At 33.0% G+C, this 144179-nt stretch overlaps 9 protein-coding genes, 2 long non-coding RNA genes and 5 pseudogenes across 17 annotated transcripts; 10 read left to right on the forward strand and 6 right to left on the reverse strand.

Moving 5' to 3' along the window:
• Positions 1 to 12217: 12217 nt before the first annotated feature.
• On the reverse strand, positions 12218 to 12869 carry LOC114168925 (auxin-induced protein 6B-like; annotated as a pseudogene).
• Positions 12870 to 16133: 3264 nt separating this feature from the next.
• On the forward strand, positions 16134 to 16651 carry LOC114170696 (auxin-induced protein 15A-like). The gene has a single exon (XM_028056229.2). It carries the CDS (start codon positions 16228 to 16230, stop codon positions 16498 to 16500), a length of 273 nt encoding a protein of 90 aa, XP_027912030.2. The 5' UTR covers positions 16134 to 16227; the 3' UTR covers positions 16501 to 16651.
• Positions 16652 to 21437: 4786 nt separating this feature from the next.
• On the reverse strand, positions 21438 to 22105 carry LOC146881794 (uncharacterized; annotated as a pseudogene).
• Positions 22106 to 33735: 11630 nt separating this feature from the next.
• Positions 33736 to 34241, forward strand: LOC146881795 (auxin-induced protein 6B-like; annotated as a pseudogene).
• Positions 34242 to 36166: 1925 nt separating this feature from the next.
• On the reverse strand, positions 36167 to 36812 carry LOC146881796 (auxin-induced protein 15A-like). Its single transcript, XM_085668504.1, has one exon. The coding sequence runs from the start codon at positions 36714 to 36716 to the stop codon at positions 36444 to 36446; it is 273 nt and encodes a 90-aa protein (XP_085524630.1). The 5' UTR covers positions 36717 to 36812; the 3' UTR covers positions 36167 to 36443.
• Positions 36813 to 37386: 574 nt separating this feature from the next.
• Positions 37387 to 38413, forward strand: LOC146881797 (auxin-induced protein 15A-like). Its single transcript, XM_085668505.1, has one exon. The coding sequence runs from the start codon at positions 37554 to 37556 to the stop codon at positions 37824 to 37826; it is 273 nt and encodes a 90-aa protein (XP_085524631.1). The 5' UTR covers positions 37387 to 37553; the 3' UTR covers positions 37827 to 38413.
• Positions 38414 to 39066: 653 nt separating this feature from the next.
• On the forward strand, positions 39067 to 39827 carry LOC114169744 (auxin-induced protein X15-like). The gene has a single exon (XM_028055029.2). It carries the CDS (start codon positions 39435 to 39437, stop codon positions 39720 to 39722), a length of 288 nt encoding a protein of 95 aa, XP_027910830.2. The 5' UTR covers positions 39067 to 39434; the 3' UTR covers positions 39723 to 39827.
• Positions 39828 to 40521: 694 nt separating this feature from the next.
• LOC146881798 (uncharacterized) lies at positions 40522 to 42407 on the forward strand. Its single transcript, XR_014986181.1, has 3 exons — positions 40522 to 40725; positions 41036 to 41106; positions 41205 to 42407. It is a non-coding gene; the product is annotated as an uncharacterized LOC146881798 (long non-coding RNA).
• An 863-nt stretch (positions 42408 to 43270) lies between these two features.
• Positions 43271 to 45562, forward strand: LOC114164679 (uncharacterized). Its single transcript, XR_014986178.1, has 2 exons — positions 43271 to 43445; positions 44725 to 45562. It is a non-coding gene; the product is annotated as an uncharacterized LOC114164679 (long non-coding RNA).
• A 12002-nt stretch (positions 45563 to 57564) lies between these two features.
• On the reverse strand, positions 57565 to 58025 carry LOC146881799 (cysteine endopeptidase RepA-like). Its single transcript, XM_085669347.1, has 2 exons — positions 57995 to 58025; positions 57565 to 57914 (listed from the first exon to the last, which is right to left on the reverse strand). Exons 1-2 carry the CDS (start codon positions 58023 to 58025, stop codon positions 57565 to 57567), a joined length of 381 nt encoding a protein of 126 aa, XP_085525473.1.
• A 983-nt stretch (positions 58026 to 59008) lies between these two features.
• LOC114169745 (ketol-acid reductoisomerase, chloroplastic-like) lies at positions 59009 to 64191 on the reverse strand. 7 transcript variants are annotated; one of them, XR_014986668.1, is made up of 6 exons: positions 63922 to 64188; positions 63214 to 63311; positions 61497 to 61636; positions 60957 to 61090; positions 59805 to 60889; positions 59009 to 59517 (listed from the first exon to the last, which is right to left on the reverse strand). XR_014986668.1 is itself a non-coding variant. In XM_085669490.1 (6 exons), exons 3-6 carry the CDS (start codon positions 62966 to 62968, stop codon positions 60887 to 60889), a joined length of 291 nt encoding a protein of 96 aa, XP_085525616.1. In that variant the 5' UTR covers positions 62969 to 63113; positions 63214 to 63301; positions 63922 to 64182; the 3' UTR covers positions 59009 to 60886. The 7 variants fall into 7 exon arrangements, 5 of the variants coding, with proteins under 5 accessions (XP_085525616.1, XP_085525615.1, XP_085525614.1 ...); XR_003600997.2 differs by adding an exon at positions 62955 to 63113 and having other exon boundaries at positions 59009 to 60889; positions 60957 to 61124; positions 63922 to 64182; XM_085669490.1 differs by adding an exon at positions 62955 to 63113 and having other exon boundaries at positions 59009 to 60889; positions 63214 to 63301; positions 63922 to 64182.
• Positions 59292 to 60406, forward strand: LOC114169743 (senescence-specific cysteine protease SAG39-like). Its single transcript, XM_028055028.2, has 2 exons — positions 59292 to 59730; positions 59814 to 60406. Exons 1-2 carry the CDS (start codon positions 59292 to 59294, stop codon positions 60404 to 60406), a joined length of 1032 nt encoding a protein of 343 aa, XP_027910829.2.
• A 40822-nt stretch (positions 64192 to 105013) lies between the features above and the next one.
• LOC146881800 (indole-3-acetic acid-induced protein ARG7-like) lies at positions 105014 to 105383 on the forward strand (annotated as a pseudogene).
• A 2418-nt stretch (positions 105384 to 107801) lies between these two features.
• On the reverse strand, positions 107802 to 112520 carry LOC146881801 (uncharacterized; annotated as a pseudogene).
• A 16150-nt stretch (positions 112521 to 128670) lies between these two features.
• Positions 128671 to 130007, forward strand: LOC114170557 (senescence-specific cysteine protease SAG39-like). Its single transcript, XM_028056061.2, has 2 exons — positions 128671 to 129227; positions 129312 to 130007. Exons 1-2 carry the CDS (start codon positions 128789 to 128791, stop codon positions 129902 to 129904), a joined length of 1032 nt encoding a protein of 343 aa, XP_027911862.1. The 5' UTR covers positions 128671 to 128788; the 3' UTR covers positions 129905 to 130007.
• Positions 130008 to 130162: 155 nt separating this feature from the next.
• Positions 130163 to 131266, forward strand: LOC114170307 (uncharacterized). Its single transcript, XM_085668463.1, has 2 exons — positions 130163 to 130462; positions 130725 to 131266. The coding sequence occupies exons 1-2, from the start codon at positions 130163 to 130165 to the stop codon at positions 131109 to 131111; spliced, it is 687 nt and encodes a 228-aa protein (XP_085524589.1). The 3' UTR covers positions 131112 to 131266.
• The last annotated feature ends 12913 nt before the right edge of the window (positions 131267 to 144179 follow it).

The raw sequence follows: 144179 nt of genomic DNA on the forward strand, positions 1-144179 counted from the left end.
TAATGTTGCTAGAAGTCTTTTATTTCAGTCAAAATTGCCTAAATGTTATTGGTATTATGCTGTTAATCATGTTGTACACTTAATAAATAGGATGCCCTCTGTTGTTTTGAAGAATAAATCTCCCTATGAAATTCTTAATCAAAAACCTCCTACTTATCTTAATTTAAAGGCTTTTGGTTGTCTATGTTTTGCTTCCACCAGTGATGTTAACAGAAATAAGCTTGATCCTAGGGCTAGAAAATGCGTTTTTATTGGTTTTAAACCTGGAATGAAAGGCTATATTCTTCTGGATATTAAAAGTAGAGAGATTTTTGTTAGTAGAAATGTCATGTTTTATGAAAATATTTTTCCTTGCAATTTCTCTAACAATTGTGAACAGGAACAGAATATTGAGTTCTTAGAACCAAGCAGTCTACACAATGATGTTCCTAACAATTATGTCAATGATCACAACATCACAGACAGTGATGATGAAGGGTTCAATGCTGATAATAACACCATAAATTCCAGCAGTGAGAATGACAGAAGAGAAGATATCACTGAACATCATGATCAGACTGATGTTCAGCCTGAACATAATCAAGAAAACCAGCAAAATACTGACAATATTCAACAAGATCTCATTAGCACTGAAGATTTAGACCTAAGGCGATCAAAGAGGAGCAGAAAACTTCCTGGCTACCTAAAGAATTACCAGGTCAATGGTTCCTTTACTATTAAAAACTCTACTCTTTCTACATGCATAAATCATACTCATAAATCTGCTTATCCCATTAGCTCTGTTGTTTCCTATAAATCCTTGTCCAAAGATCACTTTAAATACACCTTAGCCATTTCGACTAATAAAGAACCCCAAACTTATACTGAAGCCAGTAAAAATACTGAATGGATGACTACCATAAATAAAGAAATAAATGCTTTAGAACAGAACAAAACCTGGTACCTAACTGATCTCCCTAAAGGGAAGAAACCTATAGGGTGTAAATGGGTGTTTAAAATCAAATATAATGCAGATGGTACTATAGAAAGATATAAAGCTAGGCTAGTGGCTAAGGGGTATTCTCAACTAGAAGGGGTTGACTATTTTGACACTTTTTCTCCTGTTGCTAAACTAACCACTGTTAAAATTCTCCTAGCTCTAGCTGCTGCAAAAAATTGGCACCTACATCAACTTGACGTAGATAATGCTTTCCTTCATGGAGAGCTGAATGAGGAGGTCTATATGTCACCCCCACCAGGACTGAGTATCTCAAAACCAGGACAAGTTTGTCGCCAAACTAAATCTCTATATGGACTCAAGCAAGCAAGTCGACAGTGGTTTGCTAAATTGTCTTCATTCCTTATAAGTCTTGGTTTTATTCAATCAAAGGCTGATTATTCCTTATTTGTTCAGAATACTACTAATGATTTTACTGCTTTGCTAGTTTATGTAGATGATGTGATACTAACTGGAAATTCTATGGAAGCTATCAATAGAACCAAAAGTCTGCTACACCAAGCTTTTAGAATTAAGGATCTTGGAAAATTAAAGTTTTTCTTGGGCTTTGAGGTGGCTAGAACAACAAAAGGAATCCATTTATGTCAAAGGAAGTATGCTCTTGACATCTTAGAAGAAACTGGGATGCTTAACAGCAAGCCTTGTCAAAGTCCTCTCATGAGTAATACTAAGGATCTCTTTGACACCAACAAGGATGTTCACAACACAGACTCTTATCGAAGATTAATAGGGAAGCTTCTATATCTCACTAATTCTAGACCTGACATTAGTTTCTCTGTTCATTTACTCAGTCAATTCGTGTAGGGACCAACTATACACCATCACCAAGCTGCCCAACATATTCTTAGATACATCAAAGCTGATCCAGGTCGTGGTCTTTTCTTCCCAGCTGAGACTGATATCCAAATCAAAGGTTTTAGTGATTCTGATTGGGCTGCTTGTCCAGAAACCAGAAAGAGTGTTACTGGATTTTGTATATTCCTTGGAAATTCCCTAGTTTCCTGGAAAACAAAAAAACAGAACACTGTCTCCAGGTCCTCCTCAGAGGCAGAATATAGAGCACTCGCCACCACTACGTGCGAGATACAATGGATCACCTACATCCTACGCGATCTACAAATTCATACCGATCTTCCCGTTGTTCTCTACTGTGACAATCAGTCCGCAAGGCACATCGCGAACAACCCCACCTTCCACGAACGCACCAAACACATAGACATTGACTGTCATGTTGTTCGAGAGCGACTTCAGCACAACTTATTTCGTCTTCTTCCTATCAGCTCGAACGACCAACTCGCAGATGTTTTCACCAAAGCTCTCCATCACACTAACTTCAAAATCAACGTCTCCAAGCTCGGAATGATGAGCATCCACCATCCAGCTTGAGGGGAGGATATTAATCTTAGGGTTTACTGTTACTGTTGTTGTAACCCCTTAGGATTTCTGTTTTAGAAGTTGGTTACCTAATAACTGATTCAGATCAGTTATTAGGGTTGTTTTCCCCTTTTTCCCCAAACCTATTTAAGCATAGGTTTCGTTCTCCCCATGTATGATTTTCAGAAACATTTCATCAGAAATAAAAGCTTCAGTTTTCATCTTACCTGCGTTTTGCTATGACTTGGTCTTTCTTCCTCTTAGCTTTCTCTGCACCACACCTCTGTTCCGCTGCTGCCCAAAGTTCGCGCTCCATGGAGAAACAGGAAAGCCACAACCAGCGACCACAATATTAACCATCTAGTTACTTGTAGTTCTTGCAATGAATTGCATATCTTAAAACTACTACCATTATCTAATACCCATAAAGAAGGATCAATAACGATTAGCGAAATCATGAAAACATTTTTCATCAAAGTCTCAGATTTCAATACCAATCGAGAAAATTGTTTTCAACAACTTAACACCGACGAGTAGCGAACGCAATGACAAAATAGATATTGGAATATCTAATAAAATAAATATGTCAATATAAATATTTATCACATATTAAAAATACTCCCACTTACTACAATAGCAATTTTAAAGAAATCAATATTTGTGGAAATATAATATAAATATCTTAATATATGAATAAATACTTGATTGTCAAGTCATTTCTCATATACAATTTAAGAAAAAATGTATCACATACATATAAGTATCACATTTTGATATTGGAAGTTTGTTGCGGATTTTATTGGAATACAAACTTATAAAATTTTAAGAGTTATATTACAATATGAAATATTATGTGTCATATACTTACAGTATCAAATATTATTAGTGTCATAAATTTTTAAGGATTGAAAAAATAGGATAGATAAGAAATATAAGAGATATGTTACATGAGGAACTTGTTATTTTATTTTATTCATGAATTGAAAGATTCTCCTTATTTATCTTCACATTAGTTAAATCAAGCTAATGGTGTGTTCTTCATCCTTCGTCGCATCTTACACAATGGTCAATCAACAATCACATATGAACGAATTGGAAATAGTCATCAAATGACTTTACATGAATTTTTTCTAAAAATAAAGTCACAAAATTATTGATCCGAGAATTTTCTCTTTTCAAATACGAATTTAAATAGGATACATACATAAATAAGTGTGGACTTAAGCGAATGATTAAGTATATCTATATCATATATAGATTAAATATTTATGCAATCATATAATTAGTTTCTGTAACATATAATTCTAAACTTATATATCACTTTACTAATTAATTAACCACCATTTATAATTGCATAAAAAAGTATTAGGAATAAAGATAAAAATGAACCGTAACTTAAACTTTCCAAAAATTCAATTTAATATAATATTATAATATTATATGACGGTTACGTTTGATGGATTGAACTCACAGTGACCATTTCAATATTTTAGTATAAGACCTCATGTTAGATGGTATTCAAAGTAACAGAACGCGCAAAACAATAATAATATTATTGTATGGAAAGAATTCCCATTTTAATCAATATATCAATCGGCATTATATTCTAGCATTCCATATATGTTAACCTAGAGCTTTACGCCATATAAGCCCACCACAGTTTTCATAGAAGCATTTGTGATTTGAAAACTGGAAGGCTACACAATAACAGTGTTATGATACATATATATAGACATTCAATTTCCGAAAATAATTAAACAATCACCATGTAAGATTTTTCTACGGTTTAATTGCAGAAAAAAAATTCAGCGTTAATCACAATTAAACATTATGATTATGATTTCAAAAAATAATCATAAGCCAGCAACATAATTTAACAAAAACAAAGTTGATACCAATCGAAGGTTACAAATCGTACTCATAACATACACAAATATTGATCTATTTTGATTAAAATTATGCATACTAGATATAAAAAACAAAAATTCAAGAAAAATACCTTATTGGGAATTTTTTCCCGCATGAAGATCCTACACGTGACATGACCTTGTTGCATCAACCCTTGACCCGTGAAAAACTATAACCTTAGTAATTTCATAAAAGCAACTCTTCCAAAAGAGATAGGTTTTGAAAAGGCTTCTTTTCTTTCTAAAAACAACGCCAACATGGATCTCTTTTTATGTTTTCATGAGTCTCATATATAACGAGCATTTTAATTTCATCTCACGAAAAATAGAAAAACCCACATAATACTTTTTTCTTTTTATTTTAAAACCTCTCTCTAGGTTTGTTGTTTTTAGTTATAAATCATATGTTTTTATTAATTATAGTAATATAAATATTCATTTTGCTTACTAATCTAATTGACCAAGTTTTACCGATCAATTTATAAATTTTCATATTTTATATTAATTATACTTTTGGTATTAGAAAAAAATAATAATATTTCACTTAAAAAAGATACTAATTAATTAAAATTAATCTCTTTAATTCAATCAATAATATCCAACAATGATATGAACACTCGTTAGTGTCCGACCACGTAGGTTCATCACTAAACCAGTAATAAATTAACTCATTAATTTATTAATCAAGGTTGGTGTCTAGAAACACTCCTCAACGACCCGATAGTAAGAAGTACCTTTTACTTTTGAACCACCAGAAGATTAATATAATATTTCCTTCCATTTTTATAGTTTTATGTTAATTCTAGAATATAGTATATCTGTCAAATTCTAATAAGTTAACACATGTGAATGACTTATAAAACTCTTTTTTTCTTTCATTCATAATGCTTCAGCCAAGGTCTTTATTTATATAAAGCTCAAACTCATTACCAAGAGTTGATGGATTCTTTCATGTTTAATCATTAGTCCCACAAGAATTTAATCATACCCAATAATCATTCAACTAACATCACAAAGTGTTAGAAATCTGATATCAAAGTATAATAAATAAATTGTTAATTTCTATGATAATCTCAAGTCTAAAAAAATTATATTTTTCTTTAAAATAACTTCTTATTGACAATTCATTGGTAATATTGACCATTAGGAATTCTCCTTTGAGTTAGTTCAATGGTCATATTTGTATACATAGCATTTATATGTGTAATTTAAGAAATGAGATATTTTAATCTTTATCTTATAAAGACCACTACACATATTGATATATCCAGAATAATGATGTCCTATCTTCAATAATCCCATGATCATAGAATAATTTAAATTAAAATTATATAAAATTTATTTTTCATTATTATAATATCTATTATAATAAGTCTTTAATTTTAATCAAGAACATTATCATATGAATTCAATAAATATGACAATGAAATAATAATAAACATTTTTTATTATTACAAACATGACAAATTTGATCTAGGGTATACCTCAAATCTAACCACGGACGACATTGACTAATATTCATTCTATTTTACAAGAAACTTCTCAGCTCGTAGACTAAAGGTGAGATGGATTGGACTTTTCAAAATTACTCTAGATCTAATAAAATAGATTGGATTTTACGAAATCTATTATCTATCTTATAAAATAGATTGGATCCATAATACATGTCTCTTTTAACTAGATTAATTAAATTTGAACTTTTTTCAATCTAATTTATTTTGGATTAAATATAGATTAATCCACATTGACAATTAGATTAAATAAATTAAGATAGACCTAAAATATCTAACGATTAGATATGGACTTGAGCCGACTTGGTAGGAACATCTGTTAGGGTGAATTGGCTTATTTTCCACCAAGGTCGACTGGAGCAAAACTTTGACTTGAACCGAGGTTGACTATGTAGAGCTTTGGTAGGGTTCAACTGGCTAAGCTGTAATAGGGTTAACTTTGACTGACCTTCGACTGATACTGATTCAAGTCGACCTTCGACCGAGATAGACTAGGGATGACCTTCGACTAGGGTCGATTTAGGCTGACCTTCAAAGAACGGCTATTTTGACCCTCGTGGTCATCCTGACTCGATTGATATTTGGTCAGTACGACTCATATCAACCTTCAACCAACATCAATTTGATCGATCTTCGGTCAACGCCAACTTGACCGACGTTTTCTAATGCCAATTTGATTGACATTTGCCTTGGGCCGACTCGGTCGACCTTTGGGTCACTTCGAATGACTATATACAATTTTATCAGAGTTTGGTATGATTTAGTAGTATATATGGAGATAGAAAGTTAAAATTTTGAAACCTAGAATTTAAGAAGTAAAAACATTAATGATACATACAAGGCATTCCTTTGAAAGATACTCTAGAACAATTTGTCGTCTAAGTGCACCTACATTACTCTTGAAAAATAATTTTTCTAGATGCATAGACTTTGTTAGTGTATATTGTATTCTATTTTAATCACATTGTATCTTGTTTTTGTAATTTCTTATTTTGTTATACGGATGGAACAATATTGCTAGCTCTGCCTTATGGATTGTATTCTCTTACTTTCTAGGTTCTCTATTGTAAACACTCAATTTCGTTCGAGTGAATGTATTTTGTTTTGTTAAATAAAAAATAAAATAAAATAAAAATATGTTAGATTTTTAACTTTAATTCTACCATGAAAAAAAAAAGGAAAAAAGAAAAAGAAAAAAAAAAGAAGAAAAAGAAGGGAGAATCTAATTTGTTTTTAATTATCATACCCTTCTCATGAGCCCAAATGTTTTATACATGTTTTCACCCCATTGTTTGCTATTTACACTCTTCACATAACATGTCAGAAAAGGATATTTTATAATTTCTATTTTTAGAGAAGGGTATAATATTAGGAGCAATATGTTTTTGTAATAATTTGAATAAATATCTTGCATTTACGCTTGTGTGATGTGTCTCATTGATTTGTCAGTCAGGGAAGATATTATTTTAGTAATTAGCAGTAAATGTTCCCGATAATAATATTTTTTAGAGAATTGTACGATTTTAATAGTTAGAAGAAAATATTCCTGGTAATAATTAAAATCAATTATATAAATAATATGTTATGATTTGATCACGATCTTTATGTGACGGAAAATATGATTCTAGTAATTACAGGAAATATTTCGTTAATAATTATAATCAATACCGTGGATATTATTTGACCATTTAATTTCTATAGTAGGTTTCATCAAGACCAATTTCTTTCTCATATATTTTGTTATAATTAAAGACTAGGATTCCAATGGTACCCTAAGGTGCCTATATAAGCACAAAATTTCTCCAATGGAAGACAAAAACAAAATTCAAAAAACCCCTCTTCTTTTTTAATACTAGAGCACACACGCAAAAGTGGGTCACCTTAGTATCCTTTCAGTCAATTTTGCTTCCTTCGTGTCCCTGAATGGTAAACTCTTTTTGCTCCTAATGTTATTGATTCTCTTATAATATCAAATGTATGATCGATTGACTTGTTGTATGAATAAATATGATTGGGGTTCGCACGTGAGATGATTTTGGGTTTGTAATCGATATGTTCAACCTTTCTCTTTCTTTTTATTTCAAATGCCATTTATCTTAATAATTAAAAATATTTCTTTCGTAGGTTTTTAATTCTTTTTTCTTAAAAAATATTAATAATAATAAAAATAAAAATTATAAAAATATTTTGTAAATGTCATGTCAAATCTCGGATTTGCTTGATAACTAAATCTTTTATCATTTAGAATCTTGGGTTCTCTTGATATTAATAAAAAAATATATAAAAAATATAAAATTTAGAAAAATAAAATAATAATATCAAACAACTAATTTTTTTTTTATAAAGAACTACGTTATCCTTGATTTTCCAAAAGGAAATATGTTGGAGCAAGGTACAATCCTCGTCGGGCCCAAAAAAATAAAAAAATAATTTTGTTTTTAATCTTTATTATTTTTGTATGTGTTTTTTTTTTTTATTTTGTTTGATTCTTGGGGAACAACATATATTTTAAACATCAAATTCTATCTTGCACACTTAATTAAAGAGGGAATCGTCTTAAGATAGACGTTGTGGGGTGCTAATACCTTCCCCATACATAACCAATTCTCAAATCCAAATTTGGTTTCGAAGACTATTCTTTTTAAGGTTTTTCTATAGTTTTCCATAATAAACTATGATGGTGACTCATCTTTTTTTTTTTAAATTATTTTCGCCGTCCCACCGCGATCTCGGTTGTAAAATCTATATATAAAGAGAACATTCTAAACTATGGATATGAAAGACAATAATTTCATAGATCAACCTTTTTTGTTTTATTTCTTTGTTAGAGTAGATTAAATTCTAATATGGTATCTAGAGCATGAGAAGCCTATTTTATGGCCACCGGTCCTAAGCTCCTGTGTCCTCATTTTTCAATGGTGTCATCCACACTAATTATCTTCTTGTACGCTATATTAGAAATATCTTGAATTTAAATTTTCTTGGTTGGATAAAGATAATAAATTTCTCTTTTGAGGTAATATTCCATTTTAAAATATTTGGTTCGACCTTTTGTTCAAGCTAATTTAGCTCGATTTTGGCTTGGCCCGGGTCATCTCCACATTCTGTGCCAAGCAACTCGTCTAGACCCTCAACCATGAGCGACTCTCATTCATCCTTCGTCCTAGGCTGAATAGGCTCAACCTTTAGTGCTGAAGGTTGAACTAAACTGGTTTAAATCAAATGGTCAAGACAAGTCGACTATGACAGAATTTTGAGCCAAGTTGTCTCAGAAGGAAAGTCTAGTCGATGTTGGCCAAAGGTCAAGACTAGTCAACCCTAAACATAGGTTGAGACTAGTTGGTCGTAGTCGAAGATCGAGAAAACGTGACTTTGATCGAAGCTCAAGACAAATTGTGGAACTTCAATTTCCTTCTTTTTTTTTAGTGAATTTCAAATTCTATTATGTTAAGTATTGATACTTTTTTAAAATTTCTCAATTTCAATTTCTTTATAATTTCCTTATTCAAACAAGTCATTATACTTAAAGATTAAAATTCTCTAAATAAATAAATTATTTTCCTAAATTGGGTTGTACAAACAAAACATAAAGAATTTTGAAATTTCACAAACGGAACTTCAACTTTTAGGAAGAATACTTAATACGGTTCCTTCCTGAGGGGGAAATGCATTTACAAAAAAGAAAATGGTAAAAAGAAAAGGAGGAAATCGCACCTCCCGCTTTCAAAGAAAAAAAAAATGAAAAACTTACATATTTGTTGTTTTAATTATCATGTCCTCACACCTACTATTATGATAACATTGTTTAAAACTGTTATGAATAAATATATTGTAGTAAAAATATATAGCTCATAAAATTTATATATAGTAACATTTTTAATAAACATAACCAAAACAATGTTATTAAAAGTAGTAAATCTTGTAGTACAAAAATATGAGTGTAGTGGCAGACTATTACAGGGGCAGGGCCATCGCCCCCAAAAATTTTGATTTTTTTTTAATTTATGTATTTAAAATTTTTAAAGTTTTTTAAATTATGTATGCTAAAATTTTTTGATTCTTTTTATAATTTATGCAATTAAAATTTTTGAAACTTTTTAAATTTTATGTATAGTATTTAAATTTTTTTAAATTATGTGTAGTATATCAAAAATCAAAGAAAATAAAATTAAATCTTTTTTATTTTACTTATAAATCATAATATTTAATATTAATTGATAATAAAATTTGAAATCAAATATAATAAAAAATAAAAAAAATTAAGATATTTTTCATTTGTTTCTTGAGTTTCTCACATATCTCATCTTTTACTTTTACTTGTTTTTTTTTTGTATTTTTAAAGAGGAAAATAATTGTTGTCTCCACTCTTATCTCTTATATGTTCTCTTTCCTTCTTGAAAAAAGAAATATTTTTTTTGTCTTACTTGATAGTGAAATATTAGTTTAATAGTTAAAAATATTTTTTAACGAGCTTTTTGTATATTAATTTTTAAGAATGTAGAAGAAAAAAATATTGTACTATGTATTTTTTCATAACCCATTTTTAATTGTAGCTTGATTAACATGAATTTTTATTTTAGCATTTACGTATCAAATTTTTATTAGATTATGACAAATTATTCTTTAGTCTTAGTCTTTAAAAAAATATATTGGTAAGAATAAAAGAATAAATTATATTTTAAAAATGATAAAAAAGAAAATTGTGTGAAGATGGAAACAAGACAAATTCAAAATTTTCACATATATTCTTAACCATGATACTACTCACTCAATTGTCCAATTATAAACTTTTTTTCTTAAAGTTCAAAAAATTACAAGTGAGTCATTACTACAATAGAAAAATTGTTTTTTGTAATGAAAATTATTAAAACAAGATTGTTGAAGAAAGATGGAAGGTGAATTTTTTGCTAACAATTTGTTTATTTACATTGAAAAAGAAATAGTTGAAAATTTTAGTTCTGGACCAATTATTGATAAGTTTAAGAATATAAAAAAATAAATGGCAATAATTATTATTTGTTTATATAGTTATGGTTATATTAAATTATGTATTCATTACCTTTATTTTAGTAGCAACAATTAAAGATATAAATTTTGATTGTATTATTTTGGCTTCCCCTAAAATATTAATCAAGATCGAGTTACTTAATTTCTACCAAAGGTTTCTCTTAGTTACAGGAGAGATATAAAAACAAGTTTTCTACAAAACTTAACAAAAACGTTTTTCACAAAAGCCAGATTTTAGAAAAATCTCATTTTCTAACCGTTATAAGTTATTAAGGGGATTCGAATTAGGAAAGAGGGGAGAGTTTGTGCAAGGTTGGAAAAATGTTGTATTAAGAGGTTTTATCAGTTCGAGTTCCTATACTTTAACCTTTTGGTACAAAATGTAGCTTTTACGAAAATACTTTATTTACGAAAAAAATTAAGGCAACAGCGACTTGGGGAGTGGAAAATCAACTTCAGAGCTTGGCATTTAATATAGGTTTACTAAAGCTGAAAGCAGAGATACGTTTAGGTTTATTGATCTTAATGGTATGGTTCTAATGGGTCAATGTGCAGAGGATGTAAATCCCAATGCTATAGAACAAACGCAGAGATGAAACTTCGCCATTATTCTGGTCCAGGATAAAACGAGAAAGGCAACAGTATTTGAACGGTATAGTAGTTGAATGAATGAATTTCAAAATAAGATTAATGGATGAGATGTTCTAAAGCTGTCTTTTGAATGGATTTTTATGAGCATATATTGATCCGTCTTAAGTCAGGTGTGTGTAGCTCATGCTGTCTCCTTGCAAAGAACTAAAGATAAAAGGTAAAAGAAGTTAGTGAAGTAAATGGATTTTGCAGTGGAAAGGTGTCTGGGGACTAGAGTATGTGATCCAACGAATAGGAACGATGGAAGAAAGGTTCTGAATCTGTTTTTCGTAGCCGATTCGAGTTACTTTGATTAAGAAATGCTTTTCATACACATTTGCAGGACAAAGGTAATACGCACGAGTCGATTGAGGCATCAGGTGAAACAATCATAGAGCCCTATTGACTTGTTGGTATTGTTTTTAGCTTCTATATATTCTTACGTTTTGTTAGAAGATCTGACGTGCTAGGTTTTCTAGTCTATAAGGATTAAAGGTATTGAACAAATCATGAACGAATAAGTGATATATTCTTGGATTAAGCAAGGTCGTAATAGCAATAGTTTTAGGTTAGGTCTTTTTCCGCTCCTCAAACTATGAACAACTAATATCAGACATCACATAAACTCTTCATGGGTGGGAGGGTGTTGTGACCCAACAATGTCTCTTTAAAGAGTTATTTTCGGATGACAAAAATTTCAATTTCAACCACCATATCTGTGTTGGTCTTCTTAAGTTTGAAATTTGTTATCCATTCAAACAAAAACTGCAGATTAAAACTAAAACAGAAAATACGGAAAGATGTTCTAGTGATTGAATTCATGGCATATAAACAAAAGAATTATATAATTTGATTTAGTCATTCAGTTTCTATTCCCTCTTTCTTGCGAAAGGGAAACATATACAAGCTAAGAAATGGCCTATTGTACAAAATTTCTCCGCTAATCTATGCCGGTCTCCTAAAGTGTGAGATTTAAGGTCAATTCAAGCAAGATGTTATGCTTAAGAAAACATCTTCGCTGCAAGGAATTGTGAGGCCACCCATGGGATGATCATATCCAAACTCTTCTCAGCTTTACTCAACAAGTCCTGGAATGAAGGTTGGTTCAAGAACGACACAGGGATCACAAACCGCTTCATTTTCTCTCCAACATAGACTGCAAGATGGCCCTTTTGTGCATCCACTGCTTTCGAAGATGCTTGATTTGCTGCAAATAAGGCCTTTCTGATAACAGGTAAACGAAACCCCATTGTTGTGTGGATTTGAGAATATAACAACGGTTTCAAGAGAAGTCTTGGGAATTTTGAATGCTTTCAGATGTGAATGATTTGTTATGATCCTAAATGCTTGAAGAAGTGAATATATATAGATAAAAGGTGATCCAAAAACTATGAGTTGGTTACTTGAATTATTGGTGAAGGAGGAACATGGTACCAAATGAGAGACATGGCATGTGGCGGTGTCTTTGGGGACTTTCATAATAATCAACATATCATAATATCATGTAGATAATGGAAGTGACCCACATTCTGGATGTATGAGAAAGAAGTGTAATTTGATGTTGTCGACACAAGCTTATTCAAGCTGGTGGGGCCGACGAACTTCATTCATGCAAATTTCATTTCTTTGTTCTCATCTTATCACCTTGGAGCTATAAGTTGCTGTAAGACAGGGCCATAAGTTCTTGTCTCCCATTTGGTCTCGTCACTCCTATCATATCCCTCTGTTAAACATTCAAATAAAATTAAGATTTCTCAAATACTCTTTTATCTGTGTATGGTGCTTTAAACACTTTTTGGGAGATCAACACAAATACTTGAATTGAAAATCATTACGCAATTGGAATGTTGGATGACTCGATAAAACAACATCACGGATGGTACGGTCGCAGTCTCGCAGAAGTTATGCCTAAGCAAAAACACATTTTTCTTAAGGCTTCCTTTGTGTGATTGGAAGATTATTCTCTCGGTGTTAGAGAAAGACATTGTGTTTCACCCTAGTTTTTACATTTGCTACAGTGCTTATTGTGTACCCGATGAACTCGTTCCATTGTATAATCCATTGTTTCATGTTGTGTTGCTTGTGATAGGGTTTCACAAGTAGTGTTAGAATATCTTCTAGGGTTCAAGATATTTATAGTGTTTCTTATTTTCTTGGGGTGTTCTTGTAAATTTTGAAAGATATAGTGGTTTGGTCTAAATCAAGGAGATTAGGCAACTATATGCAGCTCTTGTTGAATAAACTTAAATGAAAGTTAATATTTTAAGTAAAGTTAAATGAGAGTTAATGGGTTAGCAGTTTTAGAATGTCAGGAGTTAGTGGTTATTTTGTAATAATTGGTAGGCTTGAAGATGGAAATCCAAATTTACTCTATAATTAAATTCATGTTGTATCACTTAAATTATATGAATTAAAAACTCAATCAAAATATTCACAAAAGTGTCTGAGTGTTTGAAAACTAATACAGTTAGTTAACCATTGAAGGTTTGAATTTATTATAGGATTAAATATGTTTTTGGTCCTCAAGTTTTAGCGAAATTTGGAATTAGTCCCTCATCAAAACTTTTGACCAATTTAGTCCTTCATCTTTCAAAATGCATGAATTTAGTCCTTATAACTAAATTTTGTTAAGTTTATCTGATGTTTCAAACGCATTTCATGATAATATTTAAATTATTTACACTATTTGACACATTTTTGCTTCAATATTAACTTAAATATTATCATGAAATGTGTTTAAAACGTCAGATAAACTTAACAAAATTTGGTTAAAAGGACTAAATTCACGCATTTTGAAAGATGAAGGACTAAATTGGTATAAAGTTTTGATGAGGGACTAATTCTAAAATTTACTGAAACTTGAGGGATCAAAAACATATTTAACCCTTTATTATAAATACCACAAATACTCATAATCATATAGACACCAGCACAACGTACATTTTTCATACATTTCACTATGCAACCTCAAATATTTGTTCCCATAATTGTCAAGTACGCAACACCGAAGCCCATTACACTTACAGAAGGGTGTTAAAGAAAAATGCAATGCAAAGGCACAAGCCCTCGTAGAAAGTATGAAGAAGCAAATTATGAACAAACTATAATATACAGGTGGGTGGTCCGGTAACAACAAAGAGCAATTGACATAATGAACTCAACAATCTTATGATAGATTTTGATTTCATTTTAGAAAGTAAACTCTAATCTGAGTCAACCTTGCAAAATCAAATTATAAAATAAGGTTTTTATTCATTTATATATTTTAATATGATCATATCACTAATCAGCAAGATCTCTAACATTCATTTACACTGATGACACCAGTATATACAATTTTCAATTGCATATATCTTTTCCTTGTCGTGCATATCGTTGTAAAATATTGCACTTGTTAACAATTACATTGCACTAAAAAGTTAGTCATGGTTATGAATTATGAGTTATACAATACAAGCTAAAGGCATCAAAACCATAAACTAATAAAAGAGAAAAATAGCAAGGCACAAAAGTTAGAGATAGAGAAAATTGAATTGTATGAAACAATCGCAAAATGAGATAGAAGATGTGTGAGTATAGTCTAAAGGGAGATCTCTATAAGTTGAGAACATGTCTATGGTACAAAATGTCTCCATTAATCTATGTTAGTGTCCAAAAGCATACAACTATTTCTCAATTGAAGCAACATGTTATACTTCGGAAGACATCTTCACTGCAAGGAATTGTGAGGCTTCCAATGGGATTATCATATCCAAACTCTTCCGCAGCTTTACTCAACAAGTACTGAAATGAAGGTTGATCCAAGTATGATACGGGGATTACAAAACGCTTCATTTTCTCTCCGACATACACCGAAGTGAACGATAAAGCTTTGGCACATCCCCTGCTTTTGAAGATGTTTGATTTGCTGCAAACAATGCTTTTCGGATACCATGTAAACGAAAACCCATTGTGTTGATTTGGGATGAGAATGCTTTACGAAAAGTCTTGATAATAAGTTCTTCAGTGTTGAATGCTATTCGATGTGAATGATTTGTGTTGATCCTAAATGGTTACCCGTGAATATATAGAGAGAGAAATGGTTAGATAATAAACCATTGGGTTATTGAAGGAGGGCTATTGAATTCAATATGAGTAATTCGACCAAGTTAAAGACAGGGGCACTTGGTGTTGTCTTTAGAATTTCCTCAAGAATGTACGTAACATGTTATAGTGGGCCCTCATGAATGTTACTGATGTTGCTTCTATTTTTAAGTCCATGCACTTATTCAGAGCTTTCAAATGTGGTTGCTACCTATCATCTGATATTATTGGATGATACAACAGAGATATATATTTATGAATAGAACTGTCATCTCAAACATTTGAAAGTCTGAAGCTTATCCACCATTACATTAGCTTCATCGCAATGCATGGACAAACATGAGGTTATATGAGGTGGCTAATTTGTCGATCATTATTGAGGAAGGTGAGCTATGATGCACTCCCATTGAGCATTCTAATCCCTGAAAACAACGTCTGCGAACATACCATATGCGATGTTGTTTTCTTGAGTCATATCATAGGTCGATTATTAAGAAAGTCCTCAAATACAACACCACATGCCATGTCTTTTATTTGGTCCAATGTCCCTCCTTCACCAATAATTCAAGTAACCAATTCATAGGTTTTGCATAACCTTTTATCTATATATATTCACTTATTCAAGCATTTAGTATCAACATAAATCGTTCACATCTGAAAGCATTCAAAATTCTCGAGACTTCTCTTCAAACCATTATCTTCTCAAATCAACACAACAATGGGGTTTCGTTTACCTGTTATCAGAAAGGCCTTATTTGCAGCAAATCAAACATCTTCGAAAGCAGTGGATGCACAAAAGGGCCATCTTGCAGTCTATGTTGGAGAGAAAATGAAGCGGTTTGTGATCCCTGTGTCGTTCTTGAACCAACCCTCGTTTCAGGACTTGTTGAGTAAAGCTGAGGAAGAGTTTGGATATGATCATCCAATGGGTGGCCTCACAATTCCTTGCAGCGAAGATGTCTTCTTAAGTATAACGTCTTGCTTCAACTGATCTTAAATCTCACACTTTAGGACACCGACATAGATTAGTGGAGAAATTTTGTACAATAGGACTTTTCTTAACTTGTTTCCCTTTTTCAAGAAAGAGGGAGAAGCAAGCGAATGACAATATCAAATTATCTCATTCTTTTGTTTATATGTCATGAATTCAATCACTAAAACAGCTCTCCGTATTTTCTATTTTAGTTTTAATCTGCACTTTTTTTTTAATGATAAAAAATTTCACACTTTAGGAGACTGACACAAACATTGTGGTTGAAATCGCAATTTTTGTTGTGATCAAAACTCTTTCATAGAGACATTATATTTGGGTTAGACTGTCGGGTTAGACTGTCTAATGCATCTAGGGTCACAACACCCTCCCACCCACGTAGAGTTTATGTGATGCCTGATATTAATTGCTCATAGTTTGAGGAGCGTAAAACGACCCAATACCTTTAATCCTTACTAGAAAACCTAGCACCTTAGAACTTCAAACAAAACGTGACAATTTACAGGCTAGAAACAGAACCAAGGTAAAACCTTGGTTATCTCTGTCGTGCGAGTGGCTATGAAAAACATTTCCAGGAAGTCGAACTGATTAAACCTCTTGATACAATCTATTTCACCTTTTAATCCTAATCCCTTTAATAACCTATAACCTTCCTCTAGCAACAAGCAATCTTAAAAAAACGTCTTTAGAATGAGACAAGTACAAAGGTAAGTTTCAGTTTCAGATAACGATAACCCTTCAGCCGCAGTAATCAACTTCAAGACATATGACATCTATACTTAATCTTCATACATAATTCATCCTAACCATGTACGACCCTATATATCTTCAAGAAATCCTTGGATACCAAGTGCAGAAAAAAAGTGTAAAACGTTTTTGTAATACATTAAGGTAACTGATGCATTATTAAGAGAAACAAATGGATTAAAAACAACTTAAGTATGCTTTATTGGTGCCACATGCGTGCATTCAAAGTCCCTTCATTTTTCTTTTTTGTTTTTATAATTGGCATGATCATGTTTATATTATTGGTATTTTGTCAAATAATTCCTTTCAAGTTTTGTCAAATAAGTCCTAATTTTGGTGTTGTGTTCAGATAATTCATAATTTTCGTCAATTTTATTCAATTGGATCATTTTTTGCTAACACGATTTAAATCATTAACGGCTACGTGTCACTTTGTGGTTTTTTTGAATATCTTTTTGAATTTTTTTGAATGTTTTTTAAAATTTTTAAATATTTTTTTAAAATGTCCAGGTGTCAACCCAGCCACGTGTCAAAGTCAATGTTCTATATTTAATTTGGTCCCTATATTTGATATTTTTGTTCAATTTAGTCCCAACTTTTGTTAACATGAAACAATTTGGTTCCTCTCCAAATTGAAACCAAATTTAATTTTTATATTAAAATTCACATTTTTATTAAATATTTTTATATAATATATTCAAATTCACATCATTATAACTTTGATATAAAAATTAAATTTTTTCACATCTTTAATAGGGACAAAATTGGTTAATTTTAAACAAAATTAGGACTAAATTGAACAAAAATAACAAATATAGGGACCAAATTACATATAGAACATTGACTTTGACATGTGGCACACTATTAGATTGACACATGGCATGCTACTAATTTGACATGTGGACATTTAAAAGCAATTACAAAAAAATTCAAAAAAAAATTCAAAACAACCACGAAATGACACGTGACAGTCACAATTCATGACCGTTAATGATTTAAACGATGTTAGCAAAAAATGACCAAATTGGACAAAATTAACGAAAATTGGGACCTATTTGAACACAACCAAAATTAGGACTTATTTGACAAAACTTAACAAAATTTGGGACCAAAAAGGTATTTTAACCTTTAATTAAATAAGGTGCTATTTAATAATTTTGGAAATAGAAGTATTTGTTTTGTATTTGTGAAATATTTTATAGAAAAATGAAAATATCAAAAGATTTAAGAAAATTATCAACGAAATTAGGTAATTCAAATATTAATAAAATTATTTATCTCTGGTTCTTTACTTCAATTACAAATTCAAGTATAAATTTCAGACCCAGTCGTGTTCATCCCATTAACCAATTCGCCCAACGAGGAGAGGTTAGGTCGCCCAGTAAGTGCAGTTCACCCAGCAAACTATGCGTTCTAAAAATCTCTAAATAGAATGCTTTATAGAGTTTTAATGTAATCTTTTGGGGAATAAGGAACTAACCATAAGAGAAAGATGACAAAGACTTGTTCCGGAGGCTGGAGTTGTGACACCCCGACTATTATACTAAATAATTATTATTTGATAAAAATATATGGAATTAATTTTTTTTTCATAAGATTATCCTTGAGAGAACATTAATAAGAACATAACTTCATATTCATATATGTAGTTTACATCTATGTAATTGTTCATGAAATATTACAAAAATATATATTTGTATAATATTAAGAGTCTTACATCAAAATAGAATATTTATCTATATTTTTAATATCTCCTAAAGATATTAATAGAAATTATCCATGAGTCAATCTTCAGAAGATCCACCAATAATATCCCGAACAACTCTCACTGAGTAGGTTCCTCTTCTGCTCATGCAACAGGTACATATGAAAGAAAAATATGAAAGGAGTGAGGTCTTTATAAGCCTTAAATATCAATCCTAATAAACTCAACAAACAATACAAACATCGGGGGCCTAAATTTGGACCTACAACCACAAAACTTGATCTTGTTTTACCAGACATATGGATCCATATTCCACTTCTGATGATCCAATTTGAACATCAAAAGTTACTTTGGGAAGTGATTAGGTAGTTGAGTATTTCTCATAAAATATTGGTACAATCATAATTATTTCTTTCTCGAGAATATTAGCCATTTATCGGCTCACAAAAGAGATATATACTCACTACCTAACCTTGGCGATGCCGAACAGGTATCGGATAGCCCCAAGTTTGGCCTATGAATATCCTAGTCCAGTGCGCTATTCTGAACTATCCAGATATTCACCTACATGGTAAAACTTCCTTAGACCCCACCATGGTCCCTGCCTTTCATCCCGCAGTGTACCAAACTGTGACTTCCCAAATACAAACACTTTGACACTGGTTTAATCTCAACTTATTGAAACCAGACTTAACTCTTACTTAACTGACATACTCTTGGAAATTTTCAAAGGTCATAAAATGTGATGATTATAAAATCATGTCATTGTATAAACTATACACAAAGAATATAAAACAACGATAACATGTACATGCAATTTTTCTTCTATCAAAGCTCACTGAAAAAAAAAATAATATTTACTTTCACTTCACATTTTTTTTAATTATAAAATAATGATAAAGTAAGAATCAAAGCAAGAACTTTAAATTAGATAAGGATTATAACGTTATAAATAAATAAAATAACAAAATATAAATTAAACGGGACCCGTGGGTAACTGGAGATATATTAATTGAAATAAATAAACAGGACCAGTGCATAACTGGAGATAAATACAATAAAATAAATAAATAGGACCAGTGCGTAACTGGTGATAAATAAAATAAAATAAATAAATAGGACCAGTGTGTAACTGGAGATAAATAAAATAAATAAATAGGACCAGTGCGTAACTGGTGATAAATAAAATAAAATAAATAAATAGGACCAGTGCATAACTGGAGATAAATAAAATAAAATAAATAAATAGGACCAGTACGTAACTAGAGATAAATAAAATAAAATAAATAAATAGGACCAGTGCATAACTGGAGATAAATGAAATAAAAGAAATAAATAGGACCAGTACGTAACTGGAGATAAATAAAATAAAATAAATGAATAGGACCAGTGCATAACTGGAGATAAATAAAATAAAATAAATAAATAGGACCAGTGCGTAACTGGAGATAAATAAAATAAATAAATAAACAGAATCAATACATATATGAGTCAAAATAAATAAAAGATTAATATAAAACCCATGAGTTTATCAAGATTAATATAAAAAGAGCTTAACCTCACTCCCCTCTTGCCTGATTAGTTGGAGGGACACACTAGGAATACTTCTAGAAGACCAAGATCTCTTTCAAATCTTTTGCTCCAACTTTTTCTCTCTATTTCTTTCTCTCTTTCTCTCTCTTCCCTTCTTTGCTTCTCACTTAACTCACCTTTCCTTTAATTCTTTCTACATTTTTCTCTTTCATGCCATCCTTTTATAAGAAAACCATGTGCAACTTCATTAATGCAAAGATTCTCTTCATTAATGAAGAGATAAGCTTTATGCTTTCCTTATTTCTCTTACGTAATCACCCTTCCATCATTTCTTTCATGTATTTATAGGTTAGGATAAGATTCCTTTCATTAATGAAAGGTAATCCAAAACTTTCCAAGTAATCCATGTAATACATGTGGATGATGTAATCTTAGGTCATCTTTCTTTCATCATCCATTTCTTTCATCCATTTATAAGCCATGCATGTGCCAACTTGCCAAGTAATGAATGAATGCATTAAATGTAAGGTTATTACTTCTAATTATTTTTATCTTCCATGTATTTAGACAAAACTCCTTTAAATCTCCTTATCTTCTTTCTTTTTCTTTTATTTCTTTTCTTTTCTTTTTTTTTTCTTTTTTTTCTTTTTCCTTTTTTATTTTTTTTCTTTTAGCAGATTCTTTATTATTATTTTTTTTACACACACCTATTTAATTAAAATATTTTTACCTAATATTTATATATATATATATATATATATATATATACATATTTTATTTGTTTTGTTTTGTTCTTATAATTATTTTTAATAAGTAAAAAGTATATCATGATAAAATATATTTTTAATGTTTAAACTACATCATAATAAAATATGAAACATTAGTAAAAATAGAAGATTTTCTAATTTTTTATTTAAAATAAATAATATAGTTTATTAAAAAAATAGGGATGTTACATTTCTCCCCTCCTTTTAGAAATGTCGTTTTCGAAATTCACGTGGTTGTAAAAAGATGGGGATACATCTCTCTCATATTACTTTCTAATTCCCAAGTTGCATCACCTTCATCTTGTTGATTCCACAATACCTTTACCAAAGGTATGTCCTTTCCTCGAAGTTGTTTAATCCTTCGATCTCCAATCCTTACAGGAAGCACATCATAAGTAAGGTTTTCTCGTATTTGTACTACATCAGGTTCTATCACATGAAAAGGGTCATGAATATATTTACGAAGTTGAGACACATGAAAAACATTATGAAGTTTTGAAAGGTTTGGAGGTAAAGCAATTTGGTATGCGACTGAACCAATTCTTTTAAGGATTTGATAAGGACCTATGAATTTTGGTGTAAGTTTTCTAGATTTGAGAGCTCTACCAACCCCAGTTACAGGTGTAACTTTCAAGAAAACATGATCTCCTTCTTCAAACTTAATGGGTTTCCTTCGTTTGTCATAGTAACTTTTCTGCCTATCTTGAGAAGTTTTCATCTTTTCCTTGATCATTTTAATCTTCTCAGTTGCTTGTTGAATTACCTCTGGACCCAAAATTAAGGAATTTCCATTCTCAAACCAACACAACGGGGTTCTACATCTTCTCCCATATAGAGCCTCATATGGAGCCATTCCTATGCTTGAGTGGAAACTGTTGTTATAAGTGAACTCTATAAGTGGTAGAAATTGATCCCAACTTTCCGTTTGTTCTAAAACACAGGCTCTCAACAAGTCTTCTAAAGATTGGATAGTCCTTTCTGACAGTCCATCAGTTTGAGGGTGATAAGCTGAACTGAGCCTAACTTTTGTTCCCAAGGCTTTTTGTAAGCTATCCCAAAATCTAGAGGTGAAACGAGGGTCTCTATTAGAAATTATACTAGAAGGTACTCCATGTAGTTTGATAATTTCTTTTATGTACAAATGAGTTAACTTTTCTAAAGAAAATCTAATATTAATAGGTAGAAAGTGAGCAGATTTTGTTAACCTATCCACAATGACCCAAATTGCATCATGACCTGACACAGTCTTTGGTAAACCTGTCACAAAATCCATGGATATGCTTTCCCATTTCCATTCTGGGACATCTAAGGATTGTAGTTCCCCATAAGGCTTTCTATGTTCAACTTTTGTTTTCTGACACACTAGACAACGTGCGACGAACTCCACCACTTCTTTCTTCATCCCAGACCACCAAAAACATTTTCTTCAAGTCTTGATACATCTTTGTAGTACCCGGATGAATACTTAAGCTACTCTTATGAGCTTCCTCCATTATCAACTTTCTCAACTCTTCTTTTGCAGGTATGCAAATTCTATCTCTAAACTTGATGATTCCATTTGAATCCTTGTGGAATTCAGATTCCTTTCCTTCAACTTTTGCTATCAACTTTTCTTGCAAAAATTGATCTCTTTCTTGAGCTCTCTTTATTTCTTCTAAGAATTCACTTGATATTTTTAACATTCCTAAGCATATGCTATTGGGTCTAAGTTTTACAGCTAAGTTCAAGTCTTTGAATGATTCTATCAAATCCAATTCTTTCACCATCATCATGGATGCATGTATAGACTTTCGACTCAAAGCATCTGCAGCAACATTTGCTTTCCCAGGGTGGTATTGCAGTTCAAAGTCGTAATCCTTAAGAAATTACATTCATCTACGTTGTCTCATGTTTAGTTCTTTTTGATCAAAAAGGTATTTTAAACTTTTATGGTCACTGAAAACTTCAAACCTTGCTCCATACAAGTAATGTCTCCATATTTTCAATGCAAACACCACTACAGCTAATTCCAAATCATGTGTAGGATAATTAAGCTCATGTTGCTTGAGTTGTCGTGAAGCATAAGCTGCAACTTTTCTTTCTTGCATCAACACACATCCTAATCCTTGTCTGCATGCATCACAATATACCTCAAAATTTTTTGTAGGGTCGGGAAGGATTAAAACAGGTGCAGATGTTAATTTTTTCTTCAATTTTTGAAAACTAAACTCACATGCTTCATTCCATTCGAAAGGTTGTCCCTTACGTGTTAACTTAGTCAAAGGCAATGCTAATTTAGAAAATCCTTCAATGAATTTTCTATAGTAGCCTGCTAATCCTAAGAAACTACGTATTTCTGTGATATTCTTTGGTTGTTCCCAAAGCAATACTGCTTGAACCTTTGAGGGGTCAACTGCAATGCCATTTTGTGATATCACATGACCCAAAAATTGAACTTCTCTCAACCAGAATTCACACTTTGACCATTTTCCATACAATTGTCTCTCTCTTAGAATTTGTAACACAATTCTCAAATGTCTCTCATGTTCTTCATGATTTTTGGAATAAATTAAAATGTCGTCAATGAAAACAACCACAAATTTATCCAAAAATTCATGAAAAATACGGTTCATATAATCCATGAAAATGGCAGGAGCATTGGTCACACCAAAAGGCATTACTAAGTACTCATAATGACCGTATCTTGTCCTAAATGCTGTCTTTTGAATATCTTCCGCCTTGACTCAAATCTGATGATAGCCAGATTTTAAGTCAATTTTGGAATATACCACAACTCCTCTCAATTGATCCATCAAATCATCAATCCTTGGTAGAGGGTATTTGTTCTTAATGGTGATTTTGTTAACCTGACGATAATCCACACACAACATCATAGTGCCATCCTTTTTCTTGACTAACAATACTGGCGCACCCCAGGGAGAAACACTAGGTCTGATGAATTGTTTATCCAACAATTCTTCTATTTGTTTTTTCAACTCTACTAACTCTAGAGGTGACATCCTATAAGGGGCTATAGACACAGGTCTTGATCCTGGTACCAAGTCTATAGTGAATTCTATTTCTCTTTGTGGAGGTAACCCAGGAACATCTTCAGGGAAAACATCAAGATACTCACAAACAACAGGAAACTTATTAATGTCTGGAATTTCCTTGACTTTTAAAGAAGTTAAGATCATGTATACTTGAGATCCTTTTGGGATTTCATTGTGGTTGGTAGTACTCTCTTTTAATTTTTTTGAGTCAAAAACTTCACCTATGTGTGATTCAAAAATTAAAGTCTTATCGTGACAGTTTAGGAGAACATGGTTGTAAGATAACCAGTCCATTCCAAGAACAATATCCAAATGAGACAAGGGTAGACATATAAGATTTACATAAAATTTTCTATTCCCTATAGAAATATGACAATTTGTGCATGTAAGTGAAGTGGTGACTGGAACATTGGTAGGAGTAGATACAGTTAAGTCATATGGCAATAAAGAGACATGTAACTTTAAATGTTTGACACATTCATGTGATATGAAAGAATGAGTAGCACCTGAATCATATAGTACATTAACGAGGTGACCATTTATGATGCATTTACCTTGGATTAGATCTTCAAATTGAACAGCTTCAGTACCATTCATTGTGAAGACTCTTCCGATTGTCTTTGGTCTTCCAAGTTGATTATTTCCTCTGTTGTTGCTTCCCCCACTTCCTTGCTCCTTAATTAACTCTTTGCATTCATTACGATAATGACCCAATTTCCCACAATTGAAGCAAGTTACAGTCCTTGTGGTGCAGTTTCTTGACAGATGAGGTCCTCCACAGTGGAAACATTTGATAGGGTTGGTTATGCCTGAATTATTGACAGGAGAGGAATGTCTTTGTCCTGAAGAATTCCATGAAGCATGAGATGGACGTTGGTAGGGTTTCTTATTATTAAAATCATTTCTTTTGTGCCTCAAAGGCCCTCCTTGCCTCCACTGAGTTTGCCTTGCCTTAGTATCATCCTCATAAATCTTACAACGATTTAAAAGAGTGGGAAAAGAAGAAATCTCTAAATAACCAACTGCTTGTTTAATATCAGGTCTTAGTCCACTTTCAAACTTGGAACAACGGGAACGTTCATCAACTCTATCATGAAAGTAAGGACAAAACTTTGACAACTCGTCAAACTTTGTTGCATATTCTCCTACAGACATGATTCCTTGACGAAGATTAAGGAATTCAACTTCTTTCCTCCTTCGAAGATCCTCTGGAAAATATTTTTCTAGAAACTTTTGTTTAAAGACTTCCCAAGTAATTTCTCTCCCTTCATCCTCCAATTGTTGTTTTGTAAATCTCCACCAGTTTTCAGCTTCTTCAACGAGCATAAATGTAGCAAATGTGACTCTATTTGCATCTGCACACGTCATTGCGATGAAAATTTTCTCAATTTCTACTATCCATGATTGAGCACCTTCAGGATTAAATCCTCCTTTAAATTTTTGTGGATTATTCTTGCGAAAGGTTTCTAATCCTTGATTTTCCATGGGTTCAACATTTTGTTTTTGGCTCATATTTTCCAGGACAATTGTCATTCTTTCCAATAATTCATTGGTAATGTTTGGTCTGTTATCCATCTTTTCTTGAAAGAATGAACAATTTCCTTAGTTTTCTTTAGAATTATTTTTTTTGAACTATTGTTAAAACTTATCCTTACTACAAGTATTAATTGTTGTTATTACTTACTTTTATTAGTCTACTTATCTTGCATTTCTCTTTTACAAGAAAAATGTAAGAACAAACAACTTGCACCTCTACTTACTAGTAGAGACTACAAACATGGAAGACACCATACCCAAGGTCTTGATAGAAGGAACTGCTCTGATACCACTAAATGTGACACCCCGACTATTATACTAAATAATTATTATTTGATAAAAAAGATATGGAATTAATTTTTTTTTCATAAGATTATCCTTGAGAGAACATTAATAATAACATAACTTCATATTCATATATGTAGTTTACATCTATGTAATTGTTCATGAAATATTACAAAAATATATATTTGTATAATATTAAGAGTCTTACATCAAAATAGAATATTTATCTATATTTTTAATATCTCCTAAATATATTAATAGAAATTATCCATGAGTCAATCTTCAGAAGATCCACCAATAATATCCTGAACAACTCTCACTGAGTAGGTTCCTCTTCTGCTCATGCAACAGGTACATATGAAAGAAAAATATGAAATGAGTGAGGTCTTTATAAGCCTTAAATATCAATCTTAATAAACTTAACAAACAATACAAACACCGGGGGCCTAAATTTGGACCTACAACCACAAAACTTGATCTTGTTTTACCAGACATATGGATCCATATTCCACTTCTGATGATCCAATTTGAACATCAAAAGTTACTTTGGGAAGTGATTAGGTAGTTGAGTATTTCTCATAAAATATTGGTACAATCATAATTATTTCTTTCTCGAGAATATTAGCCATTCATCGGCTCACAAAAGAGATATGTACTCACTACCTAACCTTGGCGATGCCGAGCAGGTATCGGATAGTCCCAAGTTTGGCCTATGAATATCCTAGTCCAGTGCGCTATTCTGAACTATCCAGATATTCACCTACTTGGTAAAACTTCCTTAGACCCCACCATGGTCCCTGCCTTTCATCCCGCAGTATACCAAAGTATGACTTCCCAAATACAAACACTTTGACACTGGTTTAATCTCAACTTATTGAAATCAGACTTAACTCTTACTTAACTGACATACTCTTGGATATTTTCAAAGGTCATAAAATGTGATGACTATCAAATCATGTCATTGTATAAACTATACACAAAGAATATAAAACAACGATAAAATGTACATGCAATTTTTCTTCTATCAAAGCTCACTGAAAAAAAAAATATTTACTTTCACTTCACATTTTTTTAATTATAAAATAATGATAAAGTAAGAATCAAAGCAAGAACTTTAAATTAGATAAGGATTATAACGTTATAAATAAATAAAATAACAAAATATAAATTAAACGGAACCAGTGGGTAACTGGAGATATATTAATTGAAATAAATAAACAGGACCAGTGCATAACTGGAGATAAATACAATAAAATAAATAAATAGGACCAGTGCGTAACTGGTGATAAATAAAATAAAATAAATAAATAGGACCAGTGTGTAACTGGAGATAAATAAAATAAAATAAATAAATAGGACCAGTGCGTAACTGGAGATAAATAAAATAAAATAAATAAATAGGACCAGTGCATAACTGGTGATAAATAAAATAAAATAAATAAATAGGACCAGTACGTAACTGGAGATAAATAAAATAAAATAAATAAATAGGACCAGTGCATAACTGGAGATAAATAAAATAAAATAAATAAATAGGACCAGTGCGTAACTGGAGATAAATAAAATAAATAAATAAACAGAATCAATACATATTTAGAGATTAAATAAAATAAATAAATAAACAGGAGCAGTGTAAAATTTAAGATAAAATAAAATAAATATAAGAGGATAATAAATGAAAATAAGTTAATAGAATAATATATGAGTCAAAATAAATAAAAGATTAATATAAAACCCATGAGTTTATCAAGATTAATATAAAAAGAGCTTAACCTCACTCCCCTCTTGCCTGATTAGTTGGAGGAACACACTAGGAATACTTCTAGAAGACCAAGATCTCTTTCAAATCTTTTGCTCCAACTTTTTCTCTCTATTTCTTTCTCTCTTTCTCTCTCTTCCCTTCTTTGCTTCTCACTTAACTCACCTTTCCTTTAATTCTTTCTACATTTTTCTCTTTCATGCCATCCTTTTATAAGAAAACCATGTGCAACTTCATTAATGCAAAGATTCTCTTCATTAATGAAGAGATAAGCTTTATGCTTTCCTTATTTCTCTTACGTAATCACCCTTCCATCATTTCTTTCATGTATTTATAGGTTAGGATAAGATTCCTTTCATTAATGAAAGGTAATCCAAAACTTTCCAAGTAATCCATGTAATACATGTGGATGATGTAATCTTAGGTCATCTTTCTTTCATCATCCATTTCTTTCATCCATTTATAAGCCATGCATGTGCCAACTTGCCAAGTAATGAATGAATGCATTAAATGTAAGGTTATCACTTCTAATTATTCTTATCTTTCATGTATTTAGACAAAACTCCTTTAAATCTCCTTATCTTCTTTCTTTTTCTTTTATTTCTTTTCTTTTCTTTGTTTTTTTTCTTTTTTTTCTTTTTTCTTTTCTATTTTTTTTTTCTTTTAGAAGATTCTTTATTATTATTTTTTTTTACACACACCTATTTAATTAAAATATTTTTACCTAATATTTATATATATATATATATATATATATATATATATATATATATATATATATTTATATATATATATATATACATATTTTATTTGTTTTGTTTTGTTCTTATAATTATTTTTAATAAGTAAAAAGTATATCATGATAAAATATATTTTTAATGTTTAAACTACATCATAAAAAAATATGAAACATTAGTAAAAATAGAAGATTTTCTAATTGTTTTATTTAAAATAAATAATACAGTTTATTAAAAAAATAGGGATGTTACAGGAGTCATCCATCATCACCATTATTCATCATATTTCTAGTTCTCATAATGTATAGAAGTAACTAACTCTTTAATTCATTGGGGTTGGACATACTGTATCTTTTGGGAAACTAACCCTAAGTGAAAGATGGCAGAGACCCATGTTGGAGGCTGGAGTCATCCATCATCACTATTATTCTTCATATTTCTAGTGCTCATAGTGTATAGGAGTAACTAATTCTTTAATTCATTTGGGTTGGATGTAATGTATCATCCATCTTTGTGACTTCTGCTATTTAATATACTTGATTGGGATAGTATAACTAACAGTTTGCCTCTAGATATAGAGTGTAATCAATTAGTCATTTTAAACATTTGAATATCTGAATTTAATGTGAACTTTTGGTAAAATATCTAAGACATTAGCTTTATTTTAGTATCACTACAAAAAAAATAGATATTATTGGCGGTCCAAATCCATCGAAAACAACCAATATTCGTTTGTGTACTATGTTTCCGACAGATTACAGATGGATTCATATTTTTCTGTAAAAGGTTCGTAGGTAATATTTACCAACGAATTATGCGCTTTGGTAATTATCGAAGGATATATTTATCGTCAATTACCGAGGGATATAGCCGTCGGTAATTACTTGCGTTAGTTGGTGAAATTTTCGACGAATGTGGCAATGGATTTATTTGTCGGTAATTTTAATAACATTTTCCAGTGCATTATACACTTCCAACTTCCCAATCTCAAATAAACAATATCAATATCATATCTGAAATTTCATAGACATACAATCAGACTTGTCAATCTCATAATTAATCTTTGATCAGCATCATCAATATGCTATGGCATATAAAAACATGACCCTTGCTCAAATCAACCTGTAAGAGTTTACTTGAAACTTCTTCTATTAATGAAAAAAATGAGAAATTAGTTAAATATGTTATGATATTTAAGTTTAAAGGAAATAATAGTAAAAGTCTTTGCTTGCATGTGTTCTTTGAGACCTTTCATCAACAAACTGGCCAGATCCATTGCAAAGATAAGTTTGGTAAAATACATCATCAATATATGTCTCCCACCCCAGCTCTTTTGCTATTAACAAAATAAAGGATTATATATATATATATATATATATATATATATGTATGTATGTATATATATCGGTTTTAATAGACCTAATTTATCATAATATGAAAATAAAAGAAATTAAAGTCACCTGTGTAGTGTCCCACTCTTTTCTGAAGCTATATTCCTTTGGACTATAGCACATTTATTACGATAATGTGTTATGCATCGACCATCCGACACTAGTGATTTAGTTCATTTATGTTGGCCAAATCGATGAGAACCTTGAATTAATAACTTCTTCTTTCGTGCAAATAGTTAATAATCACTAGTGCAGATTATTGTTTTTAACTCACCTTATATGCCTCGGTTATCAAAAAATTGAAGCATATAATGGCGCAATGGCATTTTTGCAATTCCACCCAACTTTTATGCCTCGGTTCACAGAACACCCGAAGCCAAAAACGGTGTTATGCTTCGGTTGATAAAAAATCGGTGTCAAAAGCTAGCATATGCCTCGGTTGCGGAGAATCGAAGCCAAAAACTCACATATTTGGCCTCGGGTGATTGACAACCGGTGCTAAAATGCGTGCCCTTTTTTCTTTTTCTTCTTCCCCGCCGCAGTCTCCATTTCTCTAAACAACTCCATTTCTCTCTTCTCTCTCCCTACAACCTAGCCAAAATGCGTGCCCTTTTTTCTTTTTCTTCTTCCCCACCGTAGTCTCCATTTCTCTCAACAACTCCATTTCTCTCTTCTCTCTCCCTGCAACCTACCTCTCCGCCGTCGCTGGTTCGCTGGTTTGCTGCCGCCGCTGGTTCGCTGCACCTCCATTTCCTATTTCCTTGATTAAATTTTATATGTATTTTTTAGGGTTTGTTGAAAAGGGTGGCTGAAATGCAAAGTGGAAGAGGGGCTGAAACCAAGGAGCTCAAACGTTGGCATATTTGGGCACGTTGGCGATGTTGGACCAAAGTCGGGTAGCAGAAGCTGTGCTAACCAGATCTGGAACGAAGACGATGTTGTACCAACACGACTTTCTTCCTCGTTTCCTCTCCTGCGCGAGATAGGCCGCTTCTTCTTCCTCGTCGCTGCTGACAGCACCAACCTCCGTCTTTGCTTCACTGTGCCATCCTGCGACTGTTTCCTTCTCTGGATATTGCTAAAATCTTTGGCGTAGTGTTGAAGAAGAATGGTAGGATTGAATGGACGGTTGAAGGGATAGAGGGAATACCCTTAACTGAAAATAGGACTTATTTTACTAGACTTTACGGTGCACTCTTGGAAGCAAATATGAGATTCTTGCTTATTGCCATTCAATTTGGATATTGTTGATTTCCACCGTGCTCTCGAACGACTTACTACAATTGCAGTGGTGTTCCAAAAAAATGTCCCCTATGGCCTCCGTTCTTACGTTACCCGAGGCAGAAAAAGCGCTTTATGGCTCCGGTTAACACCTGAGGCCAAAAGTCATACCTTTTGGCCTGACCCCAATATGCCTCGGTTCTAAAACCGAGGCAGAATAACAAAAACAACCAGGGTCAAAAGCCCTTACTAAACTAGTGAATTAATAATTATTTATGTTAGCGTCAGTTTTGCGTTGGTTTGGCTGACGTATTTTGCATCTTATTTCCATTCGATGCCATAATTTGGAAGCTAATACCGTGCATTCTTGTAGTGATGGTTGCTAAATATTAGATAAATTTGTTAAAAAAGATAATTACGATCTTGTTGACGATTATAACTATCGCTAAATATCAGATGATTTTTTTTAAAAAAAAATAATTACGATTTTGCTGGTAGTCATAACTGTCGTTAAATATTAAATGAAGTTTTTTTTTTTAAAAAAAACGAGTTTATTAGTAGTTATAATTACTACTAATTAATTTAGAGGCGGTTAAAACTGACTTTAATAATCTTAATGAGAGCTATTCTAAAGCTTATATTATAAAACGACACTACGAAACTTTTATGATGTTAAATTCTTTGTCAGTATTGATGGAAATAAAAATAGTGGCGATTAAAATCGCCACTAAACCATACCCTTAACTGACGTTGAAAATCAAATTTTTAGTAGCGATAACACACTTTTATACTGATGACACTAGTATATACTATTTTCAATTGCACATATTTTTGCTGCTATAGGTCGTGCATATCATTGTGAAATATTACACTTGTTAAAAATTACTTACTTTGGACTAAAAAGATAGTCATGGTTAGAAGCTAAAGGCATAAGAACCATACATGAATCGAATAGGAAAAGTATAGCAAGGCACCAATGTTAGCGAGAGAGATTACAATGAGACAGAAAATTTGTCCGTATGCAGTAAAGAATATGAATTTGTCATTTGAATAGTCTTTTCTCTCCCGATCTGAAGAAAGGGAGATCTCTACAAGTTGAGAAGACGTCTATGGTACAAAATGTCTCCACTAATCTATGTTAGTGTTCAAAAGCATACTACTATTTGTCAATTGAAGCAAGAAGTTAAATTTCGAAAGACATCTTCACTACAAGGAATTGTGAGGCCACCATTGGAATGATCATATCCAAACTCTTCCGCAGCTTTACTCAACAAGTCCTGAAATGAAGGTTGATTCAAGTATGATACGGGAATTACAAAACACTTCATTTTCTCTCCGACATAGACTGAAAGATAACCCTTTGGCACATCCCCTGCTTTTGAAGATGCTTGATTTTTTGCTGCAAACAATGCCTTTCGGATACCATGTAAACGAAAACTCATTGTGTTGATTTGGGATGAAAATGCTTTACGAAAAGTCCTGATAATAAGTTCTTCAGCGTTGAATGCTCTTGGATGTGAATGATTTGTGTTGATCCTAAATGGTTAGCTGTGAATATATATAAAGAGAAATGGATAGATAAGAAACCATTGGGTGCATGAATTATTGAAGGAGGGCTATTCAATTCAATATAAGTAATTCAACCAAGTTAAAGACAGGGGCACTTGGTGTTGTCTTTAGAATTTCCTCAAGAATGAAGGTAACATGTTATAGTGGGGCCTCATGTATGTTGCTTCAATTTTTTAGTCCATACACTTATTCAGTGCTTTCAATGTGGTTGCTACCCATCATCTGATATTATTTGATGATACACCAGAGATATATAATCTCAAATTAGATTATCTTTATCGCAATGCATGGACAAACATGAGGTTATATAAGGTGGCTAATTTGTCGATCATATCTCGGAAGGTGGCTATGGCTATGCACTCCCATTGAGTTTCCTAATCCCTGAAAACAACTTCTGCGACCGTACCAGATGTGATGTTTTCTTAAGTCATCCAATAGGATGGTCCCACACATTCCAATTTAACGCCTAATGATTCACAATTGTGTCGATCACGCAAAAGTGTTTAAACACCATACCTATTATGTGAGAAATCTTGTATCTGAATGTTTAACGGAGGGCTATGATAGGAGTGAGGAGACCAAATAGGAGACAAGAACTTATGGCTCTGTCTTACAGCACCTTATAGCTCCACTGTGATAAGAGGAGAACCAAGAAACACACCTTGGAATTTGCATCAATCAATTTCCTCTCCCCCACCACCCTGAATAAGCAAGTGTCGACAACATCAAATTACACTTCTTTTTCATTGATCCAGAAGGTGGGTCACTTCTATTATCTACTTGATAATATGATACTTTGGTTATCATGAAAGTCCTCAAAGACAACACCACATGCCATGTCTCTTATTCGGTCCCATGTACCACCTCCACCAATAATTCAAGTAACCAATTCAAAGTTTTTGCATAACCTTTTATCTATATATATATATTCACTTATTCAAGCATTTAGGATCAATACAAACCATTCACATCTGAAAGTATTCAAAATTCTCGAGACATCTCTTGAAAACTTTATCTTCTCAAATCAACACAACAATGGGTTTTCGTTTACCTATTATCAGAAGGGCCTTATTTGCAGTAAATCAAGCATCTTCAAAAGCAGTGGATGCACAAAAGGGCCATCTTGCAGTCTATGTTGGATAGAAAATGAAGCGGTTTGTGATCCCTGTATCATACTTGAACCAACCTTTATTCCAAGAGCTGTTGAGTAAAGCTGAGGAAGAGTTTGGATATGATCATCCACTGGGTGGCCTCACAATTCCTTGCAGCGAAGATGTCTTCCAACGTATAACTTCTTCATTGAATTGACAATATAGCTCACACTTCAGGAGACTGACATAAATTAGAGTAGAAATTTTGTACAATAGGCATTCTCTTAGCTTGTATAAGTGTCCCTTTCTGGAGAAAGAGGGAAAAGAAAGCGAATGACAAAATCAAAGTATATCATTCTTTTTTATTATATGCCATGAATTCAATCACTAAAGCACTCCGTATTTTCTGTTTTAGTTTTAATCTGATGGATAACAAATTTCACACTTTAGGAGACTAACATAGGGGTTGAAATTACAATTTTTGTTATCATCAAAACTCTTTCAAAGAGACATTAATTGGGTTACACCGTCTAATGCGTCTAGGGTCACAACATCCTCCCACCCACGTAGACTTTATGTGATGTCTGATATTAATTGCTCATAGTTTGAGGAGCGAAAAAAGACCCAACCTAAGATTATTTCTATTACTACCTTGCTTAATCTAATAATATATCACTGATTCGTTCATGATTTGACCAATACCTTTAATCTTTAGACTAGAAACATCTTTCACCAACTTTTCTTAGTCAAAGGAAGTCAAATTAGCTATGAAAAGGAGTTTCAGAACCTTTTTTCTATAAGTAAATAAAGTAATTTCATAAAAGCTACAATTTGTACCAAAAGGCTAAATTATAGGAACCTTCCTTAGTAATCCTAGTACCTATAATAATTTATAGCCTTCTTGTAGCAGCAAGCAATTAATTATACTTTATCCGTCTTAGGAAAACATCCTACGGATGAGACAAGTAGAAGGGTAAAGTTTCAGATAACCGTTCAGCTGCTCGAATCAAATCGTTGGTAAGGCACATCACTTCAAGACATATGACCCTAAAAAGGGACGTATACCGGGACGAAATAACAAAAGGGAGAAATCAGGATAGAAGACGGAGTGTTTAAAAGGTAAGGTGAGTTAACTAATTTTCTTTGTCAACCTAAGTAGAGGCACAGTGTTCGTAAGGTTGGTCATTTCACTCAAACACTAAAATACTAGAGTTCTCAAGTTTTGATATCAAATATTTGTTCATACACTAACTATAACGGGAACTTTATAGATTCAATATTGGCTTTCCATCTTCAAGCCTTCAATTTTGCTAATTATTACAAAACATGACACACTAATGACCATTTGTAACTCAATAAACCTTTGCACTCTACAACTAACAAAACAGACAAAACTCCTAACTCATTAACTATAGATTGAAGCTGCCCATTTAAGTGTCTTCTAAGATGGAATACATGCTAAATAGGAACCCATTTTTAGATGTGTTTGAGAAGACAACGGTAGTGTATATATACAGCTTTTAAGATTCTACCAAATTCAAAGATAAAATTAATGAATGTTAAGGATTATGGACATCATGGTGTTGTCCTCAATGACTCTGTAAGGTGAGTAGCTATGTGTAAACCCACCTTTTCAAGCAATGGCTAATATGAAGCTTCCACTTGTACCAAATGAGGCATGTCAAAGTGAAACATAGGGTTATTAATGCATTGTTGATATTCCATAATGTAAACATGCTTAAGAAATGTTTCTTCGCATTATATTCGAGTCCAGCTGGAATGTAACAAGTAGCTGAAGGTAACTGACAGGGAGAGATCATAGATCATTATATTTATGAGTTTTGTCATTACACATGAATTCACTTATTTCAAGTTTAATAACCAGTCAAGAAATATACCACATGCTCTTATTTCAAGGTTAATCTTAGTTCCTTCTGTAAGCACCCCAAGGAAAACATCCATTCACATATCTTCTAACAAAGTAAATCCAAGATGCATCAATTCTTTAATTTGCGTAGTAACCAGACCATCACATCAATTATTGGTTTGTTAACTTTAATGCTATGCTTCTTGATTGTAAGATCATAGTTTCTGAAGACATAGGATTACAATGAGACATGCCATTCGTGATATAAGAGAAAGCCTTCGTAAAAGAAAACTGTTAATGTAAAGCACTATCTTATTTTCACCAGCTTTAACATGGAGTACCTCGTGCTTTTTTCGTTTGTTTCTTGATAAAATATATACCTTCATAAAATTCACAAAATGATGATATGTATACTTCTTGATAAAATTTATGCATATAATTTTCTTCTTATTGCTTTTAAACAGAATCCAACCAAAGTCATACAGAGAGAAGTGAAGATTTGAAATAAAAAGGAAACTGCAGAGGAACTGCATGAGTGGTTGAATTCAAGTTAGGTCAACAAAAAAATTGTATACAACGATTTTGTCATTACTTTTCTTTGCGCCCTTTCCCGAAAGGTAGATGTTTACAATTTCAGAAGACGCGTGTTGTGCAGAATGCCTCTACTAATCTATGTCAGTATCCTAAAGTGTGAGATTTAAGGTCAATTCAAGCAAGAAGTTATACTTCGGAATACATCTTCGCTGCAAGGAATTGTGAGGCCAAACATAGGATGATTATATCCAAACTCTTCCTCAGCTTCACTCAACAAGTCTTGGAATGAAGGCTGATTCAAGTATGACACAGGGATCACAAACCGCTTCATTTTCTCTCCGACATAGACTGCAAGATGACCCTTTTGTGCATCCATTGCTTTTGGAGATGCTTGATTTGCTGCAAATAAGGCCTTTCTGATAACAGGTAAGCGAAAACCCATTGTTCAATTGAATTGAGAAGAAAACTGCTCAAAGAGAAGTTTTGAGAATCTGGAAGGCTTTCGGGATGTGAATGATTTGTATTGATCCTAAATGCTTGAATTAGTGAATATATATATAGATAAAAGGTTATGGTTATTTGAATTATTGGTGAGGGAGGGACATGGGACCAAATAAGAGACATGGCATGTGGTGTTGTCTTTGAGGACTTTCATAATAATCAACCTATGACTCAGGAAAACAACATCGCATATGGTATGTCCGCATGAAGTCGTTTTCAGGGATTAGCAAACTCAGTGGAAGTGCATAGCTCACCTTCCTCAATAATGATCGACAAATTAGCCACCTCATATAACCTATTGTTCGTCAGTGCATTGCGATAAAGCTAATCAGATTGTGGATAAGCTTCAGATTTTCAAATGTTTGAGATGACAGTTCTATTTATAAATATATATCTCTGATGTATCATCAAATAATATCAGATGATAGGTAGCAACCACCTTGAAAGCTCTGAATAATTGTATGGACTTAAAAAGAGAAACAACATCAATAACAATCGTGGCCCCACTATAACATGTTACGTTCATTCATGAGGAAATTCTAAAGACAACACCAAGTGCCCCTGTCTTTCACTTGGTCGAATTACTCCTATTAAATTGAATAGCCCTCCTGCAATAATTCATGCAGCCAATGGTTTCTTATATGTCCATTTCTCTATATATATTCATGCCTAACCATTTTCGATCAACACAAATCATTCACATCCTAGAGCATTCAAAACTCAAGAGCTTACTGTTCTTAAGACTTTACTTAAAACATTGCCATTCTAAATCAAAACAATGGGTTTTCGTTTACATGGTATCCGAAAGGCATTATTTGCAGCAAATCAAGCATCTTCAAAAGCAGGGGATGTGCCAAAGGGCTATCTTGCAGTCTACATTGGAGAGAAAATGAAGCGGTTTGTAATCCCCGTGTCATACTTGAATCAACCTCAATTTCAGGACTTGTTGAGTCAAACTGCGGAAGAGTTTGGATATGATCATCCCATTGGTGGCCTCACAATTCCTTGCAGTGAAGATGTCTTCCAAAATATAATATGTTGCTTCAATTGAGAAATAGTAGTATGTTTTGGACACTAACATAGATTAATGGAGACATTTTGATCATAGACGTCTTCTCAACTTGTAGAGATCTCCCTTTCTTCAGATCAAGAGGGGGAATGACCATTCAAATGACAAATTCATATTCCATAGAGCATACACACAAATCTTCTGTCTCGTTGTAATGATTTACAATTGCTTCATACAATTCAATTTTCTGTCTCTCTAACTTTTGTGCCTTGCTACTTTTCTCTTTCATTCATTTATGGTTCTGATGCCTTTAGATTGTGTTGTATAACTCATAATTCATAACCTTGGCTCACTTTTTTATGTAAAGAATTGTTAACAAGGGTAATATTGTACAATGATAAGTTCACACAAGGGATACACTGATATGCCATGCTCTGAAGTTGATTTTCCACTCCCCAAGTAGCTACTGCCTCAATATCTTTTTCAGCAAACAAAGTAATTTCAAAAAAGGAACAATTTGTACAAAAGGTTAAATTCCAGGATCACGCACTGATAAAACCTCTTAATACAATCATTTTCCAACCTTAAACTCACTCTCCCTCTTCCTAATCCTAATCCCTTTAATAACTTATAACCTTCCTCTAGCAAGAAGCAATTAATTTTAAACTGTCGGTCGTAAAAAAAGATCCTTTGGATGAAACAAGTAGAAAGGTTTGTTTCAGATAACCCTTCAGCTGCTCTAATCAAATTGTTGGAAAGAAAGGCACAAAACGACCCCATATATCTTCAAGAAATCCTCGAATACCAAGTGCAGAACAAAAGCCTAAAACCTTTTTGTTATCCAATTAGGCAACTGATGGATTATTAAGACAAAAAAAAAAGGATTAAAGACAACTTAAGTACGTATTTAAACGAAAACCCATCGTTGTTGTTTGTGTTGAGACTCGGGAAGGGAATGTGAGAAATGACCTGTGAACAAACTTCAAGTTTTTGAACAACAAAATGTTTTAGGATATGAATGGTTTTTGTTGTCCCAAATGTTTTCATCGACGATTATATATATATATATATATATATATATATATATATATATATAAAAGAGATCGTTGGCTAATCAAAGAGGTGAGAGAACTGTTAGGAAAGAATCATGGGCCAACATATAATGATCTATGATATTTCGTTATCCCTTGTTTTATAATTCATCACACAAAAAATACATTGCAGCTGTAATCCAACATAATTAATGTGAGAAAACAGGTTTACAGTATGTCTATAAAATTATGGAATACCGATTAATGAATGAAAAATAACGAGGATTCACTTTGGCACGTCTCTTTTATTTACATGTGGAGACTTTATGTTGGTCATTGTTTGATATGGTGGAGTTGCACAAGTCCATTCAACATTATCCTTGATACAGGGATTCAAGACAACACCATGTGATATCTCATGTGCATACCCTCCATCCTTTAACACTAATTAATCTTCTCAAGGGTTTGGATTTCCTTCCCACAGAATCTTAAAAGCTATATATACACTATCCTTTGTCTTCACAAACAACACACACCACTGCATTCCTCAAGCATCAACACTTAGATTACTTCTTTCAAGTTTTGATATTGTTCACATTCCTTCAGTCAAGCACAAAAAATGGGTTTCCGTTTACCTGCTATTCGACGAGCATCATTCAAAGCTAGCCAAGCAGCTTCAAATTCTGTAGAACTCCCAAAAGGCTGTCTTGCAGTGTATGTTGGAGATAAACAAAAGCGCTTTGTGATTCCCATAACATACTTGAACCAACCTTCATTTCAAGACTTGTTGAGTAAAGCTGAAGAAGAGTTTGGATATGATGATCCCATGGGTGGCCTCACAATTCCTTGCAGTGAAGAAATCTTCCATCGTATAAATAGAAGTCATTACTTTAGGGGACTAACATAGATTAGTGGAGACATTTTTTGTACAATAGGCATCTTCTTAACTCGTAAAACTTTCCTTCTCTCGAGAAAGAGGAATAAGAAACAGAATGAAAAAAATCAAATTGTACAATTCTTTTGTTTTGTTTAGGTTAAAAGTGAGTTTAGTGGTCCGATATCGAATCAAACAAAATGTTAAAAAAATTTATTAGAATAAATTCTAACTAAATTCTGTTATGATATTAAAAGTAAATTTTAAGTTTAACTCAATCCGCAAAATCGGTTTATATGTGAGGTTTGCACTTGGTATAAACTTCCAACAGTTTATATGCCAAGAATTCAATCCGTATTTTTTTCTTTTATTTTCAATCTGCACGTTTTTCTCGAATGGATAACAAATTTATCAGTTTAGGAGACTAACACAGATATAGTGGGAGGGCATCTTCTCAACATGTAAAGATCTCCCTGTTCTGGAAAAATGTTTAGAATAACAAATTCGTTTTTTGTGTAGCATATTTCGTTAATGGAAAACGATATACTAACATGTAAAAGTTGACTATTTCTCTTACAACCCCATATGGCAACGATATTTTATTTTATTTTTTTTTATTTTGCCTAATTCCACATTGGCTTGGCTGTGTTTGAATGAAAGCGGGAGGCACAGAGAGAGAAAGTGCGAGACAGAGAAAGCAGGAGTTCGTGGTTATACTGGAGAGCGGTTTGTTGTTGTAGGAGAACCCATCCCCTCCTTTGAACAATTACTCACTCCTTCTTCTTCCTGAACCCCATAAGTTTCCCCTTTCTTCCTGAACCCCATCTTCTTAGTGATTTCCCCGTTAGTGGTGTTGGTGAAGATGTTGTAGGTTTACGCAGTAGTGGAAAGTGTTGGTGGGTACTGTTCGTTATCCTTTTTCGTGGAAATGACCCATTTTTTCAGTACTGAGTGGTGTGGGTATCGCAGGAGCAGCATTTATTGTTGATGGTATTGACAGCATAATCTAGGTCGGTAATTGGAAAGTTGGTCGGTGGTGAGTAATATTTTCCAAAGTGCGTTTTGGTGTTCATATTTAGTTGTCCTGATGTGTGGGTTTTACATTGGTGGGTTTTACATCGATATTTGTTGGGAACGTCTATTTTTTTGGTTTAGGGTTAATTTTAATTTGATTTTCCGTGTGGTTCCTTCTACGTTCGTGGTCCGATGAAGGAAATGAGGTTACTTGTTTTTTGTTTTTGATGGGGGTAATAATTTTAGTGTTATGTGTATCCTGATTCCAATTTCATTCTAGTTTTGAGGGCAAGGTGCATACGGTACTAAATTGGTGTTTGTTGAAATGGCAGGCAAACGAAAACGACAATCATCAAGAGAGAAAGCATCTATGAGTAATGTGAAACCTTTAGTTAAGAAGGATGTAAGTGAATTAAGTGATTTTTACATTAAATAGTTAGATTTGATCATATTTTGTACATTATTAGTGATATTAAATTCAATTATTTGCATATATTGTAGATTTGCATTGAGCAAAAATGCCAAACGAGGTGCATCGTTGAAGCTAAACGCACTATTTTATAGTAGGAATTGTTCAACACTTGAATTGACACGTTTTTGTCGTGCCTTAGGCTAAAAATGGAGTTGAATATAAATTGTGCATTGATAAGAAAAGTCCTTAGTCGATTGGTTTCAAATAGGGAATTCATTCAAATTACACAACACTTGCTCAAATTAACTTCTTTAGATGTATGTATATGTTTGGAGTTGAATGCATCAGATGAAGATGTAAATTTTTGACAGTGAATTGTGTGGTGAAGTAGGGTTTTTGTTTTCTACTAAGGAAATCAAGATCAAAGACATAATTGAAAGGACGAGGGAATTGGTTAGTGAAGCAGACCATGTTGATAGTGTTTGCCAGCTATATATGCTTTTATGTTTTGTTGTTTTGTATTTTCCTAAGACCTCTAGGATCGTAACGAACATGCCTTTTAGGTTATTAGATAACCTAGATAACTTTAGGAAGTACAAGTTGACGAGTTATGTTCACAATTTCCTCATTACTTCTTTTAATCGTTCATCAAAAGTTTATAGAGAAAAGGCAAATGACCACACCAGGGTTCAGCAGCTATGGTTCAGGTAAATGTGTTTCAATTACAATAATGTAAATAGGTTTTCTTTTTTAAGGTATATTAATAATCCCTTATTTCTAAAAGGTTTAGGCTGCAAGGAGGCTTTCATTGGAAGACATTACTGGTAGATTAATTTTTCCCCGATTTTTGTCTTGGTTGTTGGTCAGAATCCTAGGAGACAATATTATGAAGTGCTTTGAACGCAATGAGGTGTGTGATGTTTTATATATTTTTGTAAGGTATTGACATTATGTATGAATTTCAAATACATTGTTTAGCAAAATTAAGCGGGCCAAGGAATATGCGGGGCGAGCCAGTGTTTGCAGCTTGCATAAAGTGTGCGGGCGGGCCAACCCGCATTGTACGAGCCTTATGTGGGTCGAGCCTAAACGAGTCGGGCCGACCCGCATTGCCACCCCTAGTTCTAGGTGAACCAGGTTAAAAATTAACGCGTATTGAAATTTGTAAAAAAATTTCAATTCAACCTGAATTTGTAGTGAGTCGGATTAGCTCGTAAATTTCAATTCATTGTGAGAGTTCTAATTAGATGTGGTATTACATTCTTATTATTAAAACTTTTAAATTCTTCATAGTTGTGGAGGATTTTCTTTTATGTTATAATGATTGTAGAAAATATTCTTCACTTTATGTTTTGTTACAAATCTTATTATATATTTCTTTACCTATTAAAATAACGTATCCTAAACGATTAATTTCACGTGCTCAAATATTTCCCCCCTTTATTAAGAAACATACAAAATGTTCACAGAGATGTCTCCATTAACCCAAAAATTTAAAAGTAAAAAAGTCTATCTATTGCCAAAAACATCATTATGGCAACTAACTCCAATTGTCTTTTTAGCATGAATTACATAATGCTAATAAACAAATGATCCTAAGATTTGATCTAACGAGGTAGTTTGTCGGATCAAACGTAAGATGTGAAGTAATTTAAAAGAGAAATGATATCTACTATATATCTAAGAAATTCTTAGTGTAGGTAAATTACTGAAATAGACATTTTAATTTATTGACACGTGGTTGAAATTGAGGGTATTTTTGTCTTTTTGATGTGGTTGTGTTTTCGCGGTTCGAATGTCTTTTTTAAATATTGATTGACGTTGTCAGCAGCATTCTTCTTCTCCAAGGCAATCACCTTTCTCGAGGTTAGCTTTTTTTCTTCTTCTTCAATCCTTCTTCTTTCTTCTTCTTCATATCAAGTTAGGTTTTCGTTTTTTTTCTTTTAATTTCCGGTTTGTTGTTGTTGAACGTTGACAGTAGGGTTTTCTTCTCCCAAGCAATCAACTTCGTCGAAGTAATTTTTTTTTTCTTTCGTTTTCCTTCTTCTTCTTCTGTTTTCCTTCTTCTTCTTCTTCTTCTTCTTCAATCCTTCTTCTTCCTTCTTCCTCATACCAACTTAAGTTTTTTTTCTATTTATTTTTGTTGATTGACAGAAGTTTTGGTTGGTGTAGGTCATTTTTTCTTCTATTTCTTAATTTATTCTTTTTTCTTCAAGGATCTTTTTTCTTTCTTCTTCTTACTCTGTTATTTTTTTTTACTTTGTGAAAGATTTAATTTTTGCAAGGCAATCGGTAGGATCTTCTTCTCCAAGGCAATCAACTTCGTCGAGGTAATTTCTTTTTTTCTTCTTTCGTATTCCTTATTCTTTTTCTTCAATCCTTCTTCTTTCTTCTTCCTCATACCAACTTAAGTTTTTTTTTTTGTTCTGTTTGTTGTTGTTGTTGTTGTTGTTCTATTATTTTTTTGTTTACTTCGTGAAAGATTTAATTTTTGCAATGTGTTTCGTTTTGAAGAAATCGCTGATGTTTTTATTTTTAGAAGGTATTTTTTAACAAAATCTTGAACATGTTTTGTTGTTGTTGATGGTGTTATTGTATTTATTTTTTTATACTTGATACATCTATTACTGTGGGTTGAAGAAAAGGTTCAACTTTTCGTTTTTAGAAAGTATTTTTGAACAAAAAGAATGAGTGAGGATGATGATGTTATTGTTGGTGGTCTTCTTTTCTTTTCTTTTTTTCGTCTATTTGTGGTTTGTTTTTGAGATTTGTTTGTTGTTCTTCATTGTGTTATTTTTTTTACTTCTTTTGTGGTCCTTCTTCTTTATAAAAGGTTATGTTTTTGTAATTTTTTTTCTGTTAAATATGTTGTAGCAGTGGGTTAGTATTTATTGAAAGCTATGTTCAGATTTCTCTGTTGTTTTTTATGGTGTTATTTATTTTTCTTTTAATTCTTATGTGTTCCTTCTTCTTTTTATCATGAAAGGTTTAATTTTTTTGTGGTTTTTTGTGATGAAGATGGTGTCCTCTGGATTAGTACGTTTTAATAGTTGGTTAAAGTCAGTAGCTTGAGTTTTCTTTCTCCTCCTTCATGGTCTTCTTCTACTTTTGTTTTCTACTTCTTCTTTTTTCATTGTTTTGAAGAAAAGCTTGAACCTTTTGTTTTTTCATTGTTTTGAAGAAAAACTTAAACCTTTTGTTTTCATGAAGTATATTTACTATTTTTTGTTTTTAATATCATTATTGTGTGTTTAGTTGCTTTTTCGATGTCTATGGTTGTAGATTGAATAAAGGGTAAGATTTTTTGTAATGTGTATGGTTGTGGATTGAAGAAAAAGTATGACTGAAATGAAGATGTCTATGTTTCTGTCTTGATTTTTGTACATGTTTTTCTTGATGGTGTTGTTCTCTATGCTTCATGTCTCCCAATTCTGTCCTTACCATTTTACAATTTTACAGCTATATCATATCTTGGTTTGGGTTTATGTATTTTGCTTTCAAATGTTTGATCTTTGCAGAAAACCTTTTTTTTATGTCTCTTCAAGAAAAGGCGTTTCATTTATCTGTGTGCTTATTTTTCTTTTTCTGCAGATTTTTCTTTTTCTGCAGCCGTTTGAAATGCTGGGGAGATGGTGTTTGTTGTTAAAATAACACATAGAAGGTACATGTTACGATTTATTGTTTCATTTGATGAATGTACTTTTCTTTCTATTTATTTAATTTATTAACTTTTTAGTTGCTTCTTGGTTGTTCTTCTTTTCTTCTTTCTGTTTGATGGCTTTCATGCACGGGAAGTGTAAAACCTCTTTGGGAGATGGTTTTTGAATATTTCTGGCATGTGTTTAGGTGACGAAATTTTATTGTGTATTTTTCAGGATTTTTCATGTTTTGCAGCTTCTTGGACTGATATCATTTGTTGACGTTGTCTGCAGATTAAATCTTGATGAAATAATTGTGGGTGAGGCTGATATTGTTGATTGTGGCCAACATGATTTTGATCACTACAACAATTATTATTGTTTCCCACACTAAATCTCAATCCATGTAGTTCAATTTTAAAATTTTTTTTGGCTATCGTGTTACTTTTTTCCTAACCATGGCATTATATGATTTATGGTTTGTAATGCTTCTTTAGTGTTTATAGTCACTTAAGTGTTTGTGTTCATTGGTTGTTGCAACCGATAGTTCTAGGAGTTGAATTTACCTTCGATTGATTGAATTTGGTACCTAAACGGTTAAAGGCAGTTGAAGACATTTTAGATTGTGGTTTGAGTAACAAAGGTGTATGAGATAATGCTATCTTTGATGTTTAGACTTGGTTGATTGTATACTTACATGGTTAGCATTGAATTTTAATTCATCATATGCTAAATAAATGTACCATTAAATTCTTATTTTATTTCTGTTGTAATTATGTTAAACATAATAAATATTTATATTCAAAATCTTTCATATCTTTAAAAACTTTCATATTATACAAGTTATTGTTATTATTATTGTTATTATTGTTATATCAATTTTCTTATTGCAAATTAAAAGAAATAGATTCAATTATTGAAAAAAAAAAACTAAAACCGCTATCTTATATAACTACAAATAAATACAATAAAAATAATACAACAAATTAAAACGAAAGGTCCATTATTATTATTGTTTACAATGGAATCACAATAGGATTTCAAAAAACATAAAAAAAACTTATCATATATTGTTTACGGGTCATATTGCACAAGATATATACGATTAACTATAACAATAACAAAAAATATACAATTTATTTTAATATAGTATATAACTCTTAATTTTATTATTATTTATAATAATTGTGCTATTAAATATAGAGTACATTTATCTTATTAATCGACCCTTCTATAATAAGTAATATTATATTATACAAAGTAAATGGCTATTTAATTTAAATAATTATTAAAAATGTTTCTTTTTTCAAATCTTTAATTAATTGATATTTCTATAATAAAAAATATTATACATTTTATAATTATACCTAATAATCGTTTTAATAACTGTATAATAACACATTTCTTTTATTAATGGAATTTTTTATAATAGTTAATCTTATGCTAGGTAAATTATTATTTTTATAACTACTAAATCAATCATAATATCACAGAAATATAATTTAAGCATTCAAAGTAAAATAAGTTTATTATAGTTAATCATAGTGACACTTCATAATAAATAATGTCAAATTTGAATAGAAAGATTTATAATTGATTTGACCATACGTTATCATGAAAATAACTATTTATAATTAATTTCAATTAATTTCACAATACTTTATAATGGAACGAAAAAAAAAAAACTACTTCAATGAAATAACCTACCTACAGTAAACAAATTAACACAAAATATTAGACTATCATTGAACCAAATTAATAGACATACTGAACCAAGTTAATAGCCATACTGGGTATAGTATTAGAAAAATGATTTACTAAATCTAAAGGGCCTCCACCAAATCAAACTGCAGAGTATTGAAAAGACACCTAATAAGTATTCTTTGCCGCCAAAATCAAATCCGTCTTATTGATTCTGAAAATATAATGATTTGACCACTCTGGAATAAATTTACTTCACAAAACTTATTTAAGCTGTGTGAAATATGAATTATATTAATAATATATTGGAATAATTAATAGTTAAATGTTGTCAAATAATAACAATTAATCATCAATTATACAATACAAAATAACTAATATATCATTTCATGTTAATTATACGAAATATATTTTTTCTAATATAAACTGATTATTTTCAATTAACACAAATCTACATTAAATATAAAAAATAACTAACAAAAATATATCATTTCATGGTAATTATAGAAAAAATATTTTTTCTAATATAAACCGATTATTTTCAATTAACACAAATATATATTTAAATATAAAAAATAACTAACAAATATTATAACAAAAACATATTACAATGTCATATTTACTTAATCACGTTATTGTTATTGATTATATTGAATAATTTAGCTAATATAAATTTATTATTGTCAATAACCCTAATGATTATTTAAATAATATATTTATCACTCTACATGAATATCCAAATCAATAAGTACACAAGTTAAATTATTATTCTCATAACTGTATAATAGATTTATTAGTTTTATTGAATTTCATATATATTGAATACATTTACAATATATCAATCATAATATTGCAAAAAATAATTTATGCATTTAAAATAACAATATTACAATATCTATTTTGTTATTATTATTTGAATCGATAAATATATTTTATTATAAATTATTACTTTAATTATTACTCAACAAATTTTGAATCAATATATTGAATATATTTATTATATTTTATTTACAATGTCAGTTTTAATATTATTTTACAACGTTATTAGTATAGTAAGCATTTTACTGTGTGAATAAGTTATCTTTTCAAGATTTGGCCAAAATTTGTGGTTCAAGGGAGTATTATATGGTAACAAGTAAAATCAGGATATAGAATGTTAACATATCCAGAGTGTTATATAGTAATAGGCTATCTTACTCTTTTATAAAAATTGGGTTTATTGCAAAAATATTGGTCGATTCCACTTTTACTTTTATGATTTCTTGCTGTTCATATTACCAAAATGATAAAGCTGTATTTAGTTATTTCTATTTTAAATTTGTATCAATTTAACCTTTTGAAAGTGATAATTAATTTATTTTTAAATGGGATTGAGAATATTTCAAGGATTAAAACATTTATTTTTACAATCAATTTATATGATCTATTTCTAAATTTTTTTATTAATTGACCAATTAGTTTTATTAAATGTTTTTAATTTTCTAACTACGGATTAATTATTTTTTATTTCATAGGTTTTGAAATCTTTTAAATTTATATATTTATAATTAATAATTACATATTTAATTTATAAAGATTTTTTATCGATTAGTAAATTTCCTTAATTATTTTAAATTTCTTTGATTGTGAATCAAGATTTTGAATTCATACGTTCTTATTTGTTGATTTGTTTAAATATTTTAAATTTCTTTAACGATATTCAAAAACTATTTGTAGAATTATATTTTGTCAATATATTTAATTATATTTAATTATATGTGCATTATCTTTCTTAATTTGCAATATATTTATTATTACTATTATTGGTATTATAATTTTATTCAATAATTTTATTTCATTTTAATATTTTTTTCAATTAATAATGTTATTTTTATTATTATTATTTGTTATTATAAATGTAATGAATATTTTTTAATTTATTTCTTTATTTATTAATACTATTATTTTAATACTTAGTGGAAATTGAATTTGTATTTATTGAAGATCGGAAAGATTTATTATATTTTATTTTTGTACAGTAACATATTATAAAATATGCTTACATTATACCTCATACGCATTTCATTTTAATATAATTTTATTTAAAAAATTTATCATCAATTTCATGTTTATTTATTTTATATGGGACTATATTACACCTATAAGCTTTACTTTAACAACATATGTATTTCAAAAACTATTTGTAGAATTATATTTTGTCAATATATTTAATTATGTTTACATTGTTTTTCTTAATTTGCAATATATTTAACATTATTATTATTGATATTATAATTTTATTTCATTTTAATATTTTTGTTCAATTATTAATGTTATTTGTATTATTATTATTTGTTATTATAATTATGATGAAATGTTCAACTTTTTTTAATTTATTTCTTTATTTATTAAACTATTGTTTTAATACTCAATGGAGGTTGATTCTTTATTTATTGAAGATTGGAAAGATTTATTATATTTTATTTTTGTTTTGGATCATATTATACAATATGTCTACATTTTACTTTAGCAGCTACCTGTGCATACACATTTCATTTTAATATAATTCTATTTAAAAAATTTATTATCAATTTCACATTATATTTATTTTATACAGGACCATATTACATATTATGCCTAAATTTTATTTTAACAACAACACGTGCATATGCATTTCATTCTAATGTAATATACATGTGTTTGTATCTACACGTATTTCGATGTTAACATCAAATTCATGTTATTTTTTTTATTTGACCATATTACATAATATGACAACATTTTATTTTAGTAGCAACATGTGCATACGTATTTAATTTAAATATAACATTCAAGGGTTTTTATGTACATCTGTGTTTCTATTTTAAAATTTTATCATCAATTTCACCATGTATTTATTTTATATAGGACCATATTACACATTATGCCTAAATATTACTTTAACAACAACTCATGCATATGCATTTCCTTTTAATGTAATATAAATGTGTTTGTTTCTACATTTGTTTCTATTTAAATATGTTAATATCAATTTCATATTATATTTATTTTCTATGGGACTATATTACATTTTACTTTAGCAACACCCCGTGCATACTCATTTTATTTTAATATAATATACAAGTGTTTATATCTACATGTGTTTCTATTTAAAAATGTTAATAAAATTTCATGTTGTATTATTTTATATGGGACATTATTACATAATACCCCTACATTTTACTTTAACAAGGACCTATGAATACACATTATATTTTAATATAATATACATGTGTTTATATGTATCTCTATTTTAAAATTTTAACATAAATTTTATCTTATATATATTTTGTACGAGACCATATAACATAATATATCTACATTTTATTCTATTATAATATACATGTGTTTATATCAACATATATTTATATTTAAAAATTTTAACACTAATTTAACATTATTTCACATTGTATATATTTTGTACATGACCATATAATACCATATGCCTAAATTTTACTTTAATAACGATATGTGCATACATATTTTATTCTAATATATCATACAAAGTATGCATCTTATTTTAATATTAGCGTACACACAGGCGCGACACATTTTTTAAATATACGTTATATTATATTAGTAGGTGGTAATGTAATATTATTAAGTTAATATATAAAATAAAATTATATTTATTAAAAATAAAGTGAAATATATTAAAAAATATGAGAGAATAATTGTTGATAAATAGAAAAAATAAAAGAGTAGAGATAGACAATTTTATAAAAATGTTTGTAAAAATAACGGTCAATTTTTAAAAATTTAATAAATAATTATATTTTAAAGGGTAAAATTGGTATTTTAAAATGTGGACACAAAAGAGAGAATTCTCTTTATATATTGTTATAGATATAACATATAATATATTTTTTTAAAGTTTTAACATCAATTTTATATTATATTTAATTTATACATGATCATATTACATAATATACTTATATTTTACTTTCACAACTTATTACTATTACAAATTGTTATAATTAAATAAATTAATAATATATTTAAACAATAAAATTAATCATTAAATAATTAAACCAATAACAATAATAATTATTCAAATCACTAATTTATATATATTAACAATAAAATCTGTTATAAATATTAAAAATATAAAAAAAAAACATGACTCAGTTATTTCAAATATATTTTAAATAACTTTGAAATCTAACAAGAAAATCCAAAACAAAAAAAATTAACACCTGTTTTTTATTCTTTAATCTTGACTAAAACTCTAAACTTATTATCACAAACATGTTCTGTAATTAAATTCTTAAAAAACATCATACTGATATTTTTTAATCTAAACAAAATAACAATTTATGTCATCACAAATTGATTATTCCAAATTACTCAAAAACACATAACATATAACACATAATACATAATAATAATTAATTATACATAAATATATAATTATATCATTATTAGATAAATTTATCGTTTAAATATATTTAAATTGACAATTATAACATCTATAACTTTTAAATTAAATTATTGATTTATCAATAATAATATTAAAATATGTTTTCTAAACAAAAATTTTAAAAACCAAAAACACGACCCGCGCGTACGCACGGCTTCATGCTAGTTTTAACTCTTAAATTTTTACTCTCAGTTTAACTTCCTGATGTGGAATTTATTTTTGAATGTTTTTTTATTTTGTAAAAGGTACGGAAAGGAAAGAGTGTCATAAATAATTATGGACCCCGTAAATTGAGTTTTGATTTGTTTAATAATGAAAGGTGAGATCGGAGGAAGCACAGAAATTGATATCTTCAAATTATTGCTCATTAGCTCTTACTGAACCCACTCAAGTACTATCATTTTCCCTCACGTTTCATACTTATGATGTGTTCCTTTGTGTAGATAGATATCGGAGAGAGTGTAAAGATGGATTTGTGTAGATTTAGGTGGATGGATATTTGTATTTGTTTGAGTGATTTAGAGGGTAAAGTGAGTGGATTTGGAGATAATTTTTATGAAAGTTAGTGAAAGATTTGATTGATGTGATAGATAAAATTATATGTTAAAATAGATATATTTATTAAGTTATCATAATACTCTTATGTAAAAAAAGAGAATGATTTTGTAATTTGATATTATAAAAATAATTATAATTAATTAATACGAATTAAAAAAAAATATTAAAATTATATAAAATTTTAAAATAAAAAAAAAATTTTATGAATGTAAAAAAAATTACACAATTAAATTTTTAAAAAAATTATATAATTAAAATTTAAACTAAAGTTAAATAATGTTAAAAAAAATTTTAAAAAATTAAAAAAAAAGTCAAAAGAAGTCAAGAAAAAGGTAAAAAAAAAAAAAAAAAAAAACCAACGACACTAGTGTCGTAACCGGTGTCGCCCCTTTGGAAACAAGGCACCGATTACGTAACCGGTGTTGTCCCTCTCTCTTCTCAGCACAACACCGGTGCCATCCCAATCTCACGCAACAACACAACACCTCACCACCACTGGAAGACACTGGTGCCTCACTCACCACCCTCACCTGCCAGTGCCATCCACTCACCACCCCAACACCTGCCACGCCCCCTGCAACACCACTCACAACACCGATGCCCACACCAGTGCCATCCCAACCTCACGCAACAATGACATCGGTGCCTCGCTCACCACCCCTCACCTATTAGTGCCATCTATCACCACCCCAACACACTGGTGCGCCACTTCAACTCCAACACCACTCACGCCACCACCCCGCAACACTGATCACAGCCCGACCGCAACACCTCTCACGCAATATTGTATTGCGTGTGAAATGAAAAGTGAGGCAATATGGTAATGTACTTATAATACTCGCTAATCTTCTCCTTGGATGGTGGATGAAAAAAATTATGGATCCCTCAAATCCGTCGTCGCTTATCCGTCCAAATCAATGCAATGGAACACAATTATATTCATCAATCCGTGCTCAATTATTCCTGTGAACAGTTTAATCCACCCAAGAGAACATGTCCTTGATCCCTCGTAACTCTTAAACCTACTTAACTAAATGGAAGGGTGGTATGATAATTTGATGTGTCAGATTCATTCATAGACTGATTGGAATCACAAGTAGTTACTGCTGCATCTATATATTATCATCGATATCATTAATATTAATATTTATTTTTATATTCCATGAAAATTTGTCATTACGTTTGACATAGTTTTGTATTAAATATGAATTTAAGATGGAATATTAAACATGATTAAAGTCTAATATACTATCTAACCTTTTAATATGGATAATATTCTATTCAACTTAAATAGAATTATCTAGTATAAATAATTAAATTATTCTTATTTTGATTAAAGTTATTACATAAGATATAAGATATAAGATAAAAGATAAAAGATAATAATTGATTGTTTAGTCTTAAAATAATATTGTTAAATTAATTATTATATTTAAGTTATTGTTTGCTTTTAAGTTATATATATATATATATATATATATATATATATATATATATATATATATATATATATATATATATATATATAATTTTTAATCTCAATTTTTTCTAAGTTTATAAGGCTTTCTAACATACATATTTTAAATTAGATTCTATACTTTTGAACCAAAGTCACACTCTAACAAGTGAACAAAATAAAAATAATATAAAAGATGAACAAATAAGTGAAATTAGATATATAATTTCATCATTTTGACAAAGTGAGGAACTACACAGGGAATGATGAAGGGTGATTTTTATATCTTTACATATTGTGAAATTTAGACTAATTTAAACAGATACTTTTTTATTATATTTAAATTAATTTCATCATTCTCTTAGTTAAGCCTACATTTTATTTGGATGAGAATAAATAAAGGAAAAATAATAAACATAGAAAAAACTGAAAAACAATATCTTTTGGGTACATGAAGAGTGTCTATCCCAACAAAAAAATCCACTTGTTACCTACGAGGGTACCCATTTAAAAATTACTCGAGGGTATTTTATTGCAATACCCATAGATACCCGCGAATATTTAAAAAAATTATAAATTTTAAAATAAACATTAAATAAAATTAGAAAAAACATATCAAATTAATATATAAATTAAATTTTAATTTTAATTAAATTTAATCTAATTAAATATAAATTAAATTTTAATTTTAATTAAGTTTAACTTAATAAAATATAAATTAATGTTAATTTTAATTTTTTGCGGGTACGGATAATATGATACCTACACCCGATCCGTTTATAAATGGGTATTAAAATACCTGTTACCCGCCACCTGTGGATAATAAATACCTGCGGATATCAACTATCTGCTGTGGATTTTATCTGTGGGTACCCACGGACGCGAGTATTTTTGACATCCTTATCCACAACTACCCCATTACATACATGTTAAATGTGAAAATATTAAATGCTTACAACACAGTATTAAGTGTTGACCCGCAGACTAAATTTTGCACACCTTCACAATTAGTGCACTGTGGTAAGGGTTTCAATATGTAGCCCATTTTTAGTCAATGAGACAACTTCAATAAGGTATATTGCAACATATTTAACATGATCAAATTTCATGTGAGATAATTGGTCCACAATTGCCATATTACATACATGTTATTTGTGAAAATATTAAATGTTTGCCAATGTAGTATTAAGTGTTGACTTGCATTAAAGATTTTGCACACCCTCACAATTAGCAATTAGAGCTATGTGGTAAGGTTTTCAATATGTAGGCTACTTGTAGTCAATGAGACCACTTCAATATTTAACATGATCAAATTTCGTGTGAAATAATTGGCTCACAGTTGCCACACTACAAACATGTAAAAATGTGAAAATATTAAATGTTTATCAATGTAGTATTAAGTGTTAACCTACGCTAATGATTTTGCATACCCTCACAACTAGTGCACTATGGTAAGGGTTTCAATATGTAGCCCACTTGTAGTCAATGAGACCACTTCAATATGGTATAATGCAAGATATTTAACATGATCAAATTTCGTGTGAGATAATTGGTCAACAACTACCATATTACAGACATGTTATATATGAAAATATTAAATGTTTACCAATGTAGTATTAAGTGTTGACCTGTATTAAAGATTTTGCACATCTTCACAATCAGAGCTATGAATTATATTAAATGTTTACCAATGTAGTGTTGCATTGTGGAGAATTAATGCAAAAATAATAAATACAATTTTTCCTTCCCATTAAACTAATTTTACAAAAGCATTTTCATTTTTTATTTTTTTAAATAGAAATATAAAAATTTGTAGATGAAAAAAAATAAGTGAATAGTGAAGTTACTTAATGGAAACAAAAATGAGCAAAAATCTTGAAATATAGATTTAATTAATGTGACAAAAAAAAGAATAATACAGTAAACATTGACTTAAGTCCGCATTTTGATGTTGGAAGTTTGATGCGGACTTTATTAGGATGCGAACTTATGAAGTTTTATGAATCATATTACAATATGAAATATTAGAGGTCATATAATTACAGTATCAAATATTATGTGTTGAAATTTCTAGAGATTGTGAAAATATGAGAGATAAGAGATATGTTACAGGATGAACTTGTTATTTTATTTTATTTTATTCATATGAGTGAGTTGAAAAATTCTTCTTATTTATTATCAGATCAGTTAAATCAAGCTAAGTGTGTATTCTTCACCCTTCTTCGCATCTTACACCATGGTCAATCGGCAACCACATGTGAGTGAATTGAAAATAGTTGTCAAATAAACTTACGTGATTTTTTTGTTTAAAATAAAATCACAAAATTATTGATCGGAGAATTTTCACTTTTCAAATGCGAATTTAGGCGGGATGCAGACTTAAATGAGTGCAAACTTAAGCGAATGCTTACTGTATTATGAATACTGAAATATTCTTATTTTAATTTTAATGTAAATGAGTGTGAATTAAATTAAAATTGGAAGATGATTGATCATGAAGTTATAATATTTATGTTTTGAAAATTATATTTTAAAAAGTAAACTTTAATATATTCAAATAATTAATTACAAATCATATTTTTTTTCCACACACCAAACATAAATTATGTTTGATATTTATTTTTTAATGTTAAATTAAATTCCCTTGATTAATATGATTAATATAACAGGATAAAAGAAACAAGAAAAAATAATTAATATATTGTCATGCTATGATATAATTTAAAAATTATATAAAATTAAAGAAAATATATCGATTTCTTACGTTTTTTTAATATATATATTTTTTCATTTTTTATCTTTGACTATTATCTCCATTTGGTCTAAAAACATCTCTAATCAACTAAACAAATCAAAACTCAATTTAACAAACTCCCTATTTATTTTTCACACCCTTTCTTTTCCATGCCTTTTGCAAAATAAAAAAATAAAAACAATAAATTCTACATGAGGGAGTTAAGTTTGAAGTCAAAATTTTTGGAAGTTAAAATATAATTTTCCAATTTAAAAATACTTACCGGTTAACATCTGTTAACAATCTGTATAAAAAAAATTAATTTAGTTGCATCTTCAATAACTCCTTATAAAATATAGATTTAATCCATATAACAGTTGACTTTGATTTTTTTATCAATTAAAACATTACAGTACATTTCATATAATATCAATATTCTAAAAATTTATTCTATTATATTTTTTTTTTGTCAAAAGACCATAATTCTTGTAAAAAACACAATTAACATCAAATTACTTTTCAACATGAATCATTTTTATTGTGTGAAACATGTTATTCAATAAGAGAAAGTTTTCCAAAAACATTTATTTAAAATATATATCACATCACACATCTTTTTCACTTTCTCAACCATCATTGCTATGGATTAGACATGTCAAAGTGAGTCAATCCAGCTCACACGGGTTGGCTCACCACGGACCGGGTTGAAAATAAGTGAACCCAACCTGGCTCACTTTATGGTGAGCCAAAAATTTTGTAACATGGCTCAACCCATCACAGGTTGGTGAGTTAAGTAGGTTGGCTCACCAACCCACATAAAAAAATTATTTATTTATTTATTTATTATTATTCAAATATTTAAATAAATTTTTAAGTAACCCATGAGATGACAATCGTAGTGAAATCAAGAACCAATGTCTTGAAATGCTCACAACCAATATATGATGAATTGTTTTCAAGAAAGTATCCATATAGTCTAAGAAAACATGGCTAATATTACACATTTTCTGTCATACTATTTAACAAAATATAAATAAAAAAAACTATACATTTTGGTCATGTTAATTTAGAAAAAATTATTTATAAGACAGTTGTTTGAATAATTTACTATAAAGATTATAATTAAAGTATCAACATGTATTTAACAATCAAATTAATCAAACATTCAAACAATTCAAATATTATTGAACAACATTCTGGCATTTCAAAATATAAAATTGTGAACATGTGTAATAGAACTAGTAAATAATTATTAAAAAAATTAAAAAAAATAAAAAAAAATTGTAAAAGATGTTGGTGGGTTAAGTGGACCAACCCACTTTCAACCCGACTCGAACCCATTTAAACCGTGGGTTAAGTGAGCCGTGTTGAGTTCAACCCACTTTTGAAAAAATTAAATTTTTCTCAATCCAACCCGGCTTGAACCTGTAGTGAGCCGGGTTGGCTCACGGGTTAAAACCCATTTTGACATCTCTACTATAGATAAATGGCTCGAATCCCATTTTATCATAAACCTCTATGAGAAACTTGAATTGTGTTTGAATTCTCAACTTTTATAGACACAACTTTAACTGTGACAAAAAATATACATGAATTTCAAATATTGTTATAACTTTTGAATCTCGTGAGAAGTTATCAATTTTTACAAGTTACTATATAATTTTCCTTCGTTAATTCAACTTTCCCTCTCTCTTTGTGGATCTCTGCCTCACTACTTTTTTATTTAGCTTTCTTGCGTAATGGCTATAATAATTGAGCTTGTATTGTACAAGTCTTTTAGTCATATGCGTAACCATTTTTGATTGGATAAGTTGATTAAAACAAGTGCAAAGTACAATATTGCATATACAGTGATATACACGACAACAACAGCAATCAATGCTTAAAAAGATACGTATAGCCAACAGGGTTTTAATTTTTTGAATTATGCAGTAGGGTAAGAAGCTTGCATAGCTATGCCACAGAGTCCTTCCTGAGAAGCCACACCTCTTTGCATCCTAATGTAGCCTTCTTCACCCCACTGGGTTCCCCATGAGTTCTTTACAAGCCAATACTCAGTTCCATCGTCACTAACACCATATCCCACAGCTGTGACACCGTGATCTAAGTCAGTTCCACATGACCCAGTGAACACACCACTCTCGTAAAATTGAAAGTCAGAGCCACTGGCATCGATGGCCACAGACACCGGTTGATTGGCCACAGCCTTCTGCAGTGCCTTCTCATTGTTGGCAGGAACATCCTCGTACCCAGTAATGGTAGCAGCATCGTTGGCTAGTGCATGGAGTCATCTTGGAGAGTGCGAGATGTGACTTCAAAAGCCCACATCGCCATGCACAAAACCAATGTCAAACAAATATGATAGCACTGAGTTTTGGTAGCCATGGTAGCTAGTGTATTCTTAGAGTTGTTTGAAATTGGTACGTGAAAGATGCAGTGTGGTGCTCCCAACATTATTTGTGGTATTTATTCTAAATTGTCTTTGAATCGTAAATTAACCTTATGTGTTTTCAATTCATATCTGAAAGCACCTTATCCTTAATATACCAATGAAGTAGTTTTCCAAGGAAGCCTTCTTTGTTGGCACTGGAAAAGTTTGGAGCTATATAAACGAAAGTTTGAAACTTGTTTTGTTTTATTTGCATGCATATTGCTATGGCGCAAAACCAAATAAATTTAGTAGCAGTATTTTTCCTTCCAGCCTTCCAAATCCAATAAAATATAATATACTATGGATTAAATTATTTTTCTATCTTTATGTTTGTTCTTGTTTCTCAGTTTTAGTTCTTCCACGTATGACAACAAAATATCAATAATTTTAGTCTGTACATATGTCTTTTGTAGCCGTTTCTTACTGTCATAAATTTTCTTTATAGCAGTTTTATACTGATTCAGAATTTTAATACAGATAAACCATCAGCTAACTATATTTTAATTTTTTTTTAAAATATCATTTGTATGGATGGATGGGATATCCATGTAGTAAAACAATGGATTGGATTAGATTTTTATGAAATGAATCAGATTGATTCATATTTTTTTAACTAAATTTTTACTAAATTAAAATGGATTAGTGTAAACTTTTTAAAATCGATTCATTATGATCAAGAATAAAATTTACACAATTTATTTGTTTCTGAATTCATGCTAAGTTTAGCATAAGGTTTAAACCAAAAACAACACAACATAATTCATTTGTTAATAAATATCTTTGTATAAACCTATTTGGTTTGGAAAAGTGCGACTTTTATCTGATTATGGTGTAGAAATTTGCGTGAATGAAGTTAATAAAGTTTTCATACTTCATTTTTATAATACTAAACTTTCCCAATACGCACATTCTCTTTGACAAGCACTTTGGCACCATATATCGCACCATTTATACGTTACGCTTGACAAGTAATTTGTCCACACTGCCAATATCCACTGGCAATGGTCTCTTTTAGAAAAGAAAAATCTCAGCTACATTCAATAAAGAGATGCTTTCAGATTTAAGTTGGAAACTAAAACAAACTAATTTAGAATTCAACGCTATCATGCCTATATAAACACCACAAACAATCCAGAATACCACGCCACAACACATCTTTCAATCATTTCACTAACCAGCCTAAGTAGTTATTCCAATTATCTGTCACATAAGTAGCCACCATGGTTGCAAAAAATCAGTTCTATCATATTTCACTGGCACTGCTTTTCTGCATGGGATTCTTGGCTTTTCAAGTCTCATGTCGCACTCTCCAAGATGCCACCATGTATGAGAGGCATGAGGAATGGATGGCTCGTTATGGCAAAGGCTACAAGGACCCTCAAGAAAGGGAAAAGCGATTCAGGATATTCAAGGAAAATGTGAACTACATTGAAGCCTTCAACAGTGCTGCCAATAAACCTTACAAGTTAGCTATTAATCAATTTGCAGACCTCACCAACGAGGAGTTCGTAGCAACAAGAAATAGGTTCAAGGGGCACATGTGTTCCTCAATCATAAGGACAACCACTTTTAAGTATGAAAATGTGACTGCAGTACCATCCACTGTGGACTGGAGGCAAAAGGGTGCAGTGACACCCGTCAAGAACCAAGGCCAGTGTGGTACGTGCTTCATTACTCATTCACATTGCTGAGTGAAATTAAATTGCTTGATTATCTAACTATTAATAATTTACCTTGAGTAGGATGCTGCTGGGCTTTTTCTGCTGTTGCAGCAACTGAAGGAATTCACAAACTGAGTACTGGAAAATTGATCTCTTTGTCAGAACAAGAACTTGTTGATTGTGACATCAATGGGGAGGACCAAGGTTGTGGTGGTGGTCTTATGGATGACGCTTTCAAATTCATCATTCAAAATCATGGACTCAACACCGAAGCCAATTACCCCTATCAGGGTGTTGATGGAAAATGCAATGCAAATGCAGCAGGCAGCCATGCTGCTACCATTACTGGGTACGAGGATGTCCCTGCCAACAACGAGAAGGCACTGCAAAAGGCTGTGGCCAATCAACCTGTCTCCGTAGCCATCGATGCCAGTGGCTCTGACTTTCAATTTTACAAAAGCGGTGTCTTTAGTGGTTCATGTGGAACTGAGTTGGACCATGGTGTGACTGCTGTGGGATATGGTGTTAGTGATGATGGAAGTGAGTATTGGTTGGTTAAGAACTCTTGGGGAACAGAGTGGGGTGAAGAAGGCTACATTAGGATGCAAAGAGGTGTGGCTGCTCAAGAAGGACTCTGTGGCATAGCTATGATGGCATCTTACCCTACTGCATAATTATTAAATTTGTATACTACTATTTCTAAACTGCTTTCTGTTGTGTATAACACTGTATTCTCTCATGAATCGTTGTATTTCAACATATCACTTATGATGAAATGAAAAATTTGTCTGTGACTAAACATGTTATGATGGTTCATATATGCTTCGACTATTTTACCTTTCTAACTGAGATCCTGGAAGAGAAACCCATTCATATATGGTTGGTATTTTGCCATTTTGAAAGTGTGCATTGTGTTACAGAGGAAAGCAATTCCATGCTTTCTGGATAACATCACCTATGCACCTGAAAACAAAGTTTGTTTTTCCTTCTGTTGATCTCATACCAAAAGCAGTATATGAAACAATTATGATGGATAAAAATGGATATAATGGGCCTAGATCACCGGCTGGCCTTGTTGATCGGACACGCTCACCAACCTTCCACATCCTGGTTTGATCAATTTTGCCCATGGGAAAGGCAGGCAGACCCTCTTTCTACTGTAAAACACAGGTACAGTTTAGATATTGCTCAATAGCTCTAAATGGAAAGTAAATATGCACGTACATAAAAGCGACGTCCAGCCAAGACAACACTGCGAATCTCACACCCAACAGCGATATCCTCATAGCACTCGTACAAAATATCCATGCAGGGATAATATGAAGCACTATATGCTTTCTCAAATTCCCTTTTTCCATCTTCAGATAAAGTATTTTATACAGCTAACATGCCCTATACAGACAAAAAAATAAGTTACTTCAGAAGCACAAATTCACATGCTCAAGTAAAAGCTTTCTATTATGTTTCAGAGGTGCATAACAGTAACATTGCAAATGTAGAATGTAAACATAACTGGCTCTCAGAAGGCCCTAAAGTTATTATTAAGGCCTCAAAATGTAAACATAATTAGTTACTGCACTTAATGGTTACTTCTAACATATTTCTCTGAAAATCAAATTGCAACCCTAATATATAAAACAATAAAAATAAAATAGAAAAACTTAGAAAGATTCGACAAAGAATAATCTGCTCCAAGTTCAGTTTGACAAACAATACATGGAAAATAAAATTTAAAGAGAATGGTAATATTCAAAATGAACTTACCAAAACCTAATATTAAGCAACAAATTGTGAATCCTGCAATTGCTCCAAGAGAAAAATCCATCTTGTACTCATTCTCCATTGTGATGATGCATGCACCAGCTTCTACTAAATGCCTTGGTGAGGAGAAAAGCATGTGCAATCTACAAAAGAAGATTATTAGCTACTTCACAACATCAAAAATTTCACATGCCATGCACTATACTATTTTACAGCACAGAACTTCAAATCCAAATATAATTTAGATAGTAGATCTTTTAACGTCCCGACTTCTATATAAATAATAATTATTTGATAAAAAGATGGAATTGATTTTTTTTTTTTTATAATAAGATTTTTCTGGAGAAAACATCAACAATAACATAACTTCATACTATCTATTTGAACTATCCACGACGTTATTCTGAACTATCCATTCACTTGGTAAAACTTCCTTAGACCCTATCATGCTTCTTATCTTTCATCTCATATCGTACCAAACATTAGTTTGATCTTAACTCATTGAAACCAAACTAAATAAGACTCTTTCTTAATTGACATATTCTTGAACACTTTTAAAAATCATAAAATGTGATGGCTATCACACTATGTCATTATATAACCATACACGAAGGATGTAAAATAACAATAAAACATATATATAACTTTCTTTTATCAAGTTCACTGAATAAAATAATATTTATTTTTACTTACTTTTATATTTTTCAAATTATAAAATAATGATTAAATAAGAATCAAAACAAATACTTTAAATAAATAACTAAATATGGATTAGAATGTTACGAACAAATATAATAACAAAATATAAATTAATACGAGGGACACGGGAGATGAAATGAAATGAAATAAATATAGTTACCAGCAATTTTGAGTGATTCCCGATAAATTGGAACCTCTCTATGTACGGTTTCATAATTCCCGTAAATTAACAGGGTTTCATATCTCTGTAAATTTCAAGGAGTTTCATAATCTCATAAATTATTAGGGGTTTCAAACCCCGCTACATTTCAGGAGTTCAAACTCCTACCGCGTGAGTCATCAATTTTAGTACGTTTTCTTGGGATTTCAAATTCCGTTAATTTTATCATTAATTTCTTTTATTGCACGTGAATTGATTTTTTTTAATGCATATAAATATATGAGACAATGAAAAAGACAAAAGACAGATATTCTTAAATTAATGGTGAAACAGTATTATTTTTTCATGAAAGCTCCAAGAATCTCACACGTACTATGTTTAATTACTATGTAACAATAAACACCACACATTTCAAAATACACTAAACATAACACTCTCACTGTGAGACTTAGCTAATTTTGAATTCATGCACACACTCATTACCTGAACTTAGGAAAGTACAATCTGTTAATTTATTCTGAAAAAGACCTAAAAGCCAATATAATCAGGTGTAACTGACTTAACACAGAAATCATTGAAACAAAGCAATGAAGGTCGTTTACCGTGAAGTCGCCATCAACGCAAATGGTATGTCCTGTAATGTAAGAAGTTGCAGGCAAGCATAGAAATGCCACCAACGAAGACACCTCCTCTGCCTCTCTAATCCCTCTGAGAGGGGTTTGAGAAATTACGGCATTCATAACAGTTTCCTCTTTAGAGTGCTTCAAACACAACACGATAACATGATGCCCTCAGTCCACATGAAAAAGAAAATAAATGGCAACAATAATCATACACTAACATTTCCAACAAAAATGTTACCTTTTTCCAAAAGAGGAGTTCATATTGGCCCTGGTGCAACACAACTAGTCCTTACAGGTTGCCTAATCGGTCTGTGAACTCTCACCCACTTTGCCACCCTAGTAATAAGAGATCTTGTAAATAATATATTTTAATTTCAAGCTTTTATTAAATATCTATATTTAAAAATGCTATAACCTTAAAACAGAAAATGACAACAATTCTACATAGACGAGAACAAGCAGCTGATAGGTTTTTTGATTTCTTATTTTTGTGAAAAGACCATATTTAGGTAAATGCAACAAAATTGACTAACTCTATGGCATCCTTGTCCAAAATAAAAAGTTTCAAATCCCTAACCATGTTTTTGTTACTAGGCTTCCACCATAACGTGAACTGACCAACATATTTAAATTTCTTTATTATATTCACAGCTTCAAAATGCAACCACGTATCAGTATCAACATTATATATCCTATGTTTCTCCCCACCAATGTAAAACAACTTTTTCTTTGCCATCACAAAATTTCCAATGTAGTCAACTGTTACATTGAACCTCATTCCCCCCATTTCATACAATTTCAAACAGACAACCACAAATTACAATCCATTTCAAAAAAATTCATTCATATGCGACTGAAAAATGAAAACCTAATCAAATTAACTATAAGAACATCAACTAATCACCCAATTTATCCTTCACGAAATCAAAAAATCATAAAAACATACCTTTACTGTCACAAAGGAAAACCCTAGGTTTCGTTATCTCCAATCTCACAATCGCCGCACTCATTGTCGCACACTACCCCCACCAGCTATTGGGTTCTTCACCAACAAAAGTCGCACACCACTGTTGGCGCTGTAACACAAGAAACGAACCTCTCAGCTCGAATTTGGATTCTCTTCTGATTTTCACTATTTTAACATTTTAAAATATATTAAAAAATTATTTAAAATATCATAATGAATTTTTAATGTTAAGCAAAGAATAGTAAAACAAACCAATAAAAAAATCTGGACTCATCGTCGTCGCAGTCCCGCACCAGGTTCGCAAATTCTCTTCTTCACTGCTTTACTTTAACTTAACAAGTTTAAATAATTTTACAACGTAAATAATTACTGCAAACAAAATAAATTAAATAGACTTTCTTTAAAACCTAAATTATAAAAAAAATAAACACATGTTCTAATTTCAGTAACTCCTGCGAAATTAAAAAAAGGTCACATCATTTGTACCGTATGCCAACTCATCACATATTTAACAGAGTTTAAAATGGGTGATGTTTTCCATCGTTACGAAAGTAGAAATATAAATTTTATATGAACTTTTATAAAGAGACAATTTCCAATTTAACATAGGAATAAAAAATATACTTATCCTTAAAATATATATTTAGTCTAAAAAACAGTGAACATATCTATGACATTTTTCTTAAAAAATAAGTAAAATTATAGAAATAAATAACTACTAACTCGTTACTTGAGGTTTCATGTCATTGTTGACATCGTATATAAATTCTGATAAATCACTTTTCATGTATACCGTTTTACTAAATTAATGTTTCAAAAGCAACATAAGTGGTGCACAGATGGTTTCCGTATTATATACCATGTTGACATTTATTAATTTCTATAATGCATAAAATTATATATATATATATATATATATATATATATATATATATATATATATATATATATATATCACTAACATAAAAAGGTAGTTCGATGTTTTTTTCTTGTCTCGTCTAGATTAGGTCTGATGTAGAAACGGTAGTCCGAAAGCAAACAGACGGGAATTTACGTATGATGCACAAGAACAAAAAGGATCTAGAATAAGTTTTATCTTTTAACTTACGAAATTAATAGTACAATTACCAAAGTCAAAGTACATATAACTAATTAATAAAAACAATTACAATGTGAAGGTAAAAGACTCTTAAAACCTAATCTTCTTGCAATTCTTTCAACAAATAAGATGAATACTCTTTCCTTATCTCCAACATGTCATCCTTTGTCAACGGTGAGACATCATTGAAGTCGTAAAAAAATAATTCAATGTTAGCATGTGTGAAGTTTCACAAAGTATACAATTGATAAGTTATAGGTGTTTACAAATATACATTTATCCAATCATCAACAATTTATGCCCTAATTATAGTTTTAATTCAATGCATCATATAATATTCGCATTCAAATGTTGCACTAAACTAGCAAAGAGAGAAATTATTCTAATATATAACTTGTATAGATATTAATTAACTTATAGACGTGATTTCTAACCTTTGGAGTTATAAATTGAACATTTTTTTATCTCTTGTTTAGTAACTGGTTTGATGCTACCATAACTCTTGTTAAATTGAAAAACTATTAGTAATAATTGTTATATATTAATTGGATGTTATGGAACTTATAACATTATCCTTGTAGAAATTCCTTCATGTTGTGACTGGGTTTTTTATGAATGGAGCAAAATCAAACAATTAGGTACTCGTCGGAAATCATCACTATTAACTAACAATGAGACCTACAATGATTCAGAATTTGTTAGTTCATTAATTACCCTAACTTAAAAGTAAAATCTCACTAAGACTAAGCCTTCAATGTAGGGTTTACTCATTTGCACTAAATCTTAAATAGGAACTAAGGTTTACTCAATCAATCTATAAATTAATGACACATATAATAAATATAAAATTACATAAACATTCAACATCTAATATAAACCAAAAATAAAATTTAATAAAAAATCTAATAAATACAAAAGTAAAAAATAGTTTATAGAAAAAAAATTATTCAAACAAAGTCTCTCAAAATTGAAAAAATAATGAGACATGACAAAATTAAGACAATGGATTAACATGCAATCAAATTTTTTTTTAAATTAGGAATACTAATGTATATCAAAACTAATTTATATATGTCAAAAATCAATCGAAAAAGACCTAACTTTGACAGAAAACGTAAAAAAGGGGTGTTTTGGGAGGTCACACGTTGCACACCACACCACAGATGATGGTTGAAGCAAACACTACTCTTGGAAGAAGACTCGTTGTTGCGTGGCAGCTGCAGCAGGAGCAAACACCCTCTGCGACGTTGCCAACCACCATCCTGCATCGTTGTAGTTCAACCAAACCACCGTACTCCACCGCGTCTACAAAAAATTGGGGGTTTCAACATTTCGAAAAAGAAAATGGAGAACCACATAAATGGAGGCACATAAAAACGAAATCAAAGGAGAAACAAACCTCTCAACAAGCAATCACACAATCGTCCCATTGTGCAATCGTGAAAACTAGAAAAACACCCTTTCGCTCAGTTGCAGAGCTGCTGGAGAATAAGGTTAGGGATTTAAGTTTTAACGTTTACGTCTGACGCCCTATAGTCAAACGTAAATTTATGTGCAACATGTGCAATTAGACGTAAAAAATGAGATTTATGTCTGACCCTAGGGTGCTAGACGTAAGCAATTGATAAATTATCTACAAGTTTGCCACCAGTAACTTTTTATGTCTGATTCATGTGTGTTAGACAAAAAATCGCAAACATAAGTTGTCTCTTTTGTGTTAGTGTGTGTGTGTGTGTGTGTGTGTGTGTGTATAATGGCTACACTAATGAGTAGTTAGGGTCATGACCTTAGATGTAGTTGAAGATGTGACCATATAAGAAAAAAAATCCTAGAAACTTGATGTCTCAAGATTTTTGGTTAAAAGTTCTTATGTGTGTTGGATTAAAATCACATATATATAATTTCTCTCTAAACTCGTCAGTTGTATCAGAGTTGATGGTTTGTCTTTGTGACTAGTAGAAATATACCAAGTGAAAGGGACTCACTCTTGAACTTGAAGCTTTAGGTTAAAAGTAGTGTCATATTTTCTATGGATTGAACTTGTGACATAATTTGATTGATGTTAGTTAACAAAAGGGATTAGGGTTTTGTCTTTGGACGTAAGGTTATTTTCCAGTAAATGATGAAGAAAGTATGAAAGTAGAAGAAAAGGTAAAGAGATAAATCAAGAAACAAAGAGATTGAAGAACACATTATCACAATATCTCTCCTGAATCAAGATTAAAATTATATTATTGTGACGACAATTTTTTTTTCTTTTTCTAATTATTATTATTATTTCCTATAATATACTTATAAAATTTAGAGGCAAAATTATACATAAAATATTCACATATATATATATATATATATATTTACAATATTATATGCATCTTATATTTACACCGTGTAGTACATCTTATATTTCCTATACTATAAGGGGAAAAAGTATTATTTATTTATAGTATTTCCCTCATATATTGGCTTTCAAACAGGTGGAGGGAAAAGGTTATGGATAGGGTTCACTTGGACTGTTGGGGGTAAATAAAAGGTAACTCCGATTTGTCCTTCGATGACAATCGGCGCATTCAGAGCAGAGAGAAAAGTAATGGTAGAGTTTCCCATTCCTTGAAATGTTACAAAATTATTTACTGCATTGGTTTGCCATGCATTCCTAGTGAAGAAAGCTACAATGTCGGCGAAGAAGGGATCAGGCCTGTTTGGAGCAGCCATCTATGATAATGTTATAAAATTTTGTTTTTCACACACAATAAAAAAATAGGGAAGACAAATATCACAAACAAAAAACAGCATATCATAATAAAATAAAATGAAATGAAAGTTCTCCCAAATCCATAAAACTGGATTTTTATTATACTTTTATAAAGATAGTGATTAATTTTGTAGTGACTAGTCAGGATAAATGAGCTCATGGCCAACAAGGTAACTCAAGAACATCTCATCTTGAGTAATAGTTTAAATCCCCAATGTCATACCTCCAACTACAATAATCAAATCTTCATTTATCGTAAATTTCATTTCAATATTAACCATTTAAATATATAATTAAATAAACATGATCGATGCATAATTAATATATATATATATATATATATATATATATATATATATATATATATATATATATATATATATAAGGACCAGTACGTAACTGGAGATATAAATAAGTAAATGAGAGTCAATATAAATAGGATCAGTGCTCAACTAGAGATGAATATAAATAAATAAATAAATAGGAATGGGAACTAAATATAAATTAGAATGAGGTTAAGGACACCTCACTTAAAGTAAATATAGAGATAAAAATAATTATGAACAGATAAAAAAAATAATTAAAGTAAAAAGATAAAATGATAGATGTCTCATTCCCTTACCTTAGCTATGGAAGATATACTTTTGAAGATGATCTTTGTATTTTATTTTTCTTCTCTTTCTTTTCTCACGCTTGCAAAGACTCTCTACTTCTCCTCCCTCTTTTTTTTTTACTTCAGTGTCTCTCTTTCTTTCCCCCTTTGAATTCACTTCTTCTATATTTATACTACATTTTGTAATGATTACACTTAGTTTAAATTGCACTATCTCGTTTCTGTTTCAATGCTTCCTTGGTTTAGTTTAGTTTGTTAAAGATTGGCCCATCCATATTTTTTTTTTTGTTTATTCAATGTGCATGAATTGTGACGTGGTGGTGGAGATTCAATCTAAAAAAATTCTTTTGTTTACCTTATCATAATATATAAAGTGTCTATACATATATCATTAAGGTTCAATTTGGAGAAGATTATTATTACTATAATAATAATAATAATAATAATAATAATAATAATAATAAATAATAATAATAATTATAATAATAATAAAGGCAAAACATATGTTTTTTTGAAATTGAAATGTAGCTATAATGTTATAAGTATTATAACTTATTTTATTATTGAAGTATATTATTTTGTAGTAATATTTTTATTATTTTAATTGCAAACACTTAAATTTTGATTTCTTGAATAATTATAATTTTTATATCATATGTTCAAAATTTATTATACTAGTCACAATACCTAAAAAAATAATGTATCATAAACTTTTAGGTATTGACACAGTGAAAACACTAGGGTACAAATTTTGAGATGTTACAATTCTCCCCTACTAAAAAAAATTTCATCCTTAAAATTATTTATTTATTTATTTTTGAAATAAATAAGGGTAAAGGTTTGTTATTTTCTCTTCTAATTCCTATGTAATATTTCCATTAGCTTCATTCCACATGACCTTCACTAGAGGGATTTGTATGCCTCTCAATTCTTTGACCTTCTTGTCCATAATTTGTACAGGTATTGCGTCAAATGTAAGGTTATTCTTTAATTGTACTGTATCAGGTCTTATCATATGAGTTGGATCAAAAATATATTTTCTTAATTGAGACGCATGAAAGACATTATGAAGGTTGGAAAGGAACGGAGGTAAGCAAATTTGATAAGCAACAGGACCTATTTTTCTAAGAATTTGGTACGGGCCAATAAATCGAGAAGTGAGTTTCTTTGATTTCATCACTCTACCAATTCCAGTGGGTGGTGTTACTTTCAAGAATACATGATCACCTTCTTGAAATTCAAGACGTTGTCTTTTCTTGTCAGCATAACTTTTTTTTCTACTCTGAGTTGTTCTCAATTTTTCCCTAATCATTTTGATTTTCTCGGTTGTATGTTGAATCATGTCAGGACCTAATACTGAATTCTCACCGGTCTCAAACCAACACAAAGGTGTTCTACATATCCTTCCATATAATGCTTCATAAGGTGCCATACATGTGCTGGAATGGCAGCTATTGTTATAAGTGAACTCAATCAAGGGCAGGCATCGATCCCAACTATCAGAATTTTCTAACACATAAGCTCTCAGCAAATCTTCCAAAGATTGAATGGTTCTCTCGGATTATCCATCAGTTTGGGGATGATAAGCTGAGCTAAGGTGAAGCTTGGTACCTAAGGCTTGATGTAAACTTCCCCAAAATTTTGAAGTAAATCTAGGGTCCCTATCAGATATAATACTTATTGGAACTCCATGTAACCTGACAATTTCTTTTATGTACAATTCAGTCAATTTTTCCAATGAATACCTAATGTTAATGGGTAAGAAATGAGCAGACTTTGTTAACCTATCCACGATAACCTATATGGAATCAAACTTTTGAATGGTTCGTGGGAGGCCAACTACAAAATCCATTGCTATACTATCCCATTTCCATTCAGGTATATCTAAGGATTGTAGCATTCCTGCTGACTTTTGGTGTTCTATTTTAGCTTTTTGACAAACTAAACATTTTGCTACATATTGTGCCACTTCCTTTTTCATTTTGGGCCACCAAAACATTTTCTTGAGATCTTGATACATTTTTGTTGTGCCTAGATGTATGCTTAATTTGTTTTTATGTGCTTCTTCTAGAATCATTTCCTTAATTTCCTCATTATTGGGCACACACATCCTGTCCTTAAATCTCAAAGTTCCGGTTTTATCTATGCCAAAATTCTCCCCACCCCTTTGACCTATCAATTTCTTTTTCTTATTAATTAACTCATCATTTTCTTGTGCCTCATGGATTTGCTTTTGTAAATTGTTAATGATCTGAATGGAGTTTAATTGCATTTTATCATGGCTTAGGGTGACCGACAAATTCATGTCTCTAAATTTTTCTAACAAATTCATTTCATGAATCATTAGTGAAGAGACATGTAAAGATTTTATGCTTAAAGCATCTGCCACTACATTTGTCTTTCCTAGATGGTAATGTAATTCAAAATCATATTCTTTTAGAAATTTCATCTATCTCCTTTGTCTCATATTTAATTCCTTTTGGTCAAACAAGTATTTGAGACTCTTATGATCACTAAAAACCTCAAACTTACCACCATAAACATAATGTCTCCATATCTTACGTGCAAAAACAATGGCAACTAGTTCTAGATCATGGGTTGGGTATTTTTTCTCATGTGTTTTTAGTTTCCTAGAACTATATGCCACTACCCTTCTATCTTGCATAAGAACACAACCTAATCCCATTTTGGAAGCATCACAAAATATAACAAAGTGTCCAGTAGGATCAGGTAATGCTAAAATAGGAGAAGTGGTTAATCTTTTCTTGAGTTCTTGAAAACTATTTTCACATTTTTCTGTCCACACAAAAGCTTGGCCCTTTTTGGTGAGTTGGGTTAAAGGCAAAGCTATTTTAGAAAATCCCTCAATGAATTTCCTATAATATCATGCCAAACCGAGAAAACTGCGAATCTCAATCCCTGTTTGTGGTGGTTCCCATTGTAAAACTGTTTCTACTTTGGTCAGATCCACTGACACTCCCTTATTGGAAATCACATGTCCTAAGAATTTTACTTCCTCTAACTAGAATTCACACTTAGACAATTTAGCATACAATTTATTTTCTCTCACGAAGGTGTTCCTCATGTTCCTCAAGAGTCTTAGAATAATTAAGAATGTCATATATAAAAACAACCACAAATTGATCTAAAAATGGATGGAAGATCCTATTCATGTAATCCATGAATATTGCAGGAGCATTGGTCACACCAAAAGAGATCACTTGATATTCATAATGACCATACCTAATTCTGAAAGTAGTTTTTTGTATGTCTTCTCCTTTTACTCTAATTTGATGATATCCTGACCTTAAATCTATCTTAGAAAATACAGAGGCTCCTCTCAATTGGTCAATCAAGTCATCTATTCTAGGAAGAGGGTATTTATTCTTTATGGTGAATTTATTTAATTGACGGTAATCTACGCACAACCTAAAACTTCCATCTTTCTTTTTAACTAACAAAACAGGGGCTCCCCAAGGTGACACACTAGGACGAATGAACTGTTTTTCAAGTAACTCTTTTAATTGTTTCTTCAATTCTGCTAATTCAGAGGGTGACATCCTATATGGTGCCATAAAGATTGGTCCAACTCCAGGCATCAGATCTATGGAAAATTCAATTTCTCTGTTAGGTGGTAAACCAGGAATATCATTGGGAAAGACTTTAGGAAAATTTTGAACAACTGTTATATTTTTCAACTCAACTTCCTCTTTTATTTCCATAGAAGATAATAACAAGTACCCTTGAATTTCATTCCTTGAAGGCTCACTTTTTGAATTGGTAGGTGATTTTAGAAGATTCTCAGAGTTTGGAAATATCACTGATTTCTTAGCACAATTCAAAAGGACTTGATTGGAAGATAACCAGTCCATACCTAAGATTACATCTAATTGAGATAAAGGTAGACATATTAAATTTACAAGGAATTTTCTATTCTCAATGAACAATGGACAGTCTAAACAAACTCTTTTGGTAATTACTGAGTCATTTGTGGGAGTTGAAACAACCAAACTAGTTTTTAGAAAAGAGGTCGACATATTAAGATGTTGAACACAATGATTGGAAATGAATGAGTGAGTTGCACCTGAGTCATATAGTACATTTAAAGTTTTTCCTTTAATAAAACACATACCTTTAATTAGATCATGGTTTTTAACACCTTCAGCTTCAGTCATGGTGTACACTCTTCCTGTTGTGGTAGGTCTTGTCTTGGTTGCAGCTTGATTGAAATGTGGCTTCTGTTGTCCACACTCAGAGAATATGTGACCAGGTTTCCCACACTTGAAACAGACTGGTCCCTTAAGATGACAATCTTTAGCATGATGTCCTTGTCCGCATTTGAAGCATCTGATATGATCATATACAGGTCTACTAGAATTTCCTGATGAAGATTGATTGGATTGGGTCCTCCATTGTGGGCGATTGTAAGGTTTTCCCTAAATATGCTTATTTTTATTTGTCTGGGGTCCAAAATACTTTGGTTTGATATTTTGGTTGTTCTCAAAATCTTCCAAAAATCTACATTTGTGAATAAGCGTAGGAAAATCAACAATTTCTAGTATTTCTACTACTTTTCTCAATTCATCCCTAAGTCCATTTTCAAATTTTATACATTTCATCCTTTCCTCTGGGTGATAAAAGAAAGCAGAGTATTTTCCTAATTCTTCAAACTTGGAAGCGTATTCCCCTACTGGCATACTTCCTTGCTTCAACTGCATAAACTCTATTTCTTTTACCCTCCTCACATCATTAGGGAAATATTTTTCTAAAAACTTTGTTCTAAATACATCCCAGGTAATAATTATTCTTCCTCCTTCAAGTAATCTCCTGGTACCATCCCACCAATATTCAGCTTCTCCTACTAACATAAACACAACATAATTCACCTTTTGGTTGTCAACACAGTTCATAACTCAGAATATTTTTTCTATCTCCTTAATCCATAATTTAGCTTTTTTTGTATCATATCCTCCAGAAAATTGTAGGGGTTTGTTTCTCCTAAATTCAGCTAAACCTTGTGATTCAAGGTTTCCTTCAGGTCTTTGATTCCTCATTAGAGCAGCAGCCATGTCTCGGATAGCTTGCATTGCTATAGTTAATTCATTGTTCCTCCTAATGTTTGCCATCTGGAATTGTATGAGTTATTAAAAAAAATATAGTGAGCACATTTCATAGATCTCGCATGAAACGTTGCTCTGATACCATCTAATGTGACGACAATTTTTTTTCTTCTAATTATTATTATTTCCTATAATATACTTATAAAATTTAGAGGCAAAATTATACATAAAACATTCACACACACACATATATATGTCTATATATATATATATATATATATATATATATATATATATATTACAATACTATATGTATCGTATATTTACACCGTTTAGTACATCTTATATTTCCTATACTACAAGGGAAAAAAGTATTATTTATTTACAATTTTTCGCTCATATACTGGCTTTCAAACAGGTGGAGGGAAAAGGTTATGGATAGGGTTCACTTGGACTGTTGGGGGTAAATAAAAGGTAACTCCGAGTTGTCCTTCGATGACAATCGGCGCATTCGGAGCAGAGAGAAAAGTAATGGTAGAGTTTCCCATTCCTTGAAATGTTACAAAATTATTTACTGCATTGGTTTGCCATGCATTCCTAGGGAAAATAGCTACAATGACGGCGAAGAAGGGATCAGACATGTTTGGAGTAGCCATTTATGATAATGTTATAAAATTTTGTTTTTCACACACAATAAAAAAATAGGGAAGTGAGACAAATATCACAAAAAAAAAACAGCATATCATAATAAAATAAAATGAAATGAAAGTTCTCCCAATTCCATAAAACTGGATTTTTATTATACTTTTATAAATATATTGATTAATTTTGTAGTGACTAGTCAAAATAAATAAATAAAAAGGATCAGTACGTAACTGGAGATATAAATAAGTAAATGAGAGTAAATATAAATAGAATCAGTGCTCAACTAGAAATAAATATAAATAAATTAATAGGAATGAGAACTAAATATAAATTAGAATGAGGTTAGGGACACCTCACTTAAAGTAAATATAGAGATAAAAATAATTATGAACAAATAAACAAAATAATTAAAGTAAAAAAATAAAATGATAGATGTCTCCTTCCCTTACCTTAGCTATGGAAGATATACTTTTGAAGATGATCTTTGTATTTTATTATTCTTCTCTTTCTTTTCTCACGCTTGCAAAGACTCTCTGCTTCTCCTCCCTCTCTTTTTTTTCTCTTCACTGTCTCTCTTTCTTTCCCCCCTTTGAATTCACTTTTTCCATATTTATACTACATTTTGTAGTGATTACACTTAGTTTAAATTGCACTATCTCATTTGTGTTTTAATGCTTCCTTGGTTTAGTTTAGTTTGTTAAAGATTGGCCCATCCAGATTTTTTTTTGTTTATCCAATCTGACGTTAATGTTAATATTAACTTATCATGGCATTAATTGTGATTTTCCATTTTGACACTACATGTGCATGAACTATGACGTGGTGGTGGAGATTCAATCTAAAAAAATTCTTTTGTTTACCTATATGATTAAGGTATATAAAGTGTCTATACCTATAAAGTGTCTATACCTATATGATTAAGGTTCAATTTGGAGAAGATTATTATTATTATTATTATTATTATTATTATTATTATTATTATATAATAATAATAATAATAATAATAATAATAATAATAAAGGAAAAACATATGTTTTTCTGAAATTGAAATGTAGCTATAATGTTATAAGTATTATAACTTATTTTATTATTGAAGTATATTATTTTGTAGTAATATTTTTATTATTTTAATTGCAAATACCTAAATTTTGATTTCTTGAATAATTATAATTTTTATATCATATGTTCAAAATTTATTATACTAGTCACAATACCTAAAAAAAATAATTATCATAAACTTTTAGGTATTGACACACCGAAAACACTGGGGTACAAATTTTGAGATGTTACAATTATGATTTATATCTCTTAGATTTTTTTATTCTCCTAATGTTTCTCCCAAATTAAGTTTTTCCCAAATTAGTATGATCTTAATTAACATTTTATGGATACTTTTATAAGATTGACATTAACCCAAATTATATTTTTCTCCAAATTAGTATGACCCTAAATTGCATTCATGCGAATAACGGTATGAAAATAATTTAAGTAGAGGAAGTGAAGAGTTTTTATATTTAATTAAAAATAATAATTTGTGTATAAAAAAATTAATTTGACACCCCTAAAATTTTTGTCTAAGTTCTGCGTTGTATATAACTCTTTTCTTTTGAAAACTTTAAGTTTCCTTATATAAGATGCAACTTTTGTGTGATTAGGGATGGCAATGGGGAGGGACAGGAACGAGTTTCACTATCCCATACTTATCCCCATTACCATCGGATAACAAGTATATTCTGGTACCCATACTCATACTCGTTTTTTTATTGTTTCAATATTAATTAATTAATTTTTATAAAATAATAAAAATTTATGGTAAAGGAAACATAATATTATCTAATATTCAATATTAAGAGGAAAGTTATTTCTTTGATATCAAATATTTAGAAAGAAATTATAATTGTATACATCTTAAATTACAATACCAAATAAATTTTCATGAGAACCAAAAAATTTATTAAGTTTGCAAACACAAATGGAATCTAGTTGATAAAATTTAAAAATATTTTTAAAAAAAATATAAAAGGAAAACAAATATTAAAATTAAAATCTATTTTCAATGTTTGTTTATTTAAATTTTTTAAATTCTAATGAATATTTTTTTTATACACTAATAAAAGTTATGATACATCATTCGATAAAAATCACGCAAAGAACAAACATTAAACTAATAACAATAAAATTTTAACATAGATATTATATCTTTTGAACTTCAATATATGTTGGATGGTGATAAAATGAATTCATAGCAATGATATTAAAATTTTATATTATAGTAAATAAAATTTATTTATACAATTATATTGACAAAATTACAATATGATTGACAATGAGTTAAAAAATAAAAAATAAATATATCAAATATATCAAAATATTATTCTCCATAATAAAAATAAACAATAAATAAAAATATTATAAAAATTATTAAATGTGTCTTAGAAACAATTTAAGAGACTATTGAATGAAATCACACAAAGGAAAACAAATATATATTTCAAAGTATGATAAGATGAAAAGTACCTTTGAGAAATAAGAAAACTTTTCAAATATCAACATAGTCAATGATTGAGAAATAAATAAATAAAATTAATAATAATAGAGTAAAGAAGATGATTTTTTTTATATTACCTAGTAGATGAAAGCTTTATGATATTAAACACTTAAATCGAGAGTGTTAAACATTCTCATGTGAAAGGAAAATATACAATAAATAAAATTAGTAAAAAAGAATAGAAATATTCAAATGTGAGACATAAAAAATATTTATTTGACATGCATCATTTGAACAAAATTGCATAAAGGTTATGATAAGATGAAAAATATATTGGAGATGTAAATGAATTTCGTGACAAACGAAACAATTAGAAGAAATAAAAATTAGAAAGTGTGTAGGAATATATATATATATATATATATATATATATATATATATATATTAATGTTACATAATTAACTGTGAATATTTAATACTTTCAACAGAAATCGACATTATGATGGGTATGAGACAGGACAGATATGTACATTCCTATACCTATCCTCATAAAAAGTCGGGAATTTTTGGTATCTATAATTATTGAGGAAATTATCCGTTAAAACGAATACAGATTTGCACAATATCCATATAGGCGGATTTATTTATTTATCATTCCTATTTGTGAGTATAGAACTCTTTTATAGGTTGAGTTGTTATAGTTGTACTTTGACGACTGTAATAACATTTTGTTGCAATTGGATCAGTTCTTGACTATTGACTTTGTTACGCTTATTTCGGTAGAATTATAAGTATAAAAATGGGATGTTACCAAAATTTGTCTCTTAAGTAATATTTCCACAAAATTATCTCTATATTAACTTTAAATAAGAAAAATATATATTTTTTAACATCTATAGTAAAAGATGGAAGAAAATATTATAACTTATCTGTTGGGTTACCAAGTAATCTATTATATATTGACAAAAACTTCTCATATATTTATAGAAAAATATTTATTATATTTGTTATAGATTGATAAAATCTTTCTTCGCATGTATTTTTATTTTTATGATGCTTGGTTAGAATCCGATTAAAATGTAATGATTAAATAATTATCAACCCAAATTATTTTTATATATGAAATATATGAAATGATAGTGTTATCTCTTATAAAATTCTTTACTTTTTAAAATTGTAAATAGATGTAGCATTAATTTTTATAGAAAAAATGTAACGACGCCAAAATCAAATAAAAAGTTATTTAGAATTAACATTTTAAATTTGAATTTAAACGGTATTTGTTAAAACTGAAAAAATTATGAACATTAAAAGGGTAAGTCACCTTTATTTTATATTTGTTTTTACATATGGATATGTTCTATCTTTATTTTCTTGATACTTTAGAAAATTGATTCATTTGTAATAATCAAATGAAATATTAACATTAAAATATATATAATTTCTTGTTAAAAATAAGAAAATTTGTCTCATAAGCAATCTGTCTACTAAATTGTCTCTATATTAATTTTAAATAAGAAAAACATTTTCTTGTTAATATCTATAGTAAAATATGGAAGAACGTGTTGGATAGTACTAGGTAATCTATTTTATATTGAAAAAACAATTCTCATATATATATATATATATATATATATATGGGTTAAATATGTTTTTGTTATGTAACTTTCAGTGAATTTTAAAATTAGTTCCATTTCGAAACTTTAGATCAATTTAGTCATTCATCTTTTGAAATATGTAAATTAAATTTAGTTCTTTTAATCAAATATTGGTAAGTTTATTTGACATTTTAAGCACGTTTCATATTAGTATTTGACTTAACATTAAAGCAAAAATGTGTCAAACAATATAAACAATTCAAATACAATCTTGAACTTGAAATGCGTACGAAACATTAAATAAAACTAACAAAATTTGATTAAAAGGACTAAATCCACGTATTTCGAAAGATGAAGTACTAAATTGGTCCAAAGTTTCGAAATGAACTAATGACAAAGTTCACTGAAAGTTAAGGGACAAAAACATATTTAACCATATATATATATATATATATGATTCAGAGAAAAATACTTACTATATTTGTTATAGATAGATAAAATCTTTCTTCACATGTATTTTTATGAGGATTGGTTATAAACTGATTAAAATATAATGATTAAATAAATACCCACTAAAATTATTTATATAGATATGAAAATATAATGTCATCCATATATATATTAATATGGAAAATGCAATCTTATATTTTCTCTGTTATACATTTCTTTACGTTTGGAAATTGGAAACAGATGTAGCATTAATTTTTGTAGAATAAATGCAAGCAAGATCTCTTCTTTATATATAATTTTGAAAGATAAATTACAATAATTAATTACACCAAATCAAATAAAAGGATATCTAAAATTAAATTTTTAAAATTGAATTTAAGAAATTAGTTGTTAAAAAATAAAAGTGAAAACAGTTATGTACAGTATAACGGTAAATCACCTTAATTTTATATTTGTTTGTACATATGGATATCTTCTACATTTATTTGTCTTTATTTTCTTCATATATTAGAAATTTGATTCATTTGTAATAATGAAAAGAATAGTAACATTAATTAAATGAAAGGGATAAAATTAGATATAATTGTTAAGAGAATTTGTATCATAAATAATGTAACATCCCATCTAAATAATAACATAAATAAATGAAATCTTACACCGGATAATATAAAACGTTAAATTGCGGAGTATAACGTCACTCCTTACAGTTATCCAAAGTACTTAAAAGAAAATATTAAAGCTCACTGCAATGCCTACAACCCAAAAGGAGTAAGAGCACTAGTGCATTTTAGAGTTTCTACATCGCAATATATGCCTCGGTTCCTGCGCACCCGCTGCATATAAAAACGCGGTGGCATTTTTGTAATAAAAGGCACCTTTTATGCCTCGGTTGTCATACTAACTGAGGCATATAGCTCAAAAAATTTTATGAATTCGCGTTGTCCACAAAATTTGAAATTTTTTAACTGCTTTTATGCCTCGGTTACCACAGAACCGAGGCCTAATACCTTTCTTGCTTCAGGTTTTTATTACCCGATGCAGTTTCTTGGTTGTATTTCTTTTTTTTTAATTCACTGACAGAATATGCCTCGGTTTCGAATTAGCCGAGGCAGTATGGCTTCCTAGGGTTAAAAAAAACCCAAATCCTTTCGCAGCCGCGCAAAGCATCTTCTTCCATTCTTCTTCTCCGAGCATCCCCACGTAGTATCCAAATATTTTCTTCTTCTTCCACTGTGCCCCAGTCGTTTGTTCCGGCTTCACCACCGCTGCACCGTGGAGGAGATGGTTTTGTGGCCGCCGCTGCTGCGTCATTCCACCAGCGTCGTTGCTGCACCTTTCTGCCAGCACAGCTGCTGTGCCGTTTCACCAACGCTGTTTTTGTGCCATTCCGCCAGCACCACCGCGCTACCATCCCGTTGAACAGTGCCACGGAAACGAAAACCGTCACGGACATGACGTCGGCGATGACGTGTCTCAGTTCAGCGTCCATGAGGGACGTTGGAGCCTGCTGCGTGCAATGTTGCTGGTGTTGAGCAAGACTGACGCATCAAAGAACGGACATGATGTTTTCGATTTCTTTGGAGATTTTATTCTTAGCTTTTACGTAGGCGACAACCTTGGAGTCGTCGCGTTTTCTTATGGCCATCTGGACGGAGGAGTGTTCTTCTTTGAGAGCCATGACAAATGTTTGGAAGATTCCGAAGGCGTCGACGAAGCGGAGGAGATCTTCTAAAAGGTTCTGGAGCCAGAGAGGGTGGCTTCGGAGGGATTCTAGAGTCTGAGGGAGGTTGAGGATTGATCTTTTGTTTGTGTTTTTTTAGATGCGGGCTAGTGAGAAAGTAAATGTACCTTTCTGCCGTGGTTAAAATAGACCCGAGGTAGTAAATATTAAATATGTCTTGGGTTTGTAACCGAGGCATAAAGAACTACCTTTTTACCTCGGTCGTATATGCCTCGGTTGCGGACCCGAAGCCAAAAGCTGGAAAAAACTGTTGTCATTTCTCTTCCCTGCACTAGTGGAGATAACAAATATTGGAAATAAAGTCTTAGGGACAATACAATACACGGGCCTTAGCCCTAAAGAAAAGCCCAAATAAAACGTGAAGTCCAGCCCAAGTAGACTATGCAACGAAATCATCTCTCCCCTGTTGAGCACGAGTACCTCTCACATATGCTCCCATCAATAAATTGATGATTATCGCAAAGGTAGAAGAACAACATAAAAGGCAATCAAACAAGCAAAGGGTAAGCTAGAGCCAAAAAGATTTCATCATGCAATCAGATATACTTGCAATTCCATACAATCAAGCACAACCCACAACCATAATTCTTACAGCAAAATTCTCAAGAAAATTTATTATCACGAAACCAAAATCATTGCAGTAATGCGTGACACATTTCTCAAGCTACAGACATCTAATAGGCGATCCAACCGGTCAAGCCATAAAATAGCATGGTATGAACCACATGTGAAAATTTGAGCTCAATCCAACGGTTAATGAGTCGGGAAAGTCAATTTTACTAAAACTATGCATGTCAGAAAAACACACAGTCGACCAACGACCCAACACACTCGCCCAGTGACTGTGTGACGCATCAGAATACAAGAAATAATGTCAAAGATCATAGTTTCATGAATATGTGAACCCCTAACGCAAAAATATACCAAAACCCCCCAATCTTTTCTCATATTTCACAAAACATTAATCACATAAAATAGAAATAACGTGAAACCCTAGCTTCCCTTACCTAGAAAAGGGCTAATATTGGACTTCGACTCTTAAGTCAGCGAAACCAGTAGCTCCAAGGACAAATCTATGAACTGAAACAGTGGCACGACAAAGGAGACTGGATTCACACAATAAGTCCCGACATAAACCGCGAAAACAACTTAGAAAGGTTAGGTTCGAGAACTAACTTACGTGAACGGGAGACGGAGGTTGAGCTCACTTGAACTTGGGTAGATCTCCAAACCCTAGCAGAGGTTTTGTGGAGAGAAAATGGGTGAGTTAGGGCACTGATTTTTCAGAATGACTTGCAATTGAGGGACCTTGGCTGCTTTAGGGGCCTTGGCACCCTATGGGCCAGCCTTTTAGGCCCAACAGTCTGGCAGCCCTTAATATCAGGGCACTCAATAAAAGTGGGTCTTACATTCTCCCCAACAAGAAAATTTTTGACATCAAAAATTCACCGATAGGATAGAAAGAAAACCGCGTTTCCCTCACATCCTCCGACAACCACCACCTAGACATGACAGATTTGATGACTCCAACACCTATAGTCACTGGAAACTTTACCTTTGTATTATGTGATATGTGTCCAACAATGTAAATTGGTTTAGTCACTACACTCGAACTAACTTCTAACTTGCAACCTTAACACTGGAATTGCTCTTTCATACTTGCCCAACTAACTTGTATCTGATATACTGACTCACCCACCATATGCTCTTCCCTACCTCTTGTAGGTTTTTATCAAAGTCTATATCACTTGAAGTCTCAAACCAAAGCATATTCGTTATCACTTCCCGTCATCTTGTTCACCCCTTTATACATCACTCCACTAACTTGATCACTATTGAGTTATGGCCTACTACCTCACCATCAACACCCTTGACCACTTTTATGCATAACGACACTCATAACATCTTGCCTCCTGTACTAACTTCAACCAATGGTAACAAAATCCACAACCAAGTCATTCCATTTCCAAATTAAGCTTCCCTCTTTTACAACCACCAAATTCATTTCGAAATCTCACCTTCATTTCTGATCTACTAACTTGTAACCATCCTTCCACAAAAGCCTTAGAACCATGTCTTTCCTTGACTTGGAAATTTTTAGTTTGATTTATACCTATCAACTTTAAGATACTTCTCAACTAAGATTTTTCTGAATTGCTTCTTCCCCAACCTTGTTGGGAGACTCATTAGTTCTAGTCGGGGTGACTAAACTAATGAAATCTCCTCACATATTCTCTTTCCACCCCAAACACTTAGGTTTCTCAATCAACCCTTACTCTTAACTCGTGAAATCACGGGTCTTGAATTCCATTCCCTGGCTAAACATCTACTCTCACTTTATCAACTCCAAGTTGGCACTCTAACTTGAAATCATAAATCAAATCTCCTACTACTCTTGCACAACTTTCTCTGAGTAACCCCATAATTTTGACTCTAATTGATTTTTTGAACATCTTTAATTGGTACTCAAAAGAACGACACTTTTGTTGTTCAACAAGAACTGGTTGTCATAGTAATACTCTAGGTCGTGAGTAAGATAGTTCTTTTCACGCACCTCTTACCCTTCATAAGCATCACTTGTCGTCAACCCGTTGCGCTACTCCGATCAACACACAAAGTCACTTATTTGTTTACTCAAAATGATGTTCCTTTCATGTCTGTTGTGAAAAGGAATCAATCATTGCTGAGAAACCTTCCTCCAAAATTTCTATGGAACTTGCAAAATCCTTTTGACTCCCTTGTTTATAGTCTTAACCTCCTATTTTCTCAACATTGCATCCACCCTTTTTAAACCATAGGCCAAAAGGTCTATTCTCCCTTATCCAACGTTTACCTTTGAACAGTCTATCCTCCCACTACCTCTCCTTTAAGATTCACCAAACTCCAATCATCCTTGTAATTATATTTACGATAAGCCACTACTTCTCCAACATCTCCCTGACTCTATATTTACTTCAAATTCTCAGTAGGAACCATCCAATTAGAAATTATTGGCACAAGTCCTCTTTCAGACACCAATGCAAAATTGAATGCCACCACACCAAGGTTAAAATTCTAATACTTGCTTCAGAACACATCTACAAACTCTTCTACTACCGGGATCCTTTGCATCTATTATTCACTTTCCTTTGTCAGATGACTCTGATTCACATGACACTCTGCCCTCCACTATTTAGTTTGATCCGTACTTCATACGCAATCACTGACTTATCCTTTTTTAATCAAAGAACATCACCTTGTTGGTCGTCTCAGCTCATCGAAATGGGATTGAGAAAATAACCAATTCACCCTTGAGACTATGTCCCAACCTTGCAAAGGAAACAATTCGAATTGGGTTTGAATTTAAACACTTTGATCACCACGAAGGCACCACACACCCGAGCGAATCTTCACTTGGCCGCTACTATAACAAAAACCACCTTCTCAAACTCAACTCCTTCTTGTAGACAACCATGACTCCTATACCATACTAGCGACATCAAAGAGTGTACGACCCTAAACGAAGCCAAAGCCCATAATCCAATCACCACCTTTGTAACATGTATCTTTTAAATTAGATTACCCGTGTTGGCCACTTTAGTGGTAATCATCGCAAACACTCTCATAGCTACTCAAAACTTTTGCATTCCTTTCCCCTTTCCTCGTGTTGTGACATTACTAATTGTCCTTCCCTACAAGAACAAACTTAACCATGTGCTTCTCCTTCTGATGCTTGAAATCGTCCATCTCATATCCAATGTCAAACCTTCCTCTTTTGTGGCCCACTTTACTTAGAACATCCCCTCTCCTCCTAACTTGGGTAACTGCTACCGCTGAGAAGACCTAACTACTACTTACTGAATTGATCTGGTATATAACTCATAATATATTCCCTTCTCCTATAACATCATCACACTTGGTTGATCTTCAAAGCTCTACCTCTCATAAGCTTTCAACTACACGTCTGCTTTCCCTATATAGTTCATGGCCTCTACCTTCAACCTCAAACCTCCCACACTGTTACACTTCGAACCTTAGACATTGTGAAGGTGTAAAACCAAGTTGATTTCTCACACCCTGCCGCATGAGCACGCCCCGATATCTTCTCATATACTAATCTTTGAACTCAACTCTTCTCCTAAAACTTGTGGTGTACGATCTTAGAACTTGATCTTGTACCTCTCTCTCAGTCCAAAGCGTTGCTTCTTAACTTTCAACATCATTTCTCAGCCTTTTAAACCAAGACTCAAATTTCATCATCTATCAATATACAATCCTCTACATCTTAGCACCCTTGAGACAAAAGATTTTCTCATAGGCCCCACCAACCCTGGTAAGGGTGAGTAGGTCAAGTTGAGCTTAAATCTGCATTCCCTCATAGCTACAAACACGAGACACAAAACACAGAGGCATAACAGGACAAACTAGAACATACAAGACAACACTCCATCATTTACAGACAACCAAACCTTTCGTTTGTTACCCTTCCTTCCCCAAACCATTAGAATTAAGAAAGGAAAAACAACCTTTGATCTAGTCATCAGTGTGCACCCTCATCACTTTATCAAGACGTTTTCTGTTCTTAAAACTTTTGGTTTCATTGACAAACTCGACTATACTTCAAAACTTACGTCGTCGAGGCATGACAAACCCACAACCTCAGATCATCCTAAGGTCGAACTGCTCTGATACCATTAATGTAACATCCCATTTAAATAATAACATAAATAAATGAAATCTTACACCGGATAATATAAATAGCCAAGTTGCGGAGTATAAGGTCACTCCTTACAGTTATCCAAGGTACTTAAAAGAAAATATTAAAGCTCACTACAATGCCTACAACCCAAAAGGAGTAAAAGATATCCAGTATTGGAAATAAAGCCTTAGGGACAATACAATACACGGGCCTTAGCCCTAAAGAAAAGCCCAAATAAAACGTGAAGTCCAACCCAAGTAGACTATGCAGCGGAATCATGTCTCCTCTGTTGAGCACGAGTACCTCTCGCATCTGCTCCCATCAATAAATTGATGATCATCGCAAAGGTAGAAGAACAACATACAAGGCAATCAAACAAGCAAAGGGTAAGCTAGAGCCTAAAAGATTTCATCATGCAATCAGATATACTTTCACTAGGGGTGTCAAAACGGGCCAGCTCGACCCGATTTGGCCCAGCCCGTTTTTGGCCCATTTTAAATGGGTCGGGTCGGGCTGGCCCGACAAGGCAAAACGGGTTGTTGGTTTGGGCCCGACCTGTGGGCTGGCGGGCTGGCCTGCCATCCTTTTCCTGATATGTTCATTTTGTGGCCCAAAATCAGATTTTAAATCAGGTCCTGTATATAAATGTAATAGTACTACATATGCATTAATACAACAATAACCTGCGCAGTGACTATAATAATAGTCAGGTTGGTCTGTTATGTAACACAACCAAAGATACAACAGTGAAAAGTCAACACAAAAGGAAACATTTGGAAAACATGCAAATATGCTTACATTAACAGACTGCATATGCATTAATACAACAATAGTCCATCATCACAAAGTCCAAACAAATTGAAATGATTAAAAACAAAATGTAAATGACGTCTGGCTCTTTCATAGTCATCATGAAGGTCACGGTTTCAGTTCCAGCATCAATAAGATGTCTGAATGAGAGTACTTTAGGCATGGAACATAACCAAAGTCCAAGCTATATAAAAAAAACAGAAGCATTAATTATCACAGTGAATATACAAATACAATGTGCTGCAGAAGCATATAAACCCTCCAAATCAGTTTGATCACAGATCAAATAAATGGAAGGCACGAACATGCAGAGGATAGTATCATAGTACACACATCAATTTGATCACAGACTCACAGTGGCAGTAGTTATTTGATCACAGTGGCAATAGTTATTTCATCATAGTGGCAAGAAAATAACTAAGTTATATTAACTAAGTATCTGTAATTTATATTAACTAAGTTACTCACCTTCAATTTTCATCAATATCCAATTCAGTGCCAGGGTTATTAGATGCAGCCTTAGAAGTACTACCCTCAGCTATTCCATTGTCATCATCATCATCATCATCTTAAAAAAATACATGGAATTATTATTGAAAATATTATTGAAAATATTTAAGTCAGAATTGAAAATTAAGAAGTTACCATATTCACGAAACCCATGCATCCAGCTGCTAGTACAAATAATTGCTTCAACATGTTTTGACAATAGACGACTTCTATACTTATTCAAGATCCTTGTACCAATGCTGAAAGCAGATTCAGATGCAACAGTAGTGATTGGAATGCTCAGCAAGTCCCTAGCCATGATTGACAAATCTGAGAAACGTTGACTATTACTCTTCCACCATTCAAGAACATCCATACTTTAAGTAATATCAGCATCCAATGTTGGCTCATCCAAGTATATGTCAAGTTGGTTCTTCCCCGTATTAACAGAAGCTTGAATCTTGCATTGTTTTAATTCCTAACATAAAAACCATAATCATAGTTTAATCAATAAGTTTATGCATAGTAATTTATGTACTAGAAATTAATATGACTTACATGAAGTGCGTTGGACTTGATAGAATCAATTGAGGATGATGTTGTTAACATATGCATATCACTATGCTTACGCTTTAAGGGATTGGAAGTATCATTCTTGGAGCAATATTCAGAGAACAACTTGTACAATTTTTCTTTAATCTTCTCTAACTTTGCTTCCCAAGTTAGAGGATCTATCTTCTCAAAGCAATAGCCCAATGTTTCCAACTTCATCCTTGGGTCTAAAATTTCCCCAAATGCAAGGACAATGCTATATTCATCCCAGTATTTATCAAACTTTACCAACATCCTTTCAGCCATATCTCTGATAACTTCGTCTTCATCTTTTAAGCTTTCCAGTAAATGGGTTTGGATGGTCCACACTTGTAAAAAGTACAAGTTTGATGTAGGGTAGCATGTGGCAGAAATCATATTTGTGATCTCATAAAAGGGCACTAAGAAAACAGATTTTTTTCACTCTTTTCCATTTCTCATCACACAGACAATACTTATAATTCTCATCAACCAAGTGCAAACTTCCAAACACTCGTTTATATTTGAGGGCACTTTCAAGCATAAAAAAAGTAGAGTTCCACCTTGTAGGAACATCTATACACAAAGCAGTTTTTGCATCAATGTCCCCTAATTTTTCAATGCATTGTTTAAACTTCATCATCCTACTTTCAGAACCCTTTACATACTTTATGCTCTCCCTAATATGATCTAATGAATCACCAAGAGCTTTTAGTCCTTCTTGCACAATCAAGTTAAGAATGTGTGCACAACAACGAATATGCATAAACTCACCATCACATACCAAAGAATTTTGCAAAAGAAGCTCACTTTTTAAAGTTCTAATCAGAACATCATTAGTAGATGCATTATCCAAAGTCAAAGAAAATATTCTTTTCTCAATTCCCCAATCAGGCCTCCTTTAGCATGTTTTTTTCTTTCATATGTATTTTCATGACATCATTCTTTATTGTATTTCTAGAAACTAAACATGCATCATGATTGATATAGCTTATCCAAATTCTAAGAGCTTCATACTCAACAAAGTTGAAAGGTAAACCGTGTTGGATAATTAAATTGACACACAACTGACGGCAAACCATTGGATCTATTCTTCTAGCTTTTAACTTTCCTTGCCCATCCACTATCATTTGCCTAACATCTTCAAATTTAAGTTTAGTACATTTCTCCATGTGACGCTTCAGATGAGATGTGCCATTTTGACTACCAATAACATATTTTTTCTTGCACCCATTACACTTTGCCCTCTCTTTTCCATCATCACCAGCCCCAATCCTTGTAAAATATTTCCATACATCAGAAGTTCTTGACTTCTCAGTTTTCTTACTACTAGAGGATTCTCTAAGTTTTACACTATCATCCATATCCTCTTCAACCACATCAACATTCTTAGACTCATACTCATTACACACAGTTTCAGTTTCATGATCTTTACTTGGAGGAGGACTACTATTAGACTCATGCTCATCCATGATATTAAATCTAGTTCACTAAATCCTAACAACAAGATGATAAAACAAAAATGAGTATACTGACTCTTCTACAAAGTTACATCAAACATACAGCAAAAGGTTAATATTGTTCAAAGTTAGGATGTCAACTGAACCAAATTGCATACATAAAATCATGAGAATTGTGTGAAGATTGAACAAATCAAATTCCGCATTTGTGTTTTGTTAGATATTGTTTGATATTATTAAGATATTGTTAGATATTGATAACCACAATATCAAACAATATCTTCTATTTAATCTTTTTATTTTCAGTTACTCTTTTTACTTGTACCTCTCTCTATTATAAATAGATTACCCTATGTGTGGTTTATACACAAGGGAGATTAATCTCAATCCCTATTTTCTTTATTCTCAACATGGTATCCAGAGCTTAAGGTATCTTTTCTTTTCGTCGCCGTTGCCTCTGCCTCTGTCGCCGCCGGACTTTTGCCGGACCTTTGCCGGACCTTCGCCGGACTTTTGCCGGATCTTCGCCGGACCTTGCCGGACCTTCGCCGGACCTTCGCCGTCGGACCTCTGTTGCTGGAGTGCCAATTCTGACCGGCAACCTTGAAGTCGTGCCTTATCCATGACGTCTTCCGCTGCCTCTTCCCATTCTGAAAACTCTTCTAGTGTGTCTGACCCGTCCATCTACACTAACTATGTTAATGTACACTTATCCATTGACAAGTTAACTGGCCATAATTGTGCCACATAGTCATCAGACGTCCGCTTATGGCTTAAGAGTCAGAGGTATCTTGATCATCTTGCCCCGAAAGCATCTACTCTCACTCCTGCTGAGAACGACCGTTGGGAAACCATTGATGCTCAATTATGTGTGGTTCTTAAGGGTACTCTTGATCCTTCGTTAAAGCAACTTTTTCGTTCCTACGAAACGTGTGCTCAAATCTGGGAGCATGCCAAGTTATTATACACCAATGATACTCAACGTCTCTATGGTGTCTGTTCTAAATTTGCAACGCTTATTTCCTCTAAACATCAAGACTCTATGACAGATTATATGGGCAAAATTCATGCTCTATTTCATGAATTCAATGAATTATTGCCTCCTTCCCCCAACCCTGCCACGGAGATCGAACAACGCTCAAAGTTCTTCATGCTCGGAGCATTACACGGGCTTGCTGATAAATATTCACATATTCGTGATCAAATTTTGGGTTCCCCGGTTGTCCCCACCTTAACTTCAACATGCTCTACTCTTTTGCGTGTACCAGAACAACCTAACACTGATACACCTGCTTCTGTTAATGATTCTTCTGCATTGGTATCTCATCGTGATGACCGGACTCGCCCTCGCAAACAGGGAAAAGGGCGTCCTAAGTGTGACCACTGTGGCAAGCTCAGTCACAAGATTGACAAGTGTTATGCATTACATGAGTGTGAACATTGTGGCAAGCCAGGTCACAAGATTGACCGGTGTTATGCATTGCATGGACGTCCTCCTCGCTCTACTGCAGCTGTTCAGACCAACCTTTCCCCACCTTCCTCTACTGGGGATCCTCCTTCTGTTCACCTGATACACCTGCTATGTTCAACAAATTTCTCAAATGGTATAAGGATCATGAGTCTTCTAGTTCTACTGCATCTATCGCTCACACAGGTACATCTTTTGTTGGTCTGACTCGATCTTCTTCTCTTGGTCCTTGGGTGTTTGCTTCAGGAGCCACTGATCATATTACTGGTAACAAATCTTTGTTCTCTTCTTTATCCTCTCCTAATCATTTACCTTCTGTTACACGGCTGATGGTTCTAGAGTCTCATCTAATGGTGTTGGCACTGTTAAACTTTTTCCTTCTTTAACCATTGATAATGTTCTTTATGTCCCTGGGTCTCCTTTTAACCTGTTGTCCATCAGTCGTCTAACTCGTTCTCTTGATTGTATTGTTTCTTTTACCCACAATTCTGTGTGTTTACAGGACTGGAGTTTGAAACAGGTGATTGGCACAGGATGTGAGTCTCATGGTCTTTATCATCTCCGTCCTTCTACACAAGTTGGTGCAATTATGGAGTCTCCCTCTCTTCTTCATGCTCAGTTAGGTCATCCAAGCCTTGCTAAGTTACAGCAGCTTGTCCCTGCCTTGTCCAAATTATCTCATTTGGTGTGTGAGTCATGCCAATTAGGCAAACATAGTCGTACTTCCTTTCCTCGTAGTGTCACACGTGGTGCTTCATCCCCTTTTGCATTGGTTCACTCTGACATTTGGGGTCCTAGCCGCGTTAAGTCTACTTTAGGTTTTCAATATTTTGTTACTTTCATTGATGATTATTCTAGATGTACTTGGTTATTTTTAATGAAACATCGTTCGGAATTATTTCATATCTTTCAATCTTTTTTTCATGAAATTAAAACTCAATTCGGTGTTTCTATTCGAGTTTTGCGTAGTGATAATGGTCGTGAATATCTTTCTCATTCTTTTAAACAATTTATGGCTTCTCACGGTATTTTGCATCAAACTTCTTGTGCTTATACCCCTCAACAAAATGGTGTAGCTGAACGTAAAAATAGACATCTTATTGAAACCACTCACACTCTTTTAATTCATGGAGCGGTTCCTGAACATTTTTGGGGTGATGCTATTCTTACTGCATGTTATCTTATTAATCGCATGCCTTCTTCGATTTTAAAGAATAACATCCCTCATTCCATTTTATTTCCTCATGACCCTCTTCATCCCTTACCTCTAAGAGTTTTGGGGTCTACATGTTTTGTTCATAATTTCAGTCCTGGTCTTGACAAGCTTTCTCCTAGATCACATAAGTGTGTTTTCTTAGGGTTTACAAGATCACAAAAAGGATACAAATGTTTTTCTCCTTTTCTTAATCGTTATTTTGTGTCTGCAGATGTCACCTTTGATGAGTTCTCCCTTTATTTTAAGAGTCAAACTTCACCTCTACCTCCATCTAGTTCTGACACCTCTTCTCATACCTTTAATGTTCCTCTTGTTTGTGACCCTCTTACTGTGTCTTCGTCACCATCAGTTCCTGCTCCACAGTCCGCTTCTCCACCACCTTTTCAGGTTTATAGTCGCCGAAACCGATCACAACTACCACCATGTGACTCCACTCAAGTGCCAACTGCTCTGTCTCCTCCGGCTCTGACACCTGAGTCTGACCTTCCCATTGCCCTCCGAAAAGGTATGCGTTCTACCCGTAATTCCTCTCCCCATTATATTGCTTTGAGTTATCATCGCTTGTCGTTACCTTTTTATACATGTCTTTCCTCTCTTTCTTCTGTGACCATTCCAAAAACTGTTCGTGAAGCTTTAGCCCATCCTGGTTGGCGTCAGGCCATGACAGATGAACTAAATGCTCTTCATAACAGTGGAACTTGGGATCTAGTCCCGTTACCGTCTGGAAAATCTGTTGTTGGTTGCAGGTGGGTGTTTGCTATCAAAGTTGACCCTGATGGTACTATTGATCGCCTCAAAGCTCGTCTTGTGGCCAAAGGTTATACTCAAATTTTTGGTTTGGATTATGGCGATACTTTTTCCCCCTTGGCAAAGATGGCTTCTGTTCGTTTATTTATCGCCATGGCTGCTCTTCAACAATGGCCTCTTTATCAACTGGATGTTAAAAATGCTTTCCTCAATGGTGATTTGCAAGAAGAAATCTATATGGAGCAACCTCCAGGGTTTGTTGCTCAGGGGGAGTCTTCTGGGATGGTATGTCGTCTTCGCAAATCACTATATGGCCTAAAACAATCTCCTAGGGCCTGGTTTGGAAAGTTTAGCAATGTTGTTCAACAATTTGGTATGACTCGGTGTGAAACAGATCATTCTGTTTTTTATCAACACTCGAGTGCTGGATGTGTTTACTTGATAGTATATGTTGATGACATCGTTCTTACAGGGAGTAACAACCATGGCATCTCTCAGTTGAAACAACATATCTGTCACCATTTTCAGACAAAAGATCTTGGCAAACTCAGATATTTCTTGGGTATTGAGGTGGCACAGTCCAATGATGGTATTGTTATATCTCAAAGAAAGTATGCCATGGATATTCTGAAGGAAATTGGGTTGGTGAGTTCAAAGTCTGTTGATACACCCATGGATCCCAATACTAAACTTCTACCAAATCAGGGGGAGCCTATATCTGATCCTGAGCAGTATAGAAGATTAGTTGGAAAATTAAATTATCTTACCGTTACTCGTCCTGACATTTCTTTTGCAGTCAGTGTGGTAAGCCAATTTCTTAATTCCCCATGTGAAGATCATTGGAATGCAGTCATTCGTATCTTGAAGTATATTAAAAGATCTCCTGGAAAAGGATTGTTATATGGTTCTAATAACCATTCAAGAGTTGTTTGCTATTCAGATGCTGATTGGGCAGGATCTCTTTCTGATAGAAGATCTACATCTGGGTATTGTGTCTCCATTGGTGGTAACTTGATCTCATGGAAAAGTAAGAAACAGAGTGTTGTAGCAAGATCCAGTGCAGAAGCAGAATATAGAGCTATGGCCTCAGCTGCTAGTGAACTTGTTTGGCTCAAGCAATTGCTTCAAGAGTTACAATTTGGAGATGTTACTCAAATGACACTTGTGTGTGACAATCAAGCTGCTCTTCATATTAGCTCTAATCCTGTCTTTCATGAGAGGACCAAACACATTGAGATTGATTGTCATTTCATTCGAGAAAAGGTTTTGTCTGGAGACATCAAGACTGAATTTGTTAACTCAAGTGATCAGTTAGCAGATATTTTTACTAAGTCTTTACGGGGGCCTAGAATTGATTATATTTGTAACAAGCTTGGCACATACGATTTGTATGCTCCAGCTTAAGGGGGAGTGTTAGATATTGTTTGATATTATTAAGATATTGTTAGATATTGATAACCACAATATCAAACAATATCTTCTATTTAATCTTTTTATTTTCAGTTACTCTTTTTACTTGTACCTCTCTCTATTATAAATAGATTACCCTATGTGTGGTTTATACACAAGGGAGATTAATCTCAATCCCTATTTTCTTTATTCTCAACATGTTTTAAAATATAACAATTAGAAAATTGAGTTCAAAATCCATGAAAATATGAGTAAAGCTAATCATCTTGGACCAGGTCCGATCAACTAAGTGGCCATAATTATGCAGTTTGAAAAATATTTACATTAAGGAGTTTAAGGTGGAAGAAAGTACTTACAAGTAAATTAGTTAATGTACTACGTTGAGCATAACCATTAAGAACTGAATTTTTATTTACTTGAGTATCAAACTTTAACTGGCACATAACAGCTCCAGAGAGTCTGAGGAGAGTGCAATCCAGTTCAAAATTAGAAATTCCCCCACCGTATAGCATCCAAATGGGGACTGTCTTCTTTTCAACCTTTCGCAAACGTGGAAATTAAGTGGCCAAATCCTTAAGAACCTGTAACATCAGGTCAAACACATTAAATTACAACTTTTTTAAACAAAGGAATGAGTTAAACAATGAGCTCTGTTGCATTAAATTTCATATCAAACCATGTTGCAAAGTGACAACGTGATATTTTGCCATTACTTTGACTTAAATTTCAAATCCCAATGATAATATAGAAACCAAAAAAGCTAATTCGTATAGCCCTGTAACACTGAAAACCTAGTTCCAAGAGAATGTAGTTTGTCCAGAGAATTCATGATCTCATTTGTCTATTATCTTGCTACCTCGACGGTCTAATGCCTAACATAACAATATATAGATATGCATCCATACCCAAGGAAGATAAACTAAATCCAAATATCAGAACAAAGTTCCAAAATTCTTCAAATAAATTGTTCTGTTCCTCATACACACTTACCACACAAAAAATAAACCTGTTTACCAAATGACCAATTAATGGCAGCAGCTACGAAATTGAAATTGGGGGAAAATTGAAGGATGAACAACGATTAATGGCAGCAGCTACAACCATTAGGATTCACAGAATGGGTCGTCCTGGTCGAAAATCACAAAATCAGAAATCTAGGGTTACGAAATCAAGAATTTAGGTTACAAATCGGGAGAAAGGGGACCAGAACGGAAATTACGAACAAACCTGTGTTGGCGGTGGTCGTGGCGGTCAGAATCGTCCACCAATCGTAGTGTCTGACGATGGCTCTGCGTTCTCCGTGCACGACGCTGTTTTCTCGCTTCTGGCAGCCACGCCGTGACTCACGGTGGAGGAGAAGAAGGTATGGCCAGCAGCGACGTGGTGGCCAGCGTCTTTCGTGGTGGCTAGCGGCGAGTGGGTGGAGGAGAAGCGAGTCTGTGTGTGTGGCGTAGAGATGAGAATCGGGAAGGAAGAAGAGTCGCAGAGTTGTGGTTTTTGGTGGTGGGGGGCGCGCGCAGTAGTGAGGGAGGAGGGATAATAAAAAAAATAAGGCACGTGTTTATGTGTTTTAGTAAGTGGTACGGCCGCGGGCTGGCCCGTTTTGGCCCGCGGGCTGGCCCGACGGGCCAGCGGGCTTGACGGGCCGGGCTGTCATGGGCTGGCGGGCTGAAATTCTTGGCTTGGCCCATACTTTTTCACAATCCAATATACACAGATCATCCAAGCATGTTATGACCTTCAAATCAATACACTAAGACTCGACTCGACTCATTCAGATACATTTTACCTGGTCGGATTTAGCGAATGCTTGCACTTGTGGTGGATACCTCTGCTCACCCCCGAGCTATGTGTTACAAGTGTTACAATGAATCAATTCCCTCACACACAAGGTTAGCCCTTGATGAGTTTCAGGCCTCCTACTACTCTCACCAAAGGAGTCAGTCCGCTCTAAGTGAGACTAACTGACTCCTTAGAGTGTCAGGATGCAATCCTTACCTTGAATCCTTACCAAGTTATATAGATGGGGCACCACCATGGACACCCACTAACAAGGGTCATGGAATTACGTCCCGACCACTGACAACATACTAATCACATTCCAAACAAACAAATAATAATTATCATGCATTTAACACCTCACGCCATCATTTGTAACCCATCCTCATTCATATTCCATGTTGATTTCATACAATCCCATTCTTCCCAATTCGGGGATATAGAACTTCACCTCACACCAATACCATGCCATCAATGTAACATTATTGTTCATACCGAATTCATGACCACATATATAACCAACCATTTCATTGAAATCGTATGCCAAGATTTATCCAAGTTCATCATTCACAATCCATGAATCACATCACTCATGCAAATTCATTCATCTCATACTTTATAAATGCATACCAAGACATACATATATCGCAAAATAGTATTCATCCCAAATAAATGAGTGCCAACTTTTAAGTACTTGCAATTCCATACAATCAAGCACAACCTAACCATAATTCTTACAGCAAAATTCTCAAGAAAATTTATTATCACGAAACCAAAATCATTGCAGTAATGCGTGACACATTTCTCAAGCTACAGACATCTAATAGGCGATCCAACCGGTCAAACCATAAAATAGTATGTTATGAACCACATGTCAAAATTTGAGCTCAAATCTAACGGTTAATGAGTCAGGAAAGTCAATTTTACTAAAACTGTGCATGTTAGAAAAACACACAGTCGCCCAGTGACCCAGGACACTCGCCGAGCGATTGTGTGACGCATCAGAATACAATAAATAACGTCAAATATCACAGTTTCATGAATATGTGAACCCCTAACTCCAAAATATACCAAAAACCCCCAATCTTTTCTCATATTTCACAGAACATTAATCACATAAAATAGAAATAACGTGAAACCCTAGCTTCCCTTACCTGGAAAAGGGTTAATATTGGACTTCGACTCTTAAGCCAGCGAAACTAGTAGCTCTAAGGACAAATCTATGAACTGAAACAGTGGCACGACAAAGGAGATTGGATTAACACAGTGACTCCCGACATAAACCACGAAAACAACTTAGAAAGGCTAGGTTCGAGAACTAACTTACGTGAATGGGAGACGGAGGTTGAGATCACTTGAATTTGGGTAAATCTCCAAACCCTAGCAGAGGTTTTGTGGAGAGAAAATGGGTGACCAAGGGCACTGATTCTTCATAATAACTTGCAATTGAAGGACATTGGCTGCTTTAGAGGCATTGGCACCCTATGGACCAGCCTTTTAGGCCCAACAGTGTGGCAGAGGACACTCAATAAAATGGGTCTTACAAATAATCTTTCGACTAAATTGTCCCTATATTAATTTTAAATATTACTTTTTTGTTAATATCAATAATAATGGAGGGAATATTTTATCTTATCGGTTGGGGTTATTAGGTGATCTATTTTATATCGAAAAAAAAAATCTCATATATTTGTAGAAAAATATTTACTATATTTCTTATAGATAGATAAAATATTTTTTCACATGTATTTTGAAGATGGTTGGTTAGAATCTAATTAAAATATAATTAAAATGTAATGATTAAATAACTATCAACCAAAATTATTTATACAGATATGAAAAGATAATGTTATCCTTAAATTAAGTTGGAAAATGAAGCATAAAGTTTTATAGAACAAGTGCATGTAATACCTCATCTTTACATAATCTTGAAAGTTAAAGGGGAATAATTAATGACAACAAAATGAAATAAAAGGATATTTAGAATTAAATTTTTAAAATTGAATTTAAAAAAGTAGTCTCGTTAAACAATGAAAGTGAAAACAGTTAGGTACACTAAACGTGTAAATCGCTTTGTTTTATTTTGTATGGTTAAATGGATATGTTCTATCTTTATTTTCTTGGTTTGTTAGAAAATTGATTAATTTGTAATAATGATATGAAATATTAACACTAAATAATGAAAAGAGATAAAATTAGATATAATTGTTAACATTTAGAATAAAGATGGAAGACCATATTTTATCTTATCCATCGGGGTTAATTTATTTTACATAGAAAAAAAGAACTTGTCATGTATATATAAGATAAATATGTTCTATATTTGGTAATTTATATTATATTTCTTATAGATAAGTAGAATCTTTCTTTTTACATGTATTTTTATGATTGATTAAAATCTGATTCAATGCGATGATTAAAGAAATATGAATCCAAATTATATATTTAAATATGAAAAGATAATGGCATAAATATGGGAAATGCAATCTTATTTTTATTCTTTTACACATTTCTTTACTTTCTTGAAATCGTAAATAGATACAGTTAATATTTATGGAGTAAATAAATGTATCAACTCTTCTTTATATAATCTTGAAAGATAATTAGAGTAATTAACGGCACCAAAATCAAACAAATATCTAGAATTAAATTTCTAAAATTGATGATTTATCTTTAAATCTTCGCATTAAAATAATATCATGCCTATAAATAATCGATCTCACAACGGATTTAACACAAGTGTTCATCTACTTTTCTTTAAGTCTCGTTTCTAATTCTCCAGTTCTCTGCAAAAACATTGCTGCTACTTTTGTTGGGATTCACCTGCTTTTTCTTAGGAAGGGAATCTGGTTCGGAAACGAGGGAAAGACGTGGTAAGTGTTTGTCTCCTCGGTTTGAGTTTGGTTTCATTAGTAAGGATGATTTGGTTGGTTTCAAAGTTGTGTGATGTTTTTTTAGTTGTTTCATGAATCGAATGTTTGAAATTTTAGTTTCTAATTTTTCATTTTTGGGCCCATGATTTATACAATTTTTTTTTTTTTGTATATCAGGATTAACTTGGAAAGCATAGAATTTAAAGCAAGAAACATGTCTTGGCTGGATCAGTGCACAACAGTGAGAGGAAGTAATATAGATTCCCACTACATAGTAAATGCCAACGACTATGAAATGACAGAATATGAAAGGGTTGGGCATCAACATCTTCCACTCTCATCTACTTCTTCACTTGCTCCTCGTAATGCAAGGCACACTGCAACTGCCATCCCCTTGGTACCAAGATTTGGGTTGCAAGGTAAAATTTATGTTTTGAATGTGGTATTTCAAATCAAGAAATAATGATTGTGAAATTTGTAAAACAATTCTTTAAACGTGTTTCTGAAATTCTGACTACTGCCCGTGTTCTCCAGTTCCAACTCCTCCATTAGAGAATGTAAGAGTGAGTCCCCGAAGATATCATGAAACAGCGGGAAGTAGAAGCAGCCACAGACATCCCCATACGTTGTACCCTTCCTTTTATTATTACTCCATCCACTTTGATTATCCATTACGTCTTGTTCCATCGTATACACTTCCAACAAATCCTTCAACCTCTTCCTCAATGCCCATACAACATGCACCATTTGCACATCACTCTCAACCTCTTAGACACAACATGGACATTCAGGACATGTCATATGAGGACATTCAGAACATGTCATATGAGGCAAGGATATATGTTTATGAATGTGATTGGCTATGAGTTCTACCATGCTAAAACATTAGTCACTGTCAAAAATTTTATTTTGCTAATTCTTCCGAATTTGACAACAGGATCTTCTTGACTTAGCTGAACGAATTGGCAAGGTAGACACGGGTTTGCCTGATGAAATTATTGCAAGACAAATGAAGACAGAAACTTATCAACCTCCTAATCACTTGGAAGATGCAACGTCTCAGGAACAAGAAATTGATCTTTGCGTGATATGTCAGGTTTGAATTCATGCACAATTGCTTATTTCCTAGGATACTGGTTCATTCCTGTTTTGTTATGCTATTAATTGGAATACGTGTATACATCATTTCACAGGATGAATATAAGATCCAAGAATCAATTGGAATTCTTCAATGCGGACATCGATACCACACAGATTGTATAACCACATGGTTACATGAGAAAAATGAGTGTCCCATCTGCAAATCAAAAGCATTGAATATAGAATAGAAGTGCCACCAAAATCACTTGATTCATTGTTCCTACGACCACACTTCCTACATGGAACATTTACAGAGTTGTATAGAAATTCGGAAAATTACATTGTTGCTATTTTTTCGTTTTCTTCATATAGATATTTTGAATTTCCTCTTGTTCAAGTCTACTGTAAAAGTATTGTTTATATGGTTTAAACAAAAATGTTTTTTTACCATTTTTATTTCCGGAAGAAAAGATAAAAATGAAGAATATTCAAAATGCTAAATCAAAGAGGCTATTAATGCATATATCTTTTCCTTTATGATGATCAAGGCTAGTAAGTGTTAGCTAAAATTATTAGAAACTATACGTTTGTTCTTATTTATTCTTATTTAATTACTATTTTTATGAATTTGGAGTTTTATATATATTACATTCAATACGAAAAACGTGAATTAGAAGGAGTATGCTAGTATTCCCTTTTAGGACTCGCATTTATAATATAGAAATAGATGGATCGACAAAGAGTTTATCAAAACAATTAGATCGAGTTGAGTCAAGTTTTTCTAATATTTTTAAAATCTTATATCTATCTGAGTAGAATATATCTTTCTCTACCAAAAAAACTAAATTTCATTAGTTTTTTTTTTGTTATATTAAGCTCTTAAAAAAATTATAATTTCTGTTACTTTATCTTAATAGTAACAAATATTTACTTTTTTTTTAACATTTTCTATTTTTATAATTAAAGTTTAATTTTAATAACATTTTTTATTTTTTATAATTAAAGTTTAATTTTAATAGCGATCGAAGTTCTGAAAGAGGAGCAAAAGAAATCAAACTAATCATGTTAGTAGAGATTTTTTGACTGTTATAAACTCATCGTCTATAAGCTCTTAGAATTTATTTTTCAAACTATACAATTTTACTTTTCAAGTACAATTTCTTTTTGAAACAAAAACTAAATTCCTTAAATATATTTTTTTTTTAATTTTTCAAGTTATTTACTTATAAAATCCTATTTGTTGAGGTACGAATCCTTAATATTTTTGTTTATAGATTTGAATATTTATTTATAATAAATTACTTTATTAAAAAATTTATATTTTTTTATAAAATTGTGTGAATATAAATTAAAAAAAAATATATTAAAGAAAATAATTTAAATATATTTTAATTATAGTTATACAAAATTATCATAATAAAATATTATAATTATGGTTGTTTTTCGTAAAATTAATTTTGATAAATATATAGTTATTTTGTTAAAATAATTTATGTAATATTTTTGTGTGTGTGATAAGTTAGAAAAATAAAATAAAATAATAATATGATTTTAGGTGGAAACATTTGAAAACATTTTTAATGTAAAGTTAAAAATTAGTAATATGAATGTAAAATATTTAGATTTATTTATAAAAAAAATATTTATAGAAAATATTAAAAAGGTATATAATTTTTTTTAAAGTTTTAATTACAAAAATTATAGAAATTAAAAATATAGCAAAATATAAAATTTCTTAACAGAATTTTATAAAAAACTTAAAATACAATGGGTATCAAATTCAAAAATTTAAATTTAAATTCAAATTAAAATTAAATAATTATTTGTTGAAGTTATTAGTTATTCAAATTAAAGTTAATAATTAGAAAAAGTAAATTACTTTGTACTAAAACTTTTAGTTTTTTCAAAAAAGGATAGTAATAAATGTCTAGTAAACAAAGAATGTGATAAATTAAGGAAATTGATTTGAATTAAGTTTGGTAAATTATATTTTATTTTGTTTTTTTAACTTATTAAAAAAGTTATTATGATAATTTTTCTGTTATGATAATTAATATATTTAAATTATCATATTTATTGTAACATCCCATTTAATAGTTTTCCATACTATCAAACAAAACATTATTTTACGGTCAAGCATAGCAGATAGTAAGGGCAAACAAAGCACGCGTGGAATAAACATCTCTAGTACAGTACTCCACATGTAAACATCTAGGAACTCATATACATCAGATAAAAGCGGCTAGAGAGGATCCTAGACTACACCCAAAACCTCGAAATAAAACAGTAAAGGTCTAACTACAGTAGCACTCCTTGCCAATTCTTCAACTTCTGCTCATGAGGAAGCGTCTCCATCAGGTTTCAGTTCTGCTCCCACCAAACATAGGTGATCATTGCAAAGGGGTATTATGCAAAAAGCAAACACACGACAAGAAGGGTAAGCTAACTGAAGAAGCAAAACATTAACACACTTCACAATAAAAGATGTCATTCAATAAAAGATGTCATTTATAGCAGGTAATTCAATCATAAATTCTAGACTCTACATCCGGATTGTGTAAGTGACGTTGGAGCTCTTGGTGGCTTGCACCTGTAACGGCTTCTAGACTCTGCAGAGTCTGGACACATGGAGTATTCACCCGACCGTTCCCAGGGTAAGTCCCCTCCACGTCTAAGACTTGATCGAGTCTGACGATGAGGACCTCCTGCTACTCCTCACGACATAATCCATTCTACTCTACCTGAGCTTGAATGATTACTGGAGTTTCAGGATACCAACCATTATAGATTCCTTACGTCCTTACACACACTACAAATTACTATTTGAATTTCCCTTGAAATTCCATCCAAATTCCATTTCTTCTTACGTGCATTCATCCAATTAAATCATTCTATACATCAAAGGTAACATTTCAATCATACAGAGTCTAATTTACACAAAAATGCTTTAAAACACATACTTGTACCAAAGAAAACAGATTTAGAAACATTACTACTGCAGTGCCTCTCGCTCAAGCTAGAAAGTCTAGCCTAGGCGAGAGGTTATCTCGCTCAGGCGAGCCAGTCTCGCCTAGGCGAGACACCAACAGTGGCAAAATAGAAAACTGGGCGAACCCTCGCTCAGGCTAGGCTGGTTCGCTCAGGCGAGTCCAACTCGCCTAGGCGAGGCTTCGTGCAGGAACAGAGGTGCGTTTTCCTGGTATTTTCGCTCAGGCGAGCGGTACTTGCCTAGGCGAAAATATCAGGTCACGAACTTGTTCCTTCATGCAGCAAGCCAGTTTCCCTTTAGCACCAATCAAATACTCATCAATTCACACAAATTTCAAACACCAAATCCATAAATCAAACATGCAATTCAAGCTTTTTCACGGATTTTCTAGAAACCTTAAAGAGAGGGTTAGCTTCCCTTACCTTCCCACAACCAAGCCCAAGCAAGATCAGCTCTCAATAGAAGAATGGTACCACTTCAACACTTAAGGAGCTGAAAGGGAATGCTAGACATGAGTTGATTCCCAAAATTTGACCTAACCACTTAAAGACCCTAAAATCAGAAAGAAGAAAGGTGAACCGAGGAAATTGAAATTCGACTTACGCGTAAGGATGGATCGAACGGCTTGGGGAGGGGTTCTGTGGTGATCTCAGGTGATGTTGCTGTTGCTGAAAGAATGAAAACAAGGTTTAGGAACTGAATTTGGAAATCTGGACTTCCTTGGTGGTTAGAGAGAAGAAGGAGAATTGTGCAGAAGAGGGGTGTAGGTGAGTGGAGCGTATTGTCCTTGTGTGTTGGCAGAGAGTGTTATTAGAAAAGGGGGAAAATAAAATAAATAAAGAAAAAGGGTCCTCACATTTATTATAACGACTTTTCAATTTTTTTATTCTCATTTAATTTATAAATATTAAATTAATTATATTTTTTAAATTTATAATCACAAAAGTTTATAAACAATTATAGATTTTTAATAAAATAATTTATTGTAAATAAATATATAAATTTATAAAGCTAGAAAAAAATGTTGCGACATAATTTCAGTCACAAATAATTTGCAAAACTAAAAAGAGCATAATGGAATTTACTTTTTCGCAAAAAAAAAATACTTAACAGTAAAAGAATATAATTTACAAAAAATAAAATAAAATAATCTTTTAGATCAATAAAATTCAAAAATAGTTATATCAGTAAAATAAAAAGTCACATCTTAAAATCATTAACCAGGATTTGGACTAGCATATGTTGTTGTGCCTAAACGATTGTTCCTTACAATCACATTGTCAAGTCCTTCTTCAAAAACTAGAATAAGAGCAACTCTCAGACCATACAACAAATAAAACTCTAATAATAGCTTTAGGGTTTTTCGAGGCCTTAATAATAGCTTTAGGGTCTACAACCACAATACCTATCCCTGTGGGAAGGGAAAGGGCCTTGGGAGAGCCAGGTATGTATGCATTAGCATTGATAAAATAAGCCAAATGCACTAAAAATGTTGCTACTGCATGCTTCAATATTAATTTAGAGAGATTTAACCTTCTACTTTAAATAAATAAAAAATAAGCCGCACCACTAATCGTAGCATGCAGCACGTTTCAATTACAACAACTACAAAGGAAACAGTTGAACTAAATCAACTTAACGAATGTATAAAAGATAACAGCAGTCAAGCAAAATATGTGAGGACGAATGTAGAAAGGATCGAATGTGGTTTGCCACAAGCATGGCAGAAGTTGGAAAAAAAATTTAGGAGTACTATATTATATTTGTTATATATAATTTGTTTTCATTAGAAAAAAAACTCTTCATTCTTTCTCTTCATTTCTTCTTCTTAAACACATAATAATAGAATTCAAAAAAAATATGACTACCATTCACTATTATATCATGATATCAAACCATGAATACTATTTTGATAAGCACTTCTACCTCATCAATTTGATTTGATGGGTATTATTAAATTTGAGGAAGTTTTTTTTTTTGGATCACATTCTAATGAATTTTTAAATTCATTATATGTAACTCTAGAAACTTTCGATATTTGTTTTTCATTGTTTTGAATTCTTGGTTCTCATAAAATTTCTAGAGTTGAGTTAAAGTAGATGTATTTTTTTTCATCTTTATCACAAACCTTCTCTTTAAGAAAAGAATAAATTATTTTACTCTTTATTATAATATTTCTAATATAAATTTATCACCTCTCACCTATTTAGAAAAAAAGATTAAATTTATATTCACAAATCACAATTATAACAATTGAAAACCTAACAAAACTAATTAAATAAACAACCTTTTATAAATTCAAAACTTTAAAGAAAAATTTACCATAGACAACGAAAATCACAAAAAGTCCTAAATTTCATAATTAAGAGTTACAATAATTTGAGAAAAATTATAATTAGGATTCATACCATTTCATAAAAGAATCCCTAAAATCATAAGTAGGGTTTATATTAATTTGAAAGAAACTTAATTTGGAAGAAACATCCTAAAAAGAATCATAAATCTAACATACATAAATCATAATAAGATATCCACCTTGATCTATGAGAGATCATGCGAGAATGTATACTTAAATTTCAATCTATGTGTTCCTCAATCTCAATTCATTTCTTTGTATTTATTTTTTCTCACACACTTTTATGATAATTTACACGGTGAAAAAAATCTTATAGTCAAAAGAAAAGACTTTAATCTCTTTTATAAATCAATGTGTCTATTAAATTTTTATTTTATCTTTTAATATAATTTTTCATAATATAAACTTAATATAAATAATATATAAATATAATTTAAAAAAATATATAAATATATATAAAAAATAAATTTCAAAAATTTTAGGGAGCCGTGACTTTCTTGTCACACTATATAATTCGTCCCTGACCACAAGTTATAACTAGCAGCTAAGATCCTCCTTCAGAGAGACATCATTAATGTATTATGCATTCACAGAAATGAAATGAATTTAGCTTAAATTATTTTGTAATTTTCATGTAATAATACTTCATTATAAAAAGTTACTATAAGAGATCTTAAGATTCATGATTTTCATGATAGTAATGAGTTTTCGTTTACTTGGAATCAAAAAGGTAATATCTGCAGCGAATCAAGCATCTTCACAAGCAGTTGATGCACAAAAGGACTATCTTGCGGTGTATGTGGGAGAGAAAATGAAGAGATTTATGATTCCTGTATCATACTTGAACAAACCTTCCTTCCAAGACTTGTTGAGTAAAGTCGAGGAAGAGTTTGGATATGATCATGGTTGGCCTCACAATTCCTTGTAGTGAAGAAATCTTCTATCATATAACTTCCTGCTTGGATGGACAATAGATGTCATTACTTTAGGAGACTAACATAGATTGGTGGAGACATTTTTGTACAATAGGCGTCTTCTTAACTTGTAAAGATCTCCCTTTTGTGAGAAAGAATGATGTGCAATGAAAGTGAACTCAACTATTCAAGTAGCTACTCATTATTTTTAGTTTACCAATTTCAATCTTCGCTTCTTCTGTATGAACAAGGTTAAGTCCAGTTCTAAAACTAGACTCTATTCTGTGAAATGTCAATGCGGGAATAGACCACATGATTCCTAGAATGGTAGAGTGAAAAAATTTCACTTGGACCAAAGAGGAAACAAATTTAATTGGGTAGTTTAGTTTATTAATAAAAATATATGTAGCAAAGCAAAATTTTGAGAAGCTAGGGCCTTAACAAAAGAGGTTGGTTCTCTGCTCAAATAGGCATGGTTGCAACATAAAATTTGACTTATCTTCAAGGTTTATTTTTTTTTCTTCAATTAACTTGGCCTACTCTGTAACAGTAGCTTTACTTTATACCACCATGAATGGTATGAATCATTATCTATAACACTGTCCGGAGAAGTCAAAGAACGAGTTATTTTCAATAATATATCGAGGGACTAAGGATCACATGTTGTCTCACAGATCTCTCTAAAGGATTAGGATGCTCACTGGTGGTTCATATTCACCTTTCGAGATTGTGGCCAACAACTTACGCACCTGAGAATTTGTTGTTTTTTCATCCATTGTGATCGATATAGCTTATCCAATAGTGGACACATGCTTTGCCAAATAATTAAGATGACAGTTGCATTGATATAGAATGTACCAATAATATTAGTGACAGATAGCAACCAGTAAATCTTAAGCAGACCAGATTGGAGGCTTTTTTGTATTTTTGGGTCATTTTGACCAACAATTTATAAATATGGGTCGGTTGAATTTTTTTTTGTAAAACTGGATCATGTCATCAGGGGAGAGGCAACATTAAAGGTGAAGTCGTCCTCCCAAAAGCCGGTTTCCTTTTTCTTCAAAAAAAAAACGAAGTCATTGACAGGAGATCCGTTTATGCAAATATTGCCCTGAAGTCGTCAGGTAGGAGGTCGGTTTCAGTTTTTTTTTCATCATTGAAGTTTTATTTTATCTTTTAAAAATTTTCGGTTTTCAATTTTTTTTAACCTTTTAGATTTGATAATTTTTTTTACAGAATTTTGTTAAGAGTAGTTATTATATTTAATTTGTTTGGAATTAATTTTTTTATTGGTACAATAAATTCATTTTAAAAAATACATTACATAATAGAAATAACATAATAAAAATTCGCACCCTAAAAATACATAATCAAAATGATATAATAAAAATGACATAATAAAAATAACATAATAAAAATTATATAATAAAAATGAACTAGAAAATTGGATAAAGCAATAAATTACTGACGATAGGGACAGTTGCCCCTATGATGTCCTTCATTTCTACAATATGCACATTTGCTTCGTCTGTTTGGATTTGGTTCATCCATCTCATTATGGATTCTATTAGTTGGTGGTCTTCCCCTTACCCTACGACGCATATTTGGGTCTGGAATGAAATTTGGTTCGGTGTATATGGACCAATATTCTTTATTCCTAACCGGATGAAATTGTATTTCATATGCTTTGTTGATGTTGTAGAGGCTATAAACTAGATGGATGTATGAGGTTAGGTCTATATGCGAGAAAGAGCAAACAACTATTACGTGATGACAAGGCACTCGAAGAGCTTGAAAACGACCACAATCACACCACCAATCATTTAGTTTAACTGTAAAAGACATTGGTAGGCGGTGATCATGTGGAGAAAACATCTCTTGAACTTGAAATTCATTATTTTCTCTTGAGTATCAACGCACTTGACACATTCACTAGTGCATATTTGACATTTTACTTCGCCTTATAGGCCTCGGTTGCCGCTGAACCGAAGCCTATAAGGAGGCGGTGGCATTTTTGCAATTTTCGTCCAACTTTTGGCCCCGGTTGCAACAGAATCGAAGCATATAAGGCAACGTCAATATTCAAATTTTCAAAAATGTCATCAGCATCAGGCTTTTGGCCTCGGGTCTTTAAGGACCGAAGCAATAAATGGGACTTTTGGCCCTGGTTACAACAGAACCGAAGCATATAAGACAACGTCAGTTTTCAAATTTTCAAAAATGCCATCAACATCAGGCTTTTGGCCTCGGGTCTTTAAGGACCGAGGCAATAAATGGGCTTTTGGCCTCGGTTATTAATTGAACCGAGGCCATAAGGGCTGTTAAAATTCCCAATTCGCGAGCCCTAGCTACTATTCATCGTCTCCCCCAACTCTCTTCTCTTTGCGCGGATTTCTTCACTCTGCCACCACCACTACACTCTGCCTCTGTCGCCGACCAGCATCCTCCATTAATAATCGTGCGTCGTTGCCTCCGTCGCGCTATTCAGGTTCATCGACTGCAAATCACCTCCCGCCGCGGGTGAGTTCGAAATCGCTTGGTTAATCTCATCATTAGTAGCCTTTGATGCGGTATTTACATTGGTATCACCCTTCTCCTCAGATTCCGATGAAGAAACACCTGGTAAATTCGAAACCGAGTGTTGAGCTTGCAGAACTTCCGATTGTTCTGGATCCAGTATCTGATCTTGTAGAGGAGGTTTTTCTGGCTTAACCTCTCCTTGTTGGATTTGTGTTGTGTTTCAATGGGAGCCATGGATGGAGGTGCACTGGGTGGTGCAGGAGGACACACAAAGGGTGTGTGAAGTGGAGTACACAGAGGAAGTAGTCCATGGGCAGCCCACCATACAGTTGCGGCGGCAACTGTAACATCCCGCCAGGATATTACTGATTTGTAAATAAATAAAAGAATTAAATTAAAACCACGTACTTTTAATAATACTTCATTTTCCCAAAACGGCGGGAAAATTTAAAAACTTTATTAAACCATCAAATAAAGTCTACGAATACCAAAACAATACGTCATAAAATTACCCATCAGGGTTTACAACTGTTTTCAAAGGCAATAAAGAAACATAAGCATTTTCCCCACATCTAATCCCTCTCCGCGGCTAAGCGTCACCTGAGCCACCTGCATTAACAGAATCTGCTCCCGTGTACCGCGTACACGATCATCGCCACACACACGCAGATAGGGTGAGCTTAACAATTAAATCACATGAATAAAGTTGCAGAAACATAAGCATATCAACACAAGATAGCGTACATAACATAAACATATCACATTACCCAGTTCTTTAATTCCTACCATCTGACCCCCAATCAGATTATTCGTGTTCTACAACGTCTAAGGATTTCTTCAAGGTGACTTGCTGCCATACCTATCGGCCACAACCGATAGAGCACATGCGGGAAAACATGCTACGGATCATACACCGCAACGCCAGGTAGAGTTCCCATATGCGAACATAGTCCGTATCGTCCCAAGACTACCAAACTCGTCAGCCAACAACTGAGGAGGGCAATCTATCCGGACCCATCCGTACTGGCCACAACCAGCACACTCACACCGGCAACACTCGCCAACCCGAGCCACAACTCAAGGGTTCCTCGTGTTCATCCGCCATCCCGAGCCACAACTCCAGAGATGCTATTCCGAGCCACAACTCAAGGAATACCACGTGCTTAACCCCTATCCCGAACCACAACTCAAGGGATACGTTCCGAGCCACAACTCCAGGAACAACAACAATCTCACCCTTAAAGCATCATTAGACGCACCGTAGATCACAAATTCATAAACAAAACTCAAAGCTGCAGCAGTATAAATCGCCTGGCGAGGGACACGTGCCGCCAGGCGCACAACGCTTTTTAAATCGTTCTCGCAACAGCAACCGCCTGGCGGAACTGCCTTTGCCGCTAGGCGCACCAAGCACTAAGACCCCTCTGTGATTTTGCTACCGCCTAGCGGTCCAGATCCCACCGCCAGGCGTCATGACAGTACAACATACTCTAGTTTTACTATTCAAGTTTAACACAGTTTCTATCATATCTCTATTTGATCTATTCCCGAATTATTACTTAAATGGTTACTAACAATGATAAGGTCCTCGACATCCTAACTTGGAAGCAGCACCCATTCAGTTCTAACATTAAACTCCTCCATTCTTAGCTTATTAGTACTCCTAAATTCATTACACCTAAGTTATTGCCAAGTCCACTTTGCTGTTTGAGCTCTCATTCCCGATAATTGGTCAATTCTTTAATCCCCTCCTCCCTCAACTATTTCACTATTCAGAATCACTATTACCCGACAACAAGGGAGGCCCCTATAATTTAATATCTCTCCTTCCTAAAGCAATTCAACCCCCTCTTGAAACTCATGCACGACTCCCTCGTCAACCTTCCCAAACATCACTAAAACTTTCCCCCGGTTGATTCCAACCCAGTACAGCAGAATCCATCCTCAGCGCATAACACCTCAACTTGCAGTATCTTTGCTACTGCGCGAGCGCCTGGGGGCCAACCCACCTGCCGCCAGGCGGTGCTTGCCATCTGGGTATTTCCCAGATTCTTCCCGCATCCAAAACCCCACCATTTCTCCACCTCTGTGATTTCCCACTTCACGTAATCCAGTCCAAGTACAATCACGACGACTCCATATTTTAATTATACTAATCCTTATCCCTATATCCAATTCACCACAATTCAGTTCAATAGCAATCCAAGATAACACCTTCAACCCTAAGCGTACATACACTGTTCCATTCAATTAAGCCCCTAATTAGGTGTCCATGCCTACTATTAGTTAACATTATCACCCTTTACGGTTCCCCACTGACTTTTGCCCTGATTACATTTAGTCCAGAACCTCAGAAAAACCCAAAATCGGAGAAATGCCCCGCGCCGCCTGGCGATTCAACCAGCCCCGCCAGGCGCTTCATCCACAAACCCAGAAATTGAAACAACCCTAAGCGTCGCCTGGCGGCCGGGAGTGTGCCGCCAGGCGGTTCCCTTTCCAGAACCCCCAAAATAGTGTAGAACAGATGAGCGCCTGGCGGTGGTTCATCACCCGTCAGGTGGTTTCTAGGAATTTCCCAGAAACGCAGTATTCCAAGATTTAACAGTATACATGCACCATAAATTAACATACATCACATCACAATATTATTTGAAGCAAAAACAGCGGAGTCCAGCTCCCCTAACCTGGTTCTCCTTCGCTTAAGCTTGACAATTTGTAAGATTCCCCCTTGATCACCCACCTTCCTTGCTTCCTCACTATTCAGCAACGCAAAATCACACCAGAACCTCTCATACTCTCTCAGATTTTCGCTCTCTCTTTAGGTATAGTTTCCCAGCTTGTCAAACCTTAGCCCTTAACCTAATTTTCCTTTTTAAAGTGTGCCTAAAATAAGTGATTAATTACCAAAACGAAAATGGCATTGAATAAGACATAATGTGCCATTCAATCCCTCCCTATGGCTGCCCTTTCAGCTTCCTTTGGCTGCCCACTCACTTAGGTTTCCTTCCCACCTTTCCATATTCACGTCAAAACCAAAAATGCCAAAAATATAAAGTTTAATGTAAGTTCTCCAAGGCTCGAACCCACAACCATGTAATCACCAAGTCTATATCAAACCACTTAACCAATTCATATTTCTTGCTAGGAATCACAATTCAATTATCATAATATACAAAAACATGTTTTCATAGATTTAAATAATAAAATCATAACAGTAAAAGTTAGCATACATAGGACTCAAACCCAAGTCCTCTCGCACAATCAAAGTGCTCTCAACCACATGAGCTAACACTTTTCCACATCATACCAACCATAATTTAATGTCATAATTATTACCCCTCCTGTATTTATTAATTAATTATTTATTTAATTAATTAAATTCTACGGGTCTTACTGCAACGGTGGCTGCCGTAATAGCTGTCACACTCGGAGGAATGCACATGGGAGAATCTGCGGAAGTTTCTACATTTACCATATGGCTTCGGTTCTCATGGACCCAAGGCAGAAAAGGAACCCTATAGCTCTGGTTCATTAGAACCGAGGCATAAAAGGGACTCTATGGTCTCGGGTAATAACCGAGGCCAAAAGGGGTACCTTTTGGCTTCGTCCCAATATGCCTCGGTTCTAGACCCGAGGCAAAATGAGGAAAATAACTAGGGTAAAAAGCCCTTACTGCACTGGTGATTCTTGCTTGTTGTTGATTTTTTCAAATAATAGCATTAATTTCCTCGGGATATTGGTGGCCTGCTCATAATATGGAGTCTCCCTTAACCCCTCTCTCAACAAACCATGTAGCGGTCCTTTCAAATGTTGCCTTAATTAGAGCACAAATTGGTAATGAATGAGCTCTTTTTAAAATAGAATTCATACATTCTGCCAGGTTTGTTGTCATGTGTCTGAATCTACTACCCCCATCGTAGGCCTGAGTCCATTTTTGTAGTGGTATCCTATAGATCCAAGATGCCATTTCTGATGAATGTGATCTCAAAGCCGCCAATTTAGCATCCAATATGGGTTATTTCACCTCATAAGTTGTAAAAATGCAATTATATTAGTTAGTTTAATTATTCAATATGGTGAATGAAAGAAAAATTTTATTACCCATACTCTTTAACCAGTTTTTCAATTCGTGATTCTTGATTTTTTTGTTGAAATTTAAATCAATATGACATATGTAGTATATTGATTACAGTTCATTTGCTTCCCTTGTAGTTCTTCATATTGTAGGGTTGCCAATATGCCTTTCCCCATGTTTGTTATCAAGCAGAGGTTTGATTGTGGTGTAACGTGCTCCCTTAAGAGTTGAAAAAACCATATTAAGGTTTCCTTTGTTTCTCCTTCCACTATCGCGAAGGCCAAAGGGAATATATTATATGACCCATCTTGAGCTAGTGTTGTTAGTAATGTCCCTTGATATCTTTCTATGAGAAATGGGCCATCTACTTGGACAATTGGCTTGCAATAATTAAACCCTTGGATGCATGGTCCAAAAGACCAAAATACGCGTTCCATAATATAGCAAGAAGGGTGAGGTTTTACAAGTACAGAAGGTCCAGTATATTGAATTATTGTGCCGAGATTGCTTTCTTGTACAGCTTGATACCACCTGGGAAGTTCATTGTAAGACTCTTCCCAATCTCCAAACTCCTTCGCAAGCGCTTTTTGCTTACCATTCCAAGCTTTGTCATATGAAACTGAATATCCGAAACGATTTTTAATTTCAGCTACCAAACTTTTGATAGGTATGGAAGGATTTTCCTTTACAAAGTTCATCACAATATAACCAATTTGGTTGGAATCAAGATTGACGTGATCTGCAGGTTGCATGGTTGACAAACACGTATGTGATCCGTCAATCTTTCTAATTTCCCAATTTAAACTCCGTTTGCTATAAGCAGCCTGTAAACGCCACGGGCAACCTTTTTTTTAGTCGACACATCGACATATAAATTTTTCAGATTTGCTCTCAACAACCACAAATCTATAACCATTATCGATATGGTATTGCTTGATATATGACACTGTGGACTCTTTTGTGTCAAAAGACATGCCAATACATAGTGAATTTTCACTCACTGGATTTGAAGCTTCAACTGAGGCGTGACTTGATGAGCCACTATGATATGTTGTATGGATTGTATATTGGTTGGTAACCAACTCATCTTCATTGAAATCAAGCAAAATATCTGGAGATTGACTCAATTGATCGGCCATTTGTATGCAAATTTGGTGAAGAGTGCAACTTTGGTGAAGAGAATAATAATAATAAGGTAAGAAAAAATTGAATGAGTTGAAAGCAGTATAAATAAATCGAGAAACTTAATTCGTGTCCAGGCCACAACAACACATTTATTATCCGGTTTTAATGCACAGAAGCCGCTATAAATGCCAACAGTTTTGTAATAAATAACCTCATTTTAATGCACAGAAGCCGCCATTAATGGCAACGATTTTGTCTTAAAACTCGCGATTTCATTAATTAAACCACACGACTTCTTTAAATAGCCCACGACTTCATTAATTAAACCACGCGACTTCATTAAATAACCGAACGACTTCATTAAATTGAAACCGGTGCATGTTAGGACGACTTTGGTGCATTAAAATGAATCCGTTAGGCGGCCTGGCGACATCAATTGATTGTCATCCGTAGTAATGACGACTTCCAATTGGGTGTTGCCCGCAATAATGACGACTTCGCCCTCCCAAATCGCTGACACCATCACACTCGCATTTATTTTCTTTGACTGTGATGTCCTGCGCTACACTAAGAATTCGGGGTCAATAGTGGAATTCAGAGATTCCTCCTACTCCCTATGCCATGCACAGTTCAAAATTTGCATGCAATGGTGTAAATTAGTGGCAGCTTTTAAAGCTTTTTGTGAATGCACTGACAACCACATTGCACGAAAAAAATAATGCATTGCACGAAAAATAATGCATTGATGGACAACTGCATTGTGCATTCACGTGAATAAAATGTTAGCATTGGTACAAATAGTTTCAACTTGCGCCCATATTCATCACTTTGGTTTATGCATTGTGCTTGGATTGGCAGAAAATTGTTTCAAGTTGCGCGCAGTGGAAGAGTATTCAAAACTTCATCACTTCTTTCGTTGCTTCTACTTTCAAGGTTTAAGTATCATTCGGACACGCCTTGTATATTCCGGACATGGATGTGAACCACTTCCTCATCAGTTCTTTATTAGAAAGGTGGAGATAATAAACTCACACATTTCACTTCTCCCATGGAGAGACCACTGTGACACTAGAGGATGTAGCCATCCTCCTTGGCATGCCGATAGACGAAGATGTGGTCACTGGTCCCACTATAGTTCAAGACATATTCTCCACCTTCCATGAACATCTAGGTGTCATTCCACCACCAACGGTGATAAGAGGGAACTCAAATAGAGTATCTTGGTTAAACACTACTTTACAACAGCTTCCACCAAATGCAAACAATGATGTTATTGCTCAATATGCGAGAGCGTACATTCTCACATTGATTGGAAGCATTTTAATGCCATACACGTCTGCAACTAGGGTACATCTCATGTATCTAGTTAGGCTAGCTGACTTGAATGTAGTCAAGAATTATAGTTGGGGGTCTGCAGTTTTGGCCTGCCTATATCGTTGCCTAGATCATGACATTCCCCTATGCCAAGAAAAATATTGGTGGATGCATGATTTTGTTACAATGTTGGGCTTAGGAGAGGATTACTTCTATAACCCCACAACTTCAACCTTTAAATGATTAGGAGGTGGCTGATGGGGATAATTTCCCTGTCTGTAGAAGGTAAAAAGCTAACTTTTAAATTATTATTTTTCTTGTCATTTAACTAACTTGAAATTGCTACATTTTTTTAGGTGGATGAACGTAACGCATCGGATAAATCCAGCTTCAATTTCAGTTACTGAATTTTGATTGAGATTTGATCAAATACGTACAAGACATGTAATACGTAAGGTAATTCAAAGCTTTTTGTTTTTTAACATTTCAAACTAATATCTACAATTTTGTTTCAGTTCTTGTGGAGGCCTTACATTCAACACAAAGTTAGTCGATTGATTGTGGTTGACATCCCTTCGGTGTCCAGAGCAACAGTCCCAATAATTTGCTTCGCGACAGTAGAAATCCATTAGGCGGATATGGTCATGCATCAATTTGGTTTAAGACAAAACTTTCCGCCCGAGCCAGTTAACTTGGATCAAGTTCACAAGGATGACTTGAGGGAGAGAAATGACAGAGATTGGGTAGCACATCATCACCAGTGGATTGCAATTTGGAATGATCGACAAAATCGAATCATTCAAGGTACACCATTCAGTAGAAACGACCATTTGCATGATGAAACACCGTATATGCAGTGGTACATAAACACACTATTCGTTATATATCTCCATCGACAAAATCTTCCGACGATGAGGTTATTTATACTACAATGTTGTACATCTGTTTATCATACATACTTATTCATGGACATAACCATATTATTTATTTTGCAGTACGTTATGTCACAAGAACCTTCCCAGCCTGCTTCACAACCCTACACTAGCCATGTTGGGTCTTCTTCATATTTCATACATCATCCCCCACCCTTTTTCGGACAATCGCCTATGGGTCAAGGTCAAATGTTTGGACATTCACATCCTCAATTTGGCAACCCACCAAACACCTCATTCTAACATGTCCCTTCCTCATATGGTTTCTTCCCGCATCAGTCAAGTTATGGTGTTGGTCCATCACATATGTTTGACACCACAACTATGACACCACCATCTACCTATTATCCAGGATGTTCATCATCAATGCCATTCTATCCTCCGCCAATGCCTTTCCAATCACCACAAATAACGGTTCATCATCCGCAAAATGTCCAAAGTCATCAAGATGAAGAGGATGATGATGATGATGATGATGAACCACAACAACAACAACCACCAAGACGACCCAACAAAGCCAGAAGAAGACCAACATGTGAAACTCGAGGACATAGATGTATGTTTTATTATTTTCTAGTAACTAAATTATTGTATTTTATTTTTTAATGAATTTTAAAATATATTAATGTTTATTTTTATTTTTATTTCAATTTATATAATTTATTATTCAAAAAAAAACTTAAAATGAAGTCGCCATCTACATAGACGACTTCACCATTTATAACCAAAAAATTGGCCTCCTGCTTGACGACTTTGTTTTTTTTTTTAAAAATGAAACTAGCATGATGGAGGACGACTTCACCTTCAATGTCGTCCTCCATCCTAGCGACTTAACCCAGTTTTGCAAAAATAAATAAATTCAGAGACCATTTTTTACAAATTCGAGTAAAAAGGACCCCAAAATACAAAAAAAGCCTATTGAAAGCTATGAATAAGTTTTTGGAGGTAAGAAGAGAACCAATGTTCAATACATGATCATGATAAACTTTGGTCCACATTTTTTATGTACGAAAATTCTAATTCACACTACCCCACTTAATAGTCGTGAACATAATCAACTTTCAATTTTTCTTTCCGAATGAGGAGACATTGTGGCCTTCACTAGCGAATGAGGGACACTGTTATCTGAACTACTATCACATGCTACGCTGATTCATGAGACAATGCTCAAAGACAATACCATATGCCCTTGTCTATCAATTGGACCCATTACTTTGTTTCCTCCTTCACCAATGGTGTTTTTAGCCAATGGTTTTTCTACATTTCTTCTAGTTTATTCTCAAGACTTCTCTCAAAACAAAACAACCATGGGTTTTTGTTTACCTGGTATCAGAAAGGAACTATTTGCAACAAATCAAGCATCTTTAAAAGTGGTGGATGCACCAAAGGACTAACATATATTTGCATCACTTTTATACTGTGGTGATAAAAGACTAGTTTCTGTGAGATGATGAATCATGTCAAATCTTTGGAAGTTTACATAAGTGTCGCAGAATATATGACACTGTAACATCCCATTTAATTAATAAGCGTAATTAAAAGAGCGTCACACACAAATAATATAGCAGCGCAATCCTGGGATCTTAAACATAACCCCTACAGAACCTAGGCACACCACGATGCCAAAAGTATAACAGTTACAACATTCAACAGCAAACCCCAAAGGAAATTAAAAGAAGTAATCTAATACATGGGTCATAGCCCAGAAATAAAGCCCACAAAGAAACAGATCTAGTCCAAGCGGACTATGCAGCGGAAGCTCCATCACCCTGATTATTTCGGGAAGTTCTCACCTCTGCTCATATCAACAAGTTGATGATCATTGCAAAAGAAAAGACCACACCACAGAACATACAACCACAAATAGTAGGGTAAGCTAGAGCACAAAAATAATTTCATCATGCAATCAGATACACTTTCATAGTCAAAAGCATTCATATCACCCAAGGATGTTATGACTTTTCAAACCAATACACTAAGACTCGACTCGACTCATCCGGATACATATAACTTGGTCGGATTCAGCGGATGCTCGCACTTGTGGTGGATACCTCTGCTCACCCCCGAGCTTTGTGTTACAAGTGTTACATTGACTCATTTCCCCCACAGACAAGGTTAGCCCTTAATGAGTTTAAGGCCTTCTTCTACTCTCATCACAGGAGCCAGTCCGCTCTAAGTGAGACTAACTAACTCCTTAGAGTGTCAGGATGCAGTCCTTACCTTGAATCCTTACCAAGTTATATAGACGGGGCACCACCATGGACACCCACTAATAGGGGCTATGGAATTACGTCCCGATCACTGAAGCACGACCTTGAAGTCTCACCTTACGTACTGACCACTTACCAAACATATACAAACAGCCAAGTCATAGATACATATATCATGCATAGGAACTTCATACCAACATCCGTAACCAACCTTCATTTATCACATGTTGAATCAGTACCAACTCGTTATTACCAACCATGAGTAAAGTGCCTCTTCCCATACCAATACCATGCCACTAGATTACCAACCATCAATGTTCATCGTTGCTCATGCCAAATTTGTGACCACATATATATCCAACCTCTCATGTATAGTTCATATAAAGACCATGCCAAACTCACAATTCACCACATGTAAACCTCCCCTAATCATGTATACTCATCCCTATCATGCCATCATACAATGATCCAATCAATTACATGCCAAACATCCAAGAACAGGAAAGGAATGTAAAACTAAAACGCAGTCTCGTCCAGCCTCTTGCTCAGGCAGAGGAGTCTCGCTCAAGCGAGAGAGTCTCTCGCTCAGGCGAGGGTTCGAAATCTTGGAACAGTGGCCTTTGCGCTTTCTCGCTTAGGCGAGACCCTCCTCGCCTGGGCGAGACGCTCGCTCGCTCAAACTGAGCTGGTCGCCTGAGTCCTCGAGCGAAAAGACTTGGGCGAGCTCCGCTCATCTCGCCTATGTGAGACAAGCTCACTTGGGAGAGATTATCAGTCCTCCCCTACTATTCACCCGCATAACAGACCATAAACCAAGCCAAACAACACAATAATACATTTCACAAACTCATAGCAGTATACAGACCATCAAATCACACGAATATTACATAAGTAATCATGGACACCAACGATTTTGCAAAACCCTAACTTCCCGTACCTGGAAAAGGGTTGGCAAGGACCTTGACGTCACGACCACGAGCACAACAGCTCTAGGGAGGAACTACAGGGCTGAAATAAAAGTGGAACATAAACAGTAGATGGGATTAACAGGAAATCCTAACTGGGAAAACGAAAGATGGTTAAAGGGGGATTAGCATGAACTAGGAAGGAATACTTACGTTGAGCAAGAAGGAGCTTGAGCGGAACTTGACGGTGGTGAGGGATCAAATCCTAGCAGAGATGTTGATGGCTACAACTCAAGGTTCTGTGAAAGTGAGAGGAAAGTGAGAGTTAGGGCAGACTAAGGGTGGGTTTTATCTTTTGGGTCAGTCCTTAAGACCCACTCACAAGGGGCAACCCTTTAATTTAGGGCAGAAAGGAATAAAACAATTTTAATTGGCCTTACAACACGTTCATTGAACTTTCTTGTATCTAAGATAGATTTGTTAACATACAGTGATAAGGTTTTTAACAAATTATTGCTAGTCACCGGCAAGCCTCATCAACGACTTGATAAAATTTAAGCCTTAAGTTCCTTGCACAGTGCCTAATCTTCTTCGTAATTCTTTCTAGTTAATAGAATTTTACGTTCTTATTGGAATGAGTAGAGGTTCTTATAGTTCTACATAAGATACTACATCGATGTTCAATGCCATGCAATGAAGAATCTGTTGTTTTTGTTAGAAATATTTAACCCATGTGATGTGATAGCATTTTATATTGAAGGTTACACATTTTTTGGGACCTTAATCATCACTAGACGATAGGCCAATGGATTTTACATTACTAACACTTTAAGACCGGTAGTTAATGAAAGCCACCAAGAGCCAAATTTCTGAGGCAGCGTTGTAAGTAGCCACCAACCTCACAAGATTTACTAAATCCTTCTATACGTTTTTGTTTCAGTCTTAAGGTTTATAGTGTGCTATCAATAATTCAGTTTGAGGTAACTCGATTCTTGTGCATGTATTGGAAAATTTATGTTCAAAAGATTGCTGAATGGAATCATGAAATTATCACGTTATGTTCAAAAGTTCTCTTTATTCTTTTAAAACTATTTAACTGTCATGGATGAGTACCACATTATTTAATTGTAAAAGCACATTGCTTTGGTAGTTTATATTCCTTACCAGTTCTCAGTGTTGTGAGGGAGTTATTCCCATACAATTTTATGCTAACTTTGCCTAATTATTGTTAGAATAATAGTTAGAAAACAAGGATATGTGAGTTAGTATTAGAAGATGAAAGGGTTAAAGTTAGTATTTATATTGCATGTTTCAGAGTTTGCTTCTTTAAATGTTTATATTTGTTACACTATAGGTTTTAGAGTGTACATTTCTAATTAAAATACATATTTATATTGCATGTTTCAGAGTACCCATTTATACAACAAATTTTGTGTTTTGAAAATCATTTGTAGTATTTTCTAACAATTTTTGTTAGTTTTCCTTAACTAATATTGTAATTGAATTTAAATTTTAATGTGTATATTTATTATACTTTCATATAAATTTGGTTATTTATATTTAACTTGTTAATTAAATGAGTGTTATATATATATATTTTTGTATAACTAAATATAGATAAACAAATACAGTCGATGAAAATAATTGTGGTTGAAAAAATATATATGAATGTACAAATGTTAAATGAGTAGAAAAATAATATTAATAATTTAAAAATCTATAGTACTTTATAAAGGTTCAAAACCTATGATAATTTATAGAAGTTCTGAAAGTGAAAGTAATTATTTTACGGAGGTTCTGAAACTCATGTATGTTATGAAAATTTCAAAACAAACGATAGTTAACCGGAGTTCTAAACTTGTTGAACTTATCAAAGGTTTTAAAACCCGTGTTAAATACAAGAAGATAAGAAAATTCAACTATTGATTGACATTTTTTGGGGTTCATAAAAATCTTGACGAACACATTTCCCAAAGATGGTTTAACGGAAGAAATTGAAATTCCAAGTAAATAATTTAGTAGAGGTTTTAATTATGGGTAATGTAAAATCAAACCTATATTAAAACCAATTTTTTCTTGTATCGAATGACTAAGACGTGGCAAAAAAAAAAATAAACAAAAACAATAATAATAATAATAATAATAAATTGAAAATATTAGGAACTAACTTATATGTGACGTGTATCAAGACAACGTTAACTTAATTAAATCATTTTGTCAAATACAATGACATAATCCAACGAAATAAAAACTAGGAAACCTAATAGAATATTTCCTACGAATAAGTGGAAAGTCTCTTTAGTGTTGCTTTTATGCATAAGCAAATTTGGAACAATTTTTTCTTACTTTTGCTAATATTATCATTTAATTGTTCTCCGATTATTAGGATTTTATTGTCGATGTATTTTCTATTTATTTATTATATTAGATTTCAATCCAACATAAATTTTGTCTACAAATTATTATCATTAAATAACTATCTGTTAAATACTAATAAATTGAAAATACTACGAACTAATTGATATGTTATGATGCACCGATACTTCAACTTGAGTCACGTATGTATTCATGTTTGACATGTATCCGTATCCGATACTCTATGATACCTTATTGATACTTATCAATAGAGTATCTAATTTACAAAGTCGTAGTACAAGAAAATCTTTGAATAATAATCAATTTTAGTAACAAAAATAATTAGTTACTATATAGAGACCAATTTAAGTATCAATTTAAAAACTAAAAATTATTGGCAACTAAAATAGTTCCAAAAAATTATAATTAGTCTTTAAATTGATTATTAAAATAATATTTATTATGAATTGATTTTTAAATTAGTAACTAACATCAATTACCAAGATTTTGACTACCAAAATAATTAGTCACTAACATTAGTTACAAAGATTTTCACTACCAAAATAATTAGTCTATAAATTGGTCTCTAATTAGGAAATTGGTCTCTAATATATTTTTGGTTACTAAAATTGGTCATAATTTAAGAGTTTTCCTACAATGGTACTCATATGATGGCAAAAATTTATATTTGTTATGTTGATAACTTTAGTACATATAATTTTAATTTGGATTAACACAATAACAATCATATATTTATTATATTTTTAAGAATTATTGTACCAATTTTTCAATATTCATATATAACGTATCTATCACGTATCGTATCCTATTATTTTCAAAATAAACATATCGACGTATCGGATACGCGATACACGTATCGTATTTGTGCATCATAGTTGATATGTAGCGTGTATTAACATGACATTAACGTTAATCTATAAACAATGACCTAATTAAATTATTTTGACAAATATGATTACATAATTAAAGGAAATAAAAACTAGTAACCTAATAGAAATATTACCTACGAATAAGAGGATAAAAAAGAATTTTAGCCTCCATCAAAATGTATGTAAAATGTCTCTTTAGTGTTGCTTTTATACATAAGCAAATTTGGAACAATTTTTGCTAATATTATCCTTTAATTGTTCTCCTATTAATTAGGATTTTGTTTTCGATGTCTTTTTTATTTATTTACGATATTATAGATTTCAATCAACACAAATTTAGTCCACACATTATTATTATTATTATTATTATTATTATTATTATTATTATTATTATTATTATTAGATAACTATAAGTTAAATGCTACTAATAAATTGAAAATACTTTGAATTAACTAATATGTGATGTGTATTAACACAGCGTTAACGTTAATTTAATAAAAATAATATAATTAGATCATTTTGATAAATACGATGACATAATTGAACGAAATAATAAATAAGAACCTAATAGAATATTTCCTAAAAATAAGAGGATTAAAAAAGAATTTTATCGTCTATCAAAATGTATGTAAAAAGTATCTTTAGTGTTGCTTTTATACATAAGCAAATTTAGAACAATTTTTTCTTATTTTTGCTACTATTAGCTTTTGATTGTTCTCCGATTAATTAGGATTTTGTTTTCGATGTCTTTTCTATTTATTTATGATATTAGATTTCAATCCAACATAAATTTAGTCTACACATTATTATTATTAAATAACAGTTAAATACTACTAACTCCCTCTATTTTGTTATTCATATTAAAAAAAATTAAACCAAAATATGATCACTTAAAACTGTCACATGATTTATTTTTAAACATATCAGATTTTGTAAAACTGTAATCAATGATCATTGATGATTTAATGAGTAAGCATTAATACTTAAATTGATGATTATTTATTTTTCATATTTTCTTATAAAATAAACCATTCCGTTTAATACGTATCATAGAGTCGATAAACACAAACAAGATCAAGTACTTACAGTTTACAGTTTATTCATATACACCTGTGCTCATTAGCCAATCCCAACAGGATCTGGAAGAGATTAAAGTAACTTACATTTTAAGATGCAGGCAAAAAAGTCTGAAATTAATTAAGAAACTTTAATACTTACACGTCTAAATTAAATTAAAACGTCTAAAAAAATAATACGCTTTACTCAATTTATAAGGGAATAAGTTGGGACTTGCGTCACATTTACAAGTTAATTAACTAGTAAGAAGAACAAATTAACTTGTGTAATTAAACCTACTACTTGAATTTTGTCTTGTTATTCTTCGGCTTGGCGATGGCGTACACTGTTAGACTTGATTAATTACTATATCGAATAAAAGATCATTCTGCTATATACTTATGTATAAAAGATAGGAAAATGATACCCTGACTCCATATTCTAACCCCTTATTTGCCTCCATGATGTGGCATGCATAGGTGGATTTTATTTTTTAAATTAAAATTAATTTTATTAAACCATTTTACATTCAAACGTGGCTTTTAGTGGAGGAGTTGAACAAATTCTCTTTTCTCCCGCACACTCACTCGAAGAGAAACTTCTCACCCCCTTCTCTCCGCACAGTCGCCGTTTGTCTTCTCACCGGTAAGGAGTGGTTCTAGATGGCGAAGGGTTTTCTAGTCGAAAATTTGAACATTTTTCCTTTCTCCCCCGCACTCACTGGTAGTTTCTCTTCTCACCCCCTTCTGTCGTCGCAGTCGTAGTTTCTCTTGTCACAAGCAACGACAACGATTTTTGGAGTGGTTCGTCTGGCGAAGGAAGATAGCAGAAGACGTTGAGCACAAAAGATAGCACAGTGTGGCGGAATCTCTGTGGCGGCTAAACCTTGAAAGGCTTAGGGTTTGCGGACGATGGGGTTTGTTGACAACGGGATTTGTTCATGACGGGGCTTTATTGACGACGGGCGTTTGCTATGAAAGGGAGGGCGTTTGCTGTGAAAGGGAGTTGTGACGAAGCGTTTCCTCCATTGTTCAACCATTGTTTTCAAAGGTTGCAGTTCTACGAAGGACGGGGTTTGTAGGAGATTGGAGGTATGACGATTTTTTTTCTATTTGTTGTCTTAGGGTTTGTTTTAGTGTTTAACAGAACCAAAGTTTTGATTTTTTGCATTTGAAGTAGATGATTGTTCATTGTTGGATTTACTTTGGATGTGAAATTAGTCGAAGTTGAAGTAGAAGTAACTTTCTAATCAACCAAGTACTAGTTTTCTGAATAGGTTGATTAAATCTGTCTTATTTTTTGTGTGATGACCTGTGTGCAAATAAGTGATGACCTGTGCTGCATTTTTTGCAATAATGTGATTTGACTCAATTTTTTGAACTCATACTATAGGAGTCAATACGTGTTTTTGGGGTGATTCACTTTGGTTAATATGTGTTGATTTGTAATAATTTCTTTCATGTGGTTTCATACCCAAGTGGGTTAAACATGTCTGATTTGTTGGTGATGACTTGTGTGCACCCAAGTGATGACTTGTGCTGCATTTTTTGCAATCATGTGGTATCACTCAATTTTTTGAACTTTCATATTATACTAGTCAATAATTGATTATGGGGTGATTCACTTTGGATAATCTGAGTTCATTTGTAATTATCTCGTTGACGTGGTTTCGTAGCCAAGTTGATTACACTTGTATGATGTATGGGTGATGACCTGTTTGCTCACAAGTGATGATCTGTGTTGAATTGTTTGGAAGCATGTGGTAAGACTCAATACTTGTTTATGGGATGATTAGCTTTGGGTAAACTGTGTTCATTTGTAATAATGTCTATCATGTGGTTTCATACTCAGGTTGATTAAACTTGTCTGATTTTTTGGTGAAAACTTGTGTCCACACAAGTGATGACCTCTGTTGCATTTTTGCAAGCATGTTATCAATCAATTTTTTTTATCTTTCTTGTTATACCAGTCAATACTTGTTTATGAGGTGATTTACTTTGGTGCATCTGATCAAGTTTCAGTTATATGTGCTCCTTTGTAGATATGTGTTTGGATGGTGTTTGGAGGTGGACAACGCATTGGAAATAAATTGTCCTTTGTTGATTGTTTAATGTCTTCAATTTTTAGGCTATTTATTTTTAACTTTTGTTTTTTTGTTGTTAATTTTAATTTTCATGATACTACGTGTTTGGAAGGATCTACTACATGTATGATATTAAACTTATTTTATCACTTTGATATCCATGTAATTCACTATCAGTTCAACAACAAAAGTTGATGATCTTAGTCCACACCTCCTATTTGATATCCATGTAATTCACTGTCAGTTAAACTTATTATATGATTATCTATGTACTATTAACTGTTAATCACTGATAAAGATTTTGCACACCTTGAAAATTTTTAATCTATGAAAAAGGATTTAGTATGAATCTCACTTACAGTCAATCATATAAATAGAGTAAAATATAATGTAGGATACTGCCCATGATGAAGGTATGGGGAAATTGTGGTACAAGTGGAACATAACGTACATGCCAACACTCACAATAATAAATGTTTATCAATCAAGTATTAAGTGCTGACCTACAATAGAAATTTTGCACACCTTCCAAATTCGTGGTCTCTGCTAACATATATTCAACGAATAAAAACCTTACCAAAGTAGGTGTGTGATAATTGATAAAAGAGCAAAAACATCATAACTCTGATAATTTTAAATACTTAATGAAATATAACACCTTAATTGCGTATATGAAACATATTGAACAACAACAAACTATGTGTGGGATAATTCATCCACAACTCCAACATGATATTCTTCTTATCTGTATTCAAATTATATGATAACTCAAGAACTATTAAGTAGTGATCTGGTCCAAAAATTTTACACATGTACAAAAAATCTGGCATGAAATTAGAGTAAACTTTTTTTGAACAACATCAATTTTGGTATGGGCTATTTAGTTTGCAAGTTGTGCATCACATATTATATATTAATCAGGTGTGTTATAATTGGTAAAACATTGAAGACATGATAACTCTCAGATTTTTAAATGTAGATCAATCATATATTAAGTGTTGACCTGTGAACAACATCTTGCACATAATTACTTATTTGTGATCTGTGTGGTAACCAATATTACTAAATTTCTGACCACATACATATTAACTGTTCACCTGCTATAAACTTTATTTGCACTCAATGAAAATTAGGATGAACAACATTCAGCTATAACTTCACATAAACCACTCAGAATTTCATAAATCAATCACTAAGCCAAACAAAAAAATTGTCATAAATCACTTCCACAAAGTCTAAACATAAAAAATACCAAAGCTAGCAATATAAATCCTAACTACAACAAACACAATGGTTTTCTAAATCAACTACTTATGGCGCTTGCTCCTACTAAATGTTGCAAAAGGAGTTCTTATTGCCATACTCTTGACACGCATCCGAGGACCATCCCTTCGTCGCACATACATGTTGCTCTGTTCGGATTCTTGTGCTTCCTGATTTGGAAAATGAACTTCTTCCACATGACCCCTCTCACCAAAATCGCCAAATTCAACAAAGCCCTTGAGGTGGTTGGAATTAGGTGTTTGCGAATCACCAACACTTGGTTCACCCAACTTAGAAAACTTCAGTTTGCCCTCGTGATGCTGGCGTTGGTTCTTCCTCTCAATCATCATTGCATTCAAGTCTACAAAGTTCTTTTTGCAATTCCCCTAACACACTTTCTTGATGTTCAACAGCTTTAATTAAGTCAACTATTTTAGTACCCTTATTTCGACATCCATATACCTCAAAACCTTCTTTAACGAAGGAATTGGTCAGCTCTTCTACAGAGGCAGCAACATCTGCAACAACCTGAAACAATTCACAACAACCTTCAATAAGTATAAATGACACATTTAAAAAAAAACCGTACAACAAAATACCCAACTTACAATGTTATTTGTCAAACTCCTTTTAATTACATTGTCCCCTGCTTTCATTTCCATCCAATGCAAGATTCTGGGAAACTTGGTCGTGCGCTGACAATCCTTTAAATTCGGAATCAAAAAATGGTTAAAAGACCATAACTGCCACAATTGTAATCAAAATCAGTCAAAACTCACAAACAAATATTTTAAAGTGATCAAACAAGTTTGAAATTAATTTAACATACACTACTTGTAACAAATAAACACATCCAGCTACATGGAAGTGTTTGGTACTTTGTTTCTCCTTCAAGAACAATTTAGCTTCACAAATACTGCCAACCAAATACTCATACACCACTCGACCCCAATTAAATTTCCCAATACTACCAAGGTCATCAACTACCACTCATGCACAAAAGACTTATCACATATGCAAAAAATGCAGCAGAGGTCAACACTTGAGTGCACACAAGTCATCACCAACAAATCAGACATGTTTAATCCACTTGGGTATGAAACCACATGAAAGAAATAATTACAAATCAATACATATTACCCATACTTAATCACCCCATAATCGACTATTGACTATTATGACATGAAAGATCAAAAAATTGAGTCATACCACATGCTTCCAAAAAATTCAACACAGATCATCACTTGTGAGCAAACAGGTCATCACCCATACATCATACAAGTGTAATCAACTTGGCTACGAAACCACATCAAAGAGATAATTACAAATGAACTCAGATTATCCAAAGTGAATCACCCAATAATCATTTATTGACTAATATAATATGGAAGTTCAAAAAATTGAGTGATACCACATGATTGCAAAAAATGCAGCACAGGTCATCACTTGGGTGCACACAAGTCATCACCAACAAATCAGACATGTTTAACCCACTTGGGTATGAAACCACATGAAAGAAATTATTACAAATCAACACATATTACCCAAAGTGAATCACCCCATAATCAACTATTGGTTGCTATAGTATGAGTTCAAAAAATTGAGTCAAACCACATTATTGCAAAAAATGCAGCACAAGTCATCACTTGTGAGCAAACAGGTCATCACAAAAAAATAAGACAGTTTTGATCAACCTAGTCAGAAAACTAGTATTCATGCACCTATCAAAGCACCAAAATCACAGAAACGAAAAAATAACCCAAACTTACCAACCTCCGCCTGAATCGAACAACGGAAAACACCAAAAACCCCTTTTTCTTCTTCGATTATAGTGTTGTGGTCATTCACCTGTACAAGATAGATGTTAAATTTGCCTTTAAAGAATGACTCAGTCGACTATGCAACCAAAAACAAAAAAAAAATATCAGTTCCTTAACCAAAAAACCCACAACGACGATTTCAAAAAAAAAAAACCACAAAACTGTTGGCATATTAGAGAACGAAAAAAAAATAGACCTACGAACCACGATGTTGAATCGAACAATGGAAAGCAACAAAAACCCTAACTCTGCGAGGTTCGTCTTCTCCCTTCTTCTTCGATTTCACTACAACACACGTCTTCTCCCTTTTTCTCCATTCTTCCTTTCTCCTTTCTTCCTTTTCCCTTTCTTTCTTTCTTTTCCCTTTCTTTGTTTTTGCTTGCTCTGCGCAAAGAAAACCTACTTTCTCACCCTCTCAATTTTCACGCCCACACCCACTCTCCAAAACGTCTTTCTATAAAAGAAGTTTTAATAAAAAATATAAAAGCCACGTCTGAATGTAAAATGGTTTTATAAAATTAATTTTAATTTAAAAAATAAAATCCACCTGTGCATGCCACCTCATGGAGTCAAATAAGGGGTCAGAATATGGAGTCAGTTTATCAATTTCCTAAAAAATATATATTATAATTAGATTTGAAGATTCTAAGCTTTCGTTTGGTAATGCATTAACAATTTTCCTGTACAGTTGATAAAGCTTTCAAAGTTCCATTTTTTATTGGTCAGCTTTTCCAACACGCACAATCCTCTTGAGAGGTGAGAGGTAGTTTGGCAGTATGGTACATGGAAGCATCTGCGTTTGACAAACAATTTGTCCATAACAGCACAACAAGACTCTAATTACTAAGTATCTACAAGAAAGAGGTGCTTCGAGATTTAAGTTGGAAACTGAAAAACTAATTTAGAATTCAACGTTAACATGCCTATATAAACACCACAAACGATCCTCAATACCACTCCACAGCACATCTTTCACACACTTCCCTCAGCAACAAATACAGAAGCAAGTCACCATGGTTGCAAAAAATCAATTCTATCATATTTCACTGACATTGCTGTTCTGCATGGGATTCTGGGGTTTCCAAGTCACATGTCGCACTCTCCAAGATGTCTCCATGTATGAGAGGCATGAAGAATGGATGAGTCGTTATGGCATAGTGTACAAGGACCCTCAGGAAAGGGAAAAGCGTTTCAGAATATTCAAACAAAATGTGAAATACATCGAAGCCTCCAACAATGCTGCCAATAAACCTTACCAGCTAGGCACTAATCAATTTGCAGACCTCACCAACGAGGAGTTCGTAGCACGCAGAAATAGGTTCAAGGGCCACATGTGTTCCTCAATCATAAGATCAACCACTTTTAAATATGAAAATGTGACTGCAGTTCCTACCACAGTGGACTGGAGGCAAAAGGGTGCAGTAACACCCGTGAAGAACCAAGGTCAATGTGGTAAGCAAATGCTTCATTCTTCATTCACATTTCCAAGTCAAATTATAAACCCAATCATTATCTAACTATTAATTTATCTTGTAGGATGTTGTTGGGCGTTTTCCGCGGTTGCAGCAACTGAAGGAATTCATGCACTGACTACCGGAAAATTGATCTCTTTATCTGAACAAGAACTTGTTGATTGTGACACAAAAGGTGTGGACCAAGGTTGTGAGGGTGGTTTTATGGATGATGCTTTCAAATTCATCATTAAAAATCATGGACTGAACACTGAAGCCAATTACCCCTACAAGGGTGTTGATGGAAAATGCAATGCAAAGGCAGAAGCCATCGATGCTGCAACTATTACTGGCTACGAAGATGTCCCTGTTAACAACGAAAACGCCCTTCAGAAAGCTGTTGCCAATCAACCCGTATCTGTAGCCATTGATGCCAGTGGGTCAGACTTTCAATTTTACAAGAGTGGTGTCTTCACTGGATCTTGTGGAACTGAGTTGGATCACGGTGTCACTGCTGTAGGATATGGTATTAGTAATGATGGGGGCAAGTATTGGTTAGTTAAAAACTCGTGGGGAACAGAGTGGGGTGAAGAAGGCTACATTAGGATGCAAAGAGGTGTGGCTGCTCAAGAAGGACTCTGTGGCATAGCTATGATGGCATCTTATCCTACTGCATAATAATAAAATTTGAACACTATTATCTCTAAACTATGTTCTGTTGTGTATAACAGTGTGTTCTCTCATGAATCATTGTATTTGGACATATCACCAATGATGAAATGAAAACTATCTTGTGACTAAACATGTTAATTATGATGGTTCATAATTCATATCCGCTTTACTTTAACATGTGTAATTGTAACTAAGACTAATCTAGCGCGCGTTCAATCGTGATATAAAAGGGGACACTTTCCTCCCTCATTCTGTTTAGAAAGAATGGCAGAAGAATTACCATCCGCGATTCCGCAATCACAAGGAAGCTCCATGAAGAAACGGCCTTCGAAGAAAGACAAACTGTGGCTGGAGGACTATCTCCATCTCCTTCATTCTCACCAAACGCTTCACCTAACAATCAATCAACTTAACCAGGTTCCATTCATTCTGTGCATTTTTCAATTCTCATTTTCATTGTCAATTTTCTTTCGATACTCTGCATTTCATTGTTATTTTTTCTTCTTCCCACTACCACAGGTCATCCGCATTCACGGCTTCAAGAAAATCCACCACGCTCCCAAGGTTCTTTTCTCTATCAAGCTAACCTTGAGTTCCTTTCGGTTACTAACAATTTTTGCGGGAAAACGTTGACTATTTTCACCGTTTTCTCCTTAGTTTTTTATTCCTCAATTTCTTTTAAATTCAATGCGCTTTAAAATTAGAAGTTCTAGATTGCCTTGGTAGTTTAGGTCTCTGTCCGCAAATCTTCGAACAACAGAAGATAATTATCGAATAGGTTTTCGTTTTGAGAAATTGCAAAAATGTATCTCGATTCCATGAGCAGAAGGTGCTGGTGGAGGCGGTGGAGGCGGTGGATCTTGTGGATGTGCCGCGTTCTACCCTACGTGACAGCGTGTCGGCGTTTGCGGCGGTGGCACTGGAGGACGTGTTGGCGGATTTGGCAGAGCTGAAATGGCAAGAGTGCTGCGTAACCTCCGTCGAGAGAATCAGTTTCTCCGAAGGCAAGAGCGTGCTGCCTGCTTCCTCCGATGAGAGCTTCCGAGTCACAAGCAAGTCGAAGAGGATGGACGAAATCCGTGACCTAATCCCTGAAGATTTCCGGAGAAGCCTGAAACCGGCAAAAATGGTGCCGAAGCGTAAGAGGAGTAAGGTTCCCGCTCTCGACTCTGTTGCCTCAACTGTAGATTCCGCTTCTCTCGCATCCTGCTGAGTCATTGTATGAAATTGATCCATATATGAGTAAAACGTTAAATAGGAGAATGGATACGACACTAGATATGAATGAGTTCCAATGTCAGGATATTCTAAACGTGTCTCACCAAAATGGCAAGTGTTTTCCCTTTGAACTATTAGCCTGTCATTGCCATTTTACTTGCTTTCTATCTTCCACATTCTTTAGTAAAGCTTAGAAGTCAAAATAGTATGCAAGTATTTTAATACATATCATATGAACAAAGCATCACGTCTTTCATTTGCAAATATCTACATATTACAAATACGTATAATCTTCTGCGTATGAAAGTTACTCGTCAGAAAAAGGCAGCAAAATTGAAGTTGTAGATATAAACACCAGGATGACATGATTCTCACACTCGTACATAAAATAAATATGATATTACAATACTAGCTAATTACGTAGTAGTCGATGAACATATCTCACAATTGGACACATTCAGTTTAGATATTCTTAGTCGTTCAGTTTGGTACGTTATCATCTTTTTTTCTCATTACACTGCATGTATGTTTTTCCTATAAAAGGCTTCCTTCCTATGCCGTAGTCGATCAGGCATCAATTTCAGTTAAATATAGTGTGAAAGAAATAAAAGAGAAGAGGATATAGATTCACTCTTATTAATGTTTCAGTATCAGCCCATTATATAGATGGACTTAAGCATGTGGTAAAGAAAAAAAAAAACTAATTGCTAACCAATCCAGATGTAAACGTAACAGAATGTCACATACTAAAACAGAATCACCAAAAGCAAAACAAAATAACCAAAAGTTAAATATTATGCACGTTTACATCCCCCGCAAGTTGGAATGGATGTTGATCATTCCAAGCTTGGAAACAAGATATCGAAACGGTCCTGGAGCGAGAGGTTTTGTGAGGAGATCTACAGTTTGGTCCTTGGAAGGAATAGGCATGAGGTGAATAAGTTTGGACTGAACTTTCTTACGTATCAAGTGGCAATCCAGTTCGATGTGTTTGGTTCTTTCATGGAAGACTGGATTTGCTGCTATGTGAAGAGTCGATTGACTATCACAGTAAAGAACTACTTAACGTGTGAGAGAAATGCCAAAATCATGTAGAAGATATACCAGCCATAGAGCTTCATAACTTGCTTGAGCTAAAGCTCTATATTCGGCCTCAGACGAAGATCTAGATATAGTAGCTTGCTTTTTTGATTTCCAAGAAACCAATGCGGATCCAAGGAAGAAACAAAAGCCAGTGATAGAGCGTCTTGTGTCTAGGTAAGCCCCCCAGCCCAAGTCAGAGAAACCAGTAAGGTGAAGAGAGGACTGAGTGGGAAAAAAGAGAACTTGTGCAGGATTTCCTTTGATGTACCGAAGAACGTGAAGAGCGGCTTGTAAATGAATGGAAGACGGTTGGCTGAGAAATTGACTAAGTTTGCTAACAACAAAGCTAATGTCAGGCTTGGAATTTGTCAAATAGACCAATCTGCCAAGAAGTCTTCTATAAATAGATGCATCGAGAATTGAAGATCCAACAGCCATAGAAAGCGTAAGAGAGTAATCCATTGGTGTTGAAATAGGTTTGGAGGCCAACAAACCAGTATCTTGTAGAAGGTCCAATGCATATTTGCGTTGATTAAGGGAAATGCCTTTAGAAGATCTTGCAATTTCAAAACCTAAGAAAAACCGCAAGGGGCCAAGGTTTTTTATGCCAAATCTGTTATCTAATAGGGATTTGAGTTGAGTGATCTCAGATAGATTATTCCCTGCAAGGGAACCTTGACGAAGGGCATAGATCTCTTCTTGAATATCAGATATACGAAAAACATCACCCTGATAATAGTGTTTGCATAAAACATGCCAAATCTCAGAAGCAATGTCAATCCAACAAACACTTGGAGCAATAGGGGTATCTAGAGAATTAACCAGCCATGACATAACAATGGAATTGCAATGATCCCATGGGCCAAATAAGTCAGAAGTAGGGGGTGGGCGAGGAAAAGTGCCATTGACGAACTGAAGCTTGTTCTTCGAACGTAGAGTAGTGGAAACGTCACGTGACCAAGAATGATAATTGGAGCCATCCAATTTTATCGAAACAAAAGGGATTCCAGGGTTGTCACCACTGGTAATGAGGAAGCGACAAAGAAACAAAATCACTGGAACCTGAAATGGCTCGATGATACCATGTGAAAGAAATAAAAGAGAAGAGGATATAAATTCAGAGTGATGAAAGAAACTGTATTATTCACTCTCATTAATGTTTCAACATCAGCCCATTATATAGATGGACTTAAGCATGTGGTAAAGAAAAAAAAAACTAATTGCTAACCAATCTAGCTATAAATGTAATAGAATGCCATATACTAAAACAGAATCACCAAAAGCAAAACAGAATAACCAAAAGCTAAATATTATGCACGTTGACATATAGTGAGAGGAACGAATTATATCCTTTCATCTCTTCCGTGTAACGGAAAATTTTGTAGAGATCATATTTTCTATTATTTTAATAATGAAAATGATATTTTAACCTTGTTTTTTTTACTATGTTTTTACATTACATATGTGTCATTTAAATATTTTTTTCAACTTTTTTTATCATTGGTGACGTGTGTTATTGGGGTCAAAACTTTTCCACTGATGCAGAACTATGTAATTCAAAATTGGTGAACATAGGGTATCCTCTTCGTTTGTGTTTTGTCTGCATTGGCGCGTGTTTGAGTGTGGTAGCGTCTTCGTTTAGAAATTGCAATCATTGATGTTTTCTTCCATTTGTTGGTTTTGGTAATATATTCGTCTTCCTTGAGAAATTGTAAACATTAGCTAGTTATTGTTCTAGGGTATTAAGTTGTTTGTGAAATTGGAAGAATTGACCTATTGTTTGAGTGTGTGTTTCATCTCCCTTTTTCACATTTTTTGTTTGATTTTTGGTGAGTATGGTATGAGTGCACTATTGGCTGGTTAATATTAGGTCTGAATTTTTTCCATTGGTTAATATTTGTGTTTATTGTGTTCTACAATTGGAGTAGAAGAATGGTGAGTAAAGGTGATGAAATTGGTGAATGTAGTGAGGAGAAGAAGGTATGTGCGTTTGTCCAAATTTACGAAAACTTGGAAAATTCAATAATTACACAAACCATGTTAAAGGTACTTGGTATGGACCATAGTAAGTAGGTTCTATAAATACAATTCATTACAACTTCCACTTACATCTTGTACAACCTATTCACCTTCTACCTTGTACCTCATACAGAAATATGGTGCAATTAAAGAAAAAAAAGATCTACATTAATAACTTCTAACTTCTAACAAATAAGCCATAGTCTTCAAGCACTCTTTGCCGTTGGATGTTTTCTCCATCAAGTATCTAATCATAAATGTATTTTTGCCTAATATGCTGAAGTTGTTCCTGCACAATGAAATCTTCTTGAGCCATAGTAGAACAAATTCGTTGTCACAATAGAAAACCACAAAATAAACCAAATTTGGCCTTAAAAAAACTCTGCTAAAATCATATATGCACACTGATATACTACAATATTTAGACGTCCAAAATTCATTCAATATATTCAATGACATTATAGAAACCAAGTACACAACAAACACACATGTTTGGTTGAATCGAAGTTTTTTCATATTTTACTTCAAATTTTGGCTTCAAGTCATCACTACAATTCAACAACATCTAAAAAAAATATTCCAAGTACAACACAATACTAATTGCACACACAAACATACTATATCAAAAATTACTATGTAAACTTCAAATGTAGAGTTATCAAAATGGGCCACTTGTTCTGACCGACCACGGGTTGACCCCTTAATGAGCCAACCCAACCTAACTTATTTATTAACGAGCCAAAAAAATTTAAACCCGACCTGGCCCACCACGGGTTGGCTCACTAACTCACTTAATTAAAAAAAAAAATTTTTATTCACAAAGAAACTAAATTGTAATTCTAACTATAATCTAAATAAACTTCAATACATTCCAAAACGATATTAAATTGCAAATACAAACCAAAATTACAAAAATAAAATTATTATCAAACGAATTACAAACAACCCAATTCAACCTAAATGCAAAGCCCATCATATTAAAAAAAAAACACTTATGTGATCCTTTACCTACGGGTTAATTGCCAATTCGACTCACCACAAGTTTAACTAGGGTGAGTCGAGTTCTTAGTGGGTCGTGTCAAAAATTAACCTGTACTGGAATTTATAAAAAAAAATTAACCTAACCCGACCCAAAGCCCACAAGTTGTAACCCATTTTGATAGGTCTATTCAAATGCTTACCATAACATTATCTATCCTTTTGCGATAACCTCTTGAATATCCTAGTGAATTGAGTATGACAAACTCTATTATTGGACGCTTCAAAACATAACACCACCAATAGTTATCATGGACAATTGGGGCAAACAACTACAAATCCAAAAGTTTATTAACACAAAAATTATGGAAATAATTAATGAACAATAATGTATTCAAAATTGAACAAAGATAAATAATGAAGAGAGATAATCAATATAGAGAAAACTGCATTCAAGATATCCTGTAAGGTAAACATTCTTGGACGAAAGTAGGCATTGTAGTTATGCAATGTCCATTCATATGTGTTGACCTTTTTCTTTCGTGAGTCATGAAGGACATGGGTTTGCAATTAAAATGGAACATAGTGATTTGTTATCGAGACATGACTAAGTAATTTAAACCAGTACTCATACTGTATATAAAGAACTGCATGTAATCCTCTTGACATGGCCATACATTCGTCGTTCGTTGTACATCATGGTGCTTACAGTAAGAGCACAACCTACATACACTCACAATTATTACTAAATTCTTACAACACAAAAACATAAAAAATAATTTAGTATAAATTTTTTTACCATGTTGTCATTCTTCTTAGTTAGCCCAAAACCCCAAACACTCTTGGGTCCCCAATATTTGCCTATTTTTTTCGGCGGCAACCCTATAAAATAAACAAATAACTTACAATTACATGTGTTGGATTCATAAAAAAATTGACAACTTAAATTGACAACAAAATTTATTACCTATAAGGAAGACTGAAATAAGTCCTATACAACATAAATAAGTCCACACTCATTGAAGTTCTTTGCGGCTGGCCTGAAACGAATGAAATGACAGCTTGAAGTGGATAAATGACTTCACATAGACCAACATCAGCTTCAACATTCAAATGAGAACATTTACGACAATCTTCTTCTTAAAATCGGTCAACACCAGCTGCGACATCATGTTCAAAATTATCTTCCCCAACTTTTGGCTATAGTGGATGACCTGACCATGGAAGCTTTTCATCTAGCACTATCATCCGCCATTTTCATGTGATATATGAGCCTTTCGTATCTTTTCACTTTGTTCATCAAATCTTCATTCATCATGAACTTATCATCATCATTTGCTTCTTTAGACTCTCCTCCGTCCTGAAGATTCAATGTTGCACAAATAAGTTCATTAGGCAAATCCTTTTCTCTTAAACACCAATCCCAAAAACCTAAAACCATAGAAGATATAAAAACTATTGTTATCACATGGTAAACACAAAAATTTCAATAAATTTACAAAAATGACGCTTTATTACTTGGTTGTTAGAAGATGGGCTCAATACTTGTTGACCTTAACTTGACATTAGGCAAACTTAATATTCTTGAAAATAAAAGTTCTTTATTAGGGGTAGACAAACGAAGACGTTCAACGACCCAAAGCTACAACAAATAATGTTTTCAATTAAATCAGTATAAATAAAACCAAATAGAAATTGAGCATAATATATACAAATAATTACCTACAACATTGCAACTGACCCACTAAGGCATATCTCCTACTGCCCTAGTGCCAAAAAGGCATAATTTAAGATGTTAACCAAAATATTGTGCACAACTTTGTCCTAATTTTATTTTGACAGACTATCTATATTGTCTAATACTGTACAAGGAATATTACATACATTTTTTGAATTTCTAAGAAAGTAAAGAATGAACAAACAAACTAATACATACAAATGGCATCCATTGTCTACATCACCATAGTTGGCATCCCCGCAGTCACCTTCCTTGGTCGAGACCCACCAGCAACCCTAGGACCAACTTGACAAATGGGCAATGGAATGGGCTTCCTTTATCTCACATATCTCACTCTCTCCTTCACCTCAATGATAATCAGGTTTTTTATTCACCTTCCTTCCTTTTAAATTCCTAAGTTTTTCCATTTTCCCCTTATATTTTTTTTCCTATTTACTCCCCCATTCACCATTTGGCCAAAAGGAACTCCTACCGCTAGTAATCGAAGGGAGGATGAGAACAATGTCGTTGTTGATGTCGAAGATGATGAGGAACCACTTCATATCCCCACACGCATTTGCAACAGAGGACTTCCATTCTATGTTTTGGTCGTCATCGATTTCCAAGTGAGTCTCCTTCACATTTTCAATGTCACCAGAAAAATCTTCCTTACCAATCTCTGATCTGAATTGAAACTCTTGTTTCTTATGAAATCGTACCGAATAATACGATGGAGAAGGAGGGTCCTAACGTGATTATTCAAGTATGTCATGGAAGTGATAGAGGTGCACGGCCAAGAGAAGAAGAAGAAGAATAACAAGCAGAAGCTAAAGAGTAAAGAGAAAGCGAAAAAGTTGTATTCAAAAATTTCACAATTACAAAACAAAGGGAAAAGCCCTAAAATACATCCTAGCCAACAAAAGGGTCTTGAACAGGAAAGGCCAAACACTCACAAACAGAAAAATGACTAAAACGTGGTGCTTGAGCCAAAGACCCTTGGAACCAAGACAGCTTACGCTATTAAGTTTTCCAGAACTGCCTCTTCAATTATTTGTTATTTTACTAATTGATTGTTTTCCTGTTATCATGTGTCCTCGTGTTTTGTTGAATTGTGTGTATTGTTGGGTTACTTTTTAGTTTCTTTTTTGTTTATTGAATGATTGGTCTAGAATGATAGAGTGGAAATATATGAAGCGTAGTGGAAGAAGAAAAGCAGGAGAAAGTATAACTGGTCTGGTTTTGTCAATTCTTGGTCATGTTGCAGGTGAGGTGATACTTCTCTTTTTGAATCATATTGCGTAGTAGCTAATTGGTGCCCTTGGGTACATGATATACCCTAAAATTATGTAGAATGTGATAGAGTAGCTAAAAAGATTAGGTCTTAATGCTATTTTTTTATCCATACTTTTCATAAGAAAAAGTCTTAAAGTGTTAGTATAATGTGTTCAATTATATGCTACTGTAAGACCGGAGAAAATTAATTAATTAAATAAATAATTACTTAGTAAATATGGGTAGTGTAAGCCTTTATGGCATTTAATACTAAATTTTATGATGTAGAAAAATATTAGGTCAAACGGTTGAAAGTACTTGATGGTTATAAGATGACTTGGGTTTGAGTCTAGTGTGTATCCTTTTGTGTGTTATTTAATTTATTATTATTTTAATAATAATGGGTTTGATCATGATGAGTGATAATATAATCGTAGAATTATACAAATTATCATGAAACATGTATTGGTTTAATTGGTTGTGCATTTGCTTTGAAATTGGAGGGTTGTGTGTTCAAATCTTGCTAAACATGAATTAAGCTTTGTTTTGCTAAAATTTCTTTTGGCATGAATGAGAGGGATCAAGAAACCCTAGAGATGGAAAGGTTAGAAAACCATCTCATAATCTATAACTTCTATAACTATATATAAAGAGGATTCCCTCTTTTGTGTCCACATTTCATAATTCCAACTTTACCCTTTACAATATAATGATTTGTTAAATTTTTAAAAATTAACCGTTACTTTTATAAGTTTTTATAAAATTATTTACTTATCTCATTCTTCTTTCTTCTCCTATTCATCAACAATTATTTTCTCATATTTTTTCCATACATTTTAATTTATTTTTGATAAATATAATTTTATTTTGTTTATTAACTTAATAACATTACAATATCATCTATTACTAATATAATATCATGCATATTAAAAAAATGCGTAAACACAGGTGCGTATTACTAATATAATATCATACATATTAAAAAAAATGCATACACACAAGCGCGATGGCGCCTGTGTTTATGCTAGTCGTTTATGAATGGCAATTAAAGTCATTTCAATGCCAATCTCGTTTTTTTGCCATAAACCACAATTAAGACATAGTTAGGGGTCTAATTAAGAGTGTTAGAGGATGTTTTGGTGTCTACCATTGTTGAACACTGTGAGGAGAGAAAATTCAAAGTGAATCACGGTGCTAGTGAGTGAAGAGGAGAGTTGAACTACGGGGGAACAAAGGAAGGTTTTTGGATCAAAAAGCTAACGCAAGAAATCTCTATTTGAGCAAGGAGACCAAGTTAGGGGAGCTGGACCACATTAATTTTATGTTTAAGATTAACTGCATGATGTATAACATGATTATGTATGATTCTTCTTTGCCTTTACTTGAATTTTGTGTTTCTAGAAATTTTTCAGAAACCTCCTGGCGGGCCTTCAAAGCTGTCAGGCGACTTATGCCTTTATTTTGTGAAATTCTAGGTTCTTGTGAGGCGACGCATCTATGCTCCAAGTTTTTCTAGGTTTTTGAATGAATAGCCTGGCAGTGATGAACAACCGCTAGGCGACGCAAGCACAGTGACTCGATTTTGACGTTTTTGTATGTTCTGGTGAATTCTGATCGGGGAAGAAGGGAGCTTTATCTATCAATTGATTATTGGATACTAGAAATTGGGCAATTGTTGTTAATTGAGGTTGATTTGATAAAATTGTATAAATGCTCTTTTAGGTTTTGGAAATTTGTGGATTTGATGTCATGAGGTTAAATGGTGGTTGAATTGCATTAAAATATGTTAATGAATGTTTTTAGGTTGTGAAATTATATAACTGTAAGGAGAATCACATGCAAAGTCGTAGAAATATGCAAAGAAAGGAAACTAGGAATGTTGATTGTTTTCGAAGGTGCAGAGAAATTCTGGGTTGTACCCAGAATTGTATGCATCACTTGCCGTCACTTGAATTACCGTCAGGCACCAGCATAGTGAATCCTACATTGTGTGGCTGTGAGATGCGATGAGGGTTTGGGGACTCAATTGTGATATTTTAATTATGCCAATGGAATAGGAAATTTTGAGCAGAGGAAGAATGGAGAAGAAAATATATGAAAGCTATTATGAATCTGTGAGTGCATTATAAATGGGAGAAATTGTGATATTAAACACAGTCTAGGATAGTAATTAAACCGATTTTAGGAAATGGATTGGCAGCAGCATGAGATTGAGGAGTTTGTGGCATCTTTTGGGTGGCCAAGTTGTCATGGTTCAATTCAAGTAGGAAAAACGTGGTACAATGTGGCAAGAGTGATTTAGTTGTGTTTAGAAAGGAGAGGGCATGGTGGATCAATAAATAATGAAAGGATGAGTATGAATACTTGGGATTTCATATGTGATTAATTTAATGAATAGATGTACATGGAAATGAGTTATGATAGTTGTAATGAGTGTGATAATCAATATTTAGGACTGTGATGTAGCGCCTAGCGTGCAACTGCGTCTGGACCTAAACAAAACAAGTACTACTTGAGTACTGATGTAGCGCCTAGCGATGGGATTGGGACAACCAGGCGATAGTTGCGACTTTAGAGGGTAATAGTGACGGGTGGCGCCTAGTGGTGAGTGTCGTTCTACCAGGCGATACTTGTATAAGTAGTGACTGTAGAGGCGCTTGGCGCTTGGCGGCAAGTGTGTTGCCCTAGGTGGTCTAGAGATGAGTTTTGCCTGGCGGCTCTAGAGCTGCGCCAAGCAATAACATAGAGGCAAAATGCCTATTTAGTTTTGGTGATACCTTAAATGTGGGCTTGCGAGAGTGTTCCTAGAGTTGTGGCTTGAAACGTATCCCTTGAGTTGTGGCTCTAGATAGGGGTTAAACACGTGGTATTCCTTGAGTCGTGGCTCGGGTTGGCAAGTGTTGCCGGTGTGAGTGTGCGAGTTATGGCTCGTAGAGACAGGTCCAAAAGATTATCCTCCTCGGTAGTAGCCGACGAGTTTGCTAGTCTTGTCACGTTACGAACTATGTTCGTATTGGGAACTCGACTTGATATTACGGTGTGTGGTCCATAGCAGGTTTCTCGCACGTGTTCTACAAGTTGTGGCTTATAGGTGTGACAATAAGGCTTCTTGAGGTATTACCCAAAGATGTAGAGCATAGACAACATGGTAGTGGCCATGTGGTGTGGAATCAAAGGAGAGAGTTCCTTTGATGTGTGTGAGCTTATATATTTGAATTATATATATGTTTTATACTGTTAGCTCACCCTATCTATTTGTGTTTGGCGATGATCATGTATTGCGTTACACATGAGCAGATGGTGTTGCAGGTGGATCTGGTGAAACATAAAGCCGAAACGGGATTAGATTGGGAGAAAAGTTTTATCAGAGTTTTTATTATGTTTTTGAATAATTTGTAAACATTTATACTATCAGAATTGGATATTGTATGTGAGTTTTATAAAGTGTGGATTTGAGTTGTTTTTACAATTAAATAAATGTTTTAAATTTCCTACATTTTTGGGAAATGAAGTTATGATAAATGTCGTTTGTCTTTTATTTTGTTTATTTTATTTTAAACTAGTAATATTCCAAATAATAGGGATCACTAGTGCAGGGAAGGAAAATGACAACGATTATTTCCAGCTTTTGGCTTCGGGTCCGCAACTGCTGCATATACGACCGAGGTAAAAAGCTAGTATTTTATGCCTCAGTTACAACCTGAGGCATATTTAATCTTTACTGCCTCGGTTCTCGCACAACCGAGGCCTAATGAGCATCAGAAATTCAAAAAAAAACACGCAGTGGCACCGGAAGAACCTCCTGGAGGTGCGTGTAGTGGCGGTGCAGGTAGACTAAACAAAATCGCAGTGGACGTTGGTGATGGTTGCTCGAAGAACACGCAGCGGCTCCGGTGGTAGTGCACGGCTCCTCCACGGTGCAACGACGGTGGTGGTTGGTCAAAGAAGAAGAAGAAGAAGAAGCCGCGGTGGTGCGATGCAGGCGACGAAACGATGGCCTGGAGCGTCGCAGGTGTGCGGGATGGTGGGAGCTGTGCGTCAGAGGTGTGCGGGACGGTGGTGCAGAGTTGCGCTGGTCGTCGGAAAAGGGCGGCGCGGTGCGGTGCAGGCGACGAAATGCTGGCCTGGAGCGTCGGAGGTGTGCGGGATGGTGGGAGCTGTGCGTCAGAGGTGTGCTGGACGGTGGGAGCTGTGCGGGACAGTGGCGCTGGTCGTCGGAGATGATGAAGGCTGGCTGGAGATGGTGAAGCTCGCAGAGAAATCGAAGAAGATGTCGCTGCACAATGAAGAAATTGGGGTTTTTTAACCCTACGAAGGGATACTGCCTCGGTTATTCGAAACTGAGGCATATTGTACCCTTACTGCCTCGGGTGGGCGCTTGACCGAGGCCTATTGTGTCGCTACTGCCTCGGTTATTAGAGAACCGAGGCATATTGCTTCAGTAAAAAAAAAATTCAAATTATGGGTCAACGCGTGAGTCAAAATTTTTTTTTAGCCATATGCCTCGGTTAGTATGATAATCGAGGCATAAAAGATGAATTTAGTTACGAAACTGCCACTGCGTGCTTATATGCAGCGGGTTCGTAGGAACCGAGGCATATACTGCGATGTAAATGCTCCAAAATGCACTAATGGATTTAGATATTTTTTTATTTTTAAATATAATGTGCTCAATTGTATAATGTGCTTAGAGCTTCGGCCTGTACTATTTTATCATTCAACTTTCATTTCTACTACCGTAGAACATAAAATGTATTTGTTTTTCCCTGGAAGTCTTTTGACTTAAACCATCATTCATAATTATCCTCTTTTGTAGATAGAATATGAAGCATCTTGTATACAAGTTGGGGCTGGGAACATGCACACATACGCTGCACCTTGGAATTAGGAAACGGAAACTTTGATTTATATTGTGGTGCTTCAAGCCTAAAGTATTGTACTAGGCCATTTCAATAATATTCTACGATCTTGCGGGTCTTCTTTCCTTTCTCTTGTCTTGACAAATGTTATATCATATGAGTTGCACATGTGAGATGCGGTTTCTTTCCTTAATGTTACCCTTCTTGCACACACATAAAATAGTATGATCGTGACATGTTTTACAGGAAAAAATATAGCTTGAACAACATAAAACAAAGCTATTTTTGGCCAAAGGTTTTTAAATGTTCTAACTTCCAATATTTAAGATAGTTTAGCATTTTACTATTTTACTTGTATGATTTATTCTGTTTACAAAGGTCTACTAATGTTAGAATTTGGCCTTTTAATCTTTGACACTTTTTCTTGTTAATTCTTCTTGTTATAGTTTATCAATGTCTTGAAGGAGGAGTTGTTGCTATTTTGCAATCTCATCTACATAAAGATGTATGTCAACTTTTACACTCCACTCTTTTCTTCTAGTTAGGTCTTCAATTTATCTAGGTATGCATATATAAAACTACTTCAACTTTTATATCTTTTTATGTAAGGATGAGTCATTTTACACAATGAGTTGCGCATGCAATGTTGATCGAGTCCATCTTGTACCTTCTACCACTATGTCAAAATTGTCAATATATAACATTTTTTTTGCTAATAGATAGTACTTTTTATGCGTTATCTATTAGAGCAATGTCTATTAATAGAGAGCGTTTGCCAAAAAAGCACTATCTAATAACGTCTTATAAACAACGCTTATGTATTTTTCAAAAGACAACACTTTCTATAGAAAACCCTGTCTATCAGTGTTCTTATAGAGAACGTTTGGAAACATAAGTGTTGTTTATATATATTCTTTAAAAACATAAATAATCTATAGACAACGTTTTCTCAAACAAACGCCATGTATTGGTTCAATTATATATATTTTTTGTATAATTTATTTACCTTTTCATTCATTCCTTCTTATTTTAGTGTTATCTCTACAGAAAACATTTATGACAACGATAACAAAAATTAAAAAGTTATCAAATGTGATTCAAAAACATATACATGCATTATCAAATTAAACATCTA

The sequence above is a fragment of the Vigna unguiculata genome, chromosome 11 (assembly GCF_037176805.1).
Source record: "Vigna unguiculata cultivar grain cowpea cultivar isolate G323 ecotype 2 chromosome 11, ASM3717680v1, whole genome shotgun sequence".
Taxonomy (NCBI): Eukaryota; Viridiplantae; Streptophyta; class Magnoliopsida; order Fabales; family Fabaceae; genus Vigna; species Vigna unguiculata.

What these genes read in the sequence shown, in the direction of transcription:
- LOC114169743 (XM_028055028.2), top strand. Translation starts at nt 59,292, where the DNA reads ATGGTTGCAAAAAATCAGTTCTATCATATTTCACTGGCACTGCTTTTC. An exon ending in CAAGAACCAAGGCCAGTGTG is followed by an intron (nt 59,731 to 59,813) that starts GTACGTGCTTCA and finishes TACCTTGAGTAG; the next exon opens with GATGCTGCTGGGCTTTTTCT.
- LOC114169744 (XM_028055029.2), top strand. Translation starts at nt 39,435, where the DNA reads ATGGGTTTCCGTTTACCTGCTATTCGACGAGCATCATTCAAAGCTAGC.
- LOC114170557 (XM_028056061.2), top strand. Translation starts at nt 128,789, where the DNA reads ATGGTTGCAAAAAATCAATTCTATCATATTTCACTGACATTGCTGTTC. An exon ending in GAAGAACCAAGGTCAATGTG is followed by an intron (nt 129,228 to 129,311) that starts GTAAGCAAATGC and finishes TTTATCTTGTAG; the next exon opens with GATGTTGTTGGGCGTTTTCC.
- LOC114170307 (XM_085668463.1), top strand. Translation starts at nt 130,163, where the DNA reads ATGGCAGAAGAATTACCATCCGCGATTCCGCAATCACAAGGAAGCTCC. An exon ending in AAATCCACCACGCTCCCAAG is followed by an intron (nt 130,463 to 130,724) that starts GTTCTTTTCTCT and finishes TTCCATGAGCAG; the next exon opens with AAGGTGCTGGTGGAGGCGGT.
- LOC146881797 (XM_085668505.1), top strand. Translation starts at nt 37,554, where the DNA reads ATGGGTTTTCGTTTACATGGTATCCGAAAGGCATTATTTGCAGCAAAT.
- LOC146881796 (XM_085668504.1), bottom strand. Translation starts at nt 36,716, where the DNA reads ATGGGTTTTCGCTTACCTGTTATCAGAAAGGCCTTATTTGCAGCAAAT.
- LOC114169745 (XM_085669488.1), bottom strand. Translation starts at nt 63,236, where the DNA reads ATGAACTCCTCTTTTGGAAAAAG. An exon ending in AACTCCTCTTTTGGAAAAAG is followed by an intron (nt 61,637 to 63,213) that starts GTAACATTTTTG and finishes CTTCTTTTGTAG; the next exon opens with ATTGCACATGCTTTTCTCCT. An exon ending in TTGCTTAATATTAGGTTTTG is followed by an intron (nt 61,091 to 61,496) that starts GTAAGTTCATTT and finishes CTTTATCTGAAG; the next exon opens with ATGGAAAAAGGGAATTTGAG.
- LOC146881799 (XM_085669347.1), bottom strand. Translation starts at nt 58,025, where the DNA reads ATGGCTACCAAAACTCAGTGCTATCATATTT. An exon ending in AACTCAGTGCTATCATATTT is followed by an intron (nt 57,915 to 57,994) that starts GTTTGACATTGG and finishes TCCATGCACTAG; the next exon opens with CCAACGATGCTGCTACCATT.
- LOC114170696 (XM_028056229.2), top strand. Translation starts at nt 16,228, where the DNA reads ATGGGGTTTCGTTTACCTGTTATCAGAAAGGCCTTATTTGCAGCAAAT.